Source organism: Tympanuchus pallidicinctus, unplaced genomic scaffold, assembly GCF_026119805.1.
Source record: "Tympanuchus pallidicinctus isolate F22 unplaced genomic scaffold, pur_lepc_1.0 scaffold27, whole genome shotgun sequence".
In the NCBI taxonomy this organism is placed as follows: Eukaryota; Metazoa; Chordata; class Aves; order Galliformes; family Phasianidae; genus Tympanuchus; species Tympanuchus pallidicinctus.
In genome coordinates this window covers 1,951,336-2,095,514 of record NW_026294744.1, presented here as the reverse complement: position 1 = coordinate 2,095,514, position 144,179 = coordinate 1,951,336, and the positions used below count along the sequence as shown (strand labels likewise).

The window sequence follows — 144,179 nt, the reverse complement described above, 5'->3', positions numbered from 1 at the left end:
CCAAGGCTGTGCATAACTCAGTCTTACAGTTCCACTTGCTACATCAAAATTTACCTCCAAAGATTTCTGTATTCCATCTTACTGAGTTGACTTGAGAAGAAGGTCCCAAAGACAAGGCAGTAAGAGAAATGGCAGGCCTATACTGAGCCCTGAAGGAGTTTCTCTTCATCAACAAATGAGATAGATCTGTGGATGATTCAGGCTAAGATGCAGAGACTGTAAACATCTCAAGTAGGTAGCCCTTCCAAGATTTCTACATGGATGTAAAAGTGAAAGTTCACATTTTTGTTTTAACATTTCTTCTCTCTTGGGCTCTGTTTCTGGGGAGAAAAAAAAAAAAAAGAATGCTTTTTTTGTTCTAATAAAAATATTTTTCCTAAAGAGAAAAAGCAGCAGGCTTCTAAATTCAAGTGAATGTGGTTTACACGGATGGTAATAAGAGCTAAGTCTTGACAAAAGGGTTGGAAAACAAACTTTCCTAGTTAGAAAGCTGGCTGGTTGCAGAGGAACATTCAGAGAAACAGTGAATTGCACAAAAGATACAACTCATCTATTAATTGTGTCACCTAGCAGTAGAAAGCTTATGACAGTAGAAAAAGTTCAGTAAGAGTGGGGAAAAGAATGTGTGTCTACTAAAGCAAAGCATTTACCCATTTTTTGCTTCTTTTAGAGAAGACAGTAGATGTCTTAACTCCTCAACATTGCCTAGTAGAAATTTTTTTTGGAACACATTTTAAAGTGCTTACGTTGGCAGATTGGTCCCTATGCTCAACATCAACTTCATGTTCAACAAGAAAATCCTGTATCAATCTTCAGAAAGTGAAGTCCACAGTTTCTTACAAGGAATCCAAAAGTGTTTGCAGAAAGCTCTTCTGTCTCTCTTTGCTAACCTGCTATCTTAATATTGTGTTATCCTTCATTAAACAAGGCAAATCCACATTGCAGCTCAAAGTCTGTCACAGTGGTTTACGTTTGCCATTAATACCTGATGTTTGAAGCACTACAGATGTAGTTGCTGACATCTGCTGTCAACAGCAAGTTACTTTTCCTGCATGTGTTACACTCAAAATCTATCACAGGTGGTCCAGGAAGAATGTGAGAACTGGAGACCTTAAGGAAAGCATCTAACAAGGCAAATTGGATGAATATTTCAATGTCAAAAAACCTACATTTCTCAATATTTTACAGCAGAATGATTTGACTCATTTCAGCTTTGTAAAGAATCTTATATTCTCCTAGTTGAAACCTTGGTCATGCTTTTGTGAGTTTGGGTGGTTTTTTGTTGTTTTTTTGTTTGTTTGTTTGTTTTGGGTTGTTTGGTTTTTTTGCTTGCTTGCATGCTGCTGTTTTTTTTTTTTGTTATTGTTGTTGTTTAATCTGGGACAATCATTGTGAAAATAGATATTTTGAACATATTTTCAGATTTAGAGATGAAACCAAAAGCTTGTGAATATTCTCAGAGATCAGCTGTTTGTGGCTAAATTAAAATGTCTAGTGCTAATGCCTCTGATTTTTTTAAGGCTGCTAATATTAATGAACCTTTAGCTCAGTTATCTGGAGAACAAAAAGTATGAGAAGTCAAGGAAAATAAGACAAAAATAGCTTTGAAAGTGAACCTTCTCCAGTGTTTCTCTCCCCTCTCCCCCTCCTGCCACATTAAAAGATGAGATGAGCTTGACTGTAAAACACAATAACAGCCAGTGAAATTTAATGTGGCAGCTTGCTATTTCTGCAGGGAGAGCTCTTAACACATACAAACCTTTGGAATTACACATAGGGAACATATCATGAAATATAAATGTGTAGATTTATTTTTCATTACTGTATTCCAAACTACCATTAGAGTAAAAAATCTTGTTTTAAAAAGGAAGTATAGTTTTGGTATGGTTATTAAAGAAAATAAGCCAGTCTGAGAACATTTTAATTTTTCACATCTGTTGATAGTCAAAGCATACAAATTGCAGAGGCAGTAATACTGGAAACATCCTCTGAATTGCTGTCAATGGTTTCACTCAAAAGAACACAAAACTCAATTATTGTAATTGCAGTGAAATATACCACAATTATTTTCTGGTCTAATGCAGTTCTTAGCAACACACAAATCTTTTAGAATAATTTCCCATTAACTAGTGGTTAGTCATGAATTCAAGAAACACATTGTGATCAATATGCTTATTCTATACTGACTAGAAAAATTACTTTTACTAAATCTTATTGCTTGAGGGAATAATTAAACCTTAAAGCAAAGTCAGAAAAAAAAAGTCAAATATATTAACTGCTTTAAATCAAACTATTCATATCTGAATCTCCAGTTGTTCTTTCCTATTTCGACTATGTTTGCTTTAAATAAATATATACTAAATATTGCATGGAAAAATATATTAGGGTACAGTAGTAATTTGTTGTACTACAGTTGTAGATGGCATCTAAGTAAAAGCCACTTCAAATGTTCATTGCTATGTGTACCCAATGCTACAGAAATTGACTGCCATTTTCAGATCAAGAATTTGTATTGGAGCACAAGTGAAATTTGCAATAAATTATCTTCATAGAAATGCTGTAAATGAACTATCACATTTACTTTAATATTAAATTCAGGGGATTTTCAGCCTGTTCATTATGTGCATTCACTATTAATGCCACATTCCCACTTTTTCTTCATTGCTTATGAAGAATTTCCATTTGGAGTTATTTCAAGCGTTCTAAGTTCAACTTACATTCATATAATTATTAATAAGTAACTGAGTTTTTCCTGCCAAAAAATAAGAAAAAAAATTGAGACTCGAATTATTAGCTTTAGAGGACTCAGCATAGTTAGCATCCTACTATTCTGCAATAGCAACCATGAATTGTACATGAATCGTAATAGAATCATTTCAGTTGGTTGAAATCTTTAAAGATCATAAAGTCCTCCAACTACCCTGCAATGACCATGGACATCTACACCTAGATCAGGTGAATTTGAGCCTGGTCCAGCCTAATCTTGAATGTCTTCAAAGACGAGACATTCACCTCTCTGGACAACCTGTTCCAGTGCCTCACCATCCTTATTACTATTCCTTATACCAAGTCTAAATCCTCCCTTTTTTAGTTTGAAACCATTTCCTTTACTTTCATCGCAATAGATGCTGCTAAAGAGTCTGTGTCCTTCCTTCTTATAGTCCCCTTTAGAAACTGAAAGGTAGCTGTCAGGTCCACTAGAGATTTCAACTCTCTGGGCTGAACAGCCTCAGCTCTCTCAGCCTGTCTTAGGAGAGATGTTCCATTCTTTGGATCATTTTTGTGGCCCTCCTCTGGACACAGTCCAATAGATCTGCATCTCCCCTGTACTGAGGACTCAACATTTGGATGTAATACTCCAGGCAAGGTCTCACCAGCGCAGAATGGAGGGGCAGGATCATCTTCCTTAGCCTGCTGACCATGCTTCATTTAATGCAGCATGTTGGCTCATGTCCAGCTTGCCATCCACCTGTACACCCAAGTTCTTTTCAACAGGCTTGTGCTCCATCCTTACACCACCCAGCTTGTACTGGTATCAAGGGTTTCCATGACCCAGGTGCAGGCCTTGAACTTGGCTTTGTTGAATGTCACAAGGCTCACATAGACCCACTGTTTGAGCTGTTTTTGTCTCTCTGAATGGCATCCCATCCCTTTAGAGGGTCTGTTACACCGCACATAAGTTGGTATCATCCACAAACTTGCTGAGAGTGTACTCAATTCCACTGATATGATGATAATTTATGATAATACCAAATAACACTGGTCCCAGTACTGATTTGTGAGGAACAGCACTAGTGAATGATCTCTATCTGGACATTGAGTCATTACTTCCTCAAATTCACTTAAAATGATCATAGAATCAATCTACAAAGTTTTGACAAGGAAATAACTGTTTATAAGTGAGGTACAAGCTGACACATGCCCTCAGGCAGAGGCATAAAACCTTTTTTTTTTCACTCCTGAAGAGGTATGGAGTGAAGCCCCAGCAAGAAGAGAAAAGATAAAGATGGCAATGCTGAGACTGCAAAACATCAGAGCAAGTATGGTAAGAACAAGATGCAGATTCTGAGAGTATCAAATGGAAATCCACATGAACACTTGAATACAAGGAGTGATTTGAGTAGTAGTAGTAGTAACAAGTAACAGTATCTTCAGGGAAAGTAGTTGCTATACCAGCTATTAACAGGCATATCTTCTTATTCTATCAGCATTATAAGGCTTTTGTTCCATCTGTTCTTCCTTAAGAATTTGATCTTCACCATATTACTGACTGAATTGCATGCACTCTTGTCATGTGTGAAAATGACACAACTCACAATTATCAATTTGTTAATTCAATTAATCTGATGTTATATCAGAGTCAAAATTTATTATTTATAAATATATACATACACACACATATAATGATATTGAACCTAAAACAGCACTGGGGAAAAACATTTTTTATGCTCATTTCCTGCTTTCATTCTCAATCTAACCAAAACAAACAAACTAATAAATAACAACTACAGCAAACAAATGCAATCTATTTCTAAGTATCCCTAATTTTCAAAAGGGCAGAAACTGCAAATGTGAATAAAACAGTGATTCATCTCTTTCATCCTCTGTACAAGAATCACATGATAACTGGAGTGAAAATGGCTCTAAAAGTAATTGCTCTTCCGTAAAATTTTTCAGTTACCAAAAAACTTGCTGAGAACTGTCAATTTAATTTTTTTAATAAACTAGAAGATACATTTTTAGCTTAAATAGAAAAAAGATTGTTTAAGACTGGATTTTATGAGCAATTCTTTTTCACAGTGCTTCAGTTCCAGCAAACATCTTCATCAGAAATATTCTAAAATATCTTTGTCAACTAACTTTCCTTCTGAAAGAAGGTCAGTTTTACTATTCTGAAAAGTTCTCCTCAAACCATTTCAGCTTGACTTGCCTCACAGTAGATTTCACAAACCTTTACTGTTACAAAAGACTGGGAAGGATCTTCCTTTTAACCTCTATACAGCTCTGCTTGCGTCCAGTGGATAGAATCAAGAGCATAACCGATTTGAGTGTGTATTCTGAGTACGGCTGATAGCTCCTCACCACAGGGTGGATGGCTTTTGAGGACAAGGCACTTTGTTTCAAAATCATTTTACTGTGGTAGAACAAATTAGACACTCCTGCCTATTCCTTTGCCTTGGTCAAAGGACTGAGATACAGGTGACAACAATACTTATAAGTCTTCAAGTGACAATTCAGCAATGGCTTGAGCTCTAAATCACTTTGATTCCTCTTGATTCCTCCTCTAAATCTAAGTGAAGTGGGTCACTTGCTGAATATTATATATACATAATATGTGTATTATTAAAAAAAGAAATTAAGTGAAGGTATAGAAGGACATCGCTCATTCAAATACAAGTGTACACATGCCATCTTGGAATGATTTTTCTTTTGAATAACTGCTGAAATGGACAAAACAGATGGATTTTCCTAACATCAAATAGCCACAGATCAAAACAAAACTGAATTATGCCTTACCTCATCTCCAGTACAGGTGAAGAGCAGATGCTCAAAGACAGACCAATTATACAGTGGCAGTTTTATACAAATGTGCTATGGGGTTTTCCAAGCTTGAGGTGGTACACAACAATGCTTTCTGGGTTTTCTTCAGTAAATTTGTTCACACGGACTTGAAAATATGTCACAATGAATTTATCTACATTGATCTTAGTATAGATCTGAAAGTGTGCTTGCCTAGTTTGATTGGGAAATCAGTGTAGTAGCTTGAAACACTGTTGGTATTGATATGAGGAAAAATAACACATCAGTGAATCCATGTATGAAAATCCTAGAAAGGGACATTACGGGTAAAAGGAATTTTATTCCAATAAACTTTCTGAAAAAGGTATTACAGATTCTGAGAACAATAGTAAAGCATAGCCCAAGAAGCAAACTCCTTAAAAAGGGTGATGTGAAGACTGTTGGATTACTGTTGAGCATTAAGACCTGAGATTTTCACTACCATTTGCAGACTTGGCACTGTAAAATCTGCTGACTTTGGGACACAAAGGTTTTAGAATTTTGCTTTCAGTTGGGAGGATTTAACATTTTGCTTTCCATCTCTGCCTTCTTCTCTTCTTGTGCTGTTACCTTCACACACTGAACATTGCTCATATTTTCCTGTTGGGGAACCCCCATACGCAAAATCCCCAAAACTAAGTCCTTGTGAGTTTTCTTTCAAACCATAAATGCCTTTTTGTTTTCATATCCAGATTTTGATAAGATTCTTTTTCCATACGAAAAACAGTTTTAAATTAGGTTGAAATTAAAAACAGAGATCTGTTTGGTTCACAGTTCTGATCATTCCTGCTTTGTAAATGTCATATAGTATTAGCCTTGCTAGCATGGTGCACAATCACCTCCCAGAGCACCTGTTTCTCTTATACCCAGATTTGTTAATCAAGGGATACACAACTGAAATCTTTACTTCTGTATCATTCCCAGATCCTTTTTGTATCGACATCAGCCACACAGCACAATCACTTCAGCAGTATTATTTATCTTGGAGTACTTGCTCAGCTACAAAAGCAACTGCTTAAATGAGATAATTGAAATCAGTGACAGCCTTCCTATAACAACTCCTTCACTTTTCATGACTAAGAACTCAATTCCCTTGTAGAGTGTCTAGTGGAAAAGAGGCACATTTCAACATTTGATACAGGACAAATCTGCCATACACAGTGGAGGATGCGCAGAGCTAAGTCCCATTCTGCTGTTGTATAGTTTCTTTAGATGACTGGCAAAGAAACTAGTAAGATAAACTCTGGAAAATCTCTCAGTCAGTTTCATCACATAGACAAAAATTGCATGACCTGGCTGCAGCAGAAACTAAATGAGGGGAGAGAGATAGAATTGTACAGAGTTGTATGATTGTATTGCATGAAACAGGAATACATAAAAGTCCATTTAGTCCTGGGCAAGGGAGATATGGAGGTAAAGGAGACAGAAAAAAGAAAACAGAAAAAAGAAAACAGAATAAAGAGAGCATCCAAGGTTTCTGTAATAAGGCTAATTATAAATTGTTCTAAAATCAAACAACAAACATACTCAAGTTCCTCTTTTTTAAAAACTACCACTGACATACAGACTCTGTAAACCCCAACCAAATTTCCTTTCTACCTGTTTATGAGAGAATTTCAAGCATTTTTCCCCTCAGGCTGTTTCCACTCAAGTCAGTCCTTGTCTGAGTTTGACATATACTAATACATTTATTAAGCAAAGAACATCTTTATTTCTTTAAGGAGACTTAGGTAGAAGACAGCAACTAATGCAAATAGAGAATCTTTGCCAGGCAAAATGATCCCTTTGTAAAAACCATCACTCTTTTATCCAAGGCAATCCTTATCAATTAAACTTAATATTCATATAATACCTGAATAACCTTACTGTTTTCTAAATGCAATTCTACTTTACTGGGAACAGCAGACCTTAGAACTGGTATCCACTGATATAATTTCTCCAGAATGGAAGTCTTATTTAACAATGATAGACATTATTATGCTAAGACAAGTTTGCATGTATTTTTACATACACTTTCTAAAGTATACAGCTGTCTAAATCCATCCCTGTAAATCTGCTGGGCTGCTATGCACACTGAAATCTAGAGCTTTCTCTCTCTCTCAAGGTTATAGGAACAGCAGCCAACCTGAGTCCTTCAAATAAATAGTAACAGAAATTTGTAGACTTCTATGTAGGGCTGCCAGCTTACTCTTGCTTCATGGTGGCTCACTCAGCACAAACTAATCTGGGATAGATTCAGGTCAATCTGACCTGAAATCGGTCTTAACTGAGTTAGTATAACCAGGTCTAGAGTATCCCATTGCCAAGGTCTGATTCACTCCATTAAAAACAGAATGAAAAGGCTACTGGCAACAAATACTGGCATTATGCAGTTCACAATTTTTTTTTTTTTTTTTTAAATGGAATCAAGTTCTGAGGAGCCAGCATAATATAATACTTAAAGGAACACAAATGGATCTAAATGGTCAGAACAATGTCACAGTTTACATACCGATGAGACAGACTCAGGACTATGTTATATGTAAGCCAGAATTTCTGGAATTAGTTATCAGAATTGTATTACAGATACCCTTCCCATTATTACCTCTTATTAAGAATTGGAAAACAATTCTTCATTTACAAATGTGTTTCTCAGTTTATGCCAACTACAAGTAATTTTCTTGCTGGTCCAACCACATGGTGCAGACCATAGCAAGAACGAAACAGAGGAAATCCAGAGATGTTCTTCCCTTAATAGTGGATTGTCACTGATTGTAAATGCTTAATATTCATTGCAAAGATAATACATATTTTAAAAGGCATGACTGCTGCCCATGCTTTTGTATTTCCAAGCTTGGTACTTTGCTGCAGTATTGGATTGCACTGTTTACATTTGTACTGTTTCATAACAAAAGACAGGAAAATGTCCAACAGGAATTTTATCCACAATTAGCATGGAAGGAAAAGCAAGAGATAGCAATAACAGAGGGTGCAAAGCAAAAAAGAAATGATGTTCAAAGCAATTCATCATCCTTTTGCTTCCCATCTTCGTTCTTTACCACAGAAATCACTGCATAGTCAGGTGGGGCATTCACTGCAAATTTCTCTGCAGAAGACTAAGGGAAAAGATCTTTTCCTACTGATGGAAATGTACTTGCTTTCAAACAGGAATTTGAAGTTCCAAACAGCTTTTGCATACATATGTAAATATAAATGCTTCCTTGAAAATGAACAGGAATTATATTTAAATGTTCATATTTTTCATTTTGCCGACTTTCCTGGTAAGAAAGGAATATATCACCCATAAAAACATAGTGCTTAAACGCATCTTTTTCTGTATAACTTCCCAGGTAGCTTTTTGACAACAGTTAGCATTTTCCTCAGTATTACTATCCAACTCAATGATTCTTTTAGTTTTATTTAACAGAAAAGCCACCTGGAAAACACATATAAATCACTCACTAAATAAGCTCAACAACCTAATTGTACAATAAAGCTTTTAACTATTTTAACCTTTTACTCACAGATCATAGGCAGAAGCTTTTTATGTTCTCAGTTTATTTGTACGTTGAATTTTATTAAAAATTAATAACAAGTTCAAATTGCATTCAAATAATGCTAAAGAGTTCAGAATTTGGCCCAATTTTAATCAGTACAAATACTAAGTGATTTTACATACTTGGAAATGTATTAATTCTGATCAGTGGATTTCATACAACAGCTGCACAAAAATCAATCAATCAACAGTGCAGGATATAGAGAGCATTGCAAATATTTGCTCATTGTGAAATTTCTGATTTCTCTGCTTTTTTCCGTAAGCTGACAATGTTTCAGAAGATTATTTAGGCAAGTATTCCAGTTATAAAGGTGCACCATCTTTATGTACATAGTGATTACTGGACACTCTAAATGGAAGGAGAATCAGTTCCAGATGTTTTCCCATTGATTAAATTCAGCACAACCAAGGTTAAGTAAATGACAAGCAGCTGTATTTCTCTCTCTCTCTCTCTCTTTTTTTTCTTTTTTTTTTTCCTGCAACAGTCACAAAAAAGTACTTCTTAAAGTCTCGACAACATGAGATGCATGATGCATGGTGGCATACATATATTCCTAGGATTTCATGACTAATAGAGAACATGCACAGTCTTCAACTATGAATTTTTTTTTTCTCCTCTTTGTTCAAGTCTGAGCTTCTTCCAGCTAAGTCTGATCTGCATAACAACAAAAAAGATAATCTCTTTTTGGAATGCCCCTTAAGACATGACCACCTCATGCCAGAAACTACTTTCAATTAGAGTAAGTAGAATAAAACAGGATAATGTTAAAGTGTCATCAGACTAGAGCATGACTCATTGCAAAACTGGCATAATTCCAGTGACATATCATTCCAGTTCAAACAGGACAGCAAAGTGCATTGTTTTCTGGTTATCAGACATAATACTTGCAAGAAGAGTAGAAAGAAAATTATGTCTAGCAATAAATGCAGTAGGTAAGTTCAAAACTATTCATGTGAAGACTTGGAGCTAAACAGCAAACAAGATCACTTAGATCTGAGGATAGCCTTCAGTCTAGCCATACCCCTTTTATGTGTTCTTAAATCTTTCCTTCCAAAAAAATATCCCAAAAAATGATCATTGACTGAGATAAGTCAATTTAAAACCATGAAGTTTGAAGCAAATCTTCATTTCTTAAACTTCTCTCCTTCAATTTATACTCAGAAATATATATTTCTTTTATACCCAAAAGGATTAAAATGACAGAAAGGTGTAAAAATCCCTTGCACATAGCTCCTTAGGTTAAATTGACATGTCAGGTCTTCCATCGTAAATCTTTGCCTTGGTGATACATGAAAGCATTTCTAAAGCACAGAAGTAAAAACAAAGGTACTCATGGGTTTGCAGTAGGAAAAATCCGGAGAGAACATAATATGTCCCTCTATGGCATATTTATTTTTCAAGCATCTTCTGTGAGATTGCTACATGGAGACATATCAAGAAAATTGTTTAGAAAGCTGCCAACTACAGGGTATCTACACAGGGAACAAAACTAAAAATAGCGAGAAAACCCCGAACAATTTCTTTTTCTCTCAATTCTTAAGAAATGGTCAGGGTTGAAAATGTGTATTTATATATGCTTGTGAAATATGTATTTATACAACCTTTGTATAGAACTGAAGCTCTCTATGAAAGTTATTTTACTCTACATCAAAGTTACTTCTAATTCTGGAATCTTTTCAGCTGTTCCAGATGACACATGATGTAAAATACAGGCCTTTCAAGCCACATTAAGTCCAACTTTCAAGATGAGAATTGTATTTACTGGCACCTACTCTTCTATTTAAGTAGAACAAGTTTAAAGCAAGGAATTTTTAATATGGTGCCCCAATATCCTGCAGTAATGTGTTGTTATTCTCATCAGAAATAACAAAATTTTTATGGATAAAAAGTAGCTTTACACAGTCACAACTTATTTCCCTGGCATACGTTACTTTTTTTTTTTTTTTTTTTAAAAATCAGCTTCTATTATTGCAAAAGCTAGCTCTCCTGATTACTACTCCTCCTTGCTTATGATAACAATAAATAAATGAATAGGCCTATGTTTAATATGCACTGACTAATAGCATTCTTCACTTTAGTAATGCTGTGTTAATCTAAAAGCACTTCATAAATAATTAAGACTGTCACACCGGAGACAGAGATGAGACTTACATTCATTCAACAGATGATACAATTGAAGAACAAGTTAATTGTCTTCTCAAGGTCACACAGCTAGTCAGTAACAGAGCTGGGTCAGAATCCAGGAACACAGACTCAGGGCTCCCTCCTTAACTCCAGCCAAGCCTTTTGCACACTGCCTTAACACCAAAACTGGGTTTTTTCTTGGAGGTACTATGCGCTGGATTTCTCTTAAAATGAGATAGAAGAAAGGAAAGTCTTGTTAACTGTCTCTACTTCTTTTACAGAAAAGAAACTTTGAGGCAGAACGTCATAATTCTTGCTGTTTTTTTGTTGTTTTTGTTGTTGTTGTTGCTTTTAATAACAAAGAAAATTACACAGAAATAAATGGATTAAGCTCAAAAAGCTTTCTTTATACCTATTTACAAGATGAAGCACATGATTTTCACTTTCAGTCAGAAGGCTCTTAGATGTCTCAAAAGGTCTTCAGATCCGTGTAGTCAGTAATTAACTGCAAAAAAAAAATTGTTACAGTCCATAGTACTGTAATTGCTTTGTTACCACTGATCTATGTTTTTGTTGTGTTTTTGTTCTTTTCTCGTTTACTTGATCACACAGAGATGTAATTCACTTGTAGAAAACACATGACTAGCCTGTGCGAAATGGCTCATGATTGGTAACACAACGTCAAGCTTCTCTGTCTAGCTAGAAGAAACTTGGTGGGAAGCTGCTTTGTAGTTGTTAACTAAGTATCCTTGCTTTCTGTGAATGATTTTGATCCTGATAAACCATGCTTTGCTGTCTACCACTATTACCTTTGCAGCCAAGGGGAGCAGACATCTTTCCAGCCAGCAGCCACTGGTATCTGCTGGGAGAAACCCCAGGGTAGGCACTCTACGTGCCAGCCTCTACCAGTCTGAAGACTTGGTGGAGACTGGATTGGCCGGATGCACCCAGTAATGTGAGCACCTCTCTATTACACTGGTGAATGTTAACTTGTCTCCCTCCGCTTATTTTCTTTGCAGAAGCGCTGGTGCTTTTGCATTACATTCACATTTTGGAATTAAATCATTTCTGCACAGTCTGATCTGTGGAACGTTACACAGCATACTCTTTCTTATGGGATGGAATAAGTTTCTAAAGTATCAATACTGAGAAAAACAAATATTGGTAGATTTTTAAAAATTATTTTCCTGTAATACATTCCTGTGAAACAGCCAGCTGTGAAGAATTTTAATGATTTGACAATGTCAGTGCTAACAATGCTTGTAACTTATGGAAAATTTAGGCATGAAGTTTGAAGAATTAATAATCTGGAGATCTTGCATATATGGATTGGTGACCATTCATAGTAATTTATTTTTGGAATTCAAGCTGAATAGTACTGATAACATTCTTACCTGTGCTTTTAATAGTAAGTGTCATAGGCTGTTTCCTGAGGTGACATCCTTTTATGTTTCCCATTCCAAATACACACTCCATGTTAGAATTTTAATATTTAAGTTACTTGCTAATTAGAATAGAAATAGAAAATCATGACCTTAATCAGAATTCAAGCTCTATATAAAGAGGGAAACCTTAAATCTCACATTTCTTAATTTTTCTCCACTTCTCTCAAAAGTTGCCCTCATTTCCACAAAATAGATCAGAATTCAGGAAAAGCAAATTATGGAGTGCTTATCTGCACTGGAAAAGGATCTGTTTAAAAGGGATTCTCTGAATGCAGCTCATTCCCTTGGTGCCACGCAGTATGGAGTCAACCTTTCGCAGACTGTGGCATCGTGTACCAGAAACAGCTGGTCAGTGTGAAGAGACCAGTGAAGAGATCAGTTCAAGCATCTGCCTGGGTGCTTGTTATCAGAATCTAGACAGAGTACTGCAAGCAAATAAATGAAGGAACAGGAGACACAAGCCAATTGCCTGAGTGTCATTGCATCGGTGGGAGGCTGACAGGTCCAAACGCTGCCTTCCAAAGCACTTTCAATCATTTTCAAGTTGACACAAACTGCATATTTAGTAGACATTCCAGCCTCGTCTATGATCTAGCCCACTGATGGACTTGTTTGAGAGCACTAGGCTCAGAAACCTCTCTAAATACATTTCTCCAGCAATCTGTTAAATTTAAATGCAGAAAAGGAGCTGGGCAAAGCTGGTCTTAACAGATAAGAAAGAAAGAAATAGCATCTTATACAAATAAATGGACCATAATACATTAAATCCAGATTAAACAAACTTTTATACATAATATCAAGTGTGTTCTGAGAAAGAAGATTGTTGCTGCAATTGTATTCATCCCTATGACAGAATCCTGGTTTTACCAACTCACTGTAGTACTTCTCTTTCTTCCCAGCGTGAAGGAAGTCTTAGGACCTAGACAAACTGTGGAAGGACGGCCACAAAATAGGTAGGAATTAAGAAATATATATTAAATTTTTAACTGCATTATTACTATTTGTCCTGGTTTCAGCTGAGGTAGTGCTAATAGCACACTGATGTTTTGGTTGTTGCTGAGTGATGGGAGCACACCCAAGCTATTCAAGCTGGGCCACTTGGTGGGGAAGAGCTGCCACCAATATGGCACTGTGGCAGAAGACCAGGACAGCTGGCCTGAATTAGGCAAGGGGTTATTCCATACCTCATGACATCATATGGAAGGAAGGTTATAAAGCTGTGGGAAGCCAGCCAGGGAATAACTGCTGCTCAGGTATTGCTGGGCATCAGTTGGCAGATAGTGAGACATTGGATTGCTAGTGAGCTGTTAGTTGATGAACAGTTGCATTGTTAGCTGTGTGTTAGCAAGAAGGCAGTGAGTAATAGTATTCTGTATATATATATGTGTATATATATGATAGCTATACATCTATATAAAACTATATATATAACTATATATATTATATATAACATATATATAGTTATCATTGTGTTTCTGTTTCCATTTTCCTTTTGTGTATTAGTAAATCATTTTTATTTCAACCCATGTGTTCTATTTTGTTCTCTCCCTTGTTCTATTTGTGGGTGGAGTGAGTGAATGGCTCTGTGGTGTTGTGCTGCTGCCAGGTTGAACCCTAACACTTTTATTACAACATTTTATATATTAAAAATAAATGCAAACGATCGTATAGCACTTAATTATTTTTTAACTTAGATCTGGAGTAATACATTTTTAGGTCTCAAAATTTCAGTTATACTAGTAATAAATTCTCAATTTTATTTATATTAAAAGTTTCCTTACAAAAGCCATTCTTACCATTCTTAATTTTGCTTCCTACAATACTTTATCAATTAATTCTGAGTTCCCCTTCTTGAAGACTGATATATCTATTTCTCTCTCCTTCCCAAAGCTGGTTAGGCCTACCACTTTCTGTTTTTTCTCTAACACACTTTTCATATCTTTAAATCAAATGATCAGTGGTATAAATCAAAGGTAGAACAATCTCTCTTCTGTTTCCACTCTCTACCTTCTCTACTAGCATTACTGAAGACATAGTTAAATAGGATGTTTTCCAGTGTATTCCTTCAGACAGATGCTGGGAAAATCTGCAAGGTCCTGTGTTGTGAGATAATTTTGCTGATTATACAAGAATAACAAGAGCAAAAGACTTATTTCCTGTCTTATCTCCCTTGGCATCACCCTTGGCTTTCCTCGTTCCCCATATTGCCCAGAGACTTGGACAGCAATATTGTTATATGTATTTGGATCATGGAGTAACAGTTATCAGCACTGCATCAGTCATTTGAAACATCTTAATAAAACCCACACCAATTTATTAAGTCAATTCAGTATCAACCTTGCAAATCCTCTGCTTTTCCAGCATCACAACACAAGCTGTTTAAGGGTGCTGCCACTAATATTTATGAATGATCTTTTAGTCCCAAAATTGAGGTGCAGAGTTTAAAGCAAGACTAATGCAAGACTAGGATAATTCCTGCTTTTCAGTACAAATTATGCATTCAATCTGAATTTTCATATGAAGTGCAATTCCAAAGCTCTCTCTAATTTTCAGCATGTACACCAATGGAATTGGAGATAATAAAATCTGACTTTAAAAAACTGTCTTTGTTTTATTATTAGACAGCATGTTGACTCAAATGTAATTTATGTGCTTCCATAATTTTCTGCGTATAAGATTGTAAATTATCTGAGATACTTATTTTTGGCAGTGAGACATTCTACTCTGTGGCATGTCCTCCTTTATATTTCTATTATTTTTTTCTCCTCACTTCTGTGCTGGTGAATTTTTTTTTCCTTTCAGTCCTAATAGCCAACTTCACTGAAAACAACACCAGTCCACAGCAGAAAAGACTTCCGTTGTTAGTTTTTTTGACGCTGAATAACAGAAGTTTTTATCTACTGCACACTTCTTCCATGTCAACTTGATCATAAAGTCTGCACGTAGTGAAATTTTATTTTGCCACTAAATGACTTAAATGCAATCTTCTTTCATAACTAGAATTAGTTGGACCATTTTCAGTTAAACGAGGTTTCATCTAAATGCACTATTTTTGACAAAACAAAAATGTTTTCTGGAAAAAAACACTAAAATCAGTTTTTCTGATATTACTAATGAGAAAAGGCATGAGGGAGCTACAGATGCCATATTGCACTAAGGACTTCCATGGTCTCTGGGATCTTCCACATCTCTGCTCAGCCTATTTAAGAATGACTGGTACTCTGAGCCTTTATTAGAAATCCAGCAGTACAGGGAATTGAGCACATGCAGAAGAAAAGAATAAAACTCTAAAACTGCTAGATTTAATCAGAAGTAAAAATGTGTTTAGCAGAAGCAAATGATCTCTTTCATTGCACCTTTCATTGTGCCAGCCCCTTTCTTATTTCCACTAGCCCAGTTTAGTCATACTAGATAAACTAGATAATCCAGTGAAAGTTTTTGCTCAGGGCATCCAGGGCTGAAACAATAAGGACTGAAAACTCTTAGATAGAATCATATGGGCGTGTTTCCCTAACTCTTAATCACAGGCAAGTGCTATTAGGACATATAGGACTCAAGCTGACAAATTTAGATATTAAAGAGTTATTGTATATTCAACTCTATGTTGAATAAAGGTTCTTCCTGTAAAGCCACCATCACCTGCTAAGCTCACCTTCTTAAGAACATGAAGTTTTCCAGAAACAAGGTATATAAATATTTTCCTTTGTTAATTTTGAGTACGTCTTTTTTTTCTGACTTTCTAACAGTTATGCAGACCCTCAAAAGCTTTGGTGTTTGATTTATTCCTTTGATTTTAGCTACACTTTTTTTTTTTTTTTCCACCTTTCACTCAACATGCTAGTACTGGAATCTATAAATCCACTTCATTTAAAACGTTTTCATCTTCATGTGTACAGCAGATTGCAATCTATCTTCATCACTAGGAGAAAGCAGCTCTTTTCTACTGGAAATGCAACTAGTTTCCATGAACAACACGCTACTAGACCGGGGGATTCTGGAATGTCAGCATCCAAACTAATATTATAGAAAGGATAAATCAATTACTCTTGTACAATTTTGCCTGGAATAGGAGTGTGGAAAAAAATATGTCAGCATACTAGAAACCACCAAAAGTGAACAGAAAAGCACAGTGATAAATACAGAACTTGGTTTTTATCCCAGTAGAGATTTATCACTGTAAGAGTCTTGTGACTTTGGCAAATTCTACTATAATGAGTTGTGTACACAACCTGCAATAACTGACAGAGAATAATATATTCCATCTGCTAGAGAAATCCCAGGGGGCTGACTTTAAAGTTCCAAAAGCTTTCACATTTTTATAGTTTTTTCCTAATAAAGTGTTATGAAACAACTATTCAGATCATTTTGTGAAGCATACATTGCAGTGGATAGTTGTAATTTGAAGATGAAACTCACACATAAAACAGTGTCAGTTCTATTTGAGTGTTATTTGCTATTCTTCTATCTGTTTGTCTTCATGATCTCCCACTCCACTTATTCTTGCCATTATCTTTATACTTTATTATCTTTGCTATCATCTTTATACTTCAGTGACTTGTTTAAATCTTACAAACACACTGATGATGCCAGTGAGTCTGAATATGCCTTGTCATCCTTGTCATCCTGATAGAAGACCCTGATACAACAGAACATGTAATGTACAATGTGGTTAACAGGATTAGAGGTAAAACTCAATTATTAAGGTACAGGAAAATAATTATGGCTGTAGTCTCAGATGAGTAGAAAATAACTAAGGAGGTCCAAATCAGTGCAGTTCTTGCATCACCTTGATGCAAGAAAGATCATCACATTTAGTTTAAAGAATTGTGGGTTTGTTTGTTTGTTTATCAGAAAGTTCTTGTTTCATTTAGTTGTTCCTTTTAATTTTCCAAACAGCTGTTCATGAGAAATTTGATGACAATCAAGGGAACTATGACTGTGGAAGGACTTGACCATCCTTGCAGGAATGGAAAGACGATGTTCTGAGCACACTACAGTAGACATATCAAAAACCTCAAGGTGCAGAACTAAGTCAAGAGCTGTTTTTTTAATGAATTTCAAGTATTTTTCCAAGATCCAATCACTTATGATGTGTAAAGACCTATTTTCTACATTATGATCTATTCATGCTCTTTTTATTACACATACACAAATCTCAGTAACCTTAATTAATGTTGATGATACCCTTAGAATTATAAAAATATCCTTTTCTCAAGCTTTCAATTCTGAAACTGAAAGGAAAGCATTTTTGCCTAACTTTAAAAGATACACCTCCTAAACAGCAACTTTTGAGCAGGCCAATAAGATGCTGAGTGTACATGGATACATAAACAGAATATCTTTAAAAAACCTCAGTTTTCATGAAAAAGAAATATCATATTATACACTTCCTGAATTAAGGTACATCTCTTCACCAAAGAAATTTTAACTTCTTTTCAGTCTACTTTCTGCCCAGAGCAAGGCATTTACTTAGTGAGACTGATACTCCTTTGCTGTTGCCAAGCATTTGTTTCACATTTCCTTACAATCTCTTTTCACATCTGTCTGAAGAAGCAGACAGAAGAGCTGTTTCAAAGCAACAGCTCTACTCCTTCTAGATCAGGCCTATAAAAGTGATTTAATTCATCCTCAAAGTTTGTTATTGTCTTTAAAACATCCAGTCCCAACAACCAACGAATAAAACATTCTACTCCAGAAATGCTGAAATGGAAGCTGATATGGTTATTTCCAATTGCCATCTCTTTATTGACATTATTATTTTTTTTGTTTGTTGTGTCTTTTTGCTTTTCAAGAGAGGGAAAAATACCCTCATATATGGGCTTGGATTCTAGTACTTCTACTTTCCGAGAAGCCTGTTGATTCTAGTAAGGACAATTTCAGTGAGAGAAAACAGGTTGAAATTTTTGAGAGTTCTCAAAACTTTTCAGTCAATTGAACAATTCCTGGAAGGTTTGCAAGAGGAGGAAATAATCAGAAAAATCAAATGAACTATGACACCCCTGACACCACTCTCTAAGGCCAAAAAAAAAAAAAAAAAATTGGTGAAGGAATATGCATGGATGACTCTCAGAAAGAGAATAAATTAGACTAGCTGTAAGAATGATGCAACAAGACATTTTCAGAAAAAAAGAAAAAGTGTTTTCATTTACCTCTGTTACAAAACAAGCAGAGATCAAAAATGGTAGTGGTTAATCTTTTCAATCATTTCTCTGAGAGAATTTAAGCAATACATCTCAAGTAAAGAAATGTATGTACACTGTCTAAGACATGATTATAGAAAACAAAGTCCTCAACTATTTTATCTTCTTGAGCACTACTTGGAGTTATACCATGATACAACACATTTCTCTTCTTCAATCTATCACTACCTGATGCTGCAATATCAAGATACACTCAGTAAAATCCTGACCTGGCCAGCAAGGGAAGCTGCATAATTCTAATAAATAAAGATCTTGAGAATTAACGTTGTACTCTGTAAAGAGGCACATTTTTGAAACAAAAATTCATACCATTTGTCGTATTTGCCCTATAGAAGTGACAGAAATGACAAGAAAAAATACTGCCAAAAATATCGTCACTGATGAAAAGCATTCTGATCTTAACACAGTGTGACAAATCAAAATATAAGAACAAGAAAGCATATATTGGGGGAAGATAGAAACTCTCTTGATTGCAGGTTTATAGCTCCAAGATGCAAGATGCAGAGTCTTGAAGGTGATCTATACACATAGGCCTCTAGATACATAAATTCTCTGAAAGAAATACCTACTTTATTTCCATGGAAACTGCAACTGGTACAACAAGCACAATAAAAGTACTTAATAGAACAAGTTCTCAGCTCAGAGATTCCTCTGAGGGACAGGCTGAACAGGCTAGAGAAGTGGAATTGGAATTTGGAATTATTCTATAGTCTATATCTAATCATTCAGTGCAATTCAGAAAGAAAACATTAAAAAATACATATGAAAGGAGGAAAGGAAAAGAAAGTGCTTTTACTCAATTTATTTCATCGTTGTCATGTTAATTCACGTGATGTCACAAACCTCTTTGGAAGTTTATTATGCTAGAAAATTTCATGAGTTTTTTCTCAAAGATTTAGCAGAACTAGCACATGTTTTCATGGTAGACCTAATGCTCTCAATGTTCCAACAGTCAGACCCGCTTTCAATTAGAGGTACTTTGCAGACTATTCAGATATATTTTTGGTAAAAACAAGAACACCAGCCACATTTAACTGATTTCAATCATTTGAACACTGGTATTTGAGCTGAAATACTCAATTAATAGTAGAATAAGTGAGTCTGTGAGATTGTTTTTTTTCAAGTTATATAGGAGATTTTCATAATGTAAATTATACTCTAATAGTTAAACTTCTAAATTTAATATATAACACTAAATGTAACAATAACACTAACGCTAACCCTAATCATAAATCTAACTTTTAGCCTACCCTAACACCAACCTCAACCCTAACCTTAACACTAATCATAACCCAATACATAATATTAAACACAAACCTAAGTCTAACCCTAACCCAAACCCAAATCCTACCTTACCCCGACCCTAAACAAAACACTGTAAATAACCCTAATCCTAACCCTAATTCTAACCCTAGCGCTAAATATATACATAACACCAACCCTAACCCTAACCCATACCCAAAACCTACCCTAAACCTAACCCAAAACCTGTACATAACCCTAACCCTAACGGTAACATTAACTCTAACTCTAATTCTAACCCTAACCCATACCCTAAGCTTAACCCTAACCCAAACTGTAAACTAACCCTAACCCTAACCCTACATTAATCCTAACCGTAACCTAACCCTAACCTGAAACCTAACCCAAGCCTAAAACTTAACCCTCACCCTAAACCTATACATAATAATAAACGTAAACCTAACCCTAACCCTAAAACTAACACTAACCCTGGCCCCATCCCTAACTCTAAATCTAACTCTAACCTTAACCCTAATCCTAATCCTAACCCTACCCTAACCCTAAACCTTTCCCTAATCCCAAACCTAATTCTATACATAACACTACCACTAACCCTAACCTAACTCTAATGCTAATCTTAACCCTAACCCGAACCCTATACATAAAACAAACCTTAACCCTAACCCAAACCCTAAACCGAAACCTAAACCCAACACTAACCCTAACCCGATCCCTAACCCTAATCCTAAACCTAACCCAAACCCTAAACTTAACCCTAACCCTAACCCCTAATCCTACCCTAACGCTAACCCTACCCCTAACCCTAACCAATACACTAACCTTATACTAATCCAAACCCTAACTCTAACCTTTATCCTAACACTAACCATAACCCATACACTACCCTTACTCTAACTGTAACCCTAACCCTAACCCTAACCCCAAACCTAACCCTAACACTAACCCTAATCCAAACCCTACCTCTAACCCTAACCCTAACCCCAACCCTATCCCAAACTGTGCTTCTAATCCTAACCCTAACCCTATCCCCACCTTTACCCTAATCCTTACCCAAAATCTAACCCTAACCCAAAACCTAACCCTAAATCTAACCTTTACCCTAGCCATAACCCTAATTCTAACTCTTACCCTATGGTTTAGGGTTCTCTTTAACTGTAGTCACACAGTGGAATGGGCAGCCCAGAGCGAGTAGAGTTGAGTCTCTGCCATTGGATGTATTCAAGAAACATTTTGATATCTACTTAGTGACATAGTTTGGTCAGGAAGTATTGATTGTAGATGGACAGTTGAACTAGATACCGTTTACATGGTTATTTGGACAGCGTATTCGGACAATGTAAAGTGCAATGTCTGTCCTGGTTTATGTCTTTTGAGTGGGATTAAATGGAAATTGTTACATTTTATTGCCCACTCAAAATATCAAATGTTAATAAGTTTTAAAATTAGAATTATAGAATCTTCTATTATGATTCTCTGTAAACACAGGTTTAGAAATGTACCTTTTTAACAGAATAGTAAAACAACAGTTAAGAATTAAAGATCCTGTTCTTCTGATTGAGACCACACCCAAGCAATGAAGTTGTATGTCTGATACTTAAATTACTAAATACTGACTCCTTTACCACTATGATCAAAAAAGGCAATATAGTATGTTAGGTAGTTGCATCCCCTATTTCAGCAATGAAAAACAAAAATAGATTTCTTCCAAAGAATACAGTTTGAATGTTAGGTCATTTTAGTAGAAAGGATTTCTGTTAGGGTATGGTAAAATATTTGTGAATGTACAGCTTTCCATGCAGCCTTTTTGAATGAATTGATAATCATCCAAATAATGAATTTTGATAGCATTCAGTATTAGTCTTTTAATCGAATCCATACCTATTTGCAGGTCTGTTTGCTAAACAGGCAACTGAAAGAGGAAATAAAACCTGGATTTTCAACAGTAAGTTTTTTATGCTTATGCTGGTCAGTGTTGTTTTCTCATCAATTACTCTAATGATAATGGCATGCTGTGTACTTGGAGTTAACATTTAATTGCTCTGAAAAAATCTTTGCATTTACAATTGTAGTAAAAAAAGGCACTTTTTTTCAGTGCAAGAGGAAACTGTCTAACACCTGAGACCTGCATACTCATACTCAGTATTCCATAAGAAAAAAAAAAAAAAAACCTAAAACTGAAATCCACTAATTATTTTTCCCCATAGGGGAAAAATACTCCTCTTTCATTCTCAATAAATAAGGATTTCCTTCCATCTCAACAGAAATCTTTGAGCTACACTTGGCATGGTGCTTACATCTCAGATTTTAATAGATGTCATGATATTGAGGAATGACCATCCATTCTTTCTTTCTTATTTGTCTCAGAGGACGATGCTGCTTTAGGTTATTTCACCATGGGAATCTCTGAGTTCCAGTACTAATAATCTGAAGACAGATGACATGAATTTCTGTGTGAATCTGGAATCCAAATGTAATTTATATGGATTCATTTATTCTGAATGTCACTCCAGGTAACGTATATATACAGAAGTAAATTACCGCATGTCCACACTTAATTGTTAAGAACAGTGGCACCAATTTAATAAACACTTTATTTAAGAGACAGGCTAGAAGATTATAAAATAATACATGCTTCAAAAATGAGGACTTGGTGGCATGTACACATACAAAAAATGGCATAAATTGATACATAATCTATAAGGAAATTATATTTTATAGAAATCAGGTCTTATAATTTCAACTTGTTATGAGTTTTTAACAGATAAGAGTTTAAGAACAAAGAGTGCAGTCTAATATAAATTACTAATTTCATTAGAAACTTTCATAAATATGGAAAGAAAGCAGAAGGAACAAAAATGTGTACACATGGGAAAATTTGAGTATCAGGAGACTGAAGTCAACACATTGTAACCGAGACAAATTCATATGTTCAGCTACAGTAAGTCTCACACAATACAAAATTTGGCACTCGGGAAAAATACAAGAAAACCTCAAAACCACAACTAATCACTAACCACCTCCAGAAAGCAGCAGAACAGCTCACAAAACAAGGTGAGGAATAAGTATAACTCATTGAGAGGCTCATAAACTGGTGCTTATGAGTGGCTAACTAAATTTTCAGTAAGCTACATGATTTTTCCATGTCCTTCCATCACCACAAATGATACTGACTCATGTTGTTACTTTTGGCAAGAAATACTTGCATAAGCTCCATCTGGTGAAAATAGAAGATCATCCTGGCCAAATGGAGACTGGGTGAATTAATACGGCTATATGTAAAATTCCAAAACACACAGAAAAGCTTAGTGGAAAGCTCCTCTGGATCCTCAGAGGTCCAAGCACTTGGTATTTTCACAAGTTATAAAGATGTGAATTTATTGGTTCATTGTTTAAGAATTTGGAGTCCCTTTTTTTTTTTTTTTTTTTTTTTTTTTTTTAAAGAGCACAAACTCAGTAAATAAATTAGACCTTGAACTCTGTGAAGAAAAATTAGCCAAGGTATTTTTGTTGCTTTTCTTTCTTTTTTTATTTTTTGTTTAAAAAAAATTACTTACTTAAGAGACTGGACAGGAATAAAGGCTCCATTTTTCCTTCCATTTGATACAATGCTAGAGTTTCAGATACATTTGTCCAATGTCGGCACAGATCCATGTGTGAGCGGATATCTGCTTTGACAGATACCACAGATCTGTAGAGTTTTTTATATCATCATAAGCTCATTTTTGGAATAGCAGATCTTCAAGTTCATTTGTTTATAATTTATGTCTCCAAAGTCTTTGGTTTGATTTTATTTTATTTTTTTTTTGGGGGGGGGGAGAGGGAAGGGGGAGGAGGAAGGGAGGGGAGATGGTAGAGGAGTTTTCTCTTCTAACACAAACATAAATTTTTTGACATTTAAGACTTAGGTGTTACATTTTGAAGATGGTATTTCCAGAGTACTGACAGAAACTTTGTATGTTCTCAGAAAAAGTTCTGTCAGACACCTCTGTCAACAAAGTTAACATATGCTTGGATTTCAGCTCTGCCCTACTTAGATATCCAGGCAATATGACCACGCAGACTTGGAAAATAAAAACTCTACCTGTTGTACAGAATAAAAGTAGTCTATACTCTAAAGCATTTCTGAAAGACTACTTTGAAGCAGGACATTTTCGTGCATCAATGATGCTAAGCAATCGAGACACAAAATTTTCTACAACATCATGGAAAAAAAATAAAAGGAAAAAAGTAACATCATATTAACTGAATGTCTTAGATTTAGTACCTGGCATTCTCTGCACCAGAAGGAAACTAGAAAACAAAATTCTAAGCAGAGGATGTAGCAAATGAAGTAATATCTGTGGAACAAATAACTTTTTGTCAATATCTGAAGAAAAAAAATTACAGCCATAAAGAGCAGGTTAAGGAGCCACCCTTCAAAGTCTAAATGTAAAAATGCATAGCACAGTGTTAGCCCTCCACCTTACGGTATGACGTGCAAGATTTAAAGACTAATGACAGCAGTATATTATTATGTTCTCGTAGATGTCAGCTCTATGAAACACCCCACAGAACTATTTAGCTACTTATTTTTAAAAGTCTGCAGTAAAACATTTAAGCTTTTGTGCTTTAATGAATTTTCATTTGGAATAACTGTTTCAAAGCTTTAGCAGACAACTATTTACAGCTATGTTTACTTCTGGATTTAACTGCCTACATAGTTAAGTTACTTTCCTTGCATATTATCACAGTGGTATTTTCATTTATTGATTTTTATTTAAAACTCCTTATTAGGATAAGAAGAGAGAGTGATTTAAATAACTGATTTTTTCACTTTTATTTCCACATTTCCACTTTCATTTGTTTCCACAGAACTTACAGTCTAGAAGTGTACCTTCTGTGAAAGTGGTGGACAGTATTTGCAATACGAAAGGCAGCTGATATAACTGAATTAAATAAATTGTACTGAAGGACAAATGTAAAAGTGCAGAAATTAATTTCAATAAAATGCTAATTCTGGTGGACTTTTAACATTTAAGCAGATGTAAAAAATATTGTTTAGATTTTAAAAGCAGAAATACATGGATGTTTAAATCAGTTTTTCTATTGCAGCAATAAATGTTCATTTAAACTACGCTGTGATTAGAGTAGACTACATACCATGAAACGTAGGATGCTCTGAAAGTAATGCCTCCCAATTGTTTCCATTGGAACTACAACAAGTACAAAGAGGACAATAACTCTATTTGGTAGAGCAAATTCTCAGCAACAAAAACACTATTTTTCAACACTGTCACCACCACTAGCTATATATATTCACCAGTAATAAACAAGATTGCACTATTAAAAATCTACATGGCCATCTGGAACATTTGGAGGAGCCCTCATACATGAAAAGAAGAAAAAATAAGAACTGAGGATGTCTTGCTCCCGGGGAGCCTAAGAAAGCTGGGAATACTTTATGGAAGTCATTTTAAAGGTGTAGGAGCTCACTATCCCCAAGTCATGGAAGAGGAGCTGGTGGGGAAGGAGACCAGTCTGGCTGAACAGAGATCTTTGGCTGGAACTCAGGAACAAAAGAAGTTTGTGGTCTTTGGAAGAGTTATGAGGATTACAAATACATAGTGAAGCTGCGCAGGGAGAAAATTAGAAAAGCCAAAGCCCAGCTAGAACTGAACATGACCACTAAGATAAAGGACAATAATAAATACTTCTGTAAATACATATATAAACCAGTAAGAGAAAGGCTAAGGTGAATCTCCATCCCTTGGTGGATGCAGATGGGAACACGGTGACCAAGGATCAGGATAAGGCTGAGGTATTTAATGCTTTCTTTGCCTCAGTTCTTAATATTAAGACTGGTTGCTGCGTGGGTACACAGCTGGAAGATGGGGATGGGGAACAGAAAAGACCCTGCATAATCCATGATGAGATGTTTTTGGACCTGCTCCAAAAACTGGACACTCACAAATCTATGGGGCTGGATTACACCCTAGAGTGCTGAGAAACCTGGTGGGTGTGATTGCCAAGCCACTCTCCATCATCATTCTACAGTCCTGGATAACCAGGACCGGAGATTGGAAAATGTGACACTCATCTTCAAAAAGGGCTGGAAAGATGATTCTGGTAGCTACAGACCTATCAGTCTCACATCGGTGCCAGGGAAGGTTATATAATGGATATTCTCAGGAGCAATCATGGCTCAATTAAAGGTCAAACAGGGGATTGGGCCCAGTCAGCTCAGGTTCATGAGTGTTAGATCCTATCTGACAAACCTGATTTCGTTCTATGACTAGGTGACCCACTTAATGGATGAAGGTAAGGCTGTCAATGTGGTCTACCTGGACTTCAGTAAAACTTTTGACACTGTCCCCCACAACATCCTCATGGGGAAGCTGGCTGCCCATGGTTTGGATGTGCATATACTCTGCTGGGCACAAGCTGGATGGCTGGGTCCAAAGAGTCGTGGAGTTAAATCCAGCTGGTGGCCAGTCACAAGTGGTGTCCTTCAAGGCTCAGCACTGGGGCCATTCCTATTCGGCATCTTCAGTGATCTTAATAAGGGGATTGAGTGCACTCTCACTAAGTTTGCAGATGTCACCAAGTCAGGGGGGATTTTTGTTCTCCCACAGGATAGAAAGGCACTACAGAGAACCTAGATAGACTGGATACATGGGCCAAGGTAAACTGCGAGTTTCAACAGGGCCAAGTGTGAAGTCTTGAATTTTGATCACAACAACCCCAAGCAACTCTACGTACTTGGGGAGAAGTGGTCAGAAAGCTGCCTGATGGAAAGTGCCCATCTTTTTGGGGGGATGCACACAATGATAGTGATTATTAAATAATATACTAGTGACTAGTGAAACTAGTGATTTTCTGTCTCTGTTCCATTTAAGATGGTTAACAGTACGCAAATTTAATCCATGTGTTGATGACTATGTTACAGGATAGTAATCTTAAAATACAGATCTAAAAAACAAAAGAGGAATGTAAAACTCTGGGTACACAGTCTCTGTATATGCATAACCATTTCCTGGAAAGGGAAAATCTTTTTTTTTAAAAAAGAAAAGAAGTTTTGTATCAACTTCTTGAACTTAAAACAACAAGGAGAGAAGATGTCGGACTCTGTGCTGTGAACTCTAGGTCTTATTTTCCCTACTTGTTGAAGGGGTTAAAATGTCATCCTGTCACAACTGAATGGTCTAGAGCTTGTAACTTTACAAGAAAACAACCTAACAAGTGTGGATTCATGTTTTCCAGGATTTCAGGGAGTGGCAAACTTGACCATAAAAGTATGTCCTAAGAACAAAAAAAGGCAAAGGCAAGAATATGGGATTTTTTTCTCCTCGATTCCAAAGCAGCTACTCATATCACAGCAGAACACATTCTCAGAAAACTTGGACTATCTTGCCTGTCACAGCTGGTTTTCAATGGGTCAGTAACATCATTATAGAGGCATCTTTCTCTGGCAGAGAGCATCCTGAGTTCCAGGAGAATGACTGTAATTTAACATCAAGAAAGACCTCACCGAGTCCAAAGCTACTTGGGTCCATAAACAAGAACACAGAGAGCCTTCTCATTAAAGCCCTTCATACAAAGTTGTGAAAATCTCAAAGATTTTATTGTATTTAAGCATATACCCTCCTCTTCTGCTATGTGGATTTTATTAAAATATAAGGATTAATATTCTACAGAATACCTTAAAAATACCTTATAAATAGTTCCCTCCATTGTTCATGTACACTGCTAGATTGGCGTAGATAAATCCTGGTCATCAGACTACTGGGGAAATCAGAGGAACTTGTAACAAGGGATGCAGCACATCTTGCAGTTTAAGTTAGGAGTGGGAAGCACACCTATCCTACCATTCCTTTCTTCTAATTTTTTAGCTAGCTTCCCAAAACAAGCTTGCAGTGCTTGATGAAATCTGAACAAATGTCCTAGACATCACGTTTCTACTTCATGTATACTATGAGTTACTTGTGCCAAAAAAAAAAAAAAAAAAAAAAAAAAAAAAAAAAAAAAAAAACCAAAACAAAACAAAAAAAAAACCACTAAAACATAACCTTAAACAAAGCAATTACTCATACTTTAACAATACATAACTAAGTGCTATCTGGATTGCTTCTTAAGTAAACTGATGTAAAGAGATGTTTGGTGTTTCATATAAGATGTAATGTTTCTTAAGTTGTTTCCTCTTGGTTTGACATTCACACCAATGCCTTGTTTCTGCACTCTAGCTTCCCAAGATCAAGCACAATAGCACAGTCTTCCACTGTCCAGTGCTTCAACATAATTCTTCCTATACAAGGTTTATATCTCTGTAGGTGCGAAGTCACTAGAAGCAAAAGTCACTATGGACATACCATACAAAAAACAACAACAACAAAAAGACTACAGTTTTTTTCCATAATTAATTTAATAATGGATGCTTTGAAGACAAAGGCATACGTACGCCATAGAAATGAATCCACATTTCAGCTCAAGGCTCTTAAGAGGAAAGCTAGGGTTTTGTTTCCATCACTAATGAAAGGCTTACAGAAAGATACAGAGACACAGCCTCGCTTCAAATTGTAACAAAGCTTTCAAGGTTTACAGAACTGACAGAACGAAGGTTGTCTAAAAAGAGTCAGAGTTGGTGCTGGCTTACTTTGTAATAGTCCTTAACTGAATGAAACAAAGATAATTGTATCCACAGTTCTCTTTTATTTTTTCTTTGTTTAAATGGCTCAGTTCTCACGGTTTCAGCATCATGTAGTGTAAATGATGGATTGTGTTAAAAGCATTAGCAACAGCAACCCTTAAACATTTTCTCTTTTCCTAGGATTATTTTCAGTACTATTCTGATTTACTGTAAGTCCAAATTCCTCTCTAAGGAATAGTATTCAATCAGCTAATTAAAGACCATGCTACAATAATTGTAAATTTATGTATAAATATAGGGAGGGATAAAAAAAGGAGTGCTCCCTCTACTTTTTAACCCATTGTTAAAAAGGAGGGGTTTCTCTACATTTGAAATTAATTACTGATCTTAGTTCATTGTGTCCTTTACAGATGTCCACATTACCAAAAATCACATAATGTTGCCAATTTCAGACAGGACAAAGGCTCAAAGAATATGGAAATATCATAGTTCTATAGGAGGTCTCTGCAAAAAGAAAGGGGAAGATTACAAAATTTGAACTGCTATTGTGTATACTTGTAATGAAACATAGACATCCACTGCCAAGGCTGTCAAGAATGGTCAAGGTTCAATTCACAAGACACAGTTTAAAAAGTCCTAATCTGCTTCTTTTTCCTATTACACACATGAGAACTTTTCAGCACTTAAAATTTATTGCATTTTACTTACCTTCTGCTAAAGAGGAAAAAAAAAAAAAAGGCAATTTCTTGTTAAGTTAGGAGTACTACTTGTTCTCGCTGAAATGACACAAAAAGCTTCTGAGCATACATGGATAAATCATGAACCAGAAAAAGAAGAATCTGCAGATTAAATATGCTAACTATGCTTCTGTGATATTTCGGCTTTCTGAACTTCTCCTGTCTTCTTGCTTTGAAATGATAGTGCAATCACAAGAATCCTGCAGAACTTCAATTATTTAGGCTTTCAGAAGTATTTTTGCCCTTCTCTTGCATGTGATGAAGAAAGAAATACATGATAGAATTCTCAGCAGATTTCATTCATTTTGAATTCCATTTGTCTTCAATAGAAAGGTAAATATGAACTTTTCTAACTAGATCAAAGCTAAGAAGAATGAGTTACCTCCAAAAATTAGAGCACATCTGGCTTGATCAAAACATTGTTAAGAAATACCCTTGGCTACTCTAGCTGGCACTCTGCTTGGAATGCTAGTCTTCCATTTTCTCACCATTCTGCTGTGAGGGAAGAAAGGAAAAAGGGAAGTGGGAAGAGGAAGTTGCACATATTCTGAACACAACAGCTGCCATAAATTGTTTGAATATTTGCTGTGACCTACACAAGGATCCTGAGACACATGAAAAAGAAGAGTATTTTCTCAGCTGCAGCTATGTTTTAGGTGAAGAGCACAAACAAGCCTCTCTTTACATCTTTTGTATTGGAATATATAGGTGTTCAGGTAAAAGGAGGAAGTGGGATGGCTAAATGAAAAGAATCTGCTCATGAAGATTTAATCAAGGAATGTCAGTTCAAAATAATGAAGCCTCATAAGCAGATAGAAAATTTTAATAATAAAAATGTTTTCACGTGTACTTACGTCCAAAATTGAATCAGATAACATGTCTTCAATGTTTTGTAATTCTTAGAGTTGAAAATGTCTGTTTAGTAATATGGTTATTTTTACTCAGATGAGTTCTACAATAATATGGCCTGATTGTTCCAGAGTATAAAATAAACTATCTGTTTTTCTACTGACATTAGTTTGCCTTTAAATTCCTTAAGGGATTAGACACTTCATTAACACCTGCTAGTATACAAGCCTATATATATTACACAAATATCACCAAATGCAACTAAGAATTACTGCACTTATTCTGCCTGCTTTGCCTTAGGATAGATATCCTTTATTATCTATAAGAAATTATCTGTCCTGCTAAGAATTTGTATTAGATTGTATCATTGTGTGTATTAGATTAATGTATCATTGTATTACATAGACCTGAAGCAGATTCTGAGTGTTTATGCAGTGTGGCAAAGCACAGATTTAAAGTAATAAACTTGCATAAAAATAGAATGCTGGCAAAAAATTCCACCACTAATTCCTTTGATAGAGTAGGAAAAGTACTACCTAACCTATAAGAATCGCTACATTACACTGCAAATTGTAGAGAAAACAAAATCAGGCACATACATTATGATGCTTTATTTAATTTCCATGCTGCTAACAGACTAAAAATGATGCAGCATTTGCACATGCAAATGATAACTTGTTTAAGTGGGAGAAGGGGCGAAAGCAGAGACAAAAATAAAGGAGCAGGATAGCTCTTACATTGTAGGCAGGAAGAGTAAGTTCTCTTTAAAAACTGAGTTTGAAAACTGTCATCAACAAAAAAATTTGAAAAAAGAAAAGGCACTCCATAATTCATTTCAGAAGCAAACACTTGCCTTAGCTAGCTTAAGAAATTCAATTATCACTAGTAATCCAAAGGTTTTTTGGCTTTGTGTTTGTTCTGTTTCTGCTTTTTATGTTTTTTTTTTTTGTTGTTGTTGTTGTTGTTTCATTTTATTCTATCTTTCACCTTTGTGAAACTTGGGCTGCATATGCACAGCAGGAGGATGTGTTCATGGTGTATGAGACAGAAGAAAGTATCATATAGAGACAAAATAAAAGCAGTGACTTCAGGAAAGACACACAACAATGTGACCTATTTGTGTCCTGCAACTATTTCATAAGGTCTCAATATTAAGATCTTATTCCTAAATACAGCTCCAGCGAGAAACCTCTCTCCTGAAAATTTGATGAGACTTAAAAGGGAATATTATTAAATTGATATGTGTAGCCATTAAATGAGGACTACTAGCAACCAAACAATATGAGAGGGCAGGTTACAATACAGAAAACAATGGAATATCCTGAAAAAAAATCTTCAAGTGCACTGTGGACTCTCTAGTAGAGCACCACTATGACATTAACACATAAGGACATTAATGAGGTATTGTGTTTGGAAGATGTGCTGTTGGTTTTTCCATCAAGGAAATACGTCAGAGGAAGGTCAGTGCATAAAGCATGTCTCCAAAAGAAAGAAGTGTCACAGGAGCTCTGCTCATCTAGAAAAAACACCTGAAGTGAAGGATGCAGCCCTGTTGAAATAGGGAAAGGTTTCTCATTTGAAACACTAAACCTTTTACCTTGTGTCTCTGCTGCAGAAATCTTCTAGGACAGTACACAGAATTGCTTAGGCTGGAAGAGACCTTAAAGATCATCAAGTCCAACCACAACCTAACCACTACCCTAACAGCCCTCCAATAATCATGTTCCTGAGTAACACAACAAACAGTTTTTAAACACATGCAGGGATGGTGACTCAGCCACCTTCCTGGGGAGCCTATTCCAGGGCTTGCATGCCCTTCTAAGCCTTATCCCACCAATTGGAAAAGAACTACAGGAGGAAACCACCCATCTGGAGAATATCACAAGAATTTGTGTTCCCTGGTAAATTCAAAGGAAAACAAAACTCAAGGCCCTCTACCAATTTTAATATTTAATAGTTTCATAAGAAAACCTTCCTATTTTGCACTGAATACAGACCACTATCAGTGGTGCAAAACTGAACTAGCCAGAATTTTGGTCTGATCCAGTACATCATTCATACAATTTTGCCGCTACTGCTTATCTTGAAAATGTTGCAGCTGTATCGAGTTTATATTTAGTGCTCTGAATTTGAAGGTACATTAAGATTAACATATTTCCTATTCCTCCTTCATTCCAACTGCAATGGTTACAATATTAAATATATTGCACAATGAAAGTAGAAATTAAATTAGTAAAGTTGAATCATCATGCTTTATAGGAAAAATACTCTATTATCTCAAAGTCAAGTACACACTTGGTACCTTCAAATTGAAGTTTCTTACAGAAACTCTAAAACATTTCCTTTTCCCCTACAATGTTTTCACACAAATAGATGATGTCTTGTGTCCTATTTCTCACCTTGTGTAATAATATATTGTATATGATTAAAATATTTTTCTATTTTTTAAAACTGCAGAATTTTTTAGGTTACTCCAGTGAAGTACAAAACTTCTTTTTGCAATCTTTTTGCAAGATCTTTTACAGTAAAAATAAAATTGCCTTTTGTAAACTACTATGGTGACCTCTCCTGGTAGAAAAACATATAAGATTCAACCATGAATAGGTTCATCAGACTAATCCTTAAAGAAGGAATTACACTTGGTCCTTTTTAGAGTTTATTTTTTAGTGATTTGTTCTTAAAGGTCTTGATGTCATTTATAAATCAAAACTGACACATGAACTACTAGAAAATTAAGAAAACATTGCATTCTCCTGATGGACAAGCAAGAACATGTACAAGAGGATTCTGCAACTTTTTCAAAGTAAATTTTTCAACAGAATAATCTTAGCAGAAAATAAAATTATAACTTATCCCATTGGGGAATGAAGATGTGGGACAAATTGAAAGGGCAAAATACAGGAAACTTGTGAAGAAATAAGAGAAGAGCAAAAGCATGTGCAGGATTTGCAGATCATATTTCTTCCTATTTTGGCTCGTTTTTTTTTTTTTTTTTTTTTTTTTTAAATCAGTGAGAAACAATAACTTCTATAGGAAATGTAATGAAAAACACTCATTGCTATTTTCTTTTCTTTTTTTAACCTCATTCACTTAGCTACTGTAATCTTACAATTCGACCATTTTAAGGTTTGTCTTGATCACACAAACATCAGGCAACTCTAAGAGCTGTAGGCTTCTTCGGAATGACCACCAGTAGTAACTGGTTAAAATACATGAATGTATTGTATAATACACACCCACATATGAAAGAAAGCTGTAATCCGACTATATATCAGGAAAAGACACAGCCAAGGGAGTTCTATGACCTCTCAGTGAGAGTGGCTGAAGAAAATGCATAACTGTGTTACAGAAAATGAAATTCTAGAAGATAGTTTATAGAACAAAAAGTATGGAAAGGAGACTTACATAGAAGTTACAGGTATTAAAAGTAAAAAAAAAAAAAAAAAAAGAAATAAAAGGGTGCATACATAATTAGCACTGATTTGATTGATCTATTGAACTTAACATGAAAATCTCAGTAAGGGAAAAGAGTGAAATAATGAAGAAGTAAAACAGTTAGAACTCTGGAAATATGGTCAATGGTACCATGACAGAAATCCAAGGTAATGATTTTAAAATCAAGTAAACTTCTAAGTAGTATTTTTGGGGAAAGAAAAAAAAAAAAAAGGTTTACCATAGTAACATTAATGCTATTTTGGTATTTAATGACTTTCTTTTCTTTTATTTCTTTAATACAAAATCAACTCAAATCAACAGAAGTAGTACTTCAAGCAGACAGGGTTTCCAGTTTAAAAAAAGAAAAGAAATAATAATATGGATATTAATATGTCTGCTTTCTTAATTTTTCAGAATATGCATTTTTTTCTAAGAATATGAAGTTAAAAATAGAAAAGCAAGAAGCAGGACTAAAACCACAGCTTTCAACTTTTGCCATCTTCATGATGAACACGCTTTGAGAGCCAGGATCCTGTTAGAAAACTGAAAGGGACTCAGGTCAAGCAGGATTTGTTCTACACTCTATCACGTGGCATTTCAGGAGTACTTATGAAAACCATTAGAAAGGTAGCAGATAAACACAAGTAATAACAAGGAGTTGATTATAACAAAGACAGTGAACAATTCTGACTCAAGATTAAGTATCTACTGTAGAGAATCCCATAATCAACATTCTTAACTTGTATTTGGGAGAAGCTATGTAAAATTAAGCAGAACCTGGGGAATATCTCTATTAGTGCCAAAAGTATCTAGAAAGTCATTAAGGAGGAAAGGAACTAAAAATCACCACTATTTGACAGGCTTTTACTTTCTTGTTTATGAGAAGCATTAATCGAGTCTATAAAATTCATTTTAAATCAGACTCAAAATTCTGACGCTCACCTCATGCTGGGTAAAGTCATTACCATGTAGTATTCCAAATTCAAAAGGCAGGAAAGACATGTTTCCTCTCCCATCCCCAAATATTTACTCTTATTACATAACATGCACTCTGGTTCCCCATCTTCTGGTACTCAGACATGGCAGAATAATTTGTGAGGCCATATTGCAAATTCATAAAAGCCATCCTGGACAGGATTATTTCAAAAGCTCGGGTTTAATACACAACAGATGAAATTGTCTCTATTCCAGTCACAGAACTGGCAAAAGCTATCCCTCATTTACTGGGTTTGGGTTGTGGTTGTTTTTTTGTTTTGTTTTGTTTTGTTTTTTTTGTTTGTTTGTTTGTTTTGTCTTGTCTTTTGTTGTTGTTGTTGTTGTTGTTTGGGGTTTTTTTGGGTTTTTTTTGGATTAGCTTTGCCATTTTGTTCTGATTATCAAAATGAAGGAACTCCTATGAGAGTACTTGCTGTAATATTTAAAGCATTAAGTGTTGAGGGAAATGAATAGAGACATCAGACAGGGGACTTAGTAGAGATGTGATGTACTGTTCTTCCAGAAGTTAGGCTTCTTCAGTACTAGTTGCACCAAATGAGGATTTTACAACAGTACAGATGATTTTTTTATTATTATTATTTTTATTTTTTTTTACAACACTATCAGTGATGTCATGATGGAAGTTTGTTACAGAATACTTGATTGGGATTTAAAAAAAAATAGTCAAAGACTTCTTTAAACAACTTAAGAAAGTTTCTGGATCACATGTCCTGTTTTTTATGGCTGACTTCAATCCAGCTAAGACCTGTTTGAAGAGCAACACACAAACATAGAAGCAATTTGATAGATTTGAGAGTACTTCAGGAGCAAGGAGCAGGACAACCAAGAATGAATCAGTTGGATCTGTTATTTGGATACCCAAAGTAAATTATTTGGCAATGTAAATAAAGATAGCACTTTGGTTAGATCTGCCTTAACATTGAAATGCAATGCTAAAGAGTCTTTTCTTTTTTTTTTCCCTCTCTAGAATAGACTTGAATTTTCAGAGACTTGAAAATGTATATGGGTTTCAAAGGTGGTGGGTAACATCTTGGGGCTTTTTTAGGTTTCACACCAAATGATAAGTTATACCATCCATCAGACTGTTAAGTCTTTAAAAGAAGATTTCAGTGGCTTAGCATATATCTGCTTCTGCACATCTGTTACTAATGTGACATAATTTCCCCCAGAGACACATATTATTCAGAATTGTATTTGACATGACATTTCACCCTCTAGAAGAAAATGAAAACACACTGAATTGTCTACAAGTGCCAAATGATCCTTCTTGTCAGGTTCTATTGACTTCCAACATCATGATTTTCAAGTTCTTTTCAACTCTTAATCTACCTCAGTATAACAAGGAGTTTTTCTATAACTGGGAAAACACTACCAGCTACAAACACACTAAATGGGCCATGCAAAGAACTTCAAGTTTTTGTGGATCAGGAGAAAAATCGATTTCATTCCGACTTTGATCCAATAGATGTTGTGGTCCAACCTTGTTTCTTGCCACACTGGCAGTCTCCATTGCTCTCAATCAGCTAAACATCAAATCTCTGCTAGTATTACTGTTTCTGGTGGTGGTTATAATAAGCTGTAATCACTCTGCATTCTTCAGTGTATATGAATGGCAGAATGCTGCACTTTTGACACTGATTGCTACGTAAAGGCCAAGTAACAGGATTAACATTAGACAAAATCCCAAAATAAATCAAGGATCCTGTTAGTGGCTTAGTTACCTGAATGCAAAAGCCATGTATACGCTATAGGAAAACAAGTAGTAATTCATTTTTGTTTTCAAACCAGCTGGAAAAGCAAAATCTATCACATTAGAAGTCAGCATTTAGCAAAAAGTAATTACAGTGGCACATCTGAGATTATACTTAAGATTAGAGGATTCGAGTAGCTAAAATCTATATGTTGTGAGGAACCGTTTGAAAGCAATTTACTTTACATTTTAATGAAGGAAGTTTTATCTTCTTTCTCAACATTTCTAGAGGTGAAGAGGGGCATGAAGGAATAGCCTTTGGAGACCTCATGCAAATTTCTTGTACTTTAATTCCACCTTTTTCAGGTTAGCATTTCAAAATATCATTTGTATTTAGTAACAGTTCAGTTGTTGCTAAATGGAAATTCATAGTAGGTCAGGACCGGTAATAAAATTTAAGCACCTTTCTCCTATAAAAACTATAAACTCGGTTCTGTAATAGAAAAAGACTGTTACTTGGCCACTGTGAAATAAAAAGCAAGTGTAATCACTGATTTATGAAGCATCTTAGTTTAATAACCATTCCTTTTAAACTGTCACCTTCTTGTAAGAAAGAGTGGGTAACATTTTAACTGTCCTATTAGTACGCTTTGTATGAGGATTTTTAAAAATTATCTCTCTTACTCAGCTAAAGAGATTCACATTGACTAGTGTCTTTCCCAATAAAGTTCACTTAACATAAATAGAATAGAATCGCATTAATACAGATGAAAAAAAATTAATTTGGGAAGACTTTATGATTGCAAACATTATACACTAATCTGCTGAAAGAGTAGTTTACGTCTCCAACAGTAGCACAAGCAGTTCATGTCTAAACCTGATTACTACAAGAACAGTTTATGCAAGTTTATAATCTGTGTAAAACAGCACCGTGGAATCAAAGGAAAGAAAATATCATATAGGTCAGTCTGTTATTTAGTTCTCTTGGTGATAAGTTTGCAAAGATAGTGACCGTGTTTACCCTTACTGAAGTGTGAACTCTGCTGGGATAAGTACAACTATCCAGTACTACATATTTTCTTTCAGATATTATTGTAAAATATATTTCCAGATGCTTTCAGATAAGTGTGGTATCATAATATAAAATGATAATTAAAGAAAAGATAAAGAGCAGGACATTGTGATACTCACTTGTTGGCATGGGCATCAGTGATTGCATTCTCACCTTTGTGGGAAGGGACTATGAAATGTTCCGTGCTTTTGACAGTCGCTTCCAGTTGGCTCAGAAATTGACAGAAACAACACTGTTTAAAAAAAAAAAAAAAAAAAAAACTGCTAAAACATTCTGCCATTACATTACATAACTTTATCCTGTTGTTGATGAAATTCATGGTACAAGGGTATTTTAGAAAGTCTTGGTCAGCCACTAATGGCTGGAGACATTCTCCTGAGGGAGAGAAACAGGAGAGTTCATTGGCAACAAGTAGGAAGACCTAGCCAAACATAGGGGAATGATTTTAGGCACATAGTGGAAGTAAAAAAAAAAAAAAAAAAAAAGTGTATTTTATACACACACACACACACACACACACACCCCTTTGATTTCCAAACAATTTTTCTGAAAACTGCCCAAAGGAGACCAAGGCACCTAAACAGAAGAAACAGCTTTCTGAGGCTTTTAGTGTTTAGTGACCTGGAGCCTTTCAGTAAAGCTAGTAAATCTCACCTGATGCCCTGTGTTGTCCAGGTCTTAGCCAAAAAGCCCTCTGATAAAGAAATAGAATTCAGCAGCACAGTGTAAGAGAATAAGCCAGATCTCAGCTCTAAGAGTAAAGGAGAGATGGGGTCAACAGGGAGGCATGTTTATAACTCTTCCTGAAAGTTCAAATTTGATTTCTCTGAGTCTCTTATATTCTTGAAGAAGTTTCACCACTCTTTCTTTATGGTGCTAACAAAAAATTGTTCACAGAGACCATTTCAGTGGTTTCTTTAAAAGGAAATAGCTGGGAAAAGAATGACTTTAGAAAAAAATAAGGGTGAAAGGGAAAAGAGATCCAGATAACACACTGTAATCAGTGTTGCACCACCAGGGTGCAGAGTGATGCACCACCACGGGGCATATTTTAGCCATGTTCTCATGCATTACTAACTACACAGACCATCACCCGATCCAGGCGGTTATTTAACTTCACACAAGCTGCAAAGCACTAATCTAGCAGTTTTACTTTCATGCAAAGTGTTTCTCTCCTTGAAAATGGAGGTATGTTATAGAAAGTAGAGTGATCTATCCAAGTCATAATAAAATTGTCATACTGCTTTAGCAACCCACAACAGCGTGATCAAAGAAATGAGATTTCTCTTCTTTGTTCATGGCTCCGACGAGCCAGCCAGCAGAGGGGGCAAAAGTCACACAGTCTTCTCACAGACACTGTTACAGACAGGAATACAGAAAAACAAATAAATGCATAAATAAAAAGAAAGAAAAAGGGTGAGGATGGGGGAGAAAGGAGAAAACCAGAGCATAGCCCTGAGCACAAACCAAGAGATACAAAAGGCACAAATCAGTCTTCGTCAAAAGTAAAAGAGTAAGATGACAAGGAACAGCAGAAGCAGAAGCAACCAACACTATAAGAATGAAGGCATGGGGATATGCAAATCTTTAGCCTTCCCTTTACATGGTAGGACTGCTTTCCATGTGAAGGAAACGAAGAAACAGAAGTAAGACAATCTAGGTGCTAAGATTTTCCTTTTTACATTGAATACAAAATGATTACACTGGCACTCAGAAATCCTCACAAGTACTGGATACCAAACTTCATTAAAAGCTGTGCCCCACCAGGCAGTTCCTTTATCCAGACAGCTTATACTTCCAGTTAGCAATCCCAAAGAAAGACATAAAGAGGTTAATAGACATGTCCACACAAGTCTGAACAGCATCAAAGGTATATAGATCTTTCATCTCTTGAAGAGCAGGCATTCACCCATTCAATAGATGTGGGAGTACAGGGACATGGCTAACCACTGAAGAACATATTGATGCATCAAACAATTCAAGCATACATTTCCCACATATGCCTCAGAACCATCCAGCCTGTTCGTTCTTATCTTTCTTATAAGATTGCTTTTCCAACTCTACCACTGTTACAGATCTCATTCCTAAGCATGTGTAAAGTATGGAAAATTTTGTCTGAGTATGGAGTGCTGTTGATTTTTTTCCAGATTCCGGCTATTTCAGTTACACCTTTTTAAAATCCCTTTGTCTTATCTTACTGCCCTCACTGGTAATAAGTGAAAAATAAAGAATTTCATTGGAATACTCTTGGGCTTTTTAAGCTATCAGTAGGAATACTATTAGAAAGGTAGATAGATCATGTGTTTTATACTGTAAACAATACAAACCAGATTTGTTATATTAAGACAAACATTAATATACACATTCTATCACAATTGCTTTTAGCAGATTTTAAATATGCACTGCTCAGATATGCACTGCTTTCTTTTCAGCACTCTATATTGCAAAGAACTTTGCAATTGCCCGTTACAGATTGACAGATAAGTCGAAGGCTCAAAAACAAAAAAGCAGAGATTGTTCAGTAGAGCAGGGAGGAAAACTCCCAACATAAGACCAAAAGAGAGAAGAAAGGGTATGTTGCTAGGAAAATATAACTACAACCTCTTAATCCCCTTTTCCCATGGGCACAATAAAAAAATTTCTTTTTCTCCAATGGCAGCACAGAAAGGTACATGTTGTGCAGTGCACATGGCAGTGGAAAAATTCATCTGCTGTTTGCTTTCAGAAGAGCTGTTTTTTGATGTGCTTAGGTCAAGTGCTAGTACCATTACGTGGAACTCAGCCTTCCCAGGAATTTAGGGAGGATTTCAGTGAGGTCTTTGTTCACTGCAAACTCCTTCTCGTGGTTACATTGCTTTCAGTATCTCACGTCTTATTTAATGCTGGCTGTGACTAGAGATAGTCATGAGCCCAACTACAGCTCAGAGAAATCAGGCTTTTTTTTTTTTTTTTTCCTTTTAAATCAGCAGTCTGACAGCACGTAATTTCATAATGGTAGTAAATGTCCTTGTCTGGTCAGAGTTCACACTACTTTTCTGCTATTTAGAACCATTAAGAAGCCAACAGTCTGAAACAGGTGAAAAAGGCGTGGTTTCTTTTCACTAATAATCATAGCAGGTTTTCAGAAAAATTGTTTAACTACAGATACACAGGAACTGAAGATGCACATGGATAAGGATACACAAGTGAGGACAATTGATACTTTTTATTTCCTAAATGACCTAGAACTTCCCAAAGTCTGCTAAATCAGCCTGGAAGTTTTTTAAATTCCTGTTAATTGTTTTCTTCCTGCATTTATTTGCTTAAACTCTCTCTCTCTCTTTTTTAATTAAAACCATTCAATGAATTCCTAGAATTCACTCCATCTGTTGAACTATATATTTCTGTCCAGTGAGTGGCACTCCTTCCCAGTAAATAACAAAGATGCAATTTATATTCTAGCACAAGATAGACAGGATATTCCACAGATAAAGCATCATATCTTCTCATAAACTGAATTTATTTGAAATGTAGGATCATTAGTGATCACTTTTTGTCTATGAAAGATCAATACTTGCTTTTTGCAAGAGAAAGAGGGCTAGCTTCAGAGAATCTGGATATATTCCAGTTTCAATAAATTCCTAATCCAAATGCTAATGTATAACTCTCCTGGTAACACTGGGAGTAACACTGACAGAAAGTCTTATCATTTGCACACTACGTTTATAAGAACTTGTGCTCAAGTGTCTATATCTAGAGATCATGTTTGTCACTTTTGGCACCTGCGTGATACAACAGAACAATACCTACAAAGCAACAGAAATGCAAGGCTGCGAGCAAAAACAACATCCAGTCATGCATTCCAAGCAACACAGGCTGAGATGGTATCAGTACTAAGCAGTATGCATCATCGCATTGGATTATTCCAAGAAAGATCAAAGCGATGACAGAAGGACATGAGAGTCTTCACCTTGATTCCAGAAAGTTAGGAATTACTGCAGCCTGCTCACTGGAATATAAAGCCTGGAAGAATAATAGGAACAGTCAGAAATCTTGATATTCAGTCCGGATGCCAGAAAGGACAGATCTGAGCAATTAACATCATAATGGGGAAGTCAGAATTGTCTTTGTCCAAGGCCAAGATAAAAACTAGACTCAGCAGCAAGAGCAACTGATCTATAAAAGCATAAGGGAAGCTCACACAGGGTAAGTACTGAGTAAGTTGTGGTGAAGACACAGTTAAAGAAAACCAGAGACTGCAGAAGTCAAGATCTGGAGCTGATGATGTTCTCCTTCTAACAACACGTCCCATGGGCTACTTAGAAGTTCCTACCTACATTGCCTCATAGAACTTGTGCTATTAGATTCCAGGACCTAGAATTTATTTCTTGCAGCTTTAATTTCACCATAATGTAGGTTAGTCTAGGGTTTTCTTCGCTGATCAGCTGTTGTAACTGTCGGCTATATCAACTGTGCTGGTAAACAAAGAATATAGTATTTAAAGAATCATCTGAGTGTATGCAACCCTTTGTCATGGTTTTATGATTTTTGGTTATTGGCATTACACATCATAACATCACACAGGGCACTGGGAGTTAGAGTTTATGCTCCATTTCTGGGTACCTGTCCTAGAAGAGAAAAACTACATCCCCTAGATGACTGTTTGCTGTTCTGTTACCATTTTTTTCCCCCATCACCTGCCTTGTCTCTGTTGCGGGTGCCATCCTGTCACAGCATTAGAGTAAAGCCTTTTGTTTTCAGACAGTCTCTCATTTTATTTGACTTATTAGCTTCATTTCTAATTATATTGTTGTATAATCAATGAATATATAGGAGTTATGATTAAGAAACATACAAGAGAGCTTGGCTAAGCAGATCATTACAGCAAAATGAACACATAAAGGGCTTACCCTTGTCCAGGGCTCACTAGAAAACTCCAAAGGGAGGGATCCCCAGAAAGAGATCCTTCCAGCGTGGTAGTCAGCTCTTAAATCGCTCTAGGAGAGGCGGAATTGCCTTCACCTGTGCTCCCAGGACTGACTCATTGCTCGCCTCTAGTGATCAATCAGAGGATCAGGCCATGATTCAGCAGTTCCCATACAATTGTATTATGTTACATTACAGTGTGCTATCTTGCGTTCTGATATCTTATTTATTAAATTAGTATGTTTCTCCTCAGATCATTGCTGCTTTTTTGTTTTTAGGCCCATCTCTCTACTCTTTTCCCCTTTTTCCTTTTTTCCCTTTTCTAGGGCATGGGTCCATGGGTCCCTCCACCCCACTAGTTATGGAACTAGACTGAAACAGCCTGCGAAACACTGACATCCTTTCTAATACAAAACTACTATGTACATTCAGAATGCAAAACCCCATCAAATAAAAACATTACATGGGAATCTTACAGAAGTCTTTATAAAAATGCTATTCAGTTAATTCTGGATTAAGATATTTTTGGGAAGGTTGTAGCCCACAGCAGAGATGTGTTTCCCTTTATAAGCAAAACCTGAGTGACTGCAGCACATCTGACTCTCAGGCTGAGTTAGAGAAGATATTACAAGCAGATCACCCAGACTGCTAAAGATCATTTTGCTAACTGATGTATAGCAAGAGAAACAACAAATCCCGTGAGCTGATCCACTTTCTCTATTGCTGAATGACTGCTAACGTGAATCTTCATTCAAAACCAGATTACTTGGTAGAGCGTGAGACATTGTCCAGACAAATACATTATATATCTTGTCCTAAGAAATTAAGAGTGGGGACTGGATTGATCAAAGCTGCTGGAGCCATTCAGAACTCAGTTGATTCATTATACTGAGAAAAAAATATATATAAAGGAAGAGATGGCCTATTTTATTCTTCTTAACCTTTTGTCTTCTTATAGATATCAGAAGAGTTCTCACCACTGTGGATTTCCATTCAGAACTATTATTTGATGCTTTTTACAGCATTCAAGGCATACATATTTTGAGTTCTCTAGTTTCTTCTGTACTAAGGAAGATTAATTCCACAGACTCTGGCAAAGAAATCTGATGAAGGATTACCTGGGGAAATGAGTGTGTAAACTGGCCGTGGGAAAAGAATATCTGTTATTTAAGTGACTCAAGCTATCAGTTTGAGTTTTGCTATTTGATCATTTATCATGTTTCCATTGCCTTTTTTGAATGCTAAAGATTCTTTAAAAATGTAATAAAATCTGGACACCATGTCAGATGCCAAACAGGAAACAAGAGGAACAACTTCTGCAGGTAATACCTGCAGCTTAGTTTAATTTCTGTTCTAATCATAAAAGGTCACGAATTCCAAAGATTACAGGATATATGATTAAATTTAATATTGCTCTTACTAACGTATTTTCATAGCTTGATATTTTTATGTTTATCTATCATTTTTTGGTTTTTATAGTTAATATAGTGAAGGCTAAAAATATACAGAATTAAGATACCTGTCCTGTTAATATAATTTTCATACTAGGAATCAGAGCATTACAGAAAACATAAAACAGATTCAGACTTCAAGCTTGGTGCTCAAGATATAATAAAAGTAAGAATCCTCAAACAGAAGCATTTAAAGTGTAATTAGTTTTAAATAACTTGGATAACTTTGAACACAGACCCACTCAAACATGCAAAAAATAAAGTTAAAATTCTTTCTAGCAAAGGCAAAAGGAGCTTGAGAAGCAGATAGTAATTATTTTCTGCTAACAGATTCAGTTTTCATGTAAGTGAGAGCTCATACTCAAAATAAATGTTAAGTACTTTTATACACCATAAAGGATGACAGTAAGAATTGACTGCCTGCCTGATGTATAGAGAAATAATTATAAAAAAAAAAAAAGAAGCATTTTGACTGTAAGTTGCAGTAACTATTTAAGAAGATGTAAAACATTTTTATTCCATGACAGTAGAATTTGCTCTTGCCATCAGCTCTTTTAGTAACTTCATGATTGAAAAAACATTAAGTATCACCTGCTATATATCACCATTCTCCATGTTCCCTACAAGCGCAGCCAGAAGATCATGTGAAGTAGATTTTTATTTTTTAACCACTTAGTGGGAAGCTTCAGCGCCTCATCAAATGGCAGGGCTATGTAGACTCCACAAGATCAGGTACTGATGCAGAAGAGTACAAGCTTCCTCCCCATTTTGTGTCAAGTAAGATTCGAGCCAGTAATCAGACAACAGCACGATGTTTTTCATGAGCTCAATGGTTCCAGTGAGAGAAAAGGAAAGAACAGGATACAGCCCAGAGGAATAATCTCTAGCTACGTAAAAATAAATAATTTCAGCAACAGTGTTATTTTTGCATCTGTGTTCCAGTGCATGTGTGCATGTGTATGTAGGTGTGCAAAGTTTGAAATTGTGTTGAATCACAGCAAATTAACATTACCATCAAGTCCAGGGTTTTTGTTCAAATATGGAATTGTATAAAATAGTGAGCTGGGAGTCACATTTTGGCGGTATATACACATACACAAATATCAGAACACCAATACACTTTAGCAGTGGCAAATAGAGGGCGTAAAAGCAAAATACCTTCAAAAGCCAGATTTTAAAAAGTGTATTTTGCTGTCCATTACATTTTAGGAATCAAAGGGAAAGGCTATACAAGATCATGTTTTATTCTGTGTATGAATAGAAATACAAACGTTCAGCAGGCATACACAGTACTGGTTACTATATAGAAGATCCAAAATCTAGAAAAAAATAAATAGTTCATGTAATCCAACTAAAACAGTCTGTCTTTTCAGTACTACCTATCAAGTGAAAGGTCTCAGTACTACTGCTCAAACATACACTTGTCATGTGATAATACCATTGCAGTTTTTTTCTTCCTTCAGTCCTAGAGACAAGTTTTATCCACAGCAGGGGTGCTGTGCATGTTCTCTGCATGCAGCAAGCAGATGAAAGGAAGTCATAGGATTTGCAGGCCATACCTGTGTTATGACAGAAGTCCTGAGGACGAGCAGTGGAAACAAAGGTCTATCCTCCCTGCTCCCCATAAATCCATGGGCTTAGAAACAACTGTCCATTAGCACCTTTTCTTCTCATACAGTTAAACAGTGTTTGCTTCTCCCTCTGATACTTTCAGCAGCCAGCACACATTGCCTTCATTTTTTTTTCACATTATTATCCCTGTCATTGAAACATGCACCAGAATGCAAGGTAGTTTTGAGACATCTATTCTCAAACTGTTTAATTCATTGCCAACTGATTTGCTGAATCCAAGAAGACATAACTCTGTTGCCTCTGAGGTAATCAGGGAATGTCCCTGCTCCTGACAGCCTTTGGGCTTCTAAACACAGTTCTAATCAGTGACTTTTTAAAATATTGATTTGCGGAATCAAACTCTATAACCCAGAGTCAGGTTATAAAGCAGGTATGTTTTATTCAGCATTTGGCACCAAGCTGGGTGCAAGGGGGATAGCTCCTCCAAACTTGCACACCATAGACAAAAGCTTGATACAGATATAGACCAAACTAATACATAATCAGTGTTCTTCCCAGAATTCATGTTCATATTCATTACATTTCCGAGAACCCATCAGCATACGGTCCCGCCCTCTTGCACATGCACAGTGGGCAGTGGGGGTCTTCTTCTGGTGGTCATGGGATGAAGGCTCATTGTCTTCAACCGAAGGAATCTGATTCAACCTGTTCCTTGTGTGATGTTCTCTTCAAGTTTACAATAGAGTTTCAAGATGTTCTTTTCTTATCTGGCCTCACATCCTGCTTGCCTGCATTCCTATGCAATGGTTAACCCTTATCTTGTCCTCTCTTTACTCACATTCCTATGCAGTTGTTAACCCTTATTTACTGCATATCCTGCTTGCTACATTCTTTTGTCTTGTCTTCCTTTACAGCAGGCCCATGTTTACCCTTCATCCCCTAACTCAGTCCCCCCTTTTTCTTGAACCTAGCAAATTCTTTTGCTAGATTATTCCATTCAGGAAAAGGGAAGTTTTAAAATAACTCCCACTTCCTTGTGAACTGCATTCAGTCCACTGGGCAAAACTCATCTGGGTCATTCAAGGCCTACTGTACTTCTCAATTTCTTTCTTTCATTAAAATCCCTGTTTCTATATACTTTCCAGGCCCCCTCATATAATTTGTCTAGGTCCCTTACTTCAATTCCTTTAACGTGTATACTATCACAAAAAAATATTCTTGCTCAAACTAGCAAAAGACCTTCGGAGGTACAAACAAGATTGTAACTGTTCATGCCAGACAGACCCTCTTGACATGATCCTGAGACGTGGGTGTCAGCAGATGCTATAAAGACCATTGGCATGCCCCACCAAAACTGAGGTGGCTTGGTGGAGGCGAGTGGCAAGGAACCATGGGTTTGTGTGTGACAAAGGAGAAGACGGTGAATTGCCAATTGACAGAAGAACCCATCAATTATACATGGAACCCACTTTACAATATGCTGGAGAAAATGAAATATAAAATAAAAGCAAAAATGAATACTGAATTCCCTATAAAGAGCACATGTGAAATGTGATACCACAAACAAAACTTTAGCAACTCTCATCACTAAACACCATAGGCTTAAGCCTCATTTCATGTTTAAGTTTGAGAAACAATCTGTTGCCTAAAATATGAGTCAGCAAAAATCTGTTGTCAGCAAGTGGTTACTAGCTCCTGGGGCTACCTAAATATTCTGATTAAATTTCTGGGATAGGTAAGGTAGGCTAAGGTAGGTAAGACAGGAACAGATAGGGTAAACGATGGATGTGAGTTTAATGTTGTTGGCTCGGCAAGAAAGTCTGTCAAGCCTGTCATATGGCAATTTCTCTTTCTTCACCATCTGCTTTTACTCACTTGCTACTATCCATACTCTCTTTTACAGCAGGCATTGTTTGTATTATAAGGCGGTCAAAACAGGTTGGGATTGTTTACTTGCTTAGAAATTGTTATTTACAGAGAACTGCTGGATAGTCTCACTGGCAGCTTTTCAGTACCTACAGGGAAGGTGCTCACCAGGGGGAAACATACTTACCTTCCAGTGGAGATGGCCTACTCTTCCCTACCCTAAAAGAAATGAGGCGCTTTTTTCTGGTGCCTTGTAATCTTTGGATTTTTCTGTGATTTCCACAAACAACAAGCCATATTTTGATCTATTACTTCTGTAAATTCTGTTTTCCTTTTCTACTATACAGTTGCTAAAAATGGAGGAGATAAGTCTTACCTCTCAAAATACCTGCCTTTCTTTTCCTTGTATTTTTTTATTTTCTTGTGACTGAAAGTTGCCTCATCACTTGTTTGCAGATTTTCTCCTCCCTCTCTTTCTCTCTCTAATGTGAGAGGTTTTTATTTGACTTTGCAATTTTACTTAATATAGGGCACACAAATAAAAGATGGAGGTGCTTTCATAAAAGATATATTGCCAATATACATTATATTTTAGAGATTCTTGGTTTCTCCTAAGTTTCTTAATCTTTGTGCATACAATGGGGAAAAAAAACTTCAATGTTTTTAAAGTATCATCCTATATATTCTATGTCTTAACAAATTTAAATTAGCTCTTGTCTCGCTCCAATTTATGGGAGGGAGATGAGGTTCTTTTAACATCTATATATATATAGATGTATATATATAGATGTACATATAGATGTATATAGATTAAGAAACAATGGTTCAAATGTTAGTCCAACAGTTTATTATAAATCCTAATCAGGGAGACGGGGAAGGGAAGGAGGGCAATAGGAAAGATAGGAAAAAGCAAGAATTGCATAAAGCGGGGATAGCAGGATCCAGCAGCAATCCTGTTACACAACGTTTCGAAGGTCCGAGGGGGGAGACAACAGGGGGGAGAGCAACAGCATGGCCGGCCTTGGGCAGCAAGCAAGTAGCAGGAGGCAGTCACAGAGCCAATCCAGGAAGAAGCAGCAGGACTCAGGTAGCAGGCCCAGGAGAGTCCGTCAGCATTCAGGAATTTCGTAGTGAGGAATCTGATGGCAGACAGCTTTGTTCTTCTTCAGCATTGTGGTAGAGTGCAGAGCAAGTCCAGCAGGGAGAGAATGCAGAGCAAGTCCAGGAGGAAGAAAGGCAGGTTGTGAGGCTTCTCATGTCAGAGAACACAGAACATTAGTCTTTATGAGGAATCTGTTGCCAGAAAACCTAAACCTCATGGTTTGCAATTGCTCTTTTATCCTACTTTTTCTCCTGCCTACGTGATGTCCCTGGGTTCTCGAGCAAGATTCATGTGAGTACCCCCTGAGATGGCCATCTTCCTTGAGATAAGTCCACACAAAAGACCGCTTCATAGCCATTAAGCTGTGGCTTATCTCTCTCTCATTCCCCTGACCTTGTCTATCTGTGTCCCCCAGACAAAGGATTTCACAACTCTTGCCCAGGACTTGTCCGTCAAAGTTCTCCAGACAAAGGATTTCTCAACCTCAGTCCAGGACTTGCTTGGACTTTTTCATCTGTGTCCCCAGCAAACTTTGAGACAATGATGTAACAGAATAATCTCTTACAGCTGTGCTAGTGTACTGGATATCTGATGAACCAGTGTTAGAGATTCAAAGCGATAGCCCCTCTCTGCCCTGATCTCCCTTAAACACAGGACTATTTTGGAGAGTAGACAGTGCAACTGTAAACACATTTCTATTGTTCCTGTAGCCAGGGACAAATTCTGCTTAACATACTAACTAGGTATGAGTAATTTTCATTTAAATGTACAAATACTTGGAACTAGTTTGCTAGCTAAAACACTGAGAGCAAACTGATGTTGAGTGTTTTATCAAAAGGGAATTCTTTCAAGGTCATGCTGTAATATTTTCCATGGAAGACAAGCCTAATGAAAACTCTTAAAGGAAAAGTAGTAATCATAACCAGAAGTAGTAGCCAACTTTTGGGTCTTGTATCAAATAATACTATTTCTAGTAAAGAATCTGTGCACAGGGTTCTGGTTTATTTTTGTTTATCTGCTGCAAACAAGTGTACTCAAAGTGTTGATATACAAGACGTTTGTGGGAATTTTATCTCCTGAACAACAAGAAAAGGATGGGGGAGGAAGGAACAAAAATCAGCTGGAAGATGAGATATGTTCCTTGGCAACTAAGAACAAGAGAGTTGCTTTATGGTCTTTTGGGCTTGCCAAACTTAATTGACTGCCAAAAGTGTATTTTGAGAGAGGAAAACATTCTTAGAAAATGTGAGCTCTATACTGTACAATAATCAATGCAAACTGTTATATAGAAAAACTGCAGAAATCTGTGCTAGGATTTAGATACCTTGATCATGAGTCATTGATGTTTTTATACAACCACACCTGTTTTTCCCCTTATGTCCTCCTTTCTCAAAACAGAGCTTCCGTGACTTACTTTCCTATATAAAAACCCTTCACCTGGATAACTGCAAACCACAAAACCACAGCATGGCTATGGTTGGCAGGGACCTCTGGGTTGATCTGGTCCAACCCCCTTCTCAAGCAGGGGTACCCAGAGCAAGGTGCCAAGGCTCAGGCAGGTTCTGAAGATCTCCAAGGAGGAGACTCCACAGCCTAACTGCGCAACCTGTGCCAGTGTTCCACCACATGCTCATCACAGAAGTGCTTCCTAGTTTGCAGAGGAAGCCTTCTGTGCTGCAGTTTGTGCCCACTGCCTCTTGTCCTAGTTCAAGGCTCCTCTAAAAAGAGGCTGGCTTCATCTTCTGTGTAATGTCCATTCAGATATTTGTATATGCATGGCTTATTTGTGTCTCCAGTTTAAATTATAACCAAAAAGGGCTTTTTTTTCCTCTCTGGGATGAAATTTTTATCCTATCTATTGTTTGCTCCAGCAAAATGTTTTGTTCTAACAAAATGCTGGGAGAGAAGAAATTGAGTTGCTTCAGCTAGAGTCAAATTACAAGAGATCAAACTGATGGTAGCATGTTTGAGTAAATTGATGTTCACCCATCTGAGTTTCAGCTTTTTTCTTGGTATTAGGCAACAGAGTTTACCAGCCCAAATGCTGAGAACTTTAAGACAGCATTTAAGACAACTGTTGGAGAGAGCAAATGATTTAGCTGTCATAAAGTAATATGTCGGTTTCCAGAGGTGTAGGTAGTTTTCTATTTTTGGCAGGCATATTGAGGTGGGCATGTCCATTCTTTTGATGTTACAAAAGTATTCTATTCTCATTTCTGAGTGCATGAAGTACCTCATTTTCTTCTGCATACTACTATACCACTTAATGTTCAACAGCCATATCATTATATGAAACATTCTTTCTAGTCTAAGCTCATTCCTATTGTTTGTGTATTTTTGTTATCCAAAAAAATTTGTGACCAAGTAAGAAAGAGAAGAGGTTGCCTGTGTGCTTTTGTAGGCAGGTTTTGATGTCTATCAGTTCACTTATAGCTCTATTTCCAGTCTCCTGAGGCTTGATGTTTTGTTGAAAGATTTTGTGCTTTCATATATATAATCAGAAACAAATTACACTTGGTCGGAAATATTGGTAAAGGAGGAATTTTTTTTCTGTTGAAAATACCAAAATGTTAAAATTAGAAAGGAGTCTGGGAATGTGTTGGTTTCAGCAGAACCGGAGAAGAAGACCAGACAGGTTTAATAGAAGTTTGCCTAGGCTTGGACTCTGCTAACTGGCAGGCTGTCTGGCAAGGATTTAGACATATCTGACTTTCTTTTTTTTTGCCTCAGAATAAAATATATATTCAGGGATTTTAAGCCTTCAACCAGAGGAAAATTCCAGCCATAACATGAGTACACTGAGGATGTCTGTTCTCAGATTTTTCTTCAGCTTATTCCAGGCTGAAGCCAGAAAAGACTGACACTAGCCCAGTGGCACGTAACACAAAGTTGCCCATCTGGCTCCAATCAGAAGAAAAGGATCCAGTGTGTTTCTGTTCAGCTTGAAATCTTACAAGTCTTGATTTTTGGTGGGGAGGAACATTACTGCTTGCTTTCAATGGACATAAAAGCTGTTTTTGAATGCTCACAATCTGCAATACAGCTTGCTTTCCTTGTACAAACTCTTTCACAGACTGTTCTTTCTGAGTCAGACTTATAGCTGTCTATACTGCACTGCTACATTTTTTCTAAGGGCTAAGTCAGCCTCAGCTAAGAAAGGCTCAGGTATTCAGGTATACTCCTGACTTTGCCTCAGGGCATGCCAGTGTTCTGACCATGGAATAACTATGAGAACTAGACCTAGGACATCAGCTTTTAGCTTCTTCACTACAATACAACACCAGCAAATATATTTAGAGGATGAAACTTGCATAACTTTCTTTAGAACTGTCAGAAATACCAATTTGGCAAAGTGATGACTGTCCACGCAAAGTCTTGATATATTGTTTCTATATTTTTATTTCTCTGCCATGAACCTCGTCTCAGATATAATCACCACGTCTCATGATCTAACATACAAAGCTACTTCAGAACTAAGTTTGACTTACTGTTTGAAACTTTCGCTACTTTGCTATTGACTATTACTGCTTTGAGAATCAAAACTAAATAATTCTCAAGGTCTTGTGAGAGTTTTAAAATGCCTCATGATGCATCAGACATAGTCAACACTACATTTACCTTTAAAAAAAAAAAAAAGGCGTTTTCTAAGTGGTACTTTTATTTATCCTAAAATTACTGGAATTACTGCATGTATCATGTAAAAATTGACTTATCAGTATCGTAAGTTGATGAAAGAGAAGAAAAAGAAGAAAAAAACACTTTTTCTTGATTAAATCAAAATGGAATTTTTCAGTCATTTTAATTTTAGAGCACACAAAAATTGATACAATGCAAACTCAATTATCTTTAATAAATGAATGAAACAAACAAAAAATTATTTTTCAGATTTTACTCATTGCTATTCCGAAACTAAATTGTCCAGGTTATTTTTTTTATGGCCACTTTAGTTAATTACTGCCAGTACTTCAATCTCCTTCAGAGGGGGATAATCTTGTCCCAAATGTCTTAGAAGTAATTACCTAATATTTCTAAAACACCTAGAAAATCAACAAAGGGATTTACAGAGATATGTTACTATTCTGTATCTTTCTTGTGACCTTTGAGCTGCGTATGTGTGATCTATCACCAGCTTGAATCACTAGCTAGCAATGCTGTTCTGGTCATAGTGTGAGCCATATATCACAGAAAAAAATAATTCATTTGTAACCAGCTTTCTGAGTCAACTGACCAAAGACTTACTATCTTTAAAACATCTTTCTCATATTAGTAGCAAAGACTTCACATTTTCGAAGTATCTAACAGTCTAATCTATCTGCTGTTCTTTAGAGAGTATTACAACATGGATTTTGCCTTTTCTCTGAATTTAACTTGCACTAGTCCAAAATGAGCAGAGCACATTTATGCACTACAAAAAATGCAGTGGTATTAGAGAAACTCTTCTTCAGTGCCCCGCCATTCCTAGGGTTTAAGCTCCTCTGCTCAACCGAGTATCTTCCATTAATGCTTTCTTTGTTTTTGAGCTTATACCTCCATATGTCCTGTTACCTGTATGCTTGGATGTCCTTTCTGTCCTTTGGACAGAAATCGACATCCGTTTTGATTATTTGTCAGGCTTGCCACACTAAGTCTCTATAAGAAAGGACTTAGTCACTTCTTCAAACATTCACAGAAATACTTCTTCACACAACAACAGGACTTTATGATCAGTTTTTGTGGTTCTGACATATTTTCACTGGCCTTGGCTTTGAAACAGATCAGTAAGTTTTAGCATGTATCTTCATGCCTTATCTTCCTATCATGCTATTTCACAGAGATAGAAAATTACCACAGAGTAATATTGACCTCTTTGTAATGCTCACATTAATTACCATATTAAATTAATTAATATAAAAGCTTATAATGATGCAGTGCAACTTTATCCAGTGTTAGGTTAATGTCAGCTTGTTGATTATCATAAAGAAGTCTAAAGCACTCCTGTTCTTGAACTAGCTACCATGTAAAGTCCACAGTTTAATGAGCAACTGTAACAATAGCATCAAGAAATACATTTTTGTTTTACTGCCGTCTGTAACAGCAGAAAATTTTTCCACAATATCGTAACAAAATTCCATCATCAGCACCATATCAATGCCACAGCACAGTATTTGTTTTCACTATAGAAACAAACGGCTTCACTATAGGAAAAACATTAGCCTGTGAGGACATTAGACCATGCAATGATCTATTGCATGGTCTGTTACAAAATTGAGATTCTAAAATAAGGCGGATTAAATTTCTTACATAAATGATGGAAAAAGTCATCAATTATTTCAAAAAATGAAAATAAAACTTAGACAGCTTGTGGCTTTGTGCCCTGTGGTTAGGTTATTCTGTGCCTAAAAAGAAGGAAGCTCAGATCAAAGTTCTTCCTTAGAACTTTCATAACATCTCTCTTTTGAAAACTCTTTGGTGCCAATGCCAAACAATTTAACTGAGCTCAAAGTGAAGTGTTTTCATCTTTGGGATTATTAATTTTTTTTTCCTCTGTCCAACTGCTTATTTTAACAAAACTTGAAGAAATTTATTATCTCTGACATGTCTCATCCTCTGTCAATATTTGCTGAAACTTGCCAACTGGCTCAGAAGTTTTTGGTAAAGCACTTTCAGACAGATGTACTCAGTGTGGTTGCATAAACCTAATTTCCTTAGGAAAAGAGGCTAAACATTAATGACTGTTCCCATATATTTTTAGAACAACCTAATCTTGGTCTTAAGAGAATCCTAAATATAATTCTCTTTAATATTAGTACATCTCCAATAGCAACTCAGTTCACTCAATTTTATCAACCAGTTTTACAGGTAACCCGAAGCAGTAAAAAGAATGCAACACTTCAATAAAATTAATAGTTCTTCAATTTCTTCCCTTTAATACTGCTCAGCTGTTAGTACCTGAAGTTATCCTCATAGACAAGACACTAGTTTAATGCCACTAAACTACCAGTATATAGACAAAACGTAGCTGGAGTAGCTCCAAACTGAAAAACTTGTCAGTTCAGTTTCTGAGGAAAACATCCAAAATGTAACTGCTATTATGGCGAAAACAAACAAACAAAACAAAAAACAAAACAAAACAAAACAAAAAACCCAAAAACAACAACAAAAAAAACCCTGAATCCAGCAATAATAAAAACCCCAAACTTACCCTTATGAAAGCACATCATGTCCAGACTTCAGCTTTGATATCAAGGTCAAAAACAGAATCTTGAAAGCAGTCATATGCTTATGATTACTCTGAACTTTAGTTGTTGCTGGTATTGCAATCACATCATTGGAAAAAGCAAAATACCGACATGCATTCTAGAGATAACTGCAGGAAGGACAGAGTTGGGAATTTGACAGTCCCTTTGAGATAAACATATGAAAATAATGGGCTATAGGTTCCATTTACTAATAAAACATAAGCACTGTGTAAACTCACTTGCAAGATATATGCAGTTTCATTGAGAGCTGCTACACCCAAAGAACCAAAAGAAACAGAGTCATCTAAAGGAAGTAGACTAATGTTTTGGCCTCTTAGTGTTTTTTACACTAGCAGTTGTATACCAAACAAAAATGGAATATCAGAACAGTGGATCTCAATTTCATTAGCATTGACAGAACATGTCTGCAGCATTTCCTACACAAAGCTGAGGAAATTAAAAAAAAAAAATGATAAAGCAAACTTTGAAGATAAACAATAATATGAGAACTTTTCAGTTTTTAGTTTGTCTCACTGATTACATTATCTTCTTTATTCATTATGCATGCAAACACAGACTTCCTTACATAGTGCCTCTTCTGCAGGAAAAATCCTAGCTAGCCAGCCAAAATTTTTAAAATGTGTCCTGTTCTCTCTTTCCAAAGTTATAAATCAGTTATAAATAATAGAGTGTTTTTCATATATTTGTCAGAATCATCCATTTTGAAATTATTCAACATAGTTATTTTCAGCAAATAGCCAGGAGTGTGCATTTGTGTGTGCTTTTGTGCCTCTGCATGAAGAAGCTGTGGAAGCCAGTACAAAGGAAGACAGGTGTAACAAAGCAAACTCAGGGTGTTTTCATATACAACAGAGCCAATGTCATACTCTGGTGGCAAAAAGGAGAGCTCTCATTCATCCTATTGCACCCTTACCAGCTGGTTAGGATTGGCTCCAGCTCAAATCAGACCAATTTTTGGGATAATCTAACTCCTTACTGTTTCAGAAAATACTTACTCTTTTGCTGGATATGATTTCTGTATCTTAGGAGGGCTACTACAGTTAGGGCCAGAAGCCCTCACTGTGACAGAGGTATATGACCAGGAGAGAAGGGAAGGTGAGAGGAAATTTTACACTGTTGGTAGTGGTAAAATGTTATTCTAGTTGTGAAATCATACTCTGGGAATAATGTTGTCCTTTCTTTAGAATGCAGTCAACAGAAAGAATGATGACATTCCTTTGAGTAATTCAGAGCAATAGCTCTCTGAGCCATCTCAGTTCCTCTCTGAGGAACTTCTTCCCTTAAGTTGTAAGCGAACCTGGGGAGTAGGCTTTGTTGCTAAGTCAAGTTTGCATTTGTGTTTTGCAGTACTTTTGCATTTGTGGTCTGCAGTACTTGCCAGATGACTTGTTGTGTTTTATGATTTTTTGTTATCAGTATTCCACATCATAACATTACGGAGAGCATTGGAAGTTAAAGAGTTAATATTTCATTCCTGTGGATTGTTGATAGTTCTGGTATGCCTGTCTCAGAAGAGAACTACATACCCCAGAGGACTTTTCACTGTTGTTTTTCCATTTTCTGCTCAAAGGGAAAGATGAAATTGTTCCCAAGTCACCAGACATCCCCTTCTTTCTCTTTGCTGCTTGTCTCTGTGATATCTGCTCCCTAGCTGTCTTGCCTTCAGCATTAGAGTAAGGCCTTCAGTTTTGGACACTCTCTCATTTTATTGATAAGCTTCAATTCCAATTATATTGTATTATATTGTGTTATCTTGTGTTTCTATATCATACTTACTAAACTAACTGTCTTAGCGCTCCAAGGATAGTCAAGGACAACCAGAGCTATCAGAGGCAAGCTGAATGGCTAAGCCAGACACAGGAAGCAGAACTGGAGGTAACCCAGTAGCAACAGACTGTTACACCTGTTCACCTTGTCTCATGGGAATCTGCGGGATATTTAAAGTGGTCTGACTTTTGAATGAGAGCAAGATCTAAGAAACATTTAACAAGTGAAACCACCACAAAGTAACCTTGAACAGCCGCAATTTTGCACTTAGACTTTTGCAGTGTTACACAACAAGCAAGTCGTACGCGTGAGAATAAAGCCGAGGAGTTCATCTCATAGGTTTCCTTCTTGCTTCAGACTTACCTCTCTTTTCAACCAGCCTGTAGTTTCTCCACTGCCAGCCTGCAAGTCTTTAGCTGTGCAAACTCCAGTAGTGATGCTGACATCCATCCAATAAGAACTGGAATGAGACCATTTGCACTTTTTCGAACTCCCTGAAAACCTTATTTCTTTGGTATTGACTTGGATGAGATTCAACCAGTTGCCTATGGGAGAAAGGTTCCTTCTTCCACCATGAATTCCATGCTCTCTCCTTTCCCTAGCCTCCTCCCATCATGTCCTAAACTTTCTTTTTCTTAGTGGCTCTCTTTGAGCTTCTTGGCCTATTTCAGCTGTTCCACAATTTCAGCTTCTTATGTCTAGTCAGTCTTCTGATATCCAAGAGGTAAGCCTTGTTTTGTCCATCCTGCAGTTCCTAAGACAAGTTAAATCTAGCCTTCTATGAAAACTTCTCTGTTTCTTTCCTGGGCTCAAGGAGGTGCAGCTGCGCAGCACAGTGCTACACTATGATGCAGACATCCTTGGGTTGGCAGAGTGTCCTCAGTCACTCACATTCAGAACAAATTAATAGCTGAAAGGAAGCAGTTACCTCTTCTCTCTGAGCACAACTGAAACCGTATGGTTCCATAAGCTTGACATGAGCCAGTAGTGTATGCTTGCGGCCCAGAAGGCCAACAGTATCCTGAACTACTTTTAAAAGAGGGGTGGCCGACAGGATGAGGGAGGTTGATTGTCTCCTTCTTCTCTGCCCATGTGAGACCTCAACTGCTGAATCATGTCAAGAGGAGGGCCACAAACATGTCTGCAGCATCTCTCCTAAAAAGGAGCTGGGCTTGTTCAGCCCGGAGAAGGCTCTGGGGAGACTTCATTGTGGCCCTCCAGTACTTAGATGGAGTTTATGACCAGGAGGGAGACTGACTTTTTACATGGGCGGATAGTGATAGGACATTAGAGAATGGTTCAAAACTAAAAGAGGGGAGATTTAGATGTCAGGAGGATTTTTTTCACAGAGGATGTTGAGGTGCTAGAACACCTGGGCTCCCCACTGCAAAAATGATAGAGATCTCCTGGAAAGAGTTCAGAAGAGGGTCACGTAGATGATAAAGGGCCTGGAGCACCTCTCTAAAGAGGAAGGGCTGAGCTACCTGGGTTGGTAGGGGCTTGAGAAAAGAAGACTGAGAGGGGATCTGATCAATGTCTATAAATATATCAGGTGCAGGAGTTTTTTCAGCTGTTCTTAGTGATAGGACAAGGGGAAATGGCCACAAACTGAAGCATAGGAAGTTCCACACAAATTGGCACAGAAACTTCTTCTCAGTAAGCATGACAGAGCACTGGAACAGGCTACCCAGGGAGACTGTGGTATCTCCTTCTGTGCAGATATTCAGGAAATGCTTGGATGCCTATCTGTGCAGCCTGCTGTAGGGATCCTGCTTTGGCAAGGGGGGTTGGATTCAATGATCTCTAGAGGTCCTTTCTAGCCTCTACAATTCTGTGATTCTGTGATCCTGTGAACGTGCTGCCCAGAGAAGCTGTGGATGCTCCATTCATGGAGCTGGTCAAGGCCGGAATGAATGGGGCCCTTAGCAGCCTCATCTAATGAATGGTAACTGCACATGGCAGGGAGTTGGAGCTTGATCTTAAAGGTCCCATCCAACCCAAGCCATTCTGTGACTACATGATTATATGATTTTATGATTCTATGATTCTATCTCTTTAACTATCAGTTGCCACTTAAGTATAAGTGTGTGGCAGGACACATGAAATGAACCTTTAGTTTCAAAAGCTTGAGTTACATCCTCCTGCTTCTTATTTGATGTCTTTGTAAACACGGCAGAGAAGACAGACCATCTCCACCCCTTGTTTACAGCCAAGGTGGCCTGCAAAGGCTAGGCAACATTTCCCACTCAGAATTACATATCAGCACTTCAATCATATACACTGGATCCTGCTTTTGGTTTATAATAGTGGATATCTAAACTGTGGTCAATAATCTTGCTATCAGGAAAACTGTCTGGTGTCATCACTTTCTACTCTACACAGGTATGTGTACAAAATATAAAATATTTTAGCCAAATGAGCACCGTATTCTAGACTACCATCAAGCCATCTGCCATTCTGGTTGTAATTATAAATATATATATTTCAGAAATGCAAACTCATCACATGAAAAAGGCTCGCTACCATGCATTACTCATCACCAATATATAAGAAGACATAGAAGACTCATACCAATAAATAAGAACTTGCATATTGTATTTTTCATTCAGAAGATAAAATGTGAGGTTTCCATTCCACTACCTTCAAATGTGGCTGTGATGTAAACAATGTGTAGTTAAACTTACAAACCAAATGCAAGCCAGTCATCCACTTCTTTTTTTGGACTGATGACTACACATCTAACAGTTGGACTCTAACATATATTGATATCCAGTACCTTAAGGCTCTTACATAGCAGCAAGAACTGCCTAGTTATGATCGATATATTGCTACTGCATGTCACAGCTGTTCCTGAAGACCTCACTTCTGAAGCCCTCTTTCTAATTTGTCAGTGTGGTCCTCTACCTTGTTCCTGAGGCTTTAAAGAGTTAAGTATCTCACAACATTTTCTGTGAAGCTGAAAATTACCTAAGTGACAAGATTTTGGGGATTGGGAGAGGGAATTCTCAAGCAAACGTTCTTCACCTCTAGAAACATTTTGTTCTGAAACAATTATTTTAGCCTGGAAAAACTACAAAAAATCAGCAGTAAATACAAATTAAATTAAACAAAAATAATTCCTATTTCTAACAAATATTGCAAGGTTGCTTAGGAGCATGAGTTTACCTCCTTACAAAATAACTTTAAGTATCAGGAAAGCTATAAATATTACATGAGACAAGAGATTATTTTGCTAGTTTCAGAATACAAAAGCACTATCATTCTCTAGTGTTTTCTCACTTTGCCTGTTCACAGAAAAGTTAGGTTTTCTGTAGTAAAACAGGATCCAGATCAGAAGAGACTCCAGTCCTTCCTAGTAAGAAAATTCCCGTAAGTTTGTACATGACTTACACAGGCCTTATTGCATATGAAGGGCAAAATGATGATTAAAGTACTCCGTTGCCTCCCCAGGCTACACAGTATTCAGCTACATACTTGGAAAACTGGATTTGTTATCAAAATATCAACAGAACAACTTTAAATAAATTGCATAAATAAGTAACAAGGGAAACTTTTAAAAAATAAATTATAGTTTATCCTCATTATAAAATAAATTGTATTTTAGATCACCTCTCTACTGCTTAAATAAATAAATAAATAAATAAATAAATATTGTTGTATAGCATCTTCTTTCCAAAACAAAAACTAGCCTCAAAAAATGGACATAACTATTGTGATAATTATGAGGACAAATAACTTATGACAAAATGCTGTCTAAAAGCTTCTAAGCAATCCTAAAGGAAAAACTTTCAGAACAATTAACATATTCTTAAGTTAGAAACCCTTACACATTTTTATTAAATACACACACACATATATGTATATATATATCTGCCTTAATACCTATATTTTCCCCAGATCTCTACTGTGAATTGAATGGGACGGGGTTTGATAGAGTGGGGCACATGCATGTGTGTGTGTGTGCAGTATGTATTTACTTTTATTTATTCTGGATTTAAATGTTTGTAGCAAAATATAAGAACATATTAAAGCCTGAGTATCTAACCTTTTGTCTTGCCTGGGCCATATTTAGTGAACAGAAATTGTTTTGGGTGGCATATATATAGGTCACTCCAAAAGTAACATCTCCTGTTTATTTCCATGGAAACAACAACAGATACAAAAAGCACAATAACACTATTTGATAGAGCAAATTCTTAGCTACAAAACACTATTTTTCAACATAGCCACCATCACTAGATATCCATTTTTTTGCCAGCAATGAACAAGAGCCTACATGACACACTCATCAAAATCTAAACCAGTGACCCACTGTCACCAATTACGAAATGCACCACCCACCACCTTATTGTGATCATATCAGCTGTTTGGTCTCCATAAACATTCAACAAGCATTGGTGAATGTCAGTGGGTGCCATTTTTTCCACATGGAGGAATTCAATTACACATCTTTGCTTCATACACACTTCCATGTAAGAAATCATTTTGTCAGACTGCCCCTCCGCTGCCATCTGTTGCATTGCAACAAAATGTAACAGATACTGGTGGGAACGTTCAACCTCTACTACCGTACCATCAACATCCACCTTCAACATTGCCGGCCAACATAATAAAATAGGGGGCATTACTTTTGGTGCAGTTCTCACAGAATATACAATACGTTAATATATACATTAAAAAAAAAAAGAAAAAAATTGCATTGAAACACTACAGAAAAAAAAAAGATGGAGGAACAAAAGCATAAAACTAGTGGGATATTTGACCCTGGTTTTGTGAAACTAACATACCTGTACTTCATTCTTGACAACAATTCTTCACAAATGTATGTACTGCCAAAAAGTGATGACATAAAAAATGTGTGATTGTAAAGCAAAGGACATTTTTCTCTGCTAAGAATAGGGATTATGCAAGTCTCATAAAGAGAAATGATCAGATTTTTGACTTGAATATCTGATCACAATTTTATACATTCCATTTCAATTCCACTGCAGAGTATATATTTATAACAACTGAAAATGGTCTTGTAAATGCAAATTGATGGGGATTTTTTGGTAGTCTTGAAAGCTGTCGGGTGCAGTTGATCAACCCGAGGGATAGGATGCCATCCAAAGACCTAGATAGGCTTAAGCACATTGAACCTCATGAGGTTCAACAAAGCCAAGTGCAAGGTCTTGCACCTGGGTTGAAGCAAGTCCCAGTACTAATACAAACTGAGGAATTAAATGATTGAGCTCACCCCTGCCAGCATTACCTGGGGGTAATGCTTGATGGCGAGCTGGATATGAGTCAGCAATGTGTCATCGCATCCCAGAAAGCCAACTATATCCTGGGCTACATCCAAAGCAGTGTAGCCATCAGGTTGAGGGAGGTGATCCTGCCCCTCTACTCTGAGCTCCTGAGACTCCACATGAAATACTTAGTTCAGAACTGGAGTTCTCAGCACAGGAGAGTCATAGACCTGTTGAAATGCATTCAGAGGAGGGCAACAAAAATGATCCAAGGGATGGAGACATTCAAATTCAGGCTGGATGGGGCTTTGAGCAAATTGCAGGAGAGTAGGACTAGATGATCTTTAAAGGTCCCTTCAAACTCTAAGGATTCTATGATTCTGTCATTCTATTATCAAATTTCATTATCAAAATAGAAAGCATGGATGCATATTCTTCACTGTTCAGAGATCTGTCAGTCAAAATGCATACAGTTAAGTGCCATCATTTGAGTCAGCACTGCACAGCACTGCCCTCCCCATGCCCTGCTTTCGGTTGACAATGTTAATAGCACAGTGATGGTTTGATTGCTGCTGAACCACGAGCACTGGACAGAGAAGCTTTATAGCACCAGGAGAAGGTAGGCTGCTGGTTGGACTGATCTGTATTACAGGTTAACTTCAGTCTGAGATAACTAACTAACACGAATAATGAAACAAATGCATTTTTGTAAGCTTAATAAATACTAATCTGAAATAGGCTTAAATCCTGATCATTCACATATTTCAATCTACACAAATTACATCCGTGTAAAACCTAGGAATCATTGTATAATATAAACCTATTCCATGAATGAGGTTTCAAGAATCAAAATATGCTTTTTAAAAAAAGTCAAAGACGATCTTCAGAGATAAATGGAAGTAAATATTGGTAGGACCATCTATTTTGTGCCAAGTAGAAGCATTATGATTCATTCTTAAAATCCTGATTGCAATAACTGATCTGTATCTGAGATGAACAGAGTAATTCCAATGAGCTGCATTTCTTCAGGACATATGAGTGTTAATAAAGGCAAGGACTTTTGGCACAGTTTGCAATCACTTTAGCCAGTGAAATTTCCTCCTATCTTGGTGGGCACAACAGGACTCTTTCTACAACTAAGAAGACATATTATTAAACTGTTTTGCAGCATTTAAAATAGTACTTGAAGTCCAGCTAAATTTGACAGATGCTATAAGCAGCTCAGAGAAAATGGTAGCAGCTGTATTAATTTATTAAGTGCTGCTTCACAAAGGTAAATATAAGCTTTATATTCTTTTTGTTTGTACTATAAACATGACATAATGAAAACTTTTTGCTAAATTTGTACTTATGTTCACACCTATAAATTAATTCAGATGAGTAATGTTATGACTAAATGTTTTTCCAACAAATTACTTCAGCATGAGCAAAATGTTTTTATAAAAGTGCCAGAAGTCTGATCATAACTAAACTTTCTACCTCAAGCTAAAAACTGCAGTATCTGAAGCCAGAACAATGTAAAACTGCTAAGGCATATATATATGAGTTGTCATGAGCATCTAGGACTTCAGCTCACAAATATCACGCATATATAGTACATCTTTAAAGATAACTATCAAGAATAAACATTGCTTCTCTGTAAATGTTAATGAATATGATGACTGATACTTTGTGAAACCAGCTTTTTCTTTGTTTAGAATGGCATTATTCACTTAACTGAAGTTTTCAACCTTGGAGTTAAAGTAATGTGATTTCTGATTGATAAAGGGGATAGCTTCAAATTTTTCTTAAACCAAAGATTATGTAAAAAATGTAGTTACACAGTAAAATGATAAACAAAACTCTTTCAACCACTGGGCCTCTCCAGGAAGACATCTACCTGCGTATGGTTTTAGTTAACTAACAGTTATGGAAACAATTTCTTGTACAGGCCCTGTGGACTTTACTTGTCAAGGCTGAGGCCTTTACGCCTTCCTTGGGATTAGAGGGAATTGCAGATCCATTATTTATGAGGGCATCTGGAGCCAGTGCCACCAAAGAGTACTGCATGTTGCTTGACTTTCAGCAAAGATGCAAATTTACTATTTCCATTCAGACTACAAAGCTGGGAAACAGAGCCTTGAACTTGTAGACAGAGGTTATATATGGGGTGCCCAATAGTTTCTCTGTTATAACAGAGCGTTGTGCAACAATGTGTAGGTATTACTAAGCCTAATCACTATTTTAAATCACAATAGTTATTGTATGACACTCTTTTAGCTAAAAAAATGACTGAGGTGACAGAGCAGGCTTTTTCACTGGAGTCAGGCTTGTCATGCTAGATGGAAAAACACAAAAACACAAGGAAGAACAAAAATAGTAGTAACTTAAATGCATGTTCACACTGTATTAGATTATCTAACATCTCTAATACCTTTATGATTAGCCAGAGTTTCTAAATAACATGTATTATGTAAATAATATGTGTTCTCCACATCTCATTTTTATGTAAAGTCATGGTTTTGAATAAAGATTCTTTTTCTCATACTGAAACTGGAAATGCTTTGCAAAATTTATATCTCAAAGTAAAGGAGTAACACTTGTATACAAAATAGGTGCACAAATAATGTATCCTGAGGTAAGTTTATAAGGCCAATCCATAGATCTCTTCATCTAAACTTAATTTACGCATAAATTGATCACTAGAGCAGCAGTTTTAGGAATATCTGTTTAATCTTAACTAAAGCCATTCAGATGAAGTTCTTAATTATGAATTTACAGATTATATCTCTTTTTTAAAAATATATATTTCTGGAAAAGCTTGCTAGGATGGAAAAAGGCAATATAGAAAAATGCCAGCAGACGCATCTTCATTAAATAGTAGCAATGGTCAAAAATGCAGTGAAAAGTAACATTTATTATAAATAAAAACATAGTATTTTCTCTGGGTAGCAATTTTTAATAATTTGTGATGATGCATGGAAAAATAATATTTTATTTGTTTTGCAGCTGTATTGTGTTACCGTCGCTTACAGGAAAATCGGATCTTCTGAATCTATTTTTTCCCTTCACTCTTCAATATAAAAATAACATTATTTTCTCAATTGTTACTGAGCTTACAAGACAAATTTGGACTTATGTCCTGTTACGTTTTAACCTAGGCGATGGCTAAGCACCACACAGTCATTTGCTCATGCCTCCCTCTTGCCAGATGGGGGAGAGAATAAAAAAAAACAAAATAGAACTGATGGGTTGCAATAAAACTACCACTAAGATAGAGAAGTGGGAAAGGATAATAATTATGATATACACATATTTATACTCACATATAAATATACAAATCCATATAACAAGTGATGCACAAGCAATTGTTCCCGGAGGGTGACTGATGACCAACCAGCTTCCCAAGGAGCAGAGAGAGTGAGACAAACTCCCATCTCCTTCAAAACTCCTTCCACATGATGTCATATGGTATGGAATATCCCTTTGGCCTCTTAAGTCATCTCATGCTCTTTGCTGAGAACAGCCTTCACTCTGTACAACACTGCTTATAGCAGCAACTGTAAACATCTCTGTGTGTTCAACATTGTTTTTCTCCTAGAACTAAAACATACTATTGTAACAGACACTCAGAAGAAATCAGTTCCTGTCCCAGTTGAAACTAAGACATGTTATCTCAGGGAAACAAGCAAAAAGAGCAAAGGAAATGCTTAAGAACTAAATAATTCAAAACCAGGAAAGAATACAAAACATTATTTTAAATAGCTTTGCTGTTGTCATTTTTGTTGTTTGGCTTGTTCGTTTTTTTATTCACACATACTTGCTGATAGGTGGTTTTTTCCTCCTTTTTTTTTTTCATAAGAAATCAGCTGTGATTGTGTAGACTTATTTCTTTTCAGGTATACATATGTTGGATAAGCCAGGCAATATGAAATCAAGAAAATGTTCTGAAGGAAGATTTTCATCAAACTTGAAAGGCTGTAGAGATTCTTTTAATTTTAGTGTATTTTCTAGTCTACTCGTATTATCCCTCATTACCCTTGCATTAGAAATTTTCAAAGTATCACTAATAAAACAGGTGGAAAGAGGGTGAAGAATCAGATGAACATGATGAGTTCAGCAGGGAATATCCGCATATGAGGCACTTCAGACTACTTTTAATTACCTTTGAGAAATCCAAGACTGTATTTAGCTTGGCTTAGTCAATGCAGTCAATTAAGCAAAGGAATCGGTAACAAGACACCATTTGATCTGCTTAAAAGTAGCTATGGAAAAAAAACTGCCTCATAAATAAGTGTCCTTGAAGAAGCTGGGATTCTTTAGAACTGTTTATTACAGTAATTAGAAGATCCTATAAATGCTTTCTTAAAACGTTCTTCTGAAGTAGACAGTAGGATGTTCACTTGGCTTGAGGAAAATCTAACTTCAGCAGCGAGTGGTGCGTTGAACACAGAACATTTTATGTTTAAATTGTGATTAACTGGCTAACTTTAGAAAGTGCATTAAAAAATTTGAAGAGGGTCTTAAAATAAATTAATAACTTTACATACTGTAGTCCAACAAATGCAAATGACTTTTGCTTAAGTCACGAACTTAACTTCTAGTTAACATATAAAACCTGCAGTTAACTGGATCTAGTTCTGCACTACATGCTTTGAACAACAAAAGATCTCTCCTTATGTTACCATAATATGGAAAATATAATAAGCTAAAACTCAGAGCATCTTCTATTAAGTAAGAACACTCTAGTAAGAATATATAGCAGAATTTCAGTGCAGCTGCCTAAATTTTGTATTGTATTTGTAAAATTCAATAAATATACTGCTAATATAACAAAAAAAAAAATTAAATTGTTTAAATACAAACTTTATTGTCCATTTTATCTTCACATGAATAAGCTAACTCACAAAGTTTCTATCATGATGAAAACAGCAGGAGCATAGGTGTGTGTGTAAACTCAGGAAGTGTTTCTCTGAACCTAGGCAATAGTGTAACATGAAGGCAATGGAATCTCACAGATAACCTAAAAGTAAAAATGCAGTAATGCTTTAAATTGGAAATGCAGGTACTATATGTAAGATATATTTCTGAACTTATCCCATGGTATTCAGTGTAATTTTGTATAGCTCATGTAAATAGCGCTAACTAGTCACTTACAGGTTGATTTACATATAGGACAGTGTGATCCTTGGTTTCCAGTTCATACTCCAGCAGGTCAGAAGCCATTCAGGTTTTAGCTAAGGAGAAATAATTTCTGAAGAGGTGCTATGAAAAAACACTGACCTGCACACAGCCTTGCCCCTATCTCTGCAGTACCAAACACTCAGAAGTTGAGCATGGAACTTCCTGACTGCACCACTGACAAGAAACCCATTCTCTCTAAAAGAGATTTAAAATGCTGTTCCTGCGCAGCAATCCAGTGCCATCACAGGGCAGTTGAAACGTCCCCACAGAGAGTTACCCCTATCCTGCATAGACTCACCACTACAGGCGGGAGGCACGCTTACACTGACCTACGTTACTTAATCAACCCAGGTTGCGGAGCTCTGCTCTTTCACTTAATTCCTCTTTCATATATGCCTTCAATTGCTTGAAACTGCCTACGTCCTTATCACCTCTCTTTATCACTGATCCTCCCCTGCTTTAGGGGGGCAAAGAGCACAAGAACTCCTGCGTATTTTTTTATTCATGAGACGAAAAAAAAATCCCTAGGGAGCTTCACTCTCATCCGACACTCCTCGCCTAGGGATCGGCTGCACCCGCGGAGCACTAACAATGCTGCGCAAAGCACGACAACACAGCAAAGGAAATAAACGAGCTCAAATCAATTCCCGACTGTCTCCCTTTCTTTACCCATCCTGCTTCTCTTCCAGGAGACGAATCGGTTTGAGCGTTCTGCTAAGCTTGCCCTTCCCCTTTGTAGGCGGGAAATACCGCACGCAGCTCCTCTCCCGAAAATGGCGGCGGCGGGCTGGGCAGTGTGTGGCTCGGGCCGTTGGCCCGCGCTGGCCCGGTGCTGCTGGCGGGCAGAGGTGGTTGCTTACTTTTCTGCACCAGCTGCGAGCAACAGGGAAGCCCAGCAGAGGGAAGGTGAGGGTGGCCCGGCTCGCTCCGCGATGCTGCCGCCGGGCATGAGGCTGAATCCCGGCCTTGCCTGTTTACGGGCGGTAAGGCCTTGAGGGCGGGTGGGGAGCTCGGCCCGCCACCTTCCTCCCTTCGGGTCAGGATTGTGCTTGTCCCAGCAGGCCAGTGCCTGTGAATTTAAGTAGTCTAAATTAGAATCTAGCAGTTGCCAAGGGATATGAACTTGCACTGTGTGTTTGGCTTTGTGTCTGGCCCCAGGCTGAACAATTGTGCCTCCTCAGAGTCCAGATGAGTCCGAAGTGTTCAGAGCTCCGTTAATCAGGGCTGTAACCAGCACTTTTTCTGAGGTAGTGTGGACGTTTGTCATTTGCAGATTGCCAGGTTTGTAAAAGGGCCCTTGAGCGATGTCAGGTGGTGGGGCTCATTGGGGCATTCCTAATCATAGACTGTAGATGTTTGCGACTGGAGGAATAACACTAGTACGAATTGTGTGTGTCTGTGTATGAATGCTCCACAAGGTAACAGTGGTCGTTGCAGAGCTCTGTATGTATTCTTTATTTTAAATATCTTTATAGTAGGAAGAGTTAGAATGGAATTGCTTTATGATGTAAGTATATGTTGATTTTGCAAGAGAAAAAAAAATGTGCAGTGTGCGCTGTATTTTTTCAAGAACACCACATAACAGTTTGTATTATGAAAAATTTTCTTATTTTTTTCGTTCAGACTCAACAAGGAGAAGAGGCAGGACAGAACAGTTCATAAGATCGGTAAGAATTGAGTATGTTTGCAGCTAACTCAGAAATGGATGAGAGCATTTTCCATGCTCGAATAGTCTTAATAGTCTTAATAGTTTCTATAGGAACCCCTTAAAACAAGGTGAACTGATTTAATGTGAATCAATTCCTGAATGTACACTTACCTTCTTTAATCTCCTAACTCTTTTCAATCTGTAGTCTGAAAAAAAGGCTTGTGCAGAGTCCATGTTTGTGACCAAAGGTTGCATTTAAGCATGAAAGTAACTTAAGCTTGCATTTAAAAGAAAAACAGGTACCTTAATGTTACATACAGATTGGCAGGATTTGTAGTGTTTGCTTTCTGGCATAATTAAAAGACGTCTGTTAACATGTATAAGTGAAACTGTTCTTCCACAGTAGAATTGGTCTGATATCCAAGGAAGTAATTGCTAGGAGTTTTGTCACACAAATTTTAAAAGCAATATAATACTATGTGACGTGGTTTTAAAAGCAAATACTTAAAAATGGACCAGGTGTAAATTTTTGTTCCCAAGTACAGATTTAATGATAAAAAGCAACTGACATCATATATATGTTTATCTTTTTATCCTTCTAAATGATAAACAAACAAACAAAAAAACTAAGGCTTTAGAAAAAGAAATAGTGGCTTTACTTTTTTGCATGTATATCCATTTCTTTTAATATGAAACTATTCAGGCTTTCAGAATTCAAAAAACTTAAAACTCATGTTCTTGCTTCCTGCTGTGAGCGCTTGGGCACTTCAGGCACTTGAGTTTGATTTCTGAACTCTTCCCTTCCCCATTTCTTCTCCAACTAGCCAAGGCTTCTTTTAAAATATTTCTGAAATAATGGATTTTTATTATTTAGGCTGAGAAGGGCACGCATCTTAACCTTTGATCGCTTCTCTTTTAAAAATTCCTTGGGAAATGAGCACTGATTTTTTTATATTAAGGTGTGTCATGAAATTTTTAGTTAGGAGAACTTATCCCTGAATAACTTTTCATGTACATTCCTGCTTGATATCACAAATCAGTACGTCTCCCATCAAACTTGTACAATCTTCAATTTGTTAGCATACACCTCCCAGAACTGAGAGGATGGCTGTTGACCAGGACTGGAGCAGCGTTTATCCAACAGCAGCTCCATTTAAACCTGCATCTGTGCCTCTCCCAGTTCGAATGGGCTACCCAGTGAAGGGAGGAGTACCTCCACCAAAAGAAGGCAACTTAGAGCTTATAAAGGTAAGTCATTCTACTGGTGTGCGATAACACTGAAAATTATTATTCATTAGGATTGAGCTATTTTAATTGAAATAGTTTTATTGGATACTGTTCTCTATAAATAGAAAAATATTCTATATAACTTCTAGATTAAAAAGTAACCAAGACAAAGCTTAAAAAGAAATACAAGTGAATCAAATTAGCGGGCTTTGATTGGGTTATCAGGCCTGTGACTTATTATTGAACTTAAAATATTTTCCTGAATGAAGCTTGAGGATTTTTCTTACCTTTATCTTCTGTTGAATGTATTGAATTATATTAACAAATTCTGAAAATGTAACCAAATTTCAGTTATGCCCCTTTAATTATTAAGAGGCAAAATGATGTCATTTTGGTAACTCTTGGTATGTCTATTCTAGATTCCCAATTTTTTACATCTTACTCCTCCTGCAATTAAGAAACACTGTGCAGCTCTCAGAGGTAGGATTCGTTTACTTTGTTTTACTTTCTCAGGCTTTTTTTTGTTGGGATGTGTGTGGGGGGGTGTATGTGTGGATGTGTTTGTGTTGGGGTGGGCATCTCTGAAGCTGTTTTTTTGTCAGGCTTTGGCTAGTATAGTATGCTTTGGTTTTGCTTCATTATATTATACACGTGGTAAGCAGATAGGTCTTGTGAGGTTTCCAGTACACCTGTGAGACTTGAATTTTACTGTTCTATTAGACCCTGCTTGTACTGAAGAATTCATAGTTTGGACTCATAAGGTAAACGGATGATGAATACGACTCAGTTCTCAGAAAATTAAAGCCTGGTTTAATCACAGCTAATCAATGGTCGTTCTGGTGTATATTTCAAAGAAAAAAAAAAAAAAAACATAAGAGATTGTGTGAGATTTAGTGAAGAGCAGAGGATCTACCAGCCAGAGCTAATTAGGAGTTCCTAATGAGGTTAGCCCAGAGCGAAGTGGAGGGAGGAGGTGCTAAGAGACCTGGCTTGAACACCTGTTTACAAACACATGCAGCATTTACAGGAGGAATTACAAGTTTGAAGAGTCATGGAAATGCAAGGAGAAATCTTGTTCCTGTCTGTTTCACAATCATGCAGGATGGAGAAGCTGCTGATCTGTTCTGAAACAGCTTGGATATGGAGGTTTGCTGTGAGATGGGTTACAAGCCAATTGAGAGTCTGGTGGGCCAGGCTGCCTACAGAAGTGAAAGTAGATGAACTGTTCTTGAAATAGATGAAAAACCCTCACCCTTACCATCTTTGGTACTGATGGGAAGCGGCAGCCATCTAAACACTGTCTAGAAAAGTAGTAGAATGGGATAGAAACAATCTTGGAGACTTGTAGAGTGTTATCAATGTTATTGTATTCAGATCCTGGGCAAACTGTCCATGAGAAAATTCTGTTTTAGGTGTGCTAGTCACAAGTATGGAAGAACTGGCTGTGGATTTGAAAGCTGATGGCAGCTCTTGATTGTGAAAAAAGATGTTGGAGTTCAAGATCTTGAGAGAAGTAAGGAGGACATTTAGCATATTAACAGCAATTTGTTGATGCATATGATCTACCAGTTGACTACAAGAGATGTTCTGCTGGATTTGTCATTCACAAACTAGGAAGGACTGGTTGCACTTAAGAAGGTTAGGGGCAGCCTTGATAACAATGATCATGAAACTGTGGAGTTTAAAATCCTCAGAGAACTGCAGCCAGAACTTCAGGAGAATGATATTTGTTTATTCAGAAGTCTGCTTGGCAGATCTTATTGGAGGTAGCAGGGAGAAGGGGAGCTTTTAGAATTGCCTCTTAAAAGCACAAGAATAGTCCATTCCAGTCAGCAAAAGCTTGAGCAAGTATGGTAGAAGGACAGCATGGGTGAGCAGGGAACTCCTGAGTGACCCAAGATACAAAAACAAAGGTTACTTAGGATTACCCAGGATGAGTAGGATATTTTTTGTGAAAATTTCATGAAGGTGAGAGAGAAGATGTCAGAAACAACATGTCAGTCAACCTCACTGCAGTCTTTAGAAGATGATGAAGCAAACCTATAAACCATTTCCAAGTATGTGTGAAGTGTGCATTGTAACAAGCTGGGTGATGACAGAGAGCACCACTTCATCATGTTTTCACATAGTAACAAATAGGGGAGGGAGTAAAACAGGCTGTCATTCAGAGGGATGTCAACAGGCGGGGAAAAGAAAAATCTGCTGCTAGGACTTCCATGAAGTTAATTAACTGTAAATAGTCGTGTGTCTGGGATGGAGTAGCTCATGCCAGTTGTATGTGAGGCCTGCAAAGGACAAAGCATCTTTGTGGACAAGACCATGGAGAGCCCAGCAGGCTTTTGAATGTCGAATGTGGAACAGCAGTGTACCCTGGCAACGATGAAGTCTAACTGTATTCTGGGTTGTACTAGCAGAAGCGTAGCCAACGTATTTAGGAAATTATTTTTTTTTCCCCATCTTTGTAATTTCTGAGACTGCATCCAGAATACTGTGTCCAGTTTTTGAGGAACCAAAAAAGACATTGAAATACTGGAGGGAGTCTAGCAGAGATGCTGCTATTGCCTGTGAAATAGTATAGTTTCTCTAGAACTACTCCTAAAAACACAAATTACAGTAAATTTGAGAAAAGACAGAAATTACTTGGGTTGTTTTCTTTTATTATACAGATTTCTGCACTGAATGGCCAAGTGCTTTGGACAGTGATGAGAAATGCGAACAGCATTTTCCTATTGAAATTGAGACAGTGGATTATGTTTCTTCAGGTACATCTATTCGTAATCCCAAAGCAAGAATAGTGACTTTAAGAGTAAGTAGTACTCTTGGAAAGCAAACACCTTTGTTTTTAATGCCCAGATACTTGACTTTCTTTTAAAACATTTTAGAAGTATGGGAATGTGGGAAATGGTTCATTGAGTGACCAAAAAAAAAGCAGCAGAGGATTGCCTTATATATTGCAGCATGTTAGAACTCAGCTTATAATGATGTGAATATATATTTATAAGTAAATTCTGAGCTTTGATACAGACAAAACAGCATGCATTCTTAAAAATCAACTTTTCTATATGTAGACATAGTAGGTGCTATGTTGAACAGTGTGAGCTACATGTTGTCCTTTATTAAAAAGGGTGTTTGTTTTTTTTTCTTTTCTTTGGTTGAGAAATCTTAGTCTTCTGTCCTGAATTGTGACATAAATAGAGCATCTCTAGATTTTTCTGTTTTCAAACATGCATTGGGAACCCTAAGCTCATTCTTTTTTTTTGATTCGGCATGTTTTAACTTTTTTTTTTTTTTTTTTTTTTTTTTTTTTAAGATGCTGAAATATGTGTAGGAATCAATATAATGATGCACTCTGGGAAATGATAGGATGTATTTGATACACGACCTCGCTTTGAGCAATCAGTTGAGGTGTTTTCCTGTCCTTGTGGTATAAATGTTAGGACTGTGGCTTTTGAATATGCCTTTTGAAACTAGATTCTAAAAGCCTATTCTAAAAGCAGCATCGTGGAGTCAGTGATGGCTGTATTCTTTTGGTGCATAAGCTAAAATGCCACATTATAGCAGCTTCATAGCATCTAATTAAGCAACCAAACAGCAGTCATTCGTTTTATCTATAGGAGGCTACATCTTCCCTTTTGATTGTGAAATGTTATTGGTTGAAATTTAATTTGGTTTGTCATTTACTTAAATATACGTTTCAACCAACTATTAGCAGTAGTTTCCCTTTTTTGTCATTGCATATTAGAGTTTAACTGTTTGTCTCTTAATTCACATTTCTAGTCAAGGCCAAATTTTTGCAGATTTGTATGCATTGTAAATGTAAGAAAATTCAATGAGAATGTAAGCCTCTGGCTTTATGCCGGGCTGTATATTACAGAAGGAGACACTCATTTGACCTCACCCTCCCACCCCCCTCATCACTCCTGTGTTCAAAGCATTCTCAGGACAGTGGTGGGCACGGTATCTCAGGTAGGGCAAAGAGCTCAGCTGCTTGGTCAAGCAACCTTCAGTCTCCTCCCAGTAAAAACAGTAGATTGTGAGAGCGTGCAAGTTTCTTGCCTTCTAAATTATGTAAAATGTTACTAAATATAAGTCTCTTCTTTCAGTTGAGGTTCTCGAGACAAAAGATGTTGGTGTAGGAGTCAGATAAGTTGCAGTAGAGAGGATAATTCGAAATGATACATGGAAATAAGTTTGTATTATCCTGTCTAAATCTTCCATGAATGTTAGCTGGCCCTGATTCCTGTGAGGCTTGATGTGGTTGTCCATTATGCATGAGTTATAGAAAAAGGAGGGGTTGGAGTGGGAGATAAATATGGAACAACTGTCTGTATGCCGACTTCAGTTACAGGTGTTCTGATCTCAGATTCATTAATAAATTAATCGTCTAGTATTTTGTGATTAGTCCTCTGACAGCAGAAACTGCTTAGGGAGAGGAAGAAGAGAAGGATTTAAAAGTGAAAGCAGATGATGACATTAAGTCAGATAAGGTTGAGTTTGTATCAGTGAGAGCTTTTTCTGTTTGCTCTGTTACAGACTGCAATGCACTTTCTCATGGTTCTTTAAGAAAATAATGAAAACTGTAAGAATTAAAAGCAAAAATTCTTAAAGAGATTTTTTGTTTGTTTGTTTCAAGTTGAGATCTTACTGTAGATGCTCATTTTTCATCTGTTGTAGCCTAGTGCCTGTATTTCTTGGTACCAAGTTTATCATAGTCTGGTCCCAAGTGCAATTGTTGGAATTGTGCCAAACAACAGGATTTAAAAGAAAACTATTTTTCAAGCAATCATTATTTTTTGTGGAGCTCTAGCTTGTCTAAAATTCAACATGAAATAGCATGCAACATTCCAGGTCACAATTATAAGCTGTCTAAACCATATCTTGTTTTTGAAGCAAGAAGCCATGCAAACATTTGTCACTTTAATGTGAGTTTGGATTGTTTTTTTTTTTTGTGTTCCTGTAGCATAGATAACAGACCAGATAGTTTTCTTCTACAAGATTCCTGAATTTGATCAGTTCCTTTGTACTGCAGTGATGTGTTAGGAAGGATATAGAGGGAACAAAAAAAGCAATGGTCCAATTCATGAAAGGCATTTAATGTCTTAAAATTTTTCAGTATTCATCATCAGCTTACATTTCTAACCTTTGTACCTTCAGACACTAGCTTTGCTGTTTGCTGTTGTACAGACATTGAATATCTAAAAACGCCTAGCTTTACTTACGATACTTGTAACTATATTCAGAAATTAGCTTCAGAGTAACTACTTCATTATGGGTTTTCTGTGTTGTAGTGGTTTTTTTCTTTTTAGAAAAGTAACAATTATTTCCTTATGTTTGTTTTTTTGTTTTGTTTTTGATACTGTAAGAAACGGGAAGCTGTTAACACAGTAGTTGGATGAATTATGTGAGATGGTTGTGGTCCCTTAGGTTTGTATGCATTTTAGTATACTTATATTAATGATCTTCTAATAATGATGGTGAGAATTCTGAGTTGATGACTGTTGATGTCTTCTCTTCTGGGTGCTTGTAACAAATATTTTTTAAATATCCTAATATTACCCTTACCAATCTGTATCTAGAAAACATAAACTTGCTAAAAATATTTATTTTCCCCATTAAGTTCATATGAGTATGAAGTGAAGGTACAGATGAAACTGACAGCTTTTTTTCCCATCTGAAAGAAGTTAAAGTAGAATTATTCTCTCAACCCCTCTGGTATTTGAATGAGAAGAAATCTATTACTTGAATATTCACATTGAATTTGCTGTGTACTTAAAAGTTTTTGGTAAGTGATAAAACTGGAAGATAAAACTCTAAAAATGCATATTTAATAACTACGCTTTTAATTTCAGATATGTCCAGATATGAAAGATATGTCTAATCATATCTAAAAGTATTTTGGGGGGGTGCAGAGAGTGAATTTCTCCAAATAAACAAGAGTGTTTTCTTTTCTACTTCAAGGTTAAACTTTCTAACCTGAATTTGGACGACCATGCAAAGAAGAAGCTCATTAAACTTGTAGGAGCGCGGTACTGCAAGGATACAGATGTACTCACTATTGTAATTGACAGGTATGATTACAGGATGAAAAAATGTCAGTTTCAGCAGTTGCAGTATAGAAAGGGGCCAGATCTTTTCCAATTCAATCAGTACCACTACTTCTGTTCTGTGATAAGTGATAAAATGTTATGGACAAATCACATGATACCAAGCATAATCTTTGTTTAATGTTATCAGATATTGTATTTAAAAATCTTTATTATAAGTAGTAGCAGTTGTTCATAAACAGCTTCTGTAGGTTACAGCAATTTTCAAAAGAAGTATGGACAAGAAAAATGAGGACATCAGTGCTCAGACATTTTTCAGTTTTTTGATGTTCTAGATTTAAAAAGATGATGGTAGTTATTCACATTCATTTTCAGAAAACTGCACTGGAGAAGTTTGTTTTCTGTGTTTGAATTCTGAAGCGCTTATGAGAATCCATTTGTATTGCTTTATGTGCTTTATTTCATATCTGCATTCACTGCTAGGAAAGAAAATATTGGTAGTCTTATCTCTTAGCTTTTTAAAATTTTTATGAGTTGTTTTCCCGTTATTAATTTCCTGACATTCAGTCAGTTTTATTGCTGCTATTAAAAACTGTATTCCTTTTGTCTTGAAAGTCTGGGTGGCTTACTGGGTCCACGTGAGCTACAGTTTCTTATCCATGGCAAAACTTACTGTGTGGCTATTAGCATAGCTGAAAGGTGCTTTACCTCTATAGTATTTGTGAACGATCTCATGAATCATTCCTGGAGGATTTTTTAATGTGCTTATTAATATTTCACTTTATTTCTAGTAAACTCTGCAGCTTAATCTCTGCGCAGTATCCATTTTGTTCTAGGCTAGTATTGGAAGTACTTCTAAACTGAAGTTTCTTCTTTGTGAAGGAAGTATGAGCAGGAAGTTTGAGCCCTTTTAAGAAGTTATTTGCTAGAATAGTCAGTCCCTAGCCATTCAGATTAATGTTTTCAAAGCATCTCAGATGTAGTCTTGTATGATTCAGTCTGTTCTGTATTCATCAGTAAGACAAATCAGGGATCAAAAAAAATATATATATGCTAACTGCTGCCAGGCTTATTTCTGATGACAGCTTTTATAACAGACAACCAGTGCTTGAATTTTCAGAACTACCATTGTAGGAAATTCCTGTTTTAATTAACTTGTTCACTTCAAAAATAGCAGGCAGTCCCATCTGGAATTGTTACTGCTTTTTAAATGAGAAAGTAATACCATGAGTAGTATATGTCAGTAAAGGCTGGAAGTAGAATTATAGAATATTTTTAAAATATTTATTCTCTGAAAGTGTGAAACAATCATAATTAATTCAAAGTTAACTAGGTTCACCTACTAATTTCAACTGGAAAACTGAACACCCTTTTTACTGTCTTGATTTCAGTGTTAATTCTCATAAAATGACAAAAGAGAAGTTTCATACATTGTGGCAGTCGTAATTCTTACTACTTAAGGTTCCTGTTGATCCTTAGAGCAAGTAAAAAATTCCTGATTTATGGGTTTTGTGTAACTTACATCGTTAAAGAATACAGTTTCACAGTCACTGTTATCTACTGTAATTCAGTACTGCTGCTGAAAGAGTTTGTCCCTCAGAAAGAAGGGTGAAAAAAAGAACCAGCTTTGACTGGCATCAGTCCTTGATCTGGTTTACTGCAGAGCTGCTGGAACTGAGATACTATATGGTGTATAGGACAAATAGTTTCTGAAGTTTCAGTGTATCTGCTGCACAATATTCTAGAAGAGAGAGAATTGAACTCTTGCCTATTAAAAAAGTGGGAGACAAAACAGCCTCTTGGAAAAGGTGTGAGGAAGATGAGGTTACTCGTGATCAGCATGAGAAAATAATTAATGTCACCAAAATCTCAGCAGGCATTTTGTATTACTTCTTTGAAGAAGTGCTTGTGCAGTGCTGTGCCTTATCTGGACAAATGTTGCTGGTGATTCTATTTTGATTTAAACCTACATTGACTTAGAGACTTTTTCTGTCTAGATTATTGAGTAGGTCTTCTGTTCTGAACTGCATTTAATTGATTTGCTCACTTTTTTCTTCCTTTTAGATCTAGGGTTAAAAAAAAAAAATCAGGTCTTAAGGCAGTATGGACTAATGCACGTTGGATTCAATTTTGGCTATTTCTAGCAGAGGAACGCAGCATATGTTAGTCTGGTTTTTTACAGGTTCTGAAGATCTGTAAATTGCTCTTGTACATTTTCCTTTAGACTTGAAGATGTTCTGTGATGTCTTTATGATCATGTTATTCTTGATAACATGTAATTCAGAAATGTTTGAATCAGACACAGACACATTTCCATAGAATTGCCTATTTACAGATTAGAAATTTTGGTAAGTTTATTATTTTCTTCAAGTATATTTACATCTTTACTGTAGTTCAATTTCAGAAAGACTAGCTTTGTGAATTTTTCAGGTGTCCACTAAGAAGACAGAACTATGATTATGGAATACATCTCCTCACAGTTCTGTACCATGAATCTTGGGTAAGCAGTTGGAGAAGAAAATCTCTCATGCTCTCTCTTTCTCCCTTCTCTCCCATCTGCATAAACTAAACTTACCTGAAACTTAAATAAAAGTTTCTGACTGAACTGCTTGAAGTATATTACCTTAGATTCTTTTCCCCATTGCGGTTCTTCAAAATCAACAAAAATGATTATGCTTGGATCATACTTCCACAGTTAACTAAGACTTCATTTAATTACCTTTATAAGGCCTATGCTGTTTTTATTTTGTGTGTGTGTATTTTATATCTATATCTGAAATGTTACATCATAGGGTTTAAAAGTTCTCTAAAATTCCCTTTTAAGACAGATTTTGTTTGAATTTATCTGACTTGGCTAATGGACTGATTCCAATTAGTCTAAGTTTCACACATAACTGAGAGTCACGTGTCGTAATAATGTTTGTTTGCTTGAAAAGTCTCCCTAGGTGAATGAGTTTGTTTTATCATAGAATCACAGAATGGCCTGGGTCAAAAAGGACCTCAAAGATCATCTAGTTTCACCACCACCGCCACCCCCCCCCATGCCATGGGTGGGGTCACCAACCACCAGACCAGGCTGCCCAGAGCCACATCCAGCCTGGCCTTGAATGCCTCCAGGGATGGGGCATCCACAGCCTCCTTGGGCAACCTGTTCCAGTGTGTCACCACTCTCTGGGTGAAAAACTCCCTGCTAATATCTAACCTAAATCTCCTGTCTCAGTTGAAAACCATTCCCCCCTCATCCTGTCACTGTCCACCTATGTAAACAGCTGTTCCCTCTCCTGTTTATAAGCTCCCTTCAAGTACTGGAAGGCCACAATGAGGTCTCCCCGAACCCTTCTCCTTTCCAAGCTAAACAAGCCCAGTTCCCTCAACCTTTCGTCACAGGAGAGGTGCTCCAGCCCTCTGATCATCTTAGTTGCCCTTCTCTTGACTTGTTCCAAGAGCTCCGCGTCTTTCTTATGCTGAGGCCCCAGACCTGGACGTAGTACTCCAGATGGGGCCACACAAGAGCTGAGTAGAGGAGAACAATCACCTCCCTATACCTGCTGGCCACCCCTTTTTTTTTTTTTTTTTAATGCATCCTGGGATGTAGTTGGCCTTCCAGCCTGCAAACACACACTGCTGGCTCATGTCCAGCTTGTCCACCAGGACCCCCAAGTCCTTCTCCACAGGGCTGCTCTCAAGGAGTTCTTCCCCCAGACTGTATAAATACCTGGGATTTCTCTGGCCCAAGTGCAGCACCTTGCACTTGGCCTTGTGGAGCCTCATTAAGTTTTCCAGCCTGTCCAGGTTCCTCTGGATGGCTTCCCTTTCCTCCAGTGTATCAGCTGCACTGCTCAGCTTGGTGTCATCTGCAGTGATTTATGTGATGATTTATGTGACTGAAAAATAAAGTGGCTCATCTTAAATAAACAAAACATCTTTAAGCATGTATTTGAAGTTATGAAATTATAAAAAATTACAGAAACTAAAATATAGCCTGATTCCAAGCTCCTCCTACTTAATAATTAGGATCTGTCATTTCATTATCTCTTTTAAACCACTGCTGTGACTTGGAAATATCCAGCTTTTAAAGTACTCTCTCAAATTTTTCCTCAAGCTGAAAGGAGTGAGGACTGAAAGTCCTATTCTGAGCTCAGAAAAGGGACACATCATCCCCAGCTTCTGTTGGCTTTAGAGATAGTTGGCACTATCAAGTAGTTTAATTATGCTCTTTGTATCTGTTGTAGTTTCCATGCAAACTAATGAGACATTATTTTTGGATCAATCTACAGATGATTTGCCAAGTTGGGAGGAACTGTTAACGTGCTTGAGGATAGGAAGGGCATCTGGGTAGGCTGGATTCATGCGCTGAAGCACGAGGCCAAGTGCAGGGTCCTCTGCTTGGGTTGTAACAACCCCATGCATCACTATAAGCTTTGGGCAGAGTGACTGAAAAGCTGTGTGGTAGAATGGGATCTGGTGGTGTTATTCAATGGTGGATGAACAGCAGTGTGCCTAGGTGGCCAAGAAGGCCAGTGACTTGTATGAGAAATAGTATAGCCAGGAGGAACTAGGAAGATGATTATCCCTTTGTGTTTGGCACTGACAAGGCTGCGTCTCAAGCAGTGTGTTCAGTTTTGGGCCCCTCACTACAAGAGATGCATTGAGGCCCTGGAGCGTGCCACAAGAAGGATAACAAAGCTGGTAAAGGTTTTTGAATACGAGTCTTGTGAGGAGCTGCTGAGGGAACTGGCATTGTTTTGTCTGAAGGAAGCTCAAGAGAGACCATGTCACTCTACACAGCTACCTAAAAGGAAGTAGTAGTGAGGTGGGGGGGGTTGACCCTAGTGACAGCTGCACTCTCCAGCTGGGATGGAGGGAGTGGGGTTCAAGCTGGGTATTAGGAAAATCTTCTCAGGAGCCATCGTCGAGAACTGGAACAGGCTGCCCAGAGGGGAGGTAGAGTCAGTGTCTGTAGGTTTTCTAGAAATTGAAGATGGGACATGTAGGGACATGGTTTAGTAGGCATAGGTGATGATGACTTGATTGTTGGACCAGATGATCTTAGAGATCTTTTCCAACTTTTATAATTCTATGATTATTTTTAGGAGAACTAGAATACTACTGGATAGCCTTTGGGTAATATAAGCCCTGGGGATTTGTAGTTAAAAGTAATATTGCACTTGAAGCTAGCATATCTTATAGCTTTCACACAAATGTAAGCAATTAACTTTACCAAAATATTGCTAAAGCTGAAGGCTTTTTAAAAAAAAACAAAAAAACTTGTTAAGGGTTTTCTTAAATACATAAAGAAGTGTTACCTGACTTTACACTAACTAAAACCCTTTCTTTGGAAGCAATAATTGTGGTGTTTATTATTGTTCCTGTAATGTATAGTGTAGCCTATCCTTTTGGCAGCAGGTATCTTGGTATTTTCTGATAGTCTTTGTTACTTTCGAGTGGATAAATTTGAATGTTTATTTGTTTTAGTAGGGAAAATGAAGGAAGAGAGGAAGAAATAAGTGACTTTATTGTTTGGTTCTTATCTATTCTATTATTGCTGTTTCAAATAAGGTGTACATAACAGCTATGGGAAGGTGTTCAAAACATGAGTCAAGTTATGTTCAAAATACTCAGATTTGAGAATTTAAGAATGTTAATTATTTTAAAAAATACTTATTTTAACATGCTGGAAGGTTTCTTTCATTTTTAATAGTTGTCTGTGTTGTACACAGTAGATATCTGACATGCACCATCTGTAGCAAAAATCAACCTTCTTTCATTGGACTTTCTCTGATTCCTTTCAAATTATTTCCCAAGATTGTGCCTGGAGTGAATTCAGCAAATGAAAGAGTGAGATACATTAAGTACATTATTGAACAGCAGATAAAATAGTTGTATTTCTGCTGCATTGTGTGAGTGCTTCTTGAATGCTGCAACTTCAGCTCTTAAGGTATTAAGTGGTTTTTAAAAAGTAATGGTTTCCTGCCCCCACGTGGTTAAAAAGAGCACATAATTGGGATTGGTAGTTTGTCACTATAAAGTGAAGTCCTGTATGAATTTCAAGTGGAAGGGAGAACAAAGCGGAGCACACAGTCTTAAGTTTTGAATAAGAAAAAAACATTACTAGTAGCTATAAAGGTGGTGGATATGGAAAAGATAATGATGAGAAGGAAAGAATTCAATCGTTTTAAACAAGATTAAAAAAAGTTGCAACAGTATTTCGTGGTCCGGATAGACATGATTTTCAACATGCACAGAGAGATGATGTGGAATGGAGGATATAATTCTTCATTACACAGATAAGATCTTAAAAGATTATTAGTGAAAAGTTACACAGGAATAGAAAGTGAAAGGGCATCTCTTAAAGTAAAAAGTGTAATCTTGCATACTAAAAACAATAATAACATTCTGCACACTTCTTGTATCTTGCTTTTTCTAAAGTTGTAAGTACAGAAGAATGATTATAAAAGATTTGAGACTTGAACAGTAAGGAAGGAGGCATGTAGGAGTAGACATAATTAGATAGTGGTTTCTGATAGAGTATGTACAATAATAGCCAAAGGTCTTCTGGGTGTTTTCCTTTGTCATATGTTTGCATTGCAGTTAATACTTGATGAACTGAAGGAACAGGGAAGTTGAAGCAGGAGGGTGGATGGGAGAAGAAGAAAACAGTGGAATGTACAGGACATTGTGATACTAAACAATTAAATTTGCCTGTGAACTCCCAAAGTTTTATGTATTAAATAAATGTGAGGAACACATCCCACCTTGCTTTTATGTTCCTTTTACAGTAGAGCATTTAACTACAAGACACAGGTGGTATATGCTTGCTTGCAGCAGATTGAATATTTTACATAATCATTGGTTATCCCAATATCCATAGTAGTTTTCCTCTAGACTCGAATTCACATTTACATTGTATTGCCTTTTTTCTCTTTGGTCATTTATGTTACAAGATATTTTTATCACTTCAGGTTATATCAGGAGAATTTGGCAGCAATGGAACATTGTGATTTTCATAGTAGGATTTTAATATTTTTATTTGGATTATAAGATGAAGTTCTGAAACCTAAGCAGGCCATGTTGTGAACACTCACAATGCTGTGACCTGTGGGTTGTAGGATTAAAATGGCAGGTTGAAGAATGGCATTCTCATCTTGCTGGAACTCTCTCCCTGAGTGGGAAAAAGGCTCAAGATGCATAGAAAATGAAAGGAGTGCTGTAACCCAGTGATTAGTGAAAGACAGATACCTAGCTCTGAGCACCGTTCAGTGTATTTTAAGACTTTGTTTAAATTTCATGGCTTTGAGATTGCAGAATAATAAAGTGTGATATAATTGTACCATTCCTGACTGTTCTTTCTCAGTGCATCCTTATACCAATAATGTAAACTGAGGCTGAGGTAGGGGTGATTTCTAAATGCTGTGATACTTTATGTTACATTTCCTTATGAACTCATTCATAATCTAACAACTTCCAAAGAGTCTTTATCATTAATGTCAGTCAGAAAAGCTAAGTGGCATAAATAGATAATTTAATAACTTTCTTTGAAGTTCTGAATTCAGACATTTAAAATCAAAAGAAGGAATTTTACTGACAGGAAATGCTCACTTCAGTGAGAGAAAGAAAAATGACTTCATCCCACAAGGGATGAATATTTAAGCAAACATTTATCACAAAGCTGGAATTGAAACAATACTGTCACTTGCAGTGTTTCAGTTAAATCTTGACCATGTGCTATTTCAGACTGTAGTAGTTTTTTGCATACCTTTTGTTTAACCTTAATTTTTTTAATTATTGGAGAAACAAGTCTCCTTTTTAATGCGTAGATATTTTTACAATTGTGTCATTCTAAATATTTGAGAGAAAGTCTTACAGGAGATAGGTATTAGCAAATTCAACAGAAAATAGAGAATGGGACCATTAATATCACCACTGTTTTTGGTGAAATCAGAATCTTTTCTGATTCAGATAGTTGGAAACAATTGAGTGAAATAAATACCTTTCAACTGACCTTTCAGAGGCATGAGGATTCCACAGCCTCTCTGGGCAGCTTGTTGCAGTGCTCAGTCACACTCAAAGTAAGGAAGTTTTTCCTAATGTTTGTATGGAACTTCCTCTGTTCCAGTTTGTTACTGTTGCCTCTTGGCCTATTGCTGGACACCTCTGAAAAGATCTGGGGTCCATCCTCTTGACACCTGCCCTGTAGATATCAATAAGCACTGATAAGATTCCTATTCTAGTTTTCTCTAGGCTGAGGGTCTCAGACTTTCCTCATAAGAGATGTTCCAGGGCCCTAATCAGCTTTGTGGCTCTCTGCTGGACTTTCTCCAGCAGTTTCTTGTCTTTCTTGAGCTGGGGAGTGCAGTACTCCAGCTGTGATCTCAGCAAGGCAGAGCAGAGAGAGAGGAGTACCTGCCTTGACTTACTGGCTGTGCTCTTTTTGGTGCATCCCAGAATACCATTGGCCTCATTGGCAGAGTGGTGGTTTATGGTTAACCTGTTGTCCTCCTGGGCACCTAGATCCTTCCGTGCAGAGCTCCTTTCTTGCAGGTTCACAGAATCACAGAATCACCCGGGTTGGAAGGGACCTCAAGGATCATGTAGTTCCAACCCCCCTGCCTAGCAGGGCCACCAAACGTACGCAGTTAAATTGTGCTGATATGTGTGGTTGTTCTTCCTTAGGTGTAGGACCCTTCACTTGCTCTGTATATGCCTTTTTCAGCGTGTCAGATTAATCATTTATTTTGGAAAGTTTCCAAGTCTTTGCAGTGTTTAAAGTGCAAGTTTTGCATTAAAATAAATCCGTATGCTGTTTGTGATGTTAAAAAAAAATGTTTATTTGTATTAGCAAGTATATAAAAACAAATCACAGTCATCTGTGCCTGTTGTTTAGTACTAAGTTTGGTTACTGTGTTTTTTTAGATGAAGAGGTGTTTTTTCCTTGGGTTATTCCCCCCAGTTCTTATTGGAATTTTTGTGAGAAAAACAGTTGAAATTAGCTACTGAGCATATTATCAGCCAAACTGGTTAATATTAACTGAAATTCTGAATTATCTGGGATAGAATGAAGAAATCATTTTATTTAGTCCATTGAAGAACACGCTCGTGATCTTTTAACTTACTACAGTAAATGTGAATTCTAGAAATATGTCACACAGCTCCACACTTACATTACGTTTTCATTGTTTTATTCTCTTGCTTGTAAGGCTCTTACTACATCGTTTACTAACATATTAAATTCTCAGGGGATGAAAATAATTATAATAATACTGATTGGGATTTGTTTTGCTTTTTACCTGAATTGGAATGAGGAAAAAAGAGTCTACAAATTATTTTGGCTTTGCTTCAGTTTTTAGTTTTAAAATCAGGTACATTTTCTTTCAGAAAACTGAGGCATGGGAGAGCGAGAAGACTGAGGAAGACATGGAAGAGTATATTTGGGAAAACAGCTCCTCGCAGAGAAATGCCCTGGCTACACTACTTCAAATAAAAGCCACGGAGAATGTCAGTAATGTAACTAAGGAAGAGCTTCTTGCATCTGAAGTAGTTAGAAATTACAGAAACTCTGTAATTGCACTTAAAAATGAAGGTGAAACAGAAAGTAACATGTCTCAGTATAAGGAATCTGTGAAAAAACTATTAAATATACAAGCATTACCATGAAAGATTCTGCAGGTACATTTAGTTATTACAGAAATACTAAATTATAATATGTTGATATTACTGTATGATATGGATTCAGAACTTTAACCAAAACTATGAAACTTGTTGATGAGTTAGTCTTGAAAGTAGTTAGATTTTTCTTTCTTTTTTTTTTTTTTTTTTTAAATTTTCTTGTAAACATAACTGTCCAGGAATCTTGTTCTTGAATAAAGTATGCCTTAAGTCATATATTGGTGACTTGAACATTCTGTTCTGTACTTTCGTCATGGTTCTATGTTTTTTGTTTTTGGGTTTCAGTATTCCACATCAAAACATCATGTAGTGTACGGGGCATTAAAGTGTCACTGCCCCAATTCCAAGTACCTATCCCTGCACATTACAGCAGTCACGGGATCTGGCCATTCTGGGTAGGGGGAGGCACTCTTTTTGCTGCCTTGCAGTGGCTGCTGAAGGGTGCTTTCCTGGCCGTTTCAAGCTTTTCAGGTTTGACTCGGTCCCGGGAACTCTCTCATCTTGTCTGATTTATTAATCTCAATTTCAATTAAATTGTATATATTGTGTTATCTTGCATTCCAATATTATAGTAAAATAAGTTTTCCTCCATAGATTGTTGCCGCTGTTCTTTTCCTCCCTTCCTTCCTTCCCATTTTTGTGGGACTGGAGTGGGGGGAGGGCAGAGGCCTGTTGCCCCCTGTCATGGACATAGATTGATCTGATCAACTCCGTGACTCCATTTCTTAGCCTGAGAAATCCTGTCTTAGTTCTGTGTTTGTTCACATTCTGACTTCTCACACAACTTCTTTTGATGTATTATTTTTGAAAACTTTCAAGTTATGAAATGGGTTGAGTTCCAAGTTCCATTAACTTAATTAAGAGATCCAAAGTTGTTCAATGCTTTCCAAGCATCTCAGATTTTTTTCTACCTCAGCTTCCTTTCTGGAAAGTAAAGATTGTGTTACCTAAGTTTAACTGTTGGAGAGATGTTGAAGTACACTGAGTGATATGAGGTTCTCGGTTGACATCACAAGGGCTAACATACTCTAAATTAGAATACAATAATGGAACAAAATGTGGCAAGAGACCTGAGAACCACCTTTATTGTATGTGCTTACAACTTTTTATACCTGTGCAACAACTTGGTCACATGTAGAACCAGGTACCTTGTGTGTGTTTACATCTGGCTCAAGTAGTTGCTGAGCTTGTTTACTCATTTAGCAAGGTTATGACTTTCACTGTCCCACAACAAAATAAGGTACGAAATGGGATGGGGATTGCAAGATGAACTGACAGTTATTTACAGAATACGAAAGTAGCTTGGGAAGAAAGAATGAGGGTTGCTGAAATTGAGGGCTGGTGGAGTGGTGAGGTGAGTACACTGCCTAAACAGGAATGGATTGAGTCTTAGTACATTGAGGCCTTCTGTGTTCTTTCTTGTGTGTAGTATTCAGATTTGGCAAGGAAAAAATGTGTGTAGCTTCCCACTTAATAAATAATAAATTCCTTTTTGTAATAGATAGCAATTAACTTCTTCCATTGTTCATCATGGACTTTAAATGGATTTAAGTAGATGCCTGTGACACTTGTAGTTCAAATAAATTTGACTTAATAATACCAGCAGAAAGAGCAGCAAAGCAAGGCAAATTGATTTTTCATTTTATTACGTTAGCATTTCATTAACTTGGCAGCTAATTCATGAAAAACCTAAAAATAACCAGGCTTCTAGAGTTCTCTCAGAAGTATTTGAGCCAAGCTTATTTATGTTCTATAAAAGCTTCAGAAAATAAGACAAGATAAAAGCTGACATCTCCTTAGTGGCAGGGCATCAAAGTGGTGGATCGTGACACCACCACATGAGTGGTGTTTTTTTTTTTTTTCTCATTCCAGCTATTTAATGGGAATTGCTTAGAACAATATTGGGACTAATTCACTATGTTCCGTGAACACATCCAACACTTACCATTAAATCAAAGATACCAATTTTCCAGTCATTTCTGGCTTACTGACTCCTTGGTTACAGAATGCTTGGCCAAATGGCTTTAAAAATCTACAGCATTGACCTCCAACTTGCTTTTCAATGTCTTTGTCACTTCCTCTCCTTGCTAAGAAACATATGAGCAAGAATAAGATCTTTATAATCCTGCAAGTGCTCAGTCTAACTGCTAGAAAGGAAATATCAAATTCAGCTGCATTTGTGGTTTTAGCTAATGATCTGTGTTACAGATCAGAAGTGCAGAATTTGTGTAATGCAGTAGACTGGATCACAGGTAGATTGGATGATATTTTGAGCTCTCATCTTCGATATTTCTTATTTCTTACTTCTCCCTCAAAATTGTTTATGTGTTTAGGGGTGACAGTATTTTGCTGTGATATTGTAGAATACGTAAAACTCTGGGATCTTAACTCCAGTGTGAATCCTTCCAACTTATTGTAGTTTAAAAGCTGTGAAGAGTTAAGAGTAATAGATTTGCAGGTTATAGTAGTAAATACATCTTTATCAGTGGTCTGTATCATACATTATAATACAAATGCATGACTCTAAGATTTGTATCCCTCAATACGTCTATGTGCGAGTGTATGTACACATTCTAGTACAGGGAAGTGCTCAGGGTTTATGTTACTTTTAAATGGCAATGAAGATAGTTAACATATAAATTAGGAATCAGGGCAACCCCCCAGTGCATAGACTGGGAAGTAAGGTGAAGCAGAAAACGATATACAGTATTTGGAGACATTGTCTCTCTCCTTGGGCAATTATTTTACTGGTGATTACTGGCCAGATGGCAGGTTCCTGACAGCCCTGACCTCAGGCAATTCTGTCCACCACCAATTGAAACTTGAACAGGAAGACTACTAGATGTACTTCTCTGCGGTCATTGCTTCTCTAACCTCCAAGTAGCAGATGCCTTATTTCAAATCCAAACACTTGTCTCCACAAACTGGAAAAGTTCTTTGCTGCAAGGGAAAAATAAGCTGCCTCCAATGGGAAAACATCACAGAAGTTAAGTTCTTGGCCCTCTGAACGAGTTCTGATGCATAGCTTCACTGGTGCTGTTGAGGAGCCTAACTTTTCTTTTATCTCCCGTATAAACATTCCAAAGAAAAGTTGAAATCTGATGTTAGGTCAAACAGGAAAAGAACTTGCTTTGTCAGGATTCTGACTAATTTTTTGCATCTTAGAAACTGCTGTAAGCACTGTCATAAGATGTCTTTAGTAAACTGTGTTAGGAATTGCGAGGTAAGATGTTTGTTGTCACTATGTTTTCTTGAGGTTTATTGTCTGCATTGTGTCATGCTTTTGCCATTTAAAAGTGACACTAAACATAATCTGCTTCTAAGATTTGACAAAAAGGCTGTAAGACAGACATGGTTTGATCTTTGGCAGAGAGGATAGATGTTAGAACTGGTTGGGGTTTCACTCAAATGTGACTGAGTGTCTGAAAACTCAGTTATAGACAGTCTGCTGGACTTCTGAGAAGTCATTGATACTCCTGGCAGGAGCTGACACTTCGATTGTGTTTTTGTGCTTAGCATTGCTACAAACACAGCTAAGAAATGAAAGGACTATAAAAGGGACGTACTATCTGAACAAAAAATCTTTCTACCTAGTCCCTGGTACCTAAAATGTATGTGTTAACTTTCTTGTTACTGCACTAGTCTGTAATAAAGTAGTCCTGCTACAACTGTGTTTTATACAAAGGCTGCTCTGAAAGTAATGCCTCCCATTTTACTATGTGGGCCCATAACTTCAGAGGTGGATGTTGGTGGTATGGTAGTAGAGGTTGAAAGTTCCTGCCAATATTCTGTTACATTTTGTTGCTGTGTGACAGATGGCAGCAGAGAGGGGCAGTCTGACAACATGGCATCTGACATGGAAGTGGATATGAAGCAAAGGTGTGGAACTGAATTCCTCCATGTGGAAAAAATGGCACCTATTATCATTCATCAGTGCTTGCTGAACATATGGAGACCAGTGGATCTCAGCACAGTGGGGTGGTGGGTGGTGCATTTTGGAAGTGGTGAGAGCGACATGAAAGACAAGCCACCAGACAAGCTTCTTATCCTATGTCACTCTCTATTGTGACAATGTAAATTAGTAAATATGTTCTATCAAGAACTAAAATTTCTTATAAACTTCAGCTCCTTAAACTGCAGTTTGCTCAGTGTGCCCTAAAATATAATTTTAGGGTGGTCTTTTCCTCTGAAACCAAGCTGCTCAACTGTAATTAGATATACATGGGACTTTCTAACTTCATCACTATAATTATTAAGCTTTACATAAATCTTACTATTTTTAACATAATTTTCTACATAGACACATGACAATCAATTTTATTGTTGCTTGTTTCCTTTAATAACATGAGTGTAAACTTGTCTAGGATATAGATATTTCTTATTATATCTAGTGAAGAAAGTGAGAAACTCTGAGACATCAACAAATATAAAAGAGAAAGAACAATCCTGACTACTGCTGAAAATGTTTGCTTTCCTAAGCAATGTTCCTGAGCAAGATAAGTCAAAGAAACATCTTGTTGATGTAGTCATTTGATTTATGTTCAGGAGTAGCAGTTTTATGAAGAGAGTACACAGGGTGAAGAAACAAAAAGTTTGTTTTTAATTATAATTCTAACTTCTAAAGCTTTAAAATCTTTTGTATATCGCTGTGCAATGTACATTAAATGTCCGTATTAAAAAAAGCAAATGATGTAAATGATAAATATGTGTGGGCATAATAAAGCAAGTGAAGGTGGACAGTACAAATTGACCATAACTGCAATTCATGAACAGTTGGTGGTTGCATTTGTGCTTTCCTTAGTAGTAGTAGAGTGGATCTGTCAGTGCATCACACAGCAATTAAGTTTTAAAAAGAAGTCTAATGGTAGTAGGAAGTAGTGGTACTAGTCTAGGAGGGCTTCAGAAACATTTCAAGTTATTGTCAGAAGATTGAAGTGAAAGCAAAGCATAAATAATTGGATGATCAGATGTTTGAGTTAATGGAAGTCAGTAGTTTTGGAGCCTTACGTTATTAATGGGCATTTTTCTTTGAGGAAGTAAACAGTGCGTGTTAAATTGTTTTATTCCAGTATTAGGAGTATATAGTAAAAAACAATCTAGAATTTAACAGGAAAAAATGAATACAGTTTTTATGAAAACAACTAGATCTGGAGCAATTAAATAAATGCTATCATTAAATCTTTTGTGATATTATAACATTTAAATCAGTTTTTCTAAGGCTGGTGAAAGTCAGGGCAGAGGTCACGTAAGCTGCAGTGAATCTGCTCTCTTAAATTAGGGTAAGCGTATTGTTTTTGTTAGGCGTTATTCTGAGTCAGATTTTGTACTAAAATATGCTCAAACAGATTTGAATATGTAATGAGACCTGTGAGTGTGCAATTCTTACCCAAAGAGACCGTGGAAATATGTTTAATTGTTGAGAATGAAATTATAGCTGAATGATTCTGAAACTCACTCTTTGTTCTGTAAAAGAATCAGGCCAGGAAATACAATTCATTTTAAAAAAGCTGTTTGTTCCACAACAAGGGTGGTGACTGTATTTTACAGGCCACCTTGGACAGTAGTCTATTTTATTTGCCTAGACATTGTTCTTCCTCTCTGTATGGGTTGGTAGTGACCTTTCCTACTTCTGCAGCACCCTGCTCCAGGAGCCACAGTACAAAAGCAAAGGAAGATGAGATAAGAGCAGAGAATAACAGGAATCAGCCAGACACCCAGAGCTGCAGCTTCCCAAACAGGAGCTTCATTGTCTGAAGTGTAATTCCTGCCACTGTAACCTTTGGTTTCATTTAAGTGTTGTTTGCTGCTGTTCAGATGAGGAGGAGTGGGCATGCGGGATAACACCTCTGCAGATTTAGGTATCAAAGTTGAGTGTATAGTCCTTCTGTCTGAGCTAGTGGATAGTCTAGTACTTCCTGAAGTTGTGCTTGTCCTCTTAGCCAAATGGTTATCCAGCAGAGAAGTTGATTCCCTGGAATATGTGCTGCCTTTTGTTTTTACAGCCATCAGGCTTGTGCTGGAGGTGGTGGTAGAAGATGGAGCTTGGAGTAGAAGTGAACTTGACGTAACATTACCATGCTGGCATCTTTCCCACTCAGAGGTCTTTGTGCTGTTTCGCCTTTCGTATTTATTCTGCGAGGTGTAAATACTTGGCCCCTTGAATTTCAGTCTTTCAAAAATAAGAAGGTCTGGATCAATCCCTATTAAATCATAAACAATATTAGTTTATGTGATAAAAGCTCATCTGCGTACAAGAGAAGAAGAGAATCCATTTGACCAGCAGCTCTAGAGTGATTGTGCTCCTGGGGGCTCATGCATCCAGGTGCTAGCAGTTGAGGAGACTGGGATCCAGGGGCAGATGCTGATTGTCTGAGCCAAGCTACTGGAGCTTTAAGACAGTTTGTATATGAATTAAATATATATTTAAATATACACATTATCATATATATATGTATATACACATATATATATTAAATATATATACACGCATATTAAACTGTATATTCTCACTATATATACATATGTATATTTTCAGTAGCAGTTCTCTATGTGGCTGCACGGCACGGAGGACAAGGCTCTTGGTACTGCCTTCATGTGTCTGCTTTATGCATCTCACTGTGTTACCTATGTGGATAGCTGTGTATATATGTATATGTACACATGTGATATACTTGTATGCATGGTCGATATGCATGTGCTGAATGGGAACAGATTTTTAGCCGTGCTATTGTGTGAATCCAGGGGCACAGAGCAGCAACAGCCTCTCCTCTCTCTGTCAGATCTTACATGGTACTTTTCTTTAACAAGAGTATATGTTAAATATTTGAAGAACAAATCTTGGCAGCAGGGTGCACCCTTCAAGGTTCTTTCCCAAATGCTGAATGAAAGAAAGAGTGGGGAAGTATCCCAAAAAGTATGAACATTAAAGAAAAAAAAAGTATTACACATTTTTATCATTGTGTGTTGTTACAAAAGGTCTTTTAGCAACTTACTATATATATACATATTGCTGTGTTTTCTGCCTTTATGCACACAATATTTGATTACCTGTCGTGATGTTGTACAAAACAACGTTGATTCTAGCCTTTAGTATGCAACTTTCCAGTGCTGGGCAAGACACGTGCAAGCAATTCATATTTTCATTAGTAGCTCCATGGTAGAACACTGCTAGATTACAGGAAACTATAATACAAAAAGAACAAAGCTGGATTTATCAGCACTATAACTGTTGTATTTTCCATGTTTTTAACAAGGGCTTCTCTGAAAGTAATGCCTCCTAATTTGTTGGCCCATAACATCAGAGGATGTTAGTGATGTGGCAGTTGCTACGTGACTGATGGCCGCAGAGGGGCAGTCTGACAAAATGGTGTCTGACATGGAAGGGGGTATGAAGCAGAGGTGTAGAATTAAATTCCTCCATGCAGAAAAAGTGGCACACAATCATCACACTGTAACACACACTGTTTGTTTATGGAGACCAAACAATGGATGTTAGCTTGGTGAGGCAGTAGTGGTTTGTCTCAGTAGTGGTGACAGCAATGCAAAAGACAAGCCACATTCCAGACAGCCAGGTGCAGCTGTCCTACCATGAAGTGAGGAGTTTCTTGGCCAGCTGATCCAAGTCAATTGGCAGATTACAACCATGGAATCATGTATGGAACGAAATATTGGCTTCAGTGCACTGGAACCTGTGGTGGTAATGTTGGAGCATCACAGTTTGCACCATGTGGGTCCCACAAATGCTCACACAAGAAATAGAGAGTCTTGGCTGGACTGTCTTTCCATACCCACTGTACAGATTTAGCATGTTCTGAATACCATCTGTTTGGGCTGATGGAAGATGGACTGTATGTGAAATATTTTCATAGCAATCACACTGTCACAGCAGCTGTGAAACAGTGGGTCAACTCCACTAGTGCAGATTTCTACACAGGCTCTTGCTGGCAAAAATGCATAGCTAGTGGTGACTAAGCTGAAAAATAGTGTTTTGTAGTTAAGCATTTGCTCTAGGAAGCAGTGTTATTGTACTCTTTATATCTGTTGTAATCGCTATGGAAATAAATAAGCATTACTTTCAGAGTGACCTACATGCATTATTTAGCATTAAAAGAAACATTAATACTGACTAGTTGCACAGTACATAAAGTCTGTGATTCTCTCATTATCATGCAAACTTCTTAAGCACCCACTTGTAAAAGTAGAACAACTTTAACTATATTCATATTTTATACCTAGAGAAGATGAAAAGGATAGCCAAATGAATTCTAAATGAATTCTCAGAATAAATAAAACCATATGCTGTAGCCTGCAGCCCTCTCTTATCTTTCCTTTATATCTTTATTGCTATTTCTGAAAGTAAAGCTGTCAGTACAAGTTTGAGGTGTTGGCTCTTGTGCAATTGATACCTGTCTATTTGAAACTGGAGAGCAAACATTTCTTTCCTCAGACTATTAAACAACCATCAGATGGCGTATCCTGAACTACAATATGTAACTGGCATCCTGCCTTGCTTTATCTTGTCTGGCTTTGGGCTATTTATTTCTGTGAATATAATATTTAAAACAATTCATCATCTGTATTTGGAGACTGGCTTCTCTCTTACCACCTGAGGAAAGTGTCACTGGGAACTAATTTTCAGAACTATGTAAATACCTGAATGCTAGTGGTTTAAGATAGCTGAAAGCATGAAAATGGAGATTTAGGAGTCAATTTAATTAAACGCTTTTGAAAATGTTATATTATGTGCTCATAGAGATGCTTCAATACTCAAGGTGAATGTTATACTCAAAGTCAAAATATCAAGTCAAAAGTCGAATTTATTTTATATCACTGTGCTTGGAGTAGGATCAGTGTTAATTTTTGTTTAGTCACATGAAGGTTTTTTTGTTTGTTTTTAATATTATAAAATCATTCTAGTTGCAGGGTAATGATGTCAAGACAATAATGGAAAAGCTTTATTTTACATGAATTGTTAAGAAACTACCTAGCTTTAAAATATTTTCCATTTACTTTGGTATTTATTGTAAATATTGCCTTACATTTATAAGTAATGATACCAACTTGTAATATTCATGTAGTGAAAAAGTAATGCAACTCTTTCCTCTTTCCACAGTATGTGTAACTAGAAAACTAACCCTATCTTATCAACAAATGAGAAGAAGAAAGAACATTCTCTCTACCCAGTCTTGCTATCTTTTCTGTATTCACTGTGTTTTTTTCAGTTAGTAATCTAAATACTGCATTGAATAACTCGGTAAACACGGCTAGAAAATATTTTTCCATCATAATGAACATATCAGATGTCAGAGATGAACACTGTTTTCAAAAGATGTATACCATGTGATTTAAAATTTGCAATCAAAATGCACCCTGTCTGAAAAATACAAATTCAGCAGCTTTCTGGAATACTGACTGTATATTGTACAATGTTTTTTACCTATTTGCATGAAGTATTCAAAGTTGTCTGCACAGCTCAAACAAAAATAGTAATACTTGCAAGAACAACTAGAATCCTAAGCTGTAATGAGTAGCAAGTAAAGTCAGTACTTGATATTGAATGTAAGTCAAAGGGGTTAAACAACAGTTTCTCTTTCACTGAGACCATGTTCTATCTCTAACTAGGCTTCATCAGTTTCCAGTTATGAAAATAGCAGCTGAGCTTAGAGAAGGCTTTTACAAAACTAGAATTGGTACAAAAAAGTTATGGCTATTTATAGCAATAGAAGAACAGTGCCTGCCAGAAACAGAATAATTTAAAAGGACTACACAAACTCTGACTCTATTATGTATCAATTAGTTTACATTTTTCTTTAAAAGATTACAAGTACACTGTAGTGTTCAGAAAACATCTGTAGCCAGTACACCTTGATGTACTTCCTGAGAACTATAGACATTTACACAAATAGACAAAAAAGAATATAAAAATATAGACATATAGATTAAAAAAAAAAGAATATAAAAACAGTTCTAGTCATCAGTGAACATTTTGTATCACTTTTAGTATGAGCTCACAATAAAAATAACAAAGGCCTTCAAATATTTCTATGAAGTGTCTGTGTAGTAGTTGCTTTTCTGTGATACCTTTTGCTGATAGAATGTTAAACAGCCTGAAAACACTAAGAATAGAATATTATGAATATTATCTTTTTTTTTTTAATCAAAATTTTCTGATACTTGCTCAGAGTGATTTTTTTTTTTCCAGTAGAAAACTGTTCTTCACTTTCCTTGTATGTTATAGCAACGTATAACTTTGCTTTGAAACCCAAGTACTTAGTGTTCTGGATTTTGTTGAAGAATTGACATTTTGTACTATCTGTATGTTTTATGCTTGTTTTTCAGTATGATACATGAACATAGTGTAGGTTTGGTGATATATATTGCAAGGATATAAATTCTTAGTTGAAAAAATAGAAGATAAATGAAAATACATGAATTTGTTTTAAGGTAAGAGTGAGATTTCAAATCCTTTTCTATCTTCAAAGTTTGATCAAAGTTCTGTTGTTGTTAGAAAATCATATTTTTAGCACAACATAATTCCAGAAGTTTTTCATCATGATTAGTATACTTGCTTTATGAAAATATCATTAATATTAAAAAGAAAAAACATACAGCTTCTGAAGAAATTGGCTTTTGAGGAAGTATTCTGAGTATTCTGAGGAAGTATTTTGAGGAAGTATTGGTAAATGCGTTAGATTTTATTGCATAAAATTGAGTAAGAATAGTAAATCACAAACCTATTTTGGGGGTGAGAAAAAATAGTTCTTTGGAAAAATACGTAAAAAGCATGCTATAAGATATTTCACATCACCTTGAGGAGGTACAAGCCAACTATGCCATTGTCTGTTTTTAAATTATTTCAAAATTTGTATTTATCTTCTATGATTACTTTTCAGTAACTGTACTATTACTGAGAATCCAGCAAATAAGACTGTCTTATCAATTGTCAGTATCTCTTGAAGTCTTAATTAGGACATTTATTGACAACATCTGTGGTAGGCTACATCTGTCTCTTTGGGACTGTATGGAAATTACAATCTGATTTAAAGCATGTTTATGAAATGCCATCTGATATCTCCATACTTCAGTTAAGGTTATAACAAATCTGCACTTGACTGTGAAAGATTATAAAAACAAGACTCCAATTACCATTACTTCATTACGTACTTAGTCTCACATTTTATGACCAAAAAGGTTATTGTCCAAAAAGGAAAAAATGTTACTAAAATTTTTATAATTATTCTTTATTCACCTTATTTAAAACAGAAGTTGGCTCCAGAGTATATTTCTACTGTAGGAATTGAAAGAAGATCCAAATATAAGACTTGTGTGAAGATTCTATCCCCCGCCCCTCACAGCCATTCTCACTAGCTTCCATAACATTCATGCACTGGGATCATAAAAGGGAAGATTAATTAGATGAAATATGGTGTGAACACAGAGCAGGAGAGTGTTCTTTCCTCTCAAAGAAATGAATACCCTTGTATCTCAGAGATAGCTAAGTAGTGTGATCCCTCCCTTCCACAAACCATGTCCTCATCTACCAAGGAAGAACCCTATTGTAATCAGTGTCTATTTACAGTGGAGTAGAATTTTTCTGTACTTCTGTTCTTGTTTTCATGTATGCCACAGTGTTTATAATAAACAACTCACCATTCCTCTGAAGGCAGCAGGTTCTGCTGCACTGCTGGGAGGAGACTTCTGCGTAAATCTTCAGCACCTGGGCTCCTCTCTTCTGTGATTCCTGCAGGTCGATCAGAAGACCAGGAAAGCGTCGGATCCAGCAGTTCTTGTAAAACATGGTGGGTGTGCAGAGAGAATCTGACTCCACTGCCAATCCCAGAAGCAACAGCACCTCTGATATTGCCACCAGCAGAACCATCTCTTCTGTGTAATTGGCTTAGTGAGTGTGCTTTCTCCTTCATGGATGTGCTGAAGTTCGGACCAGCTTTTTAAGAGACATTATCTTGAGTCATAAGGACGCTACCAATTCTGCCAGGGGATGAAGTCAAGACAAGTTTTTTTTCAAACAATTCTGGTGATGTTGTTTGGCCTGCTGTCAAGGGAAGCAGTCATTCTATGAGCTACATATGATTATAATAATAATTACTATTTTTCTCTGCATTATTTGGAGAAAGTTTTTGAGAGACAACAGGCTTGTGCATGTACTGCTTGTAGTCATTCAGAGATCTTGCTTCTGTAATCTCAAGTCTGTCGTAAGTCCTTCTAAGACCAAACTATGCAGACAGCCTTAGTGTGTGACAAATAATGGTAAGCACAGTATTCCGTTTCACCTCAGCTCTGAAAGTATGCAGCCCTGTCATTTGAGAGCAGGTGGGTCTGCTACTTAGTTCATCCTCACTGCTACTCTCAGTACAGAAAGAACAGCTCCGCTTAGTTTCTTAATGCATTTTGAATTATCTGGTTCTTGCAAATTTAGTTTCCTTCTTGAGTAACAAACTGAAGCATCTAATAATGTCTGCCAGCCAGAGGTGAAAATTTGTTCTTCTCCACTCTACTTCTGTTGTAAAAGTGGAATGATTTTATTTGCAAGGATCTAGCAATAGATAACTATGTCTAGAGAAGGCTGTAACCTACAGAATCACAGAATTACAGAGGTCAGAAGATTATCAAGTCCAATACTCTGCTAAAGGAGGTTTCCTATAGTAGGTCACACAGGTAGGTGCCCAGAAGGTCTTGAATATCTCCAAAGAAGGAGACTCCACAACCTCTCTGGGTGACCTGTTCCAGTGCTCTGTCATCCTCACTGTAAAGAAGTTCTTCTATATATTTGCGTGGAACTTTCTGTGTTCCAGCTTTTGGGCATTGCTTCTTGTCCTATTACTATACACCACTAAAAAGAGTCTGGACTTGTGCAATTGACTCCTGCACTGTAGATATTTATAAGCACTGGTCGTATTCCTTCTCAGTCTTTAAGTTGAACAAATGCAGGTTTTCAGCCTTTCCTCAAATAGGAGATGCTTCAAGCCCCTTAACATCTTTGTCACTATCCACTGGACTCTCTAGGAGATACCTGTATTTTTAGAACTGGGGAGCCCAGAACCTGACATAGTATTCCAGATCTGGCCTCATCATGGCAGAGGTAGAGGGGGAGCACCTCCTTCAACCTGTTCAACTTACTCTTTTTAATGCAACCCAGAATAAAATTGGACTTCTTGGCTACAAGGCCATGAATGGCTTGTGGCTAACCTGTTATCCACCAGGTCCTTCTCTGCAGAGCTACTCATCAGCTGACAGTTCATTAACCTATAGTTATTTCTCCTCAGGTGTAGGACTCTTGCTTTTGTTGAACCTCATGATTTTCCTCTCCACCCAAATCTTCAATCTGTCTAGGTCCTGCTGAATGACAGCACAGCCTTCTGGAACGTCAGCCACTCCTTCCAGCTTCATATAACCAGCAAACTGCTGAGGGTAGGCTCTATTCCATCATCCTGATCACTGACAAACAAAACTGGACCCAGCACTGACCCCTAGGGTCAGTTACAGGACCCATTAGTTACAGGACTCCAGCTAGACTTTATGCCACTGATCACAACTCTATGAACTCTTCCAGTCAGCTAATCCTCAACCTATCTCACTGTTCACTCATCTATCCTGTACTTTCTAAACTTCATTACAAGGATACTGTGGGAGACAGTGTCAAATGTCTTGCTGAAGTCAAAGTACACAACATCCACTGCTCTCTCCCCATCTATTCAGGCAGCCAAGACATCAGAGAAGGCTACCAGGTTGCTCAAGCATGATTTCCCCCTGTTGAATCCATACTCCTGAAAACCTCCTTCTTTTCCAATTGTTTGAGGATAGTATCCAGAGCAAATTCCATCATCTTTCTAGGGACAGAGGAGAGGCTGACTGGTCTGCAGTTTCCCAAATCATCCTCTACATTTGTCTGCAGACTAGAGAAGTAATTGCAGTCCTGCCTTTAATCTTTCACATATTTAAGAATACTGAATGGTTTGCACTGTCAAAATAACATGTAACATATAACATGTTTATAGTAACTAAAAATGCAGGATAAAACTCCAGCTTACTGGACTGTATTCTAGGAAATACTGACTTCTAAAAGTATTTATTTATTGCTTGTTTATATTAATCAGGTGGTTCAAACTTAATTGATAAGAGACTATGTCAAAAACAAGCAGTTTTGTGATGGATGACTTCAAGAAGGTTTCATAATAGCAGGTAACTGATTAAGAGAAGACTGAGATGGGAATCTTATCCATGTTTATTGATATCCAAAGGGCAGGTGTCAAGAGGATGGACCCAAGATCTTTTCAATGGTGCCCAGCAGCAGGACAAGGAGCAGCAGGCACAAACTAGAACACAGGAGGTTCCATATGAACATGAGGAGAAACTTCCTTACTTTGAGTGTGACTGAGCACTGCAACGAGCTGCCCAGAGATGTTGTGGAGACTCCTTTCCTGAAGATCTTCAAAGCCCACCTGGATACTTTCTTGTGTAACCTGCTGTAGGGAACTTGCTTTAGCAGGGAAGTTGGAATAGGCAATCTCTAGATAGAATCTTCCAGCTCCTACAATTCTGTGATTCAGTGTGATTCTGTAATTTTTCTGCTTATGTTAAAGCTTGGAAGAAGCCTGTGAGAGTGTAAGAAACTACAGATGGCATATAGGAAGGCAACTTTTCAAGCACCTGATCTGAAACCTGAAACTCCTGTGCATACTGTTTCTTAAAAGGATGCAATCTGATCTTTGGTTCCCACTGCTGTGTGCAACATAACATAACATACAGAAAGGATTTAAAATGCTACAATACACGTGTTCACATACACTCACATAGAAGTGCTGACAGAATTAGGCACAAGTTTTCTACCATAAAGATCATGTGTGAAACAGACAACAGTGTTTTAGACAGGAATTTTTTTCTTCAAGATTAGCATTGTCCTGTGAGATGCATAGAGAGTTTCAAGGTCATTTTAATTCTTTAGGCATTACTGCTAGCATTTGTTTTGCAAAACAGATCCCCCATTTTGGAAATGAGACAGCACGTACAGAGTTTTATTCTTTACAGAGCTCCTTAAAAGGTAAGGAGCTCAGCACAGGTTAACTCCTGTTGATCAAATAGCAAGATCAAAGGATTTATTTCTTCAGCTAAAATACTGGCTATGATTATAATGTATATGTAGGGCACCCCAAAAATAATGCCACCTATTTATTTCTATGGAAACTATGACAAATACAGAGAGCACAGTAACACTGGTTCAGCAAATTTTCAGCTACAGAACACTGTCTTGCAGTGTAGTCATTAACTATGCATTTTCACCAGCAACGAACAAGAGCCAGCATACTGTGCTTGTAACCATCTGCATCCATCTACCAGCAGAGGTGACCCGCTGTCACTGTCACTACTGCTGAAAGCACCACAAACCACCTCACTGTGTTCACATCAACTGTTTGGTCTCGATAAACATTCAGCAAGCATCAATAAATACCAGTGGGTGCCATTTTTCCACATAGAGCAATTCCGTTCCACACCTTTGTTTTCATAGGCACTTCCATACCAGACATCATTTTGTCCGACTGCTGCTTTGCTGCCATCTGTTGCATGGCAACAATGTGTAACTGAATATTGGTGGGAAGGTTTAGCCTCTACTGTCATACACCAACATCCATCTCCGATGTTGTGGACTAACACAGTAAAATGGAAGACATTACATTCTGAGAAGCCTTCATATTATAATGTTCTCATACAGACTATGTCTATTGTGAGAGCATTCATTAAATCGTTAAAAGGAGCCTAAGCAAGTAATTATTTAGGCATCTGTCTTAAAATGAGCTGTTGGCATTTCTGTTATTTCACTTGTTGTTGTGATTTATTTATCTGTAGTCTGTTGTGCATTATTTTTGTTTTTATCTCTGCCTGAACATCATTATTTAAAACCTTGAACAGGTTTCAATATACTTTTTTGCAGTCAGTGAAATGCAAAGAGGTGATTGTAAGCATCTGCCTTTGTCACAAGCATCACTGAATGTATTTTTCTGAGATACATTTTGGTTTAAGCTTTCCAAATATTCCAGCGCGCCACTTGAAATGAGACACACTTTTTTGAAAATATGCTTGTATTGTGGTTTTACCTCCAGCATTTAGTATGAATTTTGTCTGTAAGACTGATATACAGTAATATTCATTCTTGACTGCTTTCTTTGCTCCAACTCTTCTCGAAGAAGAGAAGAGTTTCTGAATAATACATTTCTGAATAATATGGGGAAATGTAGAACATAAAGATTAAACTCATAGTAAAGAAGCATTTTTACTGGGTAAAGCTGAATATGTCTTTAGTTCACTGAACTGAATTAGACTACTTGTATGACAAAAAATTTGATATAATAGGTAACTTTAACAGTAATGGTGTATGTATTTATGGTTACTAAATATTGTGATGACTCATCATCTGCTTTTATATAAGTGTGATGCCTTGCAAATTATATATGTAGATATACTTCCTCCTTTTTAGGAAAAGATAATTAATTAAAGACTAGCCTTGTGCCCTATTTCAGTTAGAAGGACTTGGAATATCATACGATTTCTTCAGTTTCAATGATGCTGTGTCTAGACAGGATAAAGTGTAACGCTGGATGTGAAACATGCCTGAACATCTAATCATATTTCAGTCTTCATCTGGCATCACATTTTGATTAAAGGAGCAAATACTCAAATATCTGCTGTTGCCTTTGATGCAGTCACCGAACACGGTTAAGTGAGAGTACTCCTTGAGTTTAACTATGTTGTTTTCAAGATTGAGATTTGGTAACCAGTCAAGTTGTGTATAGATTTATATATCTGCAATATATTTTGTATCTATATTTAGTTTGCCACTGCTTGGCAATAGACATGTTGCTAGTCTTTCTCAGTACCTTCCCATTTTTATCCTGTTCCACTGCCTGCTTCAACTAAGCAGCTATTTTCTACCTCATTACTCAAAACTCTTTCTCCTTTCTCTGTTTCTGACTAAATTATGAGAGCAGGAACAGCTGCACTTGTTTAATGAATAAAGATATTGAAATAAATAGATAAATTACGTAGACAACTTTCTTTCAAAACTGAAAAGTATTTTCTGTTAAAGCTTGAAGTCTTCTGCCACCTTACCCAAAATTTCACTTTGACTTTTGGATGGAAAATGCATATTTGATACTGAAATTTAGTTAAAACTTTTTGTAAGAAGTAGATATCTGAATCTTACCTGCAAACTAGTAACCGACTGTTCCATGTGCTCTGAAAGGAGGGATCAAGAGACTTTTGCTGTTAGTAAGGATTCTCCGGTATCAAGCCAGATATCATGCTATTTGTAATTCTTTTCACCATTCTTCTCAAATTTCTTCCTGGAAAACAAACCGTCATTTACCTGTTTTCTGTAAGAATACAGATGCATTTGCAGGTCTTTCAGTAAAAGAGATACAAGTGTACCTGGCACAAAGGAGAAGAATGATATTTCTTGTTATAAACAGAAACAGCACCTGAAGTGTTCCACCTGAGCTGGCAGGAATAGTGGCACAATCCAAAAGCTTACTAGTACAAAGGATTCATCAGACATTAACTCTTTTTTTGCCAGATTTATATAAAAGACAACTTTTCCACCTGTAGTTTCAAATATATATATGCTTTTTTATTTAGCTTATATGGAATATATGTTTCTAGTACTTGGAATATGTAAAGACCAAAAAAGAAGATCTCTATGGTTCAGGGAAGTGTTCCTGAAAGTGATCTAAAATGCCAAGGCTTTGATTCTGTAGTCAGGTCAGCCAATCTTAAATTATAGAGCACAAATAGTTTGGCTTTGTTCACAATTGCCCTCTGGCTGCTTAGAGGGAACAGATGAACAGTAGATGTGTCCTTGTGGCTTTGTGGCATTACACTTTTTTTCTGCTTGAAGTGCTATGATAGAAAGTGTTGCACCTTGCTCTTTCCCAACCAGCACTAGGTCTTTTCTTGGAAAGTTTCCCATTTTCTGCTCTGTCAGTGCTGGTTAAACCAGAGGTGCATGAGAGATGGATGCATCCATTGTGTAGATGCAGACTAGACAACAGAGAACAGGTGGGCCTCATGTCTGTGCCTTCTCTGTAGAAGGTTATGGGAGAGAAGCAAGAGATGCTCTTAATGCCTGTATGTAGCCAAGAATCACTCCTTGATGCTGCCATGTTGATACACAGTGTAGAAAATACGTAGAAAATTATTCTTGCAAACACAGACCCAGCCTCTTTCACACTTAGGAACTGACCACTGCTAGAAACCAGTATATATATATTCTCTACTGCAGCTGAAGTCAAACACATTAGCTTAAATCATGTATGTCCAACCTTTAGTCTTGCCTGGGCTGCATTAATTGAAGAGGAATTGTCTTGGGCTGCATTTACATAGGTCGCTTAAGAAGTAATATCTCCTACTTATTTCCACAGAAATGACAACAGACACAAAGAGCACAGTCACATTGTTTGATAAAGAAAACTCACATCTACACAATGCTATTTTCCAACATAGTCACCACCATTAACTATGTGTTTTGGCCAGTGATGAACAAAAGGCGGCATACTCTGCTTGTAAAAATCTATCAGCAGAGGTGACCGATTATTGCTGTCTCCACTGCTGAAATGCACTACCCACTGCCTCACTGTGTTGCTATCCACTATTTGGTGTCTATATATATATTCAGCAAGTATTGATAAACATCAGTGGGTGCAATTTTTTTTGGCATAGAGGAGTTCATTTCTACAGCTTTGCCTCATACCCATGTCAGATGTCATTTTGTCAGACTGCCCCTTGGCTGCCATCTGTTGCACAGCAATAAAAGCTAATGTTTGATTAGTGCTTAGGGGCTGGCTGGGTTGCTTGGTGTGGCAGAGACACAGCCATTATGGTGCAGGACAGAGGGTGGGATGCATAGTGAGTTGTGTGATGCTGCACACAGCCTGCAGATTGGACATGCCTGACTTAATCCATTTGTGTTATAGACTGATAGAGCAGCTGAAAGTGGACAATTGCAGCCAAGATGCAAGACTGAAATCTTCATCTCATTTGACTTAAGTACATACATGTGTTTTTTATTTTACTACAGAAGTGAAAAGATAAAAATTTTACCTAAGCCTGAATATTTCGATAATGTCAGAATATATCACTGCGACTCTTACAGTCCAGAAGTTGTAGATGTATCATGAAATGATGAAATATAATACTTTGAAACAAATGTAAATGCAAAATATCTCTGACACTACTGGAAAAAACTGTGTTCACTTTCTTCTTTCAAATTTCCTTGAAATCAAAACATATCTGTGAAGTGTTTTAAGTAAACAAACAAATAAACCCTAGATTTCTTGAGATAACTTCTGTTAAAAACAACTTTTAGCAGTCAGATTTTGGTTTGGAACAATATACTGACTTCTTAATAAATTGAATTTTCTCCAAATTTTGGGATAGTTGGATCCAAGACTCTGATTATAAACACATTTCTCTGTATTTCTTCTCTGGTAAAAAGAGGTAAACCTTTACATTTTCTATCCTTGAGAGATTGTGGAAAAAAAAACACCAACATATTTTAAACATAGTTTCCAAGGGGCTGCCAGGCCCTAAGATTCTCTCAGAACTTAGCCTCAAAATAATTCTGGCAAAGCTTCAATATGAAAGCTGGAGTCCTTGTGTTCAAACAAAGAGTAACATAAGGCTTAGACAGATTAGTTTATACAAATATAAATCTACTAGCTTACATATAAACTTGAGCCAGGTTTATGACAAAAGGGCACAATGTTTAGCAAACTTTCCAATGTATGATGAACATTTATTTATGACAGAACAGAGAGCTAAGCAAAATAGATGGAGTTTCAATATTGTGAAAAAATTCATACTGCTGGATGCATAGTGAAAACTTTCCATGCAGAATACTGTTCACCTAACCCACTTGTTTTGTACTAAAACTTGGTTCCATCTGTTTATGTGAGGATAGAAATGTGTGTGATGTTTTAACAGCTACCACTTTACTCTCCTCTAGACAAAGTTATGCAAGAAAATTCTGGCCTAGGCATGCCCAATGAATTTGTTCAAAGCAACTAAATAGCATTTTAACTATTTACACATTCCCACCTCGATTCTGTTGTCTGGTGGCTGAAACTTACCACAATCCACGTAAAACAACAGTACACAAACAATTAGAACAGCCTCTGTTGCCTGTGACATACAGTCTAGTCTTAATCATTCATTAAATTTGATTCCAAAAATATCATGCAAACATTTTTTCAATACCATTATAAAACATTTGTGTTACAATCAATAAATACTAAATTGTACATTCAGTGCAGAAAAAAATTAAACAAAAGAATAGGGAATAAAATCAAAATGTGAAATTAAAAATGAGTGTTTGGTGTTTTTTTTTTCCTTAATAATATTGTTAATGGAATTGTATAAGAAGTACTAAGAAATGCTTTGTTTGGCTACAAATATGGAGAGGAGAAAAAAAAAAAAAGCCTTTGGTTAGCAGTTTGTGGGAATACAAGAAAAACTGTTCAGAGCAGAAGCAATGGAGCAAAATAAACATCATGAGAACCACGGACACTTCTAGAAGAAGAAAGAATGTCTCACGGCTCTGATTGGATAAGCGCTTGCGTGAACGGTTGAAGACTGTTTTGCAGAATGCTCTGTTGACATGTGAAGATGGATGGGAAAGTTGTAGGGTGGATGGGAAAGCTAGAAAAAGAAAACTTGTGAAGGTACATAAATGATGTGAGAAATTGTAATAAACGATTTGGATCGTTCACATCTGAGTCCATGCATCAGATGCTGCAGCAGCTCATTCTTCACAAATGATAAAGATTTCAGTTAAAGCATAATTATGCTCCAGTCAGGTTTTCTTAGAAATGCAAATATAATTTAAAACACTGACATTTTTAATGCTGAAATAGTGCAGGATATTTCCTATGTTCCACAGATACTTACTTTGTATCTTGTAACAAGGAAAATACTAAATAATGGCAACAGCTAGTGAGTTGTTTCCAAAGACTAATTCCTTTCTTGAGTAATTTACTATTTTTCAATATACAGTTCCCTGGCAGTACAGTACAATTCCCTGGCATCTAGAGGGAAGAATGTGGCACTTTATATTATAGCGTTAATATTTTAAACAACCCCTGATTTTCCCGCTCACATTTCAGACTGACATGGTGAAAGGAATTCAGAGTTTACCTTGTTGTTTTTTGGGTTTTTTTTTTTTTTTTGCCCTCTTCATGTCCGGTCCTTAAAACAATCAGCTTGATGCTTCTTATTAATTCCCATGTATCACCCAGTGTCTCTGTATTAAATCAAGATAAGGTTTGCTTAAAACATACACAAAACAATGCAGTTCTCTACTGCTGCAGACTTTTTATGCAGTCTTGGGCTAGACTCACAAAGAAATCATAGGGTCACAGAATCATAGAATGGTTTGGGTTAGAAGGGACCTCAAGGACCATCAGGTTCCAATTGCCCCCTGCCACAGGCAAGGTTGCTAACCTCTATATCAAGTACCAATTCCAATTGACCAAGGCTGCCTCCAGACTGGCCTTGAACACCTCCATAGATAGGGCATCCACAGTCTCTCTGGGCAGCCTGTGTAAGCACCACCCACTCTGTAAAAAAAAATTTCCCCATGACATCTAATCCCTTCTTTAGTTTAAAACCATTCTCCCTTGTTCAATCACTATCTACCCACGCAAAAAGTTGAATTCCTTCCCTTTTATAATCTCCCTTTTAAATATTGGAAAGCTATAATAAGGCCTCCCTACAGCCTTCTTGAACAAGCCCAGCTCCCTCAGCCTGTCTTCATAGGAGAGGTATTCCAGTCCTCTGATTATCTTCATGGCCTTACACTGGAACCTCTCCAAAAGATCCACATCTTCTCCTGTGCTGGTGTCCCCAAACCTGGATGCAATTCACCAGATGGCACCTCACAAATGCAGAATGGAGAGGGACTCTCACCATGTCCATCATCTCAGTCTGTATTTCATGTATATGTAAACCAAGTTTCCTGTGAAGAAAAGCATTTGTCAATCTGATTCTCTGACTGATACTTCGGTTGCTGGTACTTTGTAGAGATATCATAGGAAAAAAGACTGGAGACCTATCCAGCTTGCCACAGAAAATCATCAAGTGGTTTGCTGAGATAAAATAAAGTGACCATAGCTTACTAAGTAAATTGTAGTGGTGTTAAATACCTAAAGTGACCCTAAAGTTTAATCAGGCTTCAGTCTTAGCACACACAGAAGGCATGCACCAGCCTTATAGCTGTTCTGTGCATCCATGCTCTCTGTGAGGGATTAAAGCAGGGAGCCACGCACAAGTACCACTTCTCTGTTATCTCTACCTTTACTTTGTTTTGGTTTGTAGCAGCAGCAGTTCCTCCTGACTGTCTTTCCTTATTTTTGCTATGCTAGCAAAGACAGAGAACTAGAAGAGTGTTTGCCCAGGCACAGTTGGGATCAGAAGCTTAGTTTTCCCATATCATGGTTGAATGGTCTGTTACAAAGGCTGCTGTGTAAAAGAGATTTTTCCATTTCTGAGTCTTTCCAATAGAAAAGAGTGATCTTTTTTTCAGTCCTGGAAACAATTTAGGCATTAAGTAAAGAGAATAGCTTAGGTACTGCACACAAGCAGATATATCTAGCTTGTGAACGCCAAGCAGAAATGGCCATCTCAAGGGTGAGAGCCCTTTACTGACCATTACTGGTAACTTCCTTTTTTATTTACTGGCACACGAGCATTTTTTTTTTTTTTTTTTAAAATTAATTTGTCTCACAGACACTGTAGATGGAGACCTGAAGCATCTAGAACAAGCTTCAAGATTTCACTCCAGAAGCTCAAATCCTAACGTTTGGCATTGAAAAGCTAAGCATAATTACACTTGTCTTCCTCGCTGTGTAAATGTCTTGTTCTTTGGGTCATGTTCTTTTTACACACACTTGTTTAATATCTACCAAACTTGTTTTCATGTTGTTCTATGCTTCAACTTGTTAGAGATACAGATAGTCTTTCATATTTGCTTCAAAGATCACGCCTGTTTTTATAACTGCCTACAGATTTTGACTTTGTAGTTCTAGCACTAGAGATTTCCATTTTCAGCTGTGAAAAATACGTTGCTTACTCTCTTAAGATCAGCTAAGATGACTGCTAGAGAAACAGCAAGACCTTTTCTTTGACTCCAGTATAGCAGGATATATATCACCTATATATACCATATATACCTATAGGTACAGGTATATATATATATATGTATAGGTATATATATATATTGTAGTATATACAATATACTACATTATAGTATATATGGTATATATATATATACCTAAAGGTATAGGTGTATATATATATATATATACATATATATACTACAGTATAGCTGTGGACTGGGAGACAGATCAAATTACGTGTACAAATGCGGAACAAAAAGGCAGTCATTACCTTGATACAACTGCAGCATTAGCACCACGTAAACACAGCACGCAGATTAATATAGTAAGAGAGCAGAAGATCTACCATGTCAGTGTGCTCTACTTAACAGAGTTGCCGAGTCCTAAAGCATGGATAAAAACATAGGTAGCTGAGAATCAGTCTAGGAAAAACCATAGATTGAGGAAACAGATATAGGCTTTCTGCACAAGTGGCTACTTAGTAAGGAGTGCTGCTGTCTCATTGTGCATATGGCAACTCCTACAATGAGACCTACAGAAGTCAGCACTCTCAGAAGTGGTGGGAAGAAAGTACTCACATCTATTAGTACATTACAGAATCGATGCTGTCTAATAAAAACCTCATGGAAGGTGAGCTTGAAATCCCTAGCAGAGTGACAGGTGAAAGCACACAGGAAGACACTAAGGCAGCAGCAGAAATATACTATCTAGGTGCTGGTGTTCTTACTTAAAGGGAACAGAACTTATCATAACTCACTACATGGAAAAAATCACTCACCAATTAGTAGCTAACTTGCCAGTACATCAAACATATGAGATTCCAAACCAGATGTCTAAAGATGGCAAACATACCACCATGTTGGCAATCACACTGTATTCCAGAGGGAATCTTAATGGCCTTAACAGGCATGAGCTCTCTGTTTACATGTAGGATGTTAACCATTACAATGACTTGAAATGTCTGGCTCTGGGAATTATAGTGCAATAGGATGTACAGATTGGATTTCTTCTGAAGAAGTAGGAACCTCAGCTTGTTGTGAATGATATCACTGAAACTGCTGAAACTGCTTTGGGACTGAAAGGATTTCATACCACAAAACAGGCCATTTAAAGCACTTGCATCATCTTGCTTGTGAACTGAGATGGAAAATAAAAATGAAGAGAAATCTACCCTACTTCAACACATACATGCTTTTGTGAAAGTTGGCAGAAAATAACACCTTTAACCTTGATCTTGGCATTGATATCATCTGTATGGACTAGGATAAAGTAGCTGAAGAAAAAAAAAGTGAGAGAGGATCATTTCTCAGAGGAAATTCTAAAAAGCAAACAACTGTTTTTCTAAAACAAATGAAAAAACAACAAGCAAACAATCAACCAAACCAAACCCAGACATTCTGAAGAGTTCTATTAACAAGAGGAAATGAGCAGAGCAAGAAAGGATTTACCTGAGATCTACACAATCTGCAGTAACTGGAGATAAGTCACATTAATGCTGAAAGGAAAAAAACAACTCTATAGACTAGAAATGCATAGAATGAAAATTATATATATGTATATATATGTATATAAATAGGAGAATAGATTGTTAAAGCCTTTTTGTTGCGCATTTTATATTAATTGTCATTATGTAAGAGTACTTATTACAGCATCACCTGTTTCAGAAGTTTAAAAAAGAAAAAGAAAAAACAACCACTTCCGTTGCGCTTCATGCATGCAATAAGGCCAGCACCAGAGCAGCCACTTTAAACATGAAGCTAGATGCTCAGCTATTAACTCCTTGGTTACTTATTCAAACAAGATCAGGGCTGTGCCTGGGGATGATTCTGGTGACTAACTCGTATTTCCTACTCCTGGAACTTAGCTTAAATAGAAAAGACAGAATAGCAGAAAAGGCTACAGTGTCTCTATACCCCAAAAGAGGAGCTGGTACCTGTACAAGAGGAGCACAGTAAGAGTTACTAAATCCTGGAACTAGAAGTGAAAGATGTTTCTTTTCGTTGTGTTTGTTACGCAGAACAGCAGCGAATCGCGCTGCCACCACCCCTTAGCTGTTCAGGGTCACACGCATTTCATCCCACGTTCCAGAACATTCCCCCCGCTGTAGAGCTTCACCACAGGGACATTTATGGCAGCGGGTTGGGGCAGCGCGACCGGCCCAATTCAGGCAGTATGAGGAGGAGGTGAGCAGCTGCTCCCCACCCTGCAGCGGGCTCCCAGAGGGCCAGCAGCCGACTCACGGGGGTGGAGCAAGGCGGCTGAGCACAGCGGCGTTCCCTTTTTAGGGCTTTTTTTTTTTTTTTTTTTTTTTTTTTTTTTTTTTTTTTTTTTTTTTTGCCGGCTCAGCTCCTCCTACCCGGCAGCGATCCCTGGGGCAGAGGTGGAGCCGGCTGGGGCCGGCAGCGGCCGGGTTGGGTTTAGGGGGTCGCGATGTCCCTTGCGGAGCGACAGCGAATGGAGGAAGAGGAGGGGGAAGGAGTCGGCGGCGGGGAGGAAGTGGTTCAGATCCGGTTGGGGGACAAGTGCTACCCGGTGTGCAAGAGGAAGCTGATCGAACAGAGCGACTATTTCCGAGCCCTGTACCGTTCGGGTATGCGGGAGGCAGGGCAGGGCCAGGAAGAGCAGCTGTTGCGCGGAGGGCTGAGCGCGCTAGGACTCGAGCTGGTGCTGGACTTCATCAACACTTCCTGCCTGGCCTGGTTGGAGCAGGAGGGTGAGGAGGAGCCCCCTCTGCTAGAGGAGCTGGTGGAGGCCGCCTCCTATCTGCAGGTCACTCCCCTGCTGCGCTTGCTGCTCTCCCAGGTGCGACTGGGCAACTGTCTGGAGCTACACCACTTGGCCCAGGTCTATGGCCTGCAGGACCTGCACGATGCCTGTTTGGACTTCATGGCTTCCCATTACCACCAGGTGCTGCGCAGGCCCGATACCCACCTCCATCTGCCTCACGCTCTCCAACAGCACCTGAAGGAGAGGCGGATGAGAGGCACTGCCACTCTGGTGGCCATTGGGGACTTCATGGGTACCTCATCCCTGGGCCTGTCCCCAGGCTGTCACCCACAGCCAGAGGCCCCGTGGTCCATGCTGAGGTACAACGAGGAAGCAGAGCAGTGGCTACCCCTGGCCAACAACCTACCTCCAGATCTGGTGAATGTGCGAGGCTACGGGTCGGCCATGCTGGACAACTATCTCTTCATCATTGGGGGGTACCGGATCACCACCAGTCAGGAAATCTCAGCTGCCCATTGTTACAACCCTTGCCTAAATGAGTGGAGTCAGCTGGCTTCAATGAACCAGAAGAGGTAACCTCTGCACCCTGGTGTGCACATGCGTCCCTATCTGTTTTCAAAACAGAGACTGCTGAGTCACCTGGAGTTGGACAGACGCAACCTTACAAGTAGTGATTCAGAGCTGTCTCTTGCACCGTGTGATGGGAAGGACTGAAGGGTTTGGCAGTAGCATGGCAGTCTAAAGGCTTTGGCTTTGCTGGCAGCAGCCCCCCAGCTGTGGCACAGCTTGGCAGCCTCTACTTCTTGGTGACCCTAGAATCTGGCACAGGGAGCTGCTATAGGAAGAGTGAGGAGAATGGGACTGTGAGCAAATGCAGGTGATTGAAGCCACAGCTGTGGGGAAATGGGGATTAGGCATCAGCTGAGTACTGAGATGTGGCCATCTGCCATATGTGGTCACTTTCACCTCTGTGTAAAGTAATGGTGGATTCCCATTTTTCCTTTAAATCCTAGTGTTCTAGGAGCTCCGGTCTCTCTAAACAGCCATCAGTACTGGTAGTTGAAATTCCATTTAAGATAACAAAACAACACAAAAGAAAAATCTATTGTTTTTTTGTAAATTTTAGCTTCAGTACTCTACGTGGTAAGAAGTTTTACTACTCATAATAGAGGTGTTCAGTCCATTAGAGCTAGGGATTGCTGAAAAAGATTGCTGTTAGTTTGTACTTTTATAAAAATCCCAGTGTTTCGTAGGTCTGCATTGTTGTGAAGTGTTTACCAGAAAAAAATGGCAGGAAGATAGTCAGAAATTTCTCAATTTATGAGACTATTTGGACCTAGTAAACATTCAGCATCTTGATTTATTTATTTATTTTTCTTTTAATGTTTCTGATGAAGTTGCTATTCAGAAACTTGTTTAGGAAGCTAGTGTTGATGAAGACCCAAGAAGAGTCCTTCTCCCCAGGAAAGGCTGTGGCTGCTCAGCCTTAGTCGTGTTGAAGAGTCATCAAAATACAGGCTTTTACTTCATTGAAACAAAATATCATAAATAAATTTTCTAGGTATTTCATTTTAGAAAAAAGTGTTTAATTTTTTTTTTTCTTCTGTATCAGAATCAGAGCTGAAGTAAGTAGGGAGTCTAGAATTTGCTTAAGAATGAAAATTCTTTTCTGTCCAGCAAATTGAAGTAGCAGCCAGAGACCCCAACCATTGGCATAAATGCTTTGAATTAGTGTAGTAAATCTGTAATCTCTCTTCCAGTTGAGCTTGCATGCTAAAATGCCTCAAAAACAGAGGTTTGACCTAAAATGACCAATTTTCTACTTCAAGCTTCTTTCACTGCCTGTTTTTATCATTATGAGAAATTCACTGAAATTTTGCCTACCTGGTCAGTCACTGGAATTGATTGGGAACATAGAGTGTGTCTGGTTTGTTGGAAAGACACTGTACAAATAACTGCTATGAGGTGTTTAGCTTTTAAACACTGTGAACAGCTCTTTCTGTGTGCGTATTTCTTGCAGTCTGTTGGTAATCTCTGGAGGCACCTTTGGGGACTGAGCTGTTTTGGTAGGCCTGGTCTATACAGCATTGCCTGCCAAAATTGCAGAAACCACGTTAGACTCAGTAGAAAAGACTGACAGATCAAACCAATCAGTGCCTCCTGTAGAAGCCCTGTTTTGATCAAATTATGAATTTTGGTATTGGTTTGCATGGTGTCCATAACAAGGTAGGTGTTACTATGTGAAATAACTCTGCAGCATGGCAAATGAGAGGGGTTTTAAAAATGTATTGTTAAAGGCCCTTTTTTTTTTTTTTTTTTTTTTTTTTTTCACTTTATTACCTGACTGTTCAAATTCTAGATGAGACTTTTGCTTTCACACTTTCCCATTTTTTCTAGGATATGTAGTCATTATATGAAAGAAATAAATGATTGATTTCTCCTTTTATTAATATTTTCATCTGCACTACCTTGCCAACAATCTTTAAGCCCACAACACCTGGCAGGTGTTACTCAGCGTGGGATTTCATGTTGGCAATTTATGTCGGAAAAGGAGCATGCAAATAGATTTTTTGAAATAGTCACCAGTCTTACATTTCAGTGTAGCAATTGCAGGCTGAAAGGGGCAAACATCATATTGCCTTCTAGGCTGGATGGCAGCTAATGAGGATGTAGCTTCATGAATAAAGAGTAGGGGAAATCTTTCATGGAAACTCTACTAATCCCATCATAAAAGTTGTTAACTTCAACATCTTTGTGGAGTCTCAACCCTGAAGTCTTTTTTTTCTTTTTTTAGCTTCTCTAACCTAACATTTAATCTCTCTGAAACTACCAGATTGACTAGCTGAGCAGCTTGTGGCCAAAATCCAAAAAAGGATGGCTTGTGCTATGGGAGATAAGAAGGGGAAAGGAATTTTTGTACTCAGTGTTTACATTCAACAGGAGCAGCACTGATTCCAATCTACTGATTAGATGAGATGTAGTTTGCTTCGTATTGCATTTTTAGTTTGTTGTGCTGCAGTAAAAACAAGCAGAGCAGTTGCCTAGTATACTGCTTAGGTAACTGGCTTGTTTGCCTGTCTACCAAGTTAGTTGATGTCAGCTGATACAATTACATATTGTGGGTGTGTCTTTTACAAACCTTGAGAGAAAGTTCTACTTCTCACTGAAGTGGGTTTGACTTCAGACAGCATTTTAGCAGTATTTAGATTTGGCCTTTGTGACTGGAACCATGTGTTGGCTTTAAGAGAAGAATGAGAAGAATAAGAGTTACGGATATAGTTATGGATATAACTGTGTTTATTTCATTTGAATCAAGTATTTTGCCTTCAAGGAACTTGTGAATCCTAAAATTTAACTTTAACTATTTAACTCTTTAACTATTTGTTTTATTATAATGTAGAAACTGAGGATGTTGAGATTCATTATGCATTATGCACGCATAGGTGAAATATACCCAACTTACCTCTAAATAGAAAAAAACTGTCAGATATATGCTGAATACTCTGGTTTGTGTTATAGCTTTTAGTTCTTTCTAGGCATAGAGATTTTACTACAATCATTTTAAATTCATTTATAATAGGTAGCTCCCATATATTATTCCTGCAATGCCCATGTAAATTTGAGAAAATATGTCCTTTTTTTACGTACAAAAATTGGATAAAATAATTTGCCCAGGTTCATAGGGAGCTGGTGTCTGAGCCAGGAATTTCTCATCATCTGAGGCTAAGTCTGATGCCAGCCATAACTAATCCCTAACAGATCATAGTTTCTAGATCTCTAATTTTTTTTTCATTCTAGAGGTGTTGCTGTGCTTGGAATAGTGTCTTCAGAGAACTACATGGACTTCTTTGAGGAAGAAACTTCATGTAAAGGTTGCCTAAGACTACTTGGGGTCTTTGGGGATAGGAAGGTAATAAGGAAATTTGAGGTTCAAGTCATGTATTTCAGTACCTTTCCATACTCTTTTTTTTTTCTTTTTTTTTCTTTCTTATGCTAGCAGCTTAAATTGGCCATGTAGAAATAATACAGGATTTCTACTGCATGTTCCAGTCACAGCTGTGTATTTCATGTTTATTTTCTTTCAGCACTCTCATGGCAGATAAATCTTCTAGTCTTGGAAGACCCTTTTAAGCCCCTGGCTGAGATTATATACGTGCACTTTGAATATGGTTTTTGTGAGCCTTCTCTGCCTGAACTGCTGCCACTCTGGGGACTCTTACAGGAATGCAAGAGAGAATGTTCCTAGGGATTGGTAATGGGTTAGGAGACTTCCTCTTTCTTTTTTTTGTGTTTTTTTTTTTTTTTAAATAATTTTTTTTCCTCTTTAAAATTGCACTTTGCTGGGGGTGAAAATAGTTTTTTTCAAAAATTTTCAGGTAAAAAATATACATGTCACATCTATCACAAATATATCATCCGTGCTTCCAAAGCTCAAGTATGGAAGCAGTGTGTTCTGCAGTCATATAAAGGATGTATAAAGAATAGTTCATGCAATAAATGCTAAGTGCTTTGGAAGTAACTTATTTCCATACTTAGCTACCTCCCTGATCAGAAAATCCTCTCAAATTTCTAAGCTAACTTTTTATATACTAAATGAGTAAGGTCACTGTCAGTGAACAAAATAGGACTTGCTCTCTTCTTCATAGCCAGTGGTCTCTTATAGACAGGTTATATGGTTGTTAATGCAATCCTGAGCAACCTACACTTTTCACAAAATGTTTGGAAAGTTATGCATTCTGACTGTTTGGTCCTTGTACATTAGATTCTTTTTCCTTCCTGCATGAAGCACTCTGCACTTCTTTCAATGAATGAAAAAAGTTGTAATTTGAACTGCTGTAGAACCTGCTCTTGATTGTGTTCCTGGGACAACTTTCAAGAGGAAATGAACATCTTTAGAAGACGTAGCCATGTCCCGACAAGAAGGGATAATCACTGGAGAGTATTTCATGTTCCTGAGTTTAGGTAACTCACATAAGTGAGTGGAGAGAGCTGGCTCCATGTTTGTTGTTGTTGTTTCCAGCTTCTCCACCACATTGAGAGTGTAAAAACACACAAAGTATTTCTTAATATTCTCTCTCCATAAAAACACCTGCTGTTACTGGCAAGGAAAGGTGAATGGGAGTTGTTTTTCATAATGTATTGGGCTGTTGTCCAAACATTCATGTAAAGCATGCTAATAGGTACTTGTTGCAGCTTTTGAGTAACATATCCCATAAATCTGAGATACTTGCACTGATTGTCATCCATTTTAATGAATGTTGGAAGTGGTTGAATCACTCGAGCAGGAGTTAAAATTATTGACTTACCAGAGAAGCGAGTGTCAATTAGGAAACCTGAATTCTTATGTATTTGGACACCTGTTTTTCACGTCTTATCTTCTAGAAGTTATAGCATGTACAAGTGCTACTCTGAAAGTAATGTCTCATATTTTGTTACGTTAGTCCACAGCATCTGAGGTGGATGCTGGTGGTATGGCAGTACAAGTTGAACCATCCTGTTGATAGGCCATTAAATTTTGTTGCCGTGTGACAGATGGCAGCAACGAAACAGTTTGACAAAATGGCATCTGGCATGGAAGTGCCTATGAAACAGAGGTGTGAAACTGAATTCCTCCACACAGGAAAAAATGGCACCTAAATTGACATCCATTGAGGGTTGCTGAACGTATGGAGACCAAACAATGGATGTAAGCATAGTGAGGTGGTGAGTGGTGTGTTTCAGCAGTGGTAACAGCAACAGTGTGTCACTTCTGTTGGTGTGGATAAAAATCCATATACGTGCAGCATGCATGCTCCTTTTCGTTGCTGGAGAGTGCATAGTTAGTGGTGGTAACCATGTTGAAAGAAGGTGTTCAGTAGCTGAGAATTTGCTCTGTCAAATAGTATTATTGTTCTCTTTGTATCTATTGCAGTTCTACAGAAATAAACAGGAGGCATTACTTTTGCAGCAATTAGGATATTAAATGTTACTTGAAAATTTTAATAATGAAACACCATCTCTGTGTGTACGAAATCATTTTGTAAGCCAAAAACCCTGTACCATCTCCATCATGGACACAAAGTTGCAGACTTTCTAATGTTGATTTTAAAGGATGTTTGGAAAATGAAGTTTTACTATGGTTTGGGTTGTTTGTGGTGGTGGTGGTTTGTTTGTTCTTTTTTGTCTCTGCTAGTTTATGGACTTTTTTTCTCCATCATAAGTCTTACAGGAGATAGATTACTTTAAAAATAATTATGTTTTTGAAATGATTATCCTCATTTTGTGCCCACAATTGATCACCATAAAAAAAAAAAAAAAAACAAAAACAAGGGCAATTAATTCCTTCAAAGAAGCTTTTTAGTTTTCAGAGCTTTCTCAGGATGACAGGAACAGAATGATTCCATCTGGAAACAATTTTTTTTTTTTTTTTTCCTGAATACATTTAATGAAAAGAAGTTGCAGAACAGTCTGCAGCTGGAGGTTTGTTTTGTCCAGATAAAACCCTGCAAAACTGCTTGGTGGTAAGTTTTTAATCTTGGATTCATGGGGAATGAAATTTACTTTACAGCTCAGCAGGCCAGTGCAGTGCTAAAGCACCACAGATTTGCAGATATAATGCAGTTCCCCATTTGTTTTTGTGTTAATCTGTTGCACACCAATGACTTTCATGCACTTAGTTAATCAGGATACTGTGTGGTAAAATCTCGTGGATTTGGCTTGAGATGGGCAGTACAGAAGGAATAACCTTGCTTAGATGATGGCATAGATTTGTGAGCAGGACTGTTTCTGAAGAAAGACTTTATGAGACCATCTTCCACAGCCAAAAGGGACAGATTGAACTTCAGATCCTACATGCTTGCATTCTGCTATCCACAGACTACTTATTTCTGTATTGACTTAAAACTGTGAGATATAAGGCTTCTTGCACTTCAGTAACTGGGCAGTTACCCTTTGTTATGGATAAAATATAACAACCTAATTAAGTAGAATAAGAAATAAAAACAGATCATCATCTATGAAGTGCAGTGTATTTTGTTCAGCTATGAATGGAACATTAATTTACAGATACATCTTCCTTCATTGGGATGGAGAGTGTCTTTAGCAGTCTAAATTAATGCTAAATGAGGTACAGGAGTTTCTCTTTTTTCTCTAGTGCAGGATGCAATTCAGTGTTTGCCACATTACATTTCTATTTGTTAAGGTTATTAAAGAGACTGTATAACAGAATGTGTATGCATTCCTACACTTGACAGTCCTGTTTGATATTTCTGTAATTTTAACTGAAATATCTTCTTGACTGTGTTTGTATACATAATATATTTGTCTGTGCTAAAGGTACTTCAGTAAAATGTACTTCAGTATTAAAAATGAGTCATCTACCGAACAGGTTAGTTAATGAAACATTTTCAGCTCAAACTGCCATAGACTGAAATCCAAAATAAAATATTAATTAGTCTCAGCATCAGCATCATTTATATCAAAATGCCACTGTTTGCTGTCCTGAAAAATTAAAGTGTAATTACAGAATTTTGAACATGCACTGGACACTTCAGATTCTGTAAAATATTAATTGATACAATGTGATGATAAATGTGTTGGAGCCTGATTGGGAAGAAGTTTCTTTCTTCTGTTTTTCTGTACATTTGTTTAACCTATTTCAGTGCTGCGATCTTTGTCTTTCAGGTCAAATTTTAAGCTGTTGGCTGTAAATGGAAAGCTCTATGCCATTGGCGGTCAATCCCTTTCCAATGTGGAGTGCTATAACCCAGAAAATGACTGGTGGAGTTTTGTAGCATCCATGCCAAATCCTCTTGCAGAATTCTCAGCTTGCGAGTGCAAGGGCAAGATTTACGTTATTGGAGGATACACCACACGAGGTAGAAAGCTTTTTTATTATTATTTTCAACTGGTGTCATGAAACAAACCCGTGAAATGAAATAAAAAAAATTAGTTCTGTTGTACTGGCATCAGGTTGTGGGTTTTTTCACAGTCTGTACCTAGGAGCTGTAATTCTGCATGCCAAACATAGGTACTTGAAAACCAGATAGCTGTCTGTAATTTCCCATATGACTAACTGCTATTCGAACATGCAACTCTGCTCTTTGATAAAATAGACCAGTCGGTACTGCAGAATGCAGCTTAGTCCTTCTCCTCTTAGATTTTGGTCATATAGTAGAAAGAAAGTTCTCAACAGGTAGACCTTTGTGGAAAAATATGCAAGCGCAATATAAACAATATAGACTTCTAAATATTTGTTATAGTTCATATAGCATTTCATTTTTTGTTTTTGTTTTCTTGTGCATATAAAAAAAACTTGGGCTTTGTATTGAGTAAATGAGGGCTACATCACAGAGTTCCATTTCATGTGCCTTGTGTCAAATAGTAGCATCCCGTTTTTTCCTCAGAAGTTTACTGCTGTGGAAAGACATGGGAACTTAATGTTTCCAGGAATGTTGGGATTTTTTTTGCCACCCTAGTGAGTCAGGGAATTATTCATTGTTTATAGGCAAAGATCATTTATATGTGGATTTTTGATCAGCATTTTTATATAGCACTGTTAATATGTTTCCTATTTTTTTCTTTATTTAATGTGGATTAAGTGTACAGGAAGATGAGTAATAAGCAATGACCAAAGGTCATTACAGTGCAAGAAAATGCTGTAGCAGCACCTGCAAAGCCATGCTGCTCATGAACTTCATTTATGACAGTTATATTTATGGCTATCTATACCTGTGCTCTTACATAACTTGTTAGTGTGTCACCATCTGCTGTTCCACTTTGGAGTTCGTCTGGAGGTCACTGTGCAGAATAGCTTGTAATACAGAGCTGATTTTATTGAAAAACCAAACTGGAGTCTGCAAGCCTGTTACCACTTGTCACTTGGGTTTGTATTTAAGTTCTGGTCTCTGGAGGTTGAAACTGAATTTACTAGCTAAAAGCTCATGCACATTCTTTGTTAATTTAGTGAAGCCTTCAATGAGGATGCTGCCCTGGACTACCCGGCAGTAAAATCAGAGAGGTAGTGTGACAATTTTGCAGGATAACAGTGTTGCAAACACATCCAATGAGTTGTAGCTGAAGCAGAGATAGGACTTCAGCTTCTCTCTCTACTTTCATTTGGTACTGTTGCATGGATTTCCTGGTCTCTAAGTGAGTTTGACCTAGTGCATTTCTCTCTTTATGAGGTACTGAAAATGAGCCCTTAGGTTATCCATGCCTCTTGATGGAATATAGCTGGCTTTATGGATGTTATTCCCTAAAACTTTGATTTGTGGATTGAAATGCAAAGTTCAGCTTGTATGATAAATCACCACTTGACAGCTATTAATGAAGCATACAATTATTATGATAATTTGATTTATCTGTGATCACCAAGCAGAGTGTTGTTCAATTTACCTTTTCATTAAAAATATCTTGCATGTCAATCAGAGGCAAAATCACAATTATTAGGTAATAGCTAGGATTTATGCTGCTAAAGTGTACTTTACCAGATCATTTGCATCATTCAATAGGACAGCAGCAGCTGAATTTTTCCTGCTATGGTAGAATAAAATGTCCTAGCTTTATCACTAGGGACAAAGACTCACTTCATGAATGGAAAGAATACTCCTCCATAATTGCCATTTATTTATTTGTAAATCTCTCTCCTCTGTTTCAGATAGGAATATGAACATCTTGCAATACTGTCCTACTTCTGATTCTTGGACCAACTTTGAACTCTGTGATGTCCATGTTCGGAAACAACAGATGGTCTCTGTTGAAGAAACAATCTATCTAGTAGGAGGTTGTATTCATGAACTTGCACCAAACCAAAAGTCCAGCCAAAGTGAAGATGTGTTAACTGTGCAGTCTTATAACACTGCTACCAAAGAATGGCTCTACCTCAAAGAGAACGCATCAAAGTCGGGTCTTAACTTGACTTGCACTCTACACAATGATGGAGTTTATATATTGAGTAGGGATATTACTTTATCTACGAGCTTGGAGCACCGTGTTTTTCTGAAGTACAATATATTTACAGACAGCTGGGAGTCACTGAGACGCTTTCCAGCCTTTGGACAGAACATACTGATCTGTTCTATGTATTTGCCTGATGTGTGAGATGTGTAATGGCATCAGGTTTTTCTTTGCAGCTCATTAATCATTCTCAGAAGACATATTACTCCTTCTGTGTAATTCCAGTTTCAGAATGTAATACCTATGTGATTGCATAACATAGGTATAAAATACAGATTCTTCTCTTAAAAAGTTTCGAAATCCGTTATTAAGAGCAATAGCTCTAGAAATGGTTCTAAGGTTTCAGTTTAATTTTCTTTTATTTTGTATTTAAATTTCACTTAAACATAAATTTTTATGTTGGTAACTAATGAAGGATATAGTTCCAAAGGCAAAACTGGTTATTCTCATTTTATTCTCCATCATTATAGACAACGCAGAAGAGAGAGTACACATGGTGAAAGTGACTATCATTAAATAAAATAAATGCTATGTAAAATACTGTATATAAGAGAAATCAAAAAAGGAATTTTTTTAAAATACAATTTTTACACAAACTGTGTTCTATTGAACGCATAATGTTAAAAATTGCTTACACTCTCATGTTATTCTCTCTTCTACAGTCACAAGTGAGAGTTTCAAGGGTTCCAGCAAGTAGATATCACCAAGAAACATCCCCTGAGTTTTTTTTTTCATAAAATGCTTCACGAGGGACTGGGAAGAATTACCTGGAGACTGAAGTTTCTATCTGGATTTTAGACATTGCTTTAATGGCAGTTAGCAGAATTTATGGTTGCCATTATGACAAAGGTAAAAAGTCTGCAAATTCAAATGAAGGAGTTTGCTCATCTTTCAGAAGATATTCAGTTTTAGTTATCCTGTTTTCTGCAGTGCTGAATGTTAAAAATCAAATTATAGAAACAAAGAAACAGGTGTTAGCAGCAAGCTGCGTTGTAGGAAGATATACATGAGTACACACTGCGGTGAATCTGCAGCAGGCACTTACTGCTTGATAACAGTCACCTAGGGCAAAAGAGGAGACTGAATCACTTGATGGTCAGGGTTCATTTTGTAAACAACTTCCTTATGACACCAGCTCTAACAGGTGTATGTGGATGTTGACTTTCTTGTTTTACCAGTAGCCTGATAGATAAAACCAGTTTGCTACCTGAAGTTTGTTAGTTTCTCCAAAGAACATAAGGGAATAGTCGCCGTAGATTCTCATTTGTGTTTCCTAGATTCTACGTATTGCTTGAGACTCTTCTCTTTTTGGAGCCTTCCTCCTGAAGGCCTTGGTTGTTATCACGGGAAGGTTTCACAACTGCAGCCTTTGGGAAAGAGAGAACCGGATTAGGCATATATTGAACAGATTGCACTGATGTTGATTTTGTGCCAGCTCTTTCTCAAAATGATGATATGTTATTCACTTGAATATGTTCAAGGGGAGATATTTTTTCCCGCTTTTGAAATTCAAGAATCTGAATTGACTTTTGAAAATGGATGCCTATTGTGCAGAGAAGGAAAAGACTGCAATGGTTCCCCCAAGGTTCTTTTAACTCCCATCTTTTCCATGGTCTTGAAATAAATTGAAGCTAAAAGAACTATCAGACAACTATCTCTCACACATTTTGTGCTTAGGTGCGTAACTTTGATGCTTCTGATCATGTATAGCAACCCAAATAGAAAATTCCAGGAAACTCTGTTTGTCTAGTGTGGACACTAACCAAGGTACTTTGAATATCCAGAATTAACCTTCTGGGTGGTATTTTTGCAGTCTGGCAGAGCATGTTATGCTTAAGCCCCAGATAGTGTCTGCCATTCATCTGTATGCATGAATTTCACGAGTTTTAGCCTTTGTCTATTTGTTAGTTTTCATTCCTTTGAAAACTTCATGCACTGAGCGGCTGCTGTGTTATGACAGTTGCATCAGACCAAACAATGGCTTTTCTACAATGAAGAAATAGGGTGACTTTCCTAAAATTCTTAAGTGATTTGTTTTTAACTTTTATAAGTGTTTTACAATAAATATAAGCACTGTTCTATTGTCTGGTTATAAATTATTTCATCCACATTATTTTACTTCCTCCCTTTTCGTTTCCGTGTATGCTACCCTACTATAATCCATTATTAAATTCAGATTAATAATAGTGGAGGAAATCTTATTTGAGTTGTGGCATTCTCTCACCTGGCAAATTATCTGTGAAGAACTCCCATTTCCAGATTTTCAGTTTAATATGTCTAATCCTTTCAAACTCATCCATTTTGTAGAGCAGGCATTATTATAAAAGCTGTGATATGGTGCTTTTAATGTGGTCTTTTTCATGAGAGGCCATCTGAAATCAGAATTACATATTTGTTGGTTTCAGCTTCTGATGATTAGGTGACCGTGCAGAAATGTGGAGAACCTGCTCAAATGTAGAAAAGTAGAATACAGTTTTCTAAACTGCATTTAGAAAAGTAAATGCAATCAGACAGTGCAGTCAATCTGTGGAGCAAATTTATCAATAATGGCAATTAACTGTGCTACAGTAGCAAATCAAAGCTGGTGTTGAATTGAGTAGTATGAAACTAATTAAGCTAAGTGGACTGTATAACTATATGCTGAAATAAATATGGTTTTTAAGCAAAAATAACTACAGAAAAATATGCAAGGGGTATTCCTTGTAAATCAGAGGAAAAAATCCTACCTGTAATGGCTGTCCTTTGCCCTTATTTTCTTTCCAAAATTGTAACATTCTACATAAGATGTTGCTGAACAGTTTCTACCCTTCTGGGCAAGGAAAAATGGTTTGGAGTTACTAGCAGTGAGTAGTTTAATAGCTGCTTTTTAGTCATTGGAAATGTTCAGTGATTTTGTGTGCTGTGTTTGTTTTCTTGGAGGGGAGAAAAAGTCCTATTTTATGGACAGAAAAGCTTCTGAAAAACAACAGTTGAAGTGTAGGTAAGTTGCTCTACACATATCTGCTGGTAAGATACACTTGATCTTACCAGCTACAAAATTCTTCAGTGTTATCCTGATATCCACATTCTAACTTACCACGTGGCCTTGGAGAGATTGTTCTACCTGCTTGTGTCTTCATTCCTGAAGACAACACGCATGCTGATCGTGTAGGGACACATGATTTTTGTGGTGTGGCAGTGTTTGTGAGATCTCTTGAAGGTGTGAAGAAGAACAAATATCCTGCTTGTAGTAAGTATTTACTTGGTTGTTAAAATTGTTTGATAGAAAGTGGCAAGACAGAAGACAACCAGTAACCTCATTTTGGTCTCTGCTAACTATCTTCATTTTGAGCTGATGGCTACTTCCTATCTGTTTCTTCTGTTTCTGTCACCTACTAGCTTACAGTTTGCCGAAGTTTCTTAGAGTTGGTGTTCTCAAGACCGTATCCAAATTTAGAACTGCTCCTTTCCTGCCGTGGCCTGGTTATCCAGTGCTTGCATATCCACTTTTCATCTTCATGGACTGAGTCTGCTTGATACTAGCCAGTAACAGCTGAATATAGTGAAGGATGATCCCAAGTTGAAAGAAAGAATAACAGGAAGAACAGCCTCTAAGTCCTGAGGGAAAGGTAAATGGAAAACTCTGGGAACTTTAGTCCATTCCCATAAAATAGAGAAGTGTTTAGAAAGGTTGCTCACATCAAGCATAAGAGAGAGCATAATAGTTTCTTCCTCTCCAGGAATGGTTTGTGGTTTTCAATGTGAAGTTATGTGGAGCTTAAGTTTAATCTCCCTGGCCAATGTCCATAGATTTCTCTTTCTGCCCTGTCAGCTGAACTTTCTTTGCCTGAATATTTTTTCCATTATTTGAGTGTTTTGTCCTACATCAGAGTCCAGACTGTTTGGATGAAATCATGTGATAGCACTTTGTTGGCCTTTTCTTTTTGTTAGTCTCATTTTCACTGGTCTGTGTCTATCAGCCACTGAGATGAAAAAGTGATTTGTTACTGAAGTTGTTTTTTTTTTCATTTATTCAATTATTGGCTCTCAAAAGTTAAGTCTACTAAGCTACTTTTTTTTTTTTTTTTTTTTTTTCCCATTTAATCATCATTTCAGTGCGAAATGCTACAGATTCAGAATGTGTGGAAGTTGACCCATATCAGTAATGTGGGAGTGAAAGTCACAGAGTGCAGTGATGACAGTGTACAACATGCTTGAAGACCTACAAGAGCAGAGATTTATCATCACAATCACTCCTATAAGATAAGATACATACTGTAAACGATGTTAAACCAGTGACAATTCCTGGGATACTTGTCAATGTTACCAGTGAACTTAAAAGGAGTCCCCAAAAGTCCTTTAAGGGTGGGAACTGTCAGCATCCATAGTATGCTATATTGATTTTGCATTTACGATAATGACCAAAGGGTGGCTCCCTATACCTACTTATGAACATGAATAAAAGATGAGATAAAGAACTTTTAAACATTTTTCTCTACAGTACTAACACATTCTCAGAGTATGTTCTCTCTCTAATTAACTCAGAGTCTGTTTTAGTGTAATAATGTCTTTTTTTCACCAAAGGAAGGATGGAGTCTGGATTTTGTGAACTACTTGGGTAATGCATCCACATTTTTCACTTGCTATCCCAATTATGCATTCTTTATGATTTTTTTTTTTTTTTTCCTGAAGCTAATTGCTATTATCAATAACATGTATAATGTCCTAAGTATGTCAGTATTTTCTACTGTAAGTAAGTTTCAGTTCCTTTATTTTAATTAGAAGGCTTTCATTACTGAAATACAGACTGTTAAACTTTTTATAAAAAGAAAATGAATCACTGCAATTACTGTCTCTTTCTAGTGGAAGGCAGATTAGACAACATCCAGTTTTAGAGTATCCAATTATCTTCTGTACGTTTTCAAGTAATACAAGCTTTGATAGGTAAGAAAGGTGCTCAGCTCTTGAGCATTCTCTGTTTGATGGAAACTTGTACCATTTAACAATAAACGCAAACTCTCTGAATCCTTAATCCCTCACTCCCTCACTTTATATTCTGCTTGGAATTTGTGATTATTTGATTTATTGTTTCGTTTTCCACTGTCTGATATTTTCCAGATGTTTCTAAGGGTATGCCTTTATGATAAGAAGCCCTTTATAAATAATTTTTCCAAAATTAAGTAGTTTACTCTGCTCCACCAGTATTTGCCTATGAAGATTTTACCCAGCCATTGTAGCTGAAGAAATACTTTACCAGGGCAAACCTTAAATTCATTGCTTCTACTGTACTGGAATACTCAATTTTGAATTAAGAGATACACAAATCACAAATCACTGCTGACATAGGATTTCTTCTGAAACTGTCAACTTTCTGTATGTTGTAAGCTTCTGTCTGTTTCTGAATTATTTCTAGCCCTTCTCGTTCAAGATTGCTGTAAATATGAAGAGTTCTTCTGCATCTTACTCATAAATACTATGTAGATTTTAGTATAACCTCATATACTCCTTCCAGGAATCTTCCTAACTTTAAGTTCTCACATCTTCAAAATTACCTAACCTATAAACTTCCGGTTAGCTTTTATTTGTCATGATTAGAAACACAATTATTTAGAATTCTGAATATGTTATTGTACTTAGTGAATGGTCTTGGTACACGGGATTTATGCAGAGTAAAGATAGTAGACCCTTATCTGTTGTTCTACAAGAAGACTTCAGCCACCATAGCTTGAAATGTAAAAAAGTGATGTTACTTATTCTCCTTCGGAACTTTGTCTAATTTCATTATTTACACTATTTGCTGAGATCAGAAAATCTATTAGCAGTCAGCCATTTGGAAGTGATATCAAAGGAACTCTGTTTTCATCTTTGGGAATTTTTACTGTAGTTTTCTTTTTTCTACTGGGCTTACTGTATATGTCTGGTATAGCATTCTATCGTCTTTTTAGTAATGCAAGAGAAATTTTGCCTTTTAACAGGTAGGGCCTTGATTTATTGTGAAGACCAGAACTTTGTAATCTGAAATGTGTATTTCGCTGTTATAAATTAGCAACTCATAACTGCTCTGAAGCCCATAAAAACATAATTTGGGGATGGTGGGGATGAATATGAAGTCAGAAAACAGATGCGTAGAAATAGCCATTCTCTAACCTCCAGGCATAAGCAATTTTCAAATGTGGAAGCAAGTAGAAAAAGTTTTAAATGCTTTTAAAGTAACAACTCCCTTTTCCCTCTTCCCCTCTCCTCCTTCAACCAGAATAATTTCTGGTAAGGCATATGTACATTTGGAAGAAAATGTTAGTGATGAGGTAAGAATACACTGTTCTTGGGAATATGATCTCTTATCAGAACTGCTGCTTTAGCAGGTCCAGAAACCTACTTCCAGCTTCAGTATATCTCTTTGAGTGATGTTTATGAGTTTTCATGACATACTATCACTTAACACATGTAATAATAAATGTGACAGGAATTACAGAAGCCCTATTGTATATCTAGGAGCGAATGCACAATGGGCTTGAAGAAAGACTTTTTTATTTTTTAAATATTTTTAATAGATCTAGATCTAAAGCCTTTTGATCTTAGTAAATGAGAACCAGCTATGAATTTGATACATATTTCAGTGACTTAAATAATTCTGAAAGACACTGAAAAGATGCTAATTTTGCAGTTGGCTGAGAAAACAAGAGGCATACACTGAAAACTTGGAGAATTTTTTTATGGTATGATCTCTGATATACCCCATCTGCATTGTGTGTTGTCTTACCTCTGTTCACACAAGTCTTTCAGATATACTGGTTCTAAATATTCAGGAGAATTATGTTTCCTTGGGAATATCTGGTGAACACGTTCTATTTTAGATTATAATACTATGAGGTTTGTTTGTTTGTTTTTTCTTTCTGCAATGTCTCTGATAAAATAAATGGAAAAAAAAAAAAATCTTGTGTATAGGTAGTTGTAGCATTGACAGATCCAACACTTCAATACGCCACAAGATGCTGAGTGGAACAGAGGCCCATCATTTTTGTAGTCAATATACGGATTCAAAAGATTTATTTGCAGAAGAATTGAAACTTTGGCAGATAACCATGCAATGCAAAACAGCTCCATGAACAGTGGGTTGAGAGCAACCCACTTCAGGTCTATGCTTTTATGTTTATCGAACAGCTCATGAAATGAGAGTATTTCCCTCTGTCCTACAACCTGCTATATTTGTATCTATCGGTGAGGAATTGGGCATGGCTGTTACCAGCGCTGTTATTTCTTTAAGGAAAGTGGATCACTTTGGAACTTGCTATCCAACATTATAGAGACTATTTTCACTGTTAAGGAATGATTGTTGTTAATCAGTGTGGCCATAATGGCCCTTGAACATCCCTTTTCAAAGTAGCATAATCATAGAATGGCTTGGGTTAGATGGGACCTCAAGGATCATTTCAACCCCTGGCAAAGACAGGATTTCTAGATGAAGTGTTAGATCAGGCTGCCCAGGGCTCCATTGAACTTGGCCTTAAAGACCTTCAGGAATGGGGCACCCACAAGCTCTCTGGGGAAGCTGTTTCAACACCTCACCATCCCTGCAGTTCACAGGGGCCCACCTTTCAAGTTTATCTAGTTTGTCAAATTAAGATGCATTTACACTTCAGCATCAAATGAAGCCAGAGATCTAGGACATGTTTTGATGCCAAGAAAATATGAACTGGAGTACAGCATATGCCATTATTTTTAGTGTCCCAGTGTAGGTACAGCTCAATTGACACAAATTTACATAGAATTATGCAAAAGGTGTCAAGGTCTTTCAGTATCAGACCTACAATCCCTAAGCATCAGGACATTACATTTCAGACACTTCTGCAAGGTTCAGCACTTACTGTCTTCCAAGAATTTTTTCTGACTCGGCATTCAGTCAGTGACTCTGAGGACCTCTCAATATCATCCTCTCATTAATGCTCTACAACACTGAAAACACTAGTGTCAAAACACTTATTTGCTCAATGGAAAATATTCGTTTGGGTAGTCTCCCTCAACCCACGTTATCTGGACCAAAACAGTAAAGGACTTGCCTCCTTCCAGTGTGGAAGAGCAATTCTTCCAGCCCAAGTCTCCATAGTTTTTGTTCAACAAATACAAATAGATAAGAGATTGAAAAATATATTGTATGTGTATATTAGGAGCTACTGAGGAGCAATCAGTAAACAAGAATATTATGATATAGGAAAACAACTCAGCATTGATGTAGTTAAATATTCAGCTAAGCAATAAAGGGAGTACATATTCAGCTGAAGAGACAGGCAGAGAAACAGAAATAGCTATTTCTCTGTAAATTATCTGTACAATACTGTAGTAAAGAAGATTTTGTTTTCAGATGCACACTTTTTTTGTGTAGGTTTTCTCTAAATCTTCTTCAACTATTATAGTTATTCAAATGATTTTTTTAATGCTATGTCCTCTGAGTCTGGTCCTCTTTCGATCAGTTTCTTTACTTTGTTTAAACTAGAGTTTCCTTTATCAGATTTTAACAGATGTCTTTTCCTTCATCACCCTTCCCTTTCCTCTTCCATCCCTTAATGTTTTCTGTGGCAGGGAAATTTTGTGCATGTTGTAGATGATTTTTGGAAGAGGGGGCAGCCTTGCACTTCCATCTCTCCATTATGTTCTGACAACAGCAACTGGGAACAGTTAGGACCCAATTTCTTTACTGCACTTCTAACCATCATTCATTTAAAATACAACCTTCTGTTGGAAGTAAAAATGTATTCATTTGTATATCAGATTTGTAGAGCTGATATCACTTTTTAATGTCATGTGGTATAACACTTTTGGATTCTCAGAATTGCCAACTGCAAAATTTATTTAGATGATGTTATGCTAAGGAGAGTTGGTGGTTGAAAAATAATATGAAGTGTTTTTTGGTTTTCTTGGAAAAGCCATTTCAGAGGCTTTACCATCATAACACCATGTTGTGCAAAGCTATGAATAAAGAAGCAGTAAGAACTTCACAGCAGAAGACTCTTTGTGAATTATTGTTTTATGCCATGGTATTCCTAAAGTAGCTAGATTGGAGAGGCAGGGATGTTTTCCATTCCTACAACCCTGTGAGTATGTCACAGCAGACTTGTTCTGGGTAGCTGACAACTTCAACTGTGCTGCGTCAAATAGATTGTATAGAATAACTAATTTATTTATTTAACAAATAAATGCTACTCTTCAAGCTCAGAAAGGAATTATTCTTCAATAGTGGTAACAACAAACTGAAGCTAAGAGTGAAATTCTTTTCTGCACAAGTTTCAGCCAGCTCTGCTTGGCCATGGTGCCAAGGTACAATTTGTGACAGAATCTTTGAGAGCTTCATCTGTCCAGCTGCTGATGGTCTGAAGGAAGGTTGCAAATCATTTCTGGTTAATTTGGTCTGTATATGTGTATACAAATGAGCTTTTACATGCTTTGAAGCATGCTGTTACTTCAAAAATCTTACACTATTATCTCTGCAAATCTTTTCCTTTAAATTTAGGAGAAGTTTATTCTGAAAGAGATCTGGAACTCCCTTTTCCAAAAAACCACTCTGACTTGATCTGATTTTGATTGCATAATTGCAAACTAAAAGTTTCAGCATGTAGAAATACAGAGAAACTAAAATAATCTTTTCTTTTGAAAAACAAAAAGATAAATTATCAAATTTTATATGGCTCTACATCCTAGGTAAGATGGATTTAATGATTTCTTAGTGATGTATGTATGTAGGCCACTCCAAAAGTAATACCTCTTTTTAATTTCCATGGAAATTGAAACAGATACAAGGAGCACATTATTTGATAGAACAAATTCTCAACTACATTACATTTGTTTTCAACATGGTCTCCATGTTTAGGTATGTATTTTTGCGAGAGAGCCTGCATTCCAAACTTCTAAAAGCCTGCATGGTTGTCTGGAACATGGCTTTTCTTTCACGTCACTGTCACCACTGCTGAAACACAGCACATACCACCTCACCGTGCTCACAGTGCAGCACAGTACAACAAAAAAAAAAAGGTAACAATTCCAGTGGGAATATCTGCTGCCTCACCATTAAACATCTACCTCTGGACCAACATAATAACATGGGAGACATCACTTTTGGAGCAGTCTGTATACTCTGTCCCAAGTTAGATTTCAACTCTGCATGTAGTTTTAACAGAAACTCTCATCTATCAGATGTTAAAAAAAGTCATATTTTGTATCGTTTAGGAGCATTTCCAAAAATAAAACTCATACACTTAGGACAAACCCTATGCACCTACTCCACAGTTTGAATGTGCTGCTTTTGAAAAAGCATACTATGCATTCTATAAACATTTATCATATAATACATTTCCTTCAGTAAATATTTAGTTATCTAACTTATTCCAACACAGATGTAGACTTCCCCAGGGGTAAGGGGGAAGATGATGCTAGGTGTTGCTACTGCTTTTGCAGTACTGGTGCATCATTGCTGAAAGAGCCTGTTATCTAGAATAAATACGTGGGTTTGTTTTAGTTAAAAGTTTTGTTCTGGTTATTTGTGAAATAAAAAGCTATGGTGAGCTTATTTCAATTGTATATCTGTGCAGCTCTTGATCATGATGGAAAAACATTTTTTTAGGCTTTGCAATAGCTGTAATAATTCCCTGTGCAAGGAGATGCAGTCTACACTAACGTATGCTGCTAATTGCAAGGTACAGATTTGCTAAACAGAGTATAACCAGGCCTACCATATCCTATGTTCTCAATGCAATACATTGTTGGTATTTTTGTACTTGTTATCTGTTTTGCGGCTGTATCCTGTTCTTAACTGTATGTCTATTCTCTCTGTCCTACATATCCATTTCACCTCTTAAAATGAGGAATTTGATTTTCCTCAGCTAAAGATACAGGAATTCCATGAAATGTATTTATTTATGGACTGTAATAGAGTCTTCAAAGAAAGTTCAGAGAAGGTCAGCTCTTTTTAGCTGTCAAAGATGGGAGATTGACTTTCATTTTCCCATACAGTCAAAATATTCCAGAGACCCCTGATCATTGGCAAAAATATGATATTTTTGCCTGCAACTTTATCATAGTGTTCCTTTAAGACAAAAAATAATGCACACATATGTGGCCATATTCTGTTTAACTTTTATTCTTATTCTCATTTATGCTTTTGCCTCCAGCACTTGTTCTCTCTTCTCTCTGTTGCTGTGCAATTTGAAAGTGCTCCCAATGAGCCAGGAGCATATTCCTGAGCTCTGATATCCTTGTCAGTTTTTTTCTTACTGCCTTATTGGCTTGCTTTAATGTGAACTTAACTATATGGTTTTGAACTGCTTGCGACAACAAATTAGATATGGAATAATAGATCTTGGCATCTCTTTTCAGTAATGAAGGTATCCCAGAGCTGACTACAACCTCTGTCTCTTTCTTGAAGAAAGAACTTTCATTTGTAACCTTTTAAGAAATTTGTCCCTGAGTAAGCACATGAAGAAATTCTTGTTGCAACTTCAATTGCTTGCAGACTTTTTTGAAAAATTTGAGAATCTTTGATTGATTTTTTTCCTTATAATCTGGAAAAATCATTTTAAAAAAGATAAAGGTATAACATTTTGACAGATCATTTGTTGTTGTGGACAACCTCTCCTGCAAGCACTACGTTGTAGTGAAGCTGTGATGGTGTTTATCAGAATTTAACTTTCCACTTGATAGCAAGATTTTAGAGTAGGCAAATATTGTCTCAGAGGTAGATGTAAGATGACTGAAGACTATATTAAATATCAGTTTGGAAACCAAATTTTGGGATGTTTTTTCCTCAGTAATATGTATGGCACATTTCAAATGATTCCCAAATCCAGGTAATGGGAAAGCATTTATAATAATTGCACAAGCATTACACTCTATGAAAATGTAAAAAAAAATTCTAAGATTTTGACTTTGAGATGTTAAGTGTTTTAGAGAGATTCTGTTAAGTCATGGAGGTGTGAAATCTTCTTTATTTTTCTATTTCAGTGTCATAGGAACAGTAACACATACAAAACAGGATTGCTGCATGGATGAAAATAGTGAGGAAGAGTGAAGACAAAATGAAAAGTATTCCAAACATTACCATGATAACAGATTCTCAAGCAGACACATAGCCCTAGGATATACACCAGAAGACGTCACACTGAGAAGGCAGCAGTGGCACAAAATGTCATTAGAGAGGCTCTTTTTTCTTCTGTAACTTCGCACTTCTGTAATTCAGCTATATCTGAATGTAATCACTATGGCTGGGATCAAATAGGAGAAAATAATAAGCTGATGACCAAAGTTAATGTGCAAACCACTGTCAGCATCAAGGCAGTAGTAAAACTTTGGGAAGCTCTGAAGTTTCAGAATGATTTTGGCTCTTGTAGGTGAAATGATAAACAAAAAGTAAATGCTAGCAGCAATAAGAAAGCTAGATGAAGATGGAAAAATTTCAAAATATGTGTCCCAGAAGCAAGTAGAAGCAAGAATGAAGAACATGAGGGTGAGACTAAGCAGGTCTGTAATATGTGCTGAGAAGCGTACTCAGCTGATCATTCTGTAAGGAAATGTACATATGAAACAACCAAATCATTTTCTACTAGATAATCCAACAATCAAGATCAGTTGAAGTACAAAGAAATGCATAAAGAGTAGAACTTGTGTATATTGTATAATGTCTCTTAAGAAAACTGAAGTCTGCAGTCTCTAGTTATATTCAGAAAGGTGAACTCATTGATACTTCAATATTACTTTAATTTAGAATTTTTGACAATGTTTTCTGTTCTCCGTTTCATCAACAGGTAGTAGGACATCCATAGAATTCAAGTTTTCTAAATCTTTTTAAAAAATCAAGTTATTTTTCAGGCAGTATTGGCAGCTGCTTGTCCAGCAAGGTGAAGGAAACTCGAGAATTTATCTCTTCAGAGACTGGGGAACCAACATTCTATTTTCTTCTGCTACTCTGGTAACTCTGTATGGTGCTCAGTTCCACTTAAGGCAAAACCAATCTTCTTTGAGTAATCATTCTGCAATGCAAGTATGAATGCTACCCCCAGTTCAGAAGGCCTTTAAAGTGTATCCTTTCCCGAAGAGTGCTCTTGGGCCAGATTGTTATGCCAGTAATTAAGAGCACTAACTACTATGAACTGAAAATTCTGAAGGTAAAAGGTGAATAACACACTAGTATCAAAGGTGAGAATGGAAAAGGAAAGTAAAAAAGAAAACGCTACATCAGGATGCAGTAGAACATATTTAACTCTGTAAAGATTACAGAGAATAATGAAAGAAAGGGTTCAATTTCACAGAAATGGGAGAAAAAGCCCTGTGAAACAGAATTCATAAATGTGGATATCTTTTATTATTCAATGTAGCTGGAAGAAGCAGACAAGCTTCTGGGCTTGGAGTGCCAGGTTTGAATAGAAGAAATAAAATCCACGTCAAAGAGCAGTTAGTATTTTCCACAGATGAAAGTTTTGTTTTTAAAACTTGTTCAGATGTGAATGTAGTAATCACAATCATATTTTAATTTCATGCTCCCAAATTAGCAAAAACTCATGGCAGTAAATTTTGCTGAAGTATTCTGCAGTAAGTCCACTGCTATCCAAAGATATTACTGCTTGTGCAATATTTCTGTTTCTCGTTTTGTTGTTGCTGCCATTTTTGTTGCAGTTGCAATAGTTTAGCTCTGCAGACACGTTTTTCTATGAGCCAACATTGTTTGCATCTGAATATTGCCAAGTGCAGTTAGCTTTCTTGCACAATGTTTGTCCTAAGTTGCAACTGGGGTAACATGAAGAGACACTTATTAATTTTTGAGTTGCTGAATATTTGCATTGATAACATAGTACACAAGAAGAAAAATGACTTGTGCTATCTGATCCTGATGTAGGTCAGGATGAGCAGTAAAGGGGAGTAGAAGAATGTAAAAGGAAATTTATGAAGATATCTGCTGAACTTTTGTCTTGCAGAAAGGGGTAGTCGTAAACATGCTTCAAGGTGAGGATTGCGTGATTGCTTTGAAACCATCCCTGACTGCCACTGTCCTCAGGTTGGTGCAGGTTTGAGAAGTACCAAGCTGCATGTTGTTAGGGAATGACTGAGCACTTGAGAGTGGGGTCTGGAGAAGATGGAGTTGCTGTCAAAATCGCTCGTGGAGTCACAGCTTGAGGTCTGTCAATATCAAGACTTTGATGGATGTTCTGGCTTGTGACTTTTCTGCACATTCCAGCCTCTGTGCCACAGCACATTTCCTGCACAGTTGTGCTGATAAGGCACTTGCACAGCAATGCTGTAAAGATCAAGACATCTTTTACAAAAAAAAATGACTAGAGGATTTGGGAGATGGCTTTCCGATTTTCTCGGAGGCCACTGCTCTCCAAGATAAAACCTGACGGTAAAACTGGCTTGAAGTTTTTCTCCTTTCCACTTATCCCAACTGACAGTTCTTGTGCACTCACTCTGTGCTGCCCTATCCCCTCATACTGCGCTTTAACTGCTAAAGCCTAAGCATTCATTTGGCTTCCATTGCATTAGCAGGGCAGCTCATGGGGCTGGTGCAGGTGGGGCCTCTCCCCATGCCACCCACTGCTCCTTCAATTGCCTGTCTCACTGTGCCTTGTTTTAATCCCTCCAGCTTTCAGCTTCCAGTTTTATGCTTTCTCTTATGGCAGTGCCGCAGTCCGCCCCACACATATCCAGGTTTATTCCTGGTTGCAGTTGGTCTCACCAAGTAGGAAAATATGAATTTGTAACCTTGTGGTTATTTTTATATAAGAATGTCTTAATACATGGTGGATGTTTGAGTCTAGCTTTCGATGTTTTTCAAACAGTGTCTGTATTTTGGTTTTTAATTTGCCTCTGAGCAAGACTGTCTACAAACACTGGCCAAATCTGCCTATCTGGGACCTGGAAGGAGTCCCTGGAGAAAGCACTTCAAGTCATTTATTCAGCACTGGCTGCTTTTACATTTGGCTTGAAGTCTGACAACTTTCCACCAGACCTGCAGCATAGTAAAGCACATCCTCTCTATGACAGCGGGAGAGCCAAGGAACTAGCAGGTTGCAGGAGTGAATGCTATAAAACAGATGTTATTAGTGGGCTTCACCAAGGGTGGGAGGCTGAGTACAGTAGCCCTATTACAGCCTCCAAGGTGGGCCACAAGATTTCTGTCTTATGAGCAAGCTGTTCCTGCAGTATTTGGCTCAACATCGCATCCTGAAAATTCCAGTGCTGAGAAGCACTTTTGCACTGTGAGTAAACTGTAAGCTAGATTTGAAAGGAAAGATTTTGATTAAAATCAGCATTTCAGAGCCTTCAACTGGCAGCTGGTGTGGTGTTAAGGATGGACATCACTGGAGACTCCTGAGGTAAAAAGGCCCCACGTCAGTGTTTAAACCAGGTTCCGTCCAGTTGTGATGGTGGTTTTTAACAGTCGGAGGAAAAAAGTATTTCTGCATATTTACACATAGGGACAGATTCTGCTCCCATTAAAACCAGTGGCAGAATTCCCGTTGATTTCCATGGGTGCCTGCCTCAAAATGTTTGAACAGTAAACATATTCTTCTGGGTGGGAAACCAGGATAGAAATCCCTCTCATAGCCTGCTCTCAGCACTGCAAATGTCAGGGTTTTTCTGTGCTAGGCTCAGAAACTCTACTTCTAATTTTAAAATCCTTTTAAACTTCAACCTCTGTATGTGGCCTTACTTCACAACAGTCAACTATTACATTAGCTTGTATTTACCCCTGTTCTTCCTGTGTGTGGAATTATTTCATTTTTATAAATACTAAACATATCAGAGTAATTGAGAAATACAGCATCAGACACACACAACCGTTTGCTCCCTAAGTGCTCGTAGTTAAATAGTAAATCTTGATGTGCTTTAGTTTCATTGACATTAGATGAGCTGATCTCATTGGAATTTTTTACTGCTATGGCTTATGCTCTATATGCATTTCCCAAAGATTTTCTGGCTGTGGGCATGCATTTTGTGTCTCTATTTCAAACCTCCGTGTTGACTGAAAACTTTAGAAATTCACTATCATTTTTAGTCGATAGAAGATACAGAATTTATAGAAAACAGCATATTAAAAAATACAAATAATATCTCTGAAAGCTTCCCAATGCAGAACATTCCCTCATGAACTATTGAGTTTGTTTTAAATCTTTAATGTACATATGGGTTTCTGTTTCCAATAGTTTTCAGATTTGTGTTTAGTCAACTCAAACGATACAGAGTTTATGACAAATTATTGACAACCTGTATCAACATTAACATCAATAATATTTGGTATCATTTGATGGATTGTCTGTATCCAAGCTTTGGAAATAGGGATAGCATCTGCTTTCAGTTTGTCTGTCTATTGAAAGTTGTTCTTCATAGGTAGTCTGTGCTTCTTAAGGATGCGATTGCCTGATGAGGAACTTGTATATCCCAAACTTCCTGGCCTGAATAAACTAAGGAAGAAGGCACAATGTGCAGCAGGGTAAGAATAAAAGATGGTTCCCAAGAGAAGACAAAAAAAAAGAAACAAACTAACAAGTATTTAGAAAGAGGGGAAGATAAAAGGAAAAAAATAGAGAAATAGAAATGGAGAAATAAAAAGAGGGTACAAACCTGAGGAGATAATTCAGTTAACATACCACTGCTTATAATACTCAGATATTAATCTGTTTCTCAAGCCACACATAGCTGATTTTAAACTGCACTGCTGTTAACCTTGGAAACAGATTTGAAAATGCTCCTCGCTCTTTTTTTTTTGTGTGTGTGTGTGTGTGCTAGTGGAATATTAAACAAAGTTTTGAGCCTCTGCAGGTTTCCTTAAGTTGCCTATGCCCATTACCTATGGAGTAAAATCAGCCAAACTTGTACGTACAGCCAGGAGTACAAAAGCCTTGGTCTGGCTCACTGTAACAGATTCAGTTAGCAAATGTCATGTCTGACAGAACCACTCTTTCTAAATTACAGATTATTGAGGGTGTAGCTCTGTTTGCATATAATTATTCTCTTCTGGATTAGAGGTGTCAGTTTTGATGAAAGGTAATAGAAACTTCCCAAGACAAAAAGACTGAAGTATATGAGAGAAACAGAGGTTTCAGTTCTTACTGTTTCTGCAAGGTCAGCTGTCACTGGTGTTGGGATAGCTAGGTTGCTTGCGTGATGAAATCAGCCAACATGGAGGTAGAGAAACCCTTGACCCTCCATGATATGGGTGCCCTGAAGGGAAGAATAGGGGTTACCATGTTGGTGCTTGCCCACTCCTGCCCTGGTTATTCATAGCAGGCCTTGCTTGCTTTCTCCACCTGACAGAAGGAAATGTGATGGAAAACTTGATACAGCTTGTCAGCTCTGCAACTCCAGTGCTTTTACAATGCATAAGGAATGATCTATTAAGTGCACACTTTTATTTTGCAGAATTGCTTTCAAATTTTATTGTCAGTAGCTATACATGCTTTCAGTAGAAGTAACAAGATAACCTAGAAGGAAGAAAAGCTCAAATTTGTTTCCTTACTTTGGCACAAATTACTCACTAGTCAGAATTTTTGAATCTCTTCACCTTTTTGAGGTAAATAAATTGAGTGCCATGTGTATTAATATGTATGGGTCTTTCATATAAGATGTTAAAAACTGCATTGTGTAGATAGTAGGTCCATTGATGAGTGACCAGACTGGGAAGTGCCTGAGCTGGTTTCTCTTATACCTTCTCTCTCTGAGCAGCCATGTGGGCTTCAGAGCCCTCATTGGTGACAGCTCCTCTCCAGGAAAGAACATCAGGATGCATAGTTAAAAACAGCCAAATACAAAGGGAGCTGGGGGCTAAATCACTTATCCTCCCATATCACAAGGCAGGACTTAATCTGCTTTTTGGAGGGGAAAGAGGGGTGGTCATCTTTTTTTTTTTTTTAATCCTCCTGATCCTCTTTTCCTCTACTGTGCAGCTTCTGACGGTGTTAAATGTGGAGTGATTTTAAGTGATGTCTCCTCAATATATTTGAATGGAGAATCTGCACATCAGCATGAAGCATTCTAGATAGTGCTAAAAATTTGAAAAAATAAAAAGTGAAAACAAGCTATATAAGCAATGGGTTTCTCAGTTTACTGTGATTCTGAAAAATAATTGAATTTCTGATCTGCCTGAGATGTTTAACTTTTAACTTCTCTTTACCAAATTCTGCCTAGACATAAAAACATTATTTTGAAATTAAAGTTTGAAATATTTCATTTAGTGTCATTGCAAAACATTTCAACTTTCCAAGATTTTTATCTTTTTTAGTAAAAAATATTACTGAAATTCACACAACCTCATGAATTGGTTTTAGCCTTGCCAGAACTGCATTGTTCTGTGAATAAGCTATTTGTTTAAAAGTGGATGAATCAATCAATTTAGTTTTACTTAAAAGCAACATCAGTAAGAATTCATCATTATTTTGCAGAACTGTGAATAGTTTTCAGTCTTATAGTGTGTTTAAAACAAGGAAAACAAAAATCTGGAATGCTTCCCATGTTTTAGAATTTATTTTTGTCTGTGGAAATGACATATCATACTGTTTGTTGTGTATGTTCATGTGGACATATTCTGTGCTTCTGTACAGGAAGTGGGAGAGTTTTAGGCTTGCATCACATCTGCTCAGTTTTTTACTTCCCTGTTTTCACTCTCTCAAACATTTAACTTTCTTGACTGTGCCCACAAAATAACAATGATGCTGCATGATCACCAAAGAACAGTAAAAAACCTCCTGAGGAAAGGCAATTGGATTAATACCATGGATTAAAATATATTTGTGTTTGACTGCTTTTCCAATATCTTCATTAAAACTGGTGTTGATAACACGGCATTTAATAATTTTCATCACCACAAATGGAGCATGGCATAAAGCAAATAGGTCATTAATCCTTTAACAGTACAATTTAATGCAATGTTTCATGACAGGAAGTGAACAGGATAATAAAACCTTTACTGTTTTAAGCCACACTTAATATTTTTATGGCACAGTTGGCTCAACAAAATACCCTTTGTGAATCAACATTTCAAAGCAAGGTCCTGGGGCCAATTAAAGTAGTGTCTACAGCTCTCATGTGTAACTGCATGTAAACATGAGATATTTCAGAACATCTCTTTCAAGTAATGAGAGTTGTACCCAGATGAAGTAAAAGAGGCCTTTCACCTCAAGCCTTTTAATTTAATGAACTTGAAGGTGGAGATGCACTTGGGGAATGAGAAATTGATTTTCATTCTTTGCATAGATCTTATGGTAGCTTGAGAAGTAGTCCACTGAATTTGTCCTACAAAAATGTTATCCTTGACAGATAAACAATAAAAAGATAGATTGTTGTTGACTTCATGCTTCATCTTGGAAGAGACAAAAATATCCCTATTACAGCTAATTAAAAAGCGCAATAAATTAAAAAATATTCAGTTTGCAGTTTCTGGGCCAACAGAACTGAGTGGTTTAAGAACAGATACACAGACTGGAGAACATTCTGGTCTTATTTATTCTATAGCCTTGTTGCTCGACCAGGGAAGATGTTTAGTTGTTTAATGCCCATTTTGTTGATTTGAACTTTGAATGAATTCACAAGGTGTTCGTGTTTTTCTATTGTTGATATTACCACATCCCTAATGCAGACGTTCTCATCTGAATGGCACAGTGAGCATTCTTATGTGAATTCTGTAGGTTTTTTTGGAGAATCAGCTTGGATAGAAACCTGTTATAAGAAACATGATCATTTTCATTCTACAACAAGTTATACACATTTTTTGTTTCCTTCTTTAAGGTCATCCAGACAGACTCCCCTTCATTACTTTGCAAACAGCATGCATATAATGGTAATTTGCCTTTGGAGGAACAAGAACGCAAATCTCTTTCACATAAGTACAGAACAGATGAGCTGTTAGGTTTTTATGAGGTTTTTCCCTTATGAGGGAAGGCTGAGGGAGCTGGGTCTTTATATTGGAGAAGAGGAGGCTGACAGGTGGCCATATTAATGTTTATAAATATTGTAAAGGGTGAGTGTCAGGAGGATGGAGCCAGGCTCTTCTCAGTGACATCCAATGATAGGACAAGGGGCAATGGGTGCAAGCTGGAACATAGGAGGTTCCACAAAAATATGAGAAAAAACTTCTTTATGGTGAGGGTAACAGAACATTGGAACGGTCTGCACAGTTATGTTGTGGGGTCTCCTTCTCTGGAGACACTCAGAAGTTGCCTGGAGATATTCCTGTGTGACCTAATCTAGATATTCCCACTCTGGTAGGGGATTCGGACTAGGTGATCTTTCAGGTCCTTTCCAATCCCTGACATTGTGTGATTCTGTGACAATATTGAGAATGAAGACAACAGGCAGAAAATCACATAACGAATTAGGAAAGAAAACCAAATTTGTATTTCCTGAGACTAGACTTGTGTTTGCAGGACTGTACTATCTCAGGTATTACTGTTTCTAGAAAAATTGTGTAACCGAGGAAATATTTAATTATTTCAAGATAAAGCCACTTCTTATCATCCGATTATAATTCCTCAAACACTATTTTATATTCTTTTTTCTTTCAGAATTTCCTTGAATTTGGAGTTTGTGATCTGATTTGTGGAACGGAAATAAGATAACTGCCTTGATACTCTAACAGATGTCAGGGTTGTTACGTGTTAGTATGCTGGTAAGTTCACAAGAAAAATGCTGTGCTGTGTGAAAGCAGATGCAAAGAAAAGTTGCAAGCATGAGTGCCAGAAATTTAAAATACATCTGTAAACTGAATTTGCACAAGAATCTTCAGATTTCTCTCTTCTGTCTAGAAGGCATTTTTTCAGTTGTGATTCTATGAACTTTGTTTTTCTCACCTTTGTCCTCCCCACACTTCCTGATTATCTGCCCTTTCAGTGTCTCTATAATGTATTTCCAAAGTCCAAGGAACACCTTGGGACCCTAAAAGGAGGTGGCTTTGGTAATTGATTCATGTACAGATTTCTGAATCTAAATAGGTTCAACTTGTGGGAAAGTTTCAAGGCTCATCTTAGGACTCAGCTGCAAATATTGTTAAATGACTGAGGTTAGAAGTAGTGGGAAAAGGGCAAATAGATACAGAACTGCAAGTCAAATCTTTGTACTCTTTCTTTTCCCTCTCCCCACAGCATTGGTTCATGCACTGCTCTTATATGAGTCATTCTGTTTCTCCCTGTGCAACCCCCCTTTTCTCTCCCCAAAGGGGAAAGTGGATCTATAAAAACTAACAGAAATGAGAAGGGAGAAAAAAAAAACCAAAAAACTCTTGATCTTCAAACTAGGAGACTTTGACTGAGAGCCAAATATTTTGAACAGCAGCCCTTTCATAACTGGGAGAGCTAGTGCTAGTTCTGTTGGGTATGCAGTATGACCACATAACGCTCAGCACATGTCAACTTAACTGATAACAAAATTGTACCCTTCAACCTCCCATACAGCATAGCTTTGGCAGGCTGCCAGTCCCTCAGTCCTAATTAACACTGCCATGCTATGACTAGAAAGTTAAAGCCACAGCTTTATTTACTGCACAATTAATGGGTAAACATGACTTAATCATAATTTAAACATTCAGCATTTACGAGAAAAATTCGAAATCCTTTTAGGAGCCCTTTTGACCTCAAGTCCCCAAGCAGACTTTTAATGTGGAATTAACCACCTGTTCCACCAAGGGACATTGGGGTACTCTTTGACACTATGGATTTCCATCCTTAAACAAATTAAAACCAACATAAACTTAAAATAGGCATTATTGTGTGTGAGTCTGAGTAGTCATAGTCCCATCCCAGTGACAGGGCTCCTATGAGCTTAATCTGCATCTGATTGCATTGGAGAACTGACTTCAGTGGGGATCCCAAAATAGCAGGATTTACCTTTATTGTTCTTGGACCTCAGACGGTAACACTCTGACGTGGCCTATGCTGACCCGTCAGCTTTGATCACAATGCAGCATCTTAATTCTCGCCCTGCAGACCTGGCCTATAGTTCTACAGCTCTGCAATCACATTAACAAACTAGCCACTTATAAAGTCTGATATTTGTGTACTTCTTGTTTATCTTGTTTAGAGCTTTAGATGATTTCTAGTTTATTCAGTTTTTAAATACTATATAAGCCCACAGACGTAAAATCACTTCATAACATCAAATATATTACACAAGAGAACTGTTGTTTCAATACCTAAATTATGACCTGCCTTACCTTAAAACATAAACGTAATGCTATAAAGTGGGCCTGATATCAGACCAAGGGTGGGTATTAATCCTAGTTCTTGTGGAACTACCACAGGAAGTGTGTGGCAGTGGCCCTTCACCAACATCACTGCCCTTCTTTGGGCATGCTCCAGGGCCTTAATGTCTTACTGGTAGTGAGGGACCAAAACTGAACTCAGTACTCAGGGTGCAGTCTTACCAATGTCAACTAAAGAAGAATAATCACCTCCCTAATCCTGCTGGCTACACTATTTCTTGTTTTGTTGAAACTTGTACAACTGGCCTCAGCCCATTGATCTAGCCTATCCAGATCCCCCTGTAGATCTTTCATATCCTCAAGCATATTGACACTTCCTCACAACTTACTGTCATCTGCAAACTTACTGAGGTTGCACTCAGTCCCCTAATCCAGATCATAAATAAAGATATTGCACAGGGCTGGTCCTGTACTGACCCCCGGAGCACCACTAGAGGACTGTCAGCTGGATTTAACTCCATTTACCACCGCTCTCCAGATCATCCATGAAAAATACACCTGTCCAAGCTATGAGCTGCCAGTTTCTCCAGGAGAATCTTTGGGAGACAGTCAAAGGTTTTGCTAAAGTCTAGGTTGACTAAATCCACAGTCTTTTCCTCATCCACTAGTTTTTGGTCACCTGGTCGTAGAAGGAGATTATGTTGATGAAGAAGGGCATGCCTTTCATGAGCCCATGCTGGCTTGGTCTGATCCCCTTGTGTCCCACACATGCCACACGATTATAT

At 37.1% G+C, this 144,179-nt stretch overlaps 3 protein-coding genes across 6 annotated transcripts; 2 read left to right on the top strand and 1 right to left on the bottom strand.

Annotated features, from left to right (window-relative positions):
• Positions 1-67,566: 67,566 nt before the first annotated feature.
• MRPS35 (mitochondrial ribosomal protein S35) lies at positions 67,567-85,623 on the top strand. The gene is made up of 8 exons (XM_052690553.1): positions 67,567-67,728; positions 68,446-68,489; positions 69,551-69,718; positions 70,117-70,177; positions 72,364-72,503; positions 75,656-75,765; positions 78,172-78,241; positions 85,117-85,623. The coding sequence occupies exons 1-8, from the start codon at positions 67,596-67,598 to the stop codon at positions 85,393-85,395; spliced, it is 1,005 nt and encodes a 334-aa protein (XP_052546513.1). The 5' UTR covers positions 67,567-67,595; the 3' UTR covers positions 85,396-85,623.
• Positions 85,530-111,815, bottom strand: MANSC4 (MANSC domain containing 4). Of its 4 annotated transcripts, none has more exons than XM_052690555.1 (7): positions 108,856-108,947; positions 107,184-107,425; positions 106,606-106,711; positions 102,623-102,761; positions 97,057-97,395; positions 92,455-92,589; positions 85,530-91,607 (listed from the first exon to the last, which is right to left on the bottom strand). In XM_052690555.1, the coding sequence occupies exons 5-7, from the start codon at positions 97,283-97,285 to the stop codon at positions 90,973-90,975; spliced, it is 999 nt and encodes a 332-aa protein (XP_052546515.1). In that variant the 5' UTR covers positions 97,286-97,395; positions 102,623-102,761; positions 106,606-106,711; positions 107,184-107,425; positions 108,856-108,947; the 3' UTR covers positions 85,530-90,972. The 4 variants fall into 4 exon arrangements, with proteins under 4 accessions (XP_052546515.1, XP_052546516.1, XP_052546514.1 ...); XM_052690556.1 differs by having other exon boundaries at positions 107,377-107,425; positions 108,856-108,945; XM_052690554.1 differs by lacking the exons at positions 107,184-107,425; positions 108,856-108,947 and adding an exon at positions 111,718-111,815.
• KLHL42 (kelch like family member 42) lies at positions 111,000-123,325 on the top strand. The gene is made up of 3 exons (XM_052690542.1): positions 111,000-111,883; positions 118,974-119,167; positions 120,949-123,325. Exons 1-3 carry the CDS (start codon positions 111,015-111,017, stop codon positions 121,389-121,391), a joined length of 1,506 nt encoding a protein of 501 aa, XP_052546502.1. The 5' UTR covers positions 111,000-111,014; the 3' UTR covers positions 121,392-123,325.
• The last annotated feature ends 20,854 nt before the right edge of the window (positions 123,326-144,179 follow it).

Excerpts from the sequence above, each read along its gene's own strand:
- MRPS35 (XM_052690553.1), top strand. The coding sequence starts at position 67,596 with ATGGCGGCGGCGGGCTGGGCAGTGTGTGGCTCGGGCCGTTGGCCCGCG. Across the intron at positions 69,719-70,116 it reads GCAACTTAGAGCTTATAAAG|ATTCCCAATTTTTTACATCT; the intron begins GTAAGTCATTCT and ends TGTCTATTCTAG. Across the intron at positions 72,504-75,655 it reads CAAGAATAGTGACTTTAAGA|GTTAAACTTTCTAACCTGAA; the intron begins GTAAGTAGTACT and ends TTCTACTTCAAG.
- MANSC4 (XM_052690554.1), bottom strand. The coding sequence starts at position 97,285 with ATGGTTCTGCTGGTGGCAATATCAGAGGTGCTGTTGCTTCTGGGATTG. Across the intron at positions 92,590-97,056 it reads CTGCTGCCTTCAGAGGAATG|TTTCCTGTAATCTAGCAGTG; the intron begins GTGAGTTGTTTA and ends TTTGTATTATAG. Across the intron at positions 91,608-92,454 it reads TTTGTACAACATCACGACAG|GGATTGATCCAGACCTTCTT; the intron begins GTAATCAAATAT and ends ATGATTTAATAG.
- KLHL42 (XM_052690542.1), top strand. The coding sequence starts at position 111,015 with ATGTCCCTTGCGGAGCGACAGCGAATGGAGGAAGAGGAGGGGGAAGGA. Across the intron at positions 111,884-118,973 it reads GCTTCAATGAACCAGAAGAG|GTCAAATTTTAAGCTGTTGG; the intron begins GTAACCTCTGCA and ends TTTGTCTTTCAG. Across the intron at positions 119,168-120,948 it reads TGGAGGATACACCACACGAG|ATAGGAATATGAACATCTTG; the intron begins GTAGAAAGCTTT and ends CCTCTGTTTCAG.